This window comes from Tinamus guttatus, unplaced genomic scaffold (assembly GCF_059628265.1).
Source record: "Tinamus guttatus ecotype Peru unplaced genomic scaffold, ASM5962826v1 Tinamus_guttatus_pri_ptg000116l, whole genome shotgun sequence".
Lineage (NCBI taxonomy): Eukaryota > Metazoa > Chordata > Aves > Tinamiformes > Tinamidae > Tinamus > Tinamus guttatus.
In genome coordinates, this window is record NW_028288650.1 from 1,134,918 (window position 1) to 1,250,786 (window position 115,869).

The 115,869-nt window shown below is 53.8% G+C and overlaps 4 protein-coding genes and 1 long non-coding RNA gene across 6 annotated transcripts; 3 read left to right on the plus strand and 2 right to left on the minus strand.

Moving 5' to 3' along the window:
• The first annotated feature begins 9,337 nt into the window (after positions 1–9,337).
• Positions 9,338–20,669, plus strand: RAB1A (RAB1A, member RAS oncogene family). Its single transcript, XM_088521240.1, has 6 exons — positions 9,338–9,525; positions 15,479–15,551; positions 17,400–17,495; positions 18,871–18,966; positions 19,843–19,974; positions 20,124–20,669. Exons 1-6 carry the CDS (start codon positions 9,503–9,505, stop codon positions 20,319–20,321), a joined length of 618 nt encoding a protein of 205 aa, XP_088377366.1. The 5' UTR covers positions 9,338–9,502; the 3' UTR covers positions 20,322–20,669.
• A 2,194-nt stretch (positions 20,670–22,863) lies between these two features.
• CEP68 (centrosomal protein 68) lies at positions 22,864–25,080 on the minus strand. Its single transcript, XM_088521315.1, has 4 exons — positions 24,076–25,080; positions 23,637–23,759; positions 23,440–23,536; positions 22,864–23,093 (listed from the first exon to the last, which is right to left on the minus strand). Exons 1-4 carry the CDS (start codon positions 25,078–25,080, stop codon positions 22,864–22,866), a joined length of 1,455 nt encoding a protein of 484 aa, XP_088377441.1.
• A 12,456-nt stretch (positions 25,081–37,536) lies between these two features.
• On the minus strand, positions 37,537–53,957 carry SLC1A4 (solute carrier family 1 member 4). Its single transcript, XM_088521241.1, has 8 exons — positions 53,446–53,957; positions 48,898–48,940; positions 48,185–48,247; positions 43,379–43,545; positions 41,403–41,636; positions 40,210–40,404; positions 39,384–39,518; positions 37,537–37,803 (listed from the first exon to the last, which is right to left on the minus strand). The coding sequence occupies exons 1-8, from the start codon at positions 53,955–53,957 to the stop codon at positions 37,569–37,571; spliced, it is 1,584 nt and encodes a 527-aa protein (XP_088377367.1). The 3' UTR covers positions 37,537–37,568.
• On the plus strand, positions 53,605–57,998 carry LOC148595327 (uncharacterized). The gene is made up of 2 exons (XR_015913186.1): positions 53,605–53,744; positions 57,712–57,998. It is a non-coding gene; the product is annotated as an uncharacterized LOC148595327 (long non-coding RNA).
• A 17,730-nt stretch (positions 57,999–75,728) lies between these two features.
• Positions 75,729–107,613, plus strand: SERTAD2 (SERTA domain containing 2). 2 transcript variants are annotated; one of them, XM_088521282.1, is made up of 3 exons: positions 75,963–76,013; positions 76,704–76,879; positions 106,771–107,613. In XM_088521282.1, exon 3 carries the CDS (start codon positions 106,775–106,777, stop codon positions 107,606–107,608), a length of 834 nt encoding a protein of 277 aa, XP_088377408.1. In that variant the 5' UTR covers positions 75,963–76,013; positions 76,704–76,879; positions 106,771–106,774; the 3' UTR covers positions 107,609–107,613. The 2 variants fall into 2 exon arrangements, with proteins under 2 accessions (XP_088377407.1, XP_088377408.1); XM_088521281.1 differs by lacking the exon at positions 76,704–76,879 and having other exon boundaries at positions 75,729–76,013.
• Positions 107,614–115,869: the final 8,256 nt, after the last annotated feature.

Genomic DNA, 115,869 nt, shown 5'->3' on the forward strand with positions numbered 1-115,869 from the left:
ATTTCCAGCCCTGCCAAGGTCGCCTCAAACGTAAGTTGTTCCCGTTGGCACAGAAAGGGTGAACAGAAGCAGCACTGCAGGAGCTCACACTTTGTTGCCCTTGAAGCTGCTTGGTAAAGAGTTTACAACGCTGTACTTTTGTGGGGTTTTTTAATTTGTTATTTATTTTTTATGTCCAGTTTATGTTGGTTTAAACCTATACATAATTACATTAAAAATACTTTTTGTGGGATTGTTATTACTTCTACACTTCATTTTCCTTAACCTGCCAGTCATTGCAAAGTAATATGTACTTTTTTCCTGCATAGGAGCTGCAGCCGGTAGCTATGGGAAAACAAAATCCAGTAACTGATGCATAAAACAATCCACCTAATCACGTAGGTGGATCAATTTTAATGGGTACCTTTTGTGAACTGTAACAATTTTCTGTATTTTTTAACCACCATTTTTATTACCCCATGCTTCAAATATGACTTCATCATCCTAGCCCACCTAGTGCTGAGATTTAGCAGCATTTCTGCTACACACGGGGACGTTAACAAAGTTTAACACAGTGCATACAGTTTAACTTCCAGAACCCAGGCTAAAACCGTAGTGCCAGTACATGGGAAATCTGCTTTTTTTCCCAGTGAAAATGAGCAGACTGACGGATCGAGTCCCACTGTGGGGTTGTACACAGCGAGGCGCTGCGTGCTGAAGAACTCGAAGTCGCTGGCAAAGTAAAATGAACAACGCTGGGAAGTCCAAGCACCTTGTCCCACTGCTGGTCAGTATTCCACAAAGAGCAAATTCCTGAGAGCAGTTTGTTCCATGTAGCTTAGACACCTGTTTCAGGGTAGATGGAATCAGCCCTCAGAAGGAGGCAACACTGCTCTCTTCTGTGCAACTCCCATCTCAGTGTTTTTAAATAAATCCCAGGCTAGATAGTATATGCAGCCTTCCTTTTTCTCACTGAAAACAAGTGCAAATACAGTCAGTATTTGCAAATGCAAAATTCTGCAGAAATGGAAGTCGTTCTTCCATATTTCAGCTTGTGCCACGGGGAGGCAGGAAGATTTCTTTGTGTTTTTTTGTGTAATCTAGCCGCTAAGAGCCAAGTGCTGACGTGGCCGTGCGTTTCTTGGAAACCCTCTTCCTCTTGCTGCTTCCTGTTCCCTCCTCAAGCCCGCGCGTTGCAGATGAGAAGGCGACTCTGCAAATCCCTTGGCGCTGGCTGGGGTACAACAAGAAGCCCTGAGCAGATGTAGATGGGTGACACTTGTCAGCCCAAGGGAACGGAGAGCAAAAGCTGCACAGGAAGTTTTCTCTTGGCTTCTTCTGAAGCTTTGGCCCTGCTGCACCCCGTGGTAACATCCGTAGCCTTCACAGATGCTGCCTTGGCTTTAAATCTAATGATTAAATTAAAGAGGAGGCATTGCCAGCGTGCGCATTTGCATGCTGCTTCAGCATAGGCTTGGGCTTGTTCATGGGTCTGAATTTATAGAATTCTGTTTGCTGCAGTGATGGGACACCTCACCTCAGTGGCCCCGTTTCAGGAACTTTTTGGTGCCAAATGCAACGCAGTGCTCTCCGAAGCCAGGGATGACCCGGTAGGAACTGAAGGGCTGTCCTTAGAGCCGTTTGTGCTTTCTGTTTTGTGACCTTGGCAGATCAGCGATTGGGAAAGTCGTTCCCATGCCACCTGCACCTGCGAGCTCTGCCACACAGCAACAGGTCATTTCCTTCCCAAACACGTCTGGCTTCAGACACCAGTGGGAAATTGGCAGCTCTTGTATGAAAGCAATTCCTCTTCTGGGTTTTCCCTGAGATAGGAAAGGAGATGTTGTCATTACAGTCCCAGCCCGGTGTCAGAGTGCTCTTCCCTGCTGCATAACTGCTTTCTCAGTCATTCAAAGCCAGTTTGTCTGTAGTATGTGGCAGCATATCTTGTAATGTTATATTATGCTCTCTTGCCCTGAGATCATTTTTTCCAGTATCATGGGGTTAATTCTAAACAAAACTGAGCACCCAAAGGAGAAAATATTTCCCTTTTCAGGCCCCTCAGGGCCTGTGTTTCTTCTTTGTTTCTCTGAAGGAGGGGAGTGTGGGATAAAGTTGCTATCAGTGGTATGGGATAAAAATCAACCCACTGGGATTTAAATGTCCTTTTCCCTCCATTTCATTGTCAAATCAAAAAGGTGAGAACTGGACAAACAAGGAGCTGCCCTCCAGCTCCTCCCCAGAGATGGTGGGAGCTGTTGCATCTTCTTCTTTACAGGGGGTCCTTAAGGCAGCAGGTAAGGTGAGAGGAGGTAGCAAATTTGGGATTGCTTCTTGGCAGCATGAAACAGTATAAAACAGCTGCATTTGAAATGACTCAATGCCACTGCCCTCTGTGAAGGCAAGAGAGTTTATTGTATGCAGTGTGTGCTTTCCCAGCCTGCTCAGGCTTCCTCTTCACGTCAGCTCCTGGACATCAAGAGAGGGTCGTGTGTTTCTGTCCGTGGTTTCATGTAGACTTGCTAGTGACACAGGTAATCCTATTTGTCTTAAAATCACAGGGAATATCACGGTATATGTACTGTCCATCTGCTCCAGACACCAGCAGCTTGCTCATCACCATGGTATTGGAACAGTCTGGTACACAAATAGCTATCAGCTATTATGAGCATAATACTATTACTTGGTCCATAAAGCTAATATTGGCAGAGATAGTAGCCATCACACACTGTGAGCTAGTTTCTCAGCAGATGAGCTGTGATAATATTCTGGGTAAAAACTGGTAAAAAGAAGCTGCAAAGATTTATTTCAGAGTTGAGCAGCCATAGTTTTTTAATCTCTAATATTTAAATGGCTATTTTGTGCAGATCTAGTTAAACAAATAGTCTGTATGTATGCAATATTCCTTACCCTTTCTTAAGCAGAATAAATTCCTGACCTATTTTGCGAGCTTCTTTACTGACACTTCTATACGGAAATAAGACGGAGCCTTTTCAGATGGCAATGGCCTTACCAGTGTGAAACAAAAGTGAAACAAACCCATTAAAGTTCCTGGGCTGTGTGTAAAAAAACATTTGCTTGCTTTAGATGGCAAATTCTGCTAAACTAACATTTCTGTGAGCAATTACAGTGTGTATATCAGTGCTGCTATAATGAAAGGGAATGCCCTTATCTGGGCTGCTCGTGATTGTGTGAGTCGATAGCCAGAGATTGTGCCTGTCCCAGTCTGACACATCCAAAGGGTACGTTTTCTCTGAATATGAAACATAATGGCCATAATGTTGATTCAAGGTCCATTTTCCTTTTATAAGGGGGAAAAAAACCCTAAATAAAGCCTATAAAATAGACTAGTGAAGTGCGTTGTTGAGAACGCTGTAGAGAAATGGGCTTCGTAAGGGTGGAGGCTAACAGAAAGGCCAGAGAGGCCCATAGGAATCTCATTCTAGGGAGAAAGGATCATTCCCTGCAGTTAAACACTGCCTTGAACACTGAGCTTTTGGCTCCGCTGTGGGAAGGAGTCTAAAGTACCAGCTGATTTTTCATGTGTCTAGATACAGCGAAGGGCAAAGTGCAGCATATTTACCCTGCCATTCCCCTTTTATCAGTGCTAGTTATGAAGCAAGTAGTGGAAATTAACATCAACCTTGACTTAAACATTCTGTAGACATTTCGCTGTAGGTAAACTTCATGTATTCCGTGTATTTCTTCCATGGTCCAGCTCCCATGGAGGCACGCCAAAGTGTCCTTCAGGATAGGAAAGGAAAACGTGTTTCTGTCCAGTGAGTAGGAAAAGAAAATGTGTTTAATCTTGGCATGATTGCCATGAACATAGTGGTTGGAAGTTTCTGGGAGCACCCTCTTCTCTTGCTCTCACAGGAGACTATCCTGTTTCTCTGCTGCCGGTTGCTTTGGAGAAATGTTACTGAGAAAAGTCATTTCTCAGAACTGAAAGAGAAAGCCCTCCCTGGACCAAAGCCAGGTCTGCAGTTCATTTTGTGTAGCTCTTTTCATCAGCTACAGGGTCTGCCCACCAAGAAGAATGGAAGAGGCGACATTGCCAGTTTTTACAAGGATCTCTACAGGTTTAGTCATATCCACGAATAAGAAGTCTTTAGTTTCGCCTCCTCCCTGGCTGCAATGCAGTGTATATTCCATCCCCGGCCTTCTTAATTTTGGGCAGGCTGCAATAATCTTTTAGCTTTATGATGTGGATCATAAAATGTAACCGCTCTGATAGGGTGGAAAAATATTTTGCACGTTTTAGAATGCATACACAGGGTGAGAGTTGGGAGAGCGCTCTATCCTCAGGCTTGTAGCACTGGGACCCTCCAACGGGTCCCCTATTAATTCCCCCATACAAATTAATGGGTTGGGCTCTCAGCTAATGTTAATTAGCTATGGAGGGATGCAGTCATTGCTGTTTCTGTACTAAAGTATTAGAAGGAAAAGCAATGAAAAATCATCCTGGGGGACACTGTCACCCTTGTCCCCAGGCTTGTTATGCCCCTTCAGGGAGGGTCCCTGGCAGATAGCGAACTGCAAAGGGAACGTAGTCGTCCTGATTGCTTTTTCCTTCAAGTGCTCTCCGGTATCATAACCTTTCTGCCCCGTCCCACTTAGGATGCTTTTGATTTACATGTGACATTAGTGTGGTTTTTTGAACTGTGTATTTTAGGAGATTATCTATTTGGGTGAAAAACCCAAGTTTCCACCCCAGCGGAAGGACTGTGTCGGACAGCAGCTGAATCTGGGTAGCTAATCTCATATTTTCAAAATGTGACCTTTTCCACAGTACAAAAGGAATCTCATTAGTTAGGAGAATAGGCAACACTTGGAGTGTGTAAGGACTGGTTGCATTTAGCTGTGATTTAGATGATCCTTAAATAGATTTTTTGTCTCTTAAGATACCAGGAGCAAGTAATTTCAGTTCACTGTGTTGAATAACATTCTTTCTAATTATTTTTCATCACAGCAGCCAACAGAATGCAAATAGTCTTCTAATTTCTTAGTGATGAATTTATAGCTCCTGAAATTATATATCTGTCCTTTCTCCTTTTGTTTGCTTTTAGGGAGCTGCATCATCACTGCCATTTCCATGCAAAGGGAAAAGGAATCCGTGGATGACCTAGTGCAGCACGACAAGCAGCCATGCAAGAAAACACCTTGCAGAGAACCCACAGGTGACTTCTAGGCCACACAGCTCCTTCTTCACCCTCAGTGGTAAGCAGGGCCGTAACAGGTCTGGGGAAAGCTGCTCCATATAGCTGGAAAACAGTCTAATTATTTATTCACCTACACATGGAATTTTGAATCTAACATTGTGTATCCTGTAATAAAGAACAACAAAAAAAAAATAATTTCAGCCAAGAATGTTTTAGTCTTGAATCGTGCTTTTCTACCACACTTCAGATATGTGTGTCTTACATCTCATTACCTTTGCTTTTTGGGACTTTTCAAATTTTTCAGTCATTGCATGGTGTTATTTAGAATTAACTTAGCACTCTTTCCTCATTCTGACTGGTTCCAGTGAATAATGGTTGGAGGATTGGCCTACGAGTAATTCAGGGTTGCTGTCTTGAAAATGAAATTCCTCTCCTGCATTTAGGGTGTGCTTGCCTTACATATGTTGTGTGTGTAGATAATATGGGCAAGATGTAGCAGGTCAGTGCAAACACAGTGCAATCTTTAAAAAAAAAGAATTGACAAATCCTTAACACTGTATCCCGCTGGAGAGAATTTCTACATTTAACTGAATCTTGAGTTTAGTATCTTAATTTCAGCTATGTACAACCCAGATGAAGGATGCCTATTTGTTGCTGCCCATAAGCACACCAATTTCAGTAAAGCAAAGCTGGGTTCATTATCTTGTGTGGACTGAACACTTGCTTCTCCTGTTGGTTTTGCTGCTGTGGTGGTTGGTGTTTTACTGCCTGAAATCACTGATTAAGTTTCTTGACTTTAAGAAACTTAACTTTATTTTTTCTCAAAATCTGTTATCCACTAATGACTTCAGTAGAGCAAGTTGTAAATTCTTTGCAGTATCTCACAGCTTAGCAACATTGTTCTTTTCTTCTGCAAAGACTTCACTGAACTGACCTGCACCATCCTTTTCTCAGGACTGTAATGTGTCCCTAGTATCCGTGACACGGATCAGGAGTCTGAAATAACAGAGAGAACACGTAATCCTCAACTGCCATGTGAAGGACTGGTTGCAGATCTGTAAATTAGCCACAATTAGCATAGCCGGTGCTGTGTTAGGATCAAGATGAAGCCATTTTACTCTCTTAACAAATTATCCAAAGCCTGAGATTCTTTTTTTTCACTTTTGTTACACTTCAGGATTCGTGCTGAATAACAATAATAAAAGATGAGGCCTATCTGGTTTTCTGTTGACTGTTAGTCCAGCGCAGTGACTTTGGCCGAGGTTTAGTCTGCCAGCTGCAGCAGGCACGCAGTTATCAGCAGCACTGATAGGACAAACCAGCTTGTGGTGGCAATAATGTACTTTATTTTCAGATCTTTCCAAATCTTAGTGCAGTCAAACCCTTGAGGTGAAGTGCAGCTCTTCACAGGAAGGTGCAGAGTAAAACGAAGCCCTCGTTGAGAGTCTTGTTGACCGGCTCTTTGCTGCAGCTGGTGTCTGTTGTGTTGCTGCTCGTAGGTGCGAAACGGAGCAGGGGAAGAGGGGACGAACAAGCAGAACTGCCCGGGCAGTGTGGGAGGTGGCTCCTCCTTTCTCCGTGATGGAAAACACGTGGCGGGTGTTTGCAGACGCCAGCGGCGCCACAGCCCTGGTCCCCTCTCCTGACATGCCAGCTGAGCTGTGCCTGCACACGCAAGGTAAATGAGAAGAAGCTGCAGAAGGGAGAGGTCAGAAAAGAGAGTAATGGGGCAAAAAATGGCTTCGGAGAACAGGGATGAGCCAGAAGGAGGAAAGATGCAAGGAAGTATAGCTGCTGGTTTGATTGGTGGTTTTGCATCAAAATGCATCGTTTTTGCCCACTTCTGCCATAAACATCTATGAGAAAACACCATCTTTTCTGCTCACCAGGGAGGAACTCTCCTCCAGAACCCTGGAATCAACACCCACCAAACCCGGCAAAGCAACCGCCGGCACTAAATCATCGTCAGCACCAAATAACACCCTGTGCCACGTGCAGGGCCGCCAGCGCGGCAGGATGAATACGTGCCAGCGCGCTTCGGACGATGAACTGGCGGCGGGGATGCAACTCGTGAGCAAACAGCCACCTCGGCAGCGACCAAATTCCAGGGAACGCTTCCCTGCTGATGTCAGCCGGGTTGCAACACGCGTGAGTCAGAGGCAGGAGCCACCCTGGGCAGTGTCTGTGGAGAGTACTATGATCCCCACGCGAGCGAGCGAGCGCCTTCTTGCCTCCCCGTGCTTCTGGGCCCTTTGCGAGGGTGCCTTTTTGTAGGACTGGTGTTGGTGGCGCCAGTAAGGAAGGGCCCCTTGAGCACGAGGAGAGCGGTGCTGCGGGCAGGATCCCAGGTGGATACTCGGAGATGGCAACCTCAGAGCCTGTGCAATTGTGCCCCAGAGCCAGAGCCGTCGTTTTACAAAGCAACAAGCTGGCCGGGCCCTCGGCCGGCACAGAGACGAGTGCATCGGCTCCGGTTCGAGCTCCCATGGTGATAGATTATAATAAAAGATTCCCAGAATGAAATAAAGTGCAATTTATCTTTGGAATCCTTGGAATCTTGCTTTTCCACCTCGTGTGAATGGTGGAATTGTCGCTGCTGGTGGGACTGAAGCAGAGGAACAAACTGGGCTCTTGGTGGCTCCTCCAACCTTATTTTCCTCTCCTTTTAGCAAAAGCACTCAGGTAATGTCCTGCACTCGCAATGTCTCATTGCTTCCAGTAGCTGTGTAACAAAAGCCCGAACTGCCACAACCCTCCTCCTCCTCCACAGCAACCCGTGCGACGCAGAGCATGGCACTGCCAGCTTTGGAAAAGCGTAGGGAATGGGGATGAGAACTGCGGCAGCAGGGCGAAGCACAGGGAATGTGGTACCCAACGCGGGAGGCAGCCGCTGACGCCAGCGCTTCGCGTCCTGCTGGGGATGACTTTGTGTGGGTTTCGGGTGCGACTCGCGTGGGCCGAGCACGGCGGCGACGCAGAGCCGGATTCTGAAGGAAGGAGCCCGGGCCGGGGCTAGATCCGCTTTCAGCAACCCCAAGGGAGGTTTAAGGGGCCAAGGGTAGAGACGTCCTCGTCGAGGAGGATGATGCCCTTCGCACCCACCAGCTCTTCTGGCCTCTGCCCTTGCCCAGGGCTGACCCGGAGCCCCTGCCTCCACGCCCCGCACCACGGGATGCCAAAGCACAGGCCCAAACGAGACACAGAGCTGGATGTGGGCCGTTTCCAGGCGATTTGCCCACGGGGAAGCCCCATTAGGCCGCCTGCTCCCATGAGGAGCAATGCGTGCTAAGAGCTCAGCTCTTCTGGTTGGCTCCAGAATCCCGTTTCCTTCATCACTTCTGGTTTTCCAAGCCCCAAGTATGGGTCTATTGGGCCCGTCCCTCCCGTGACACCCACAGGGCAAATCCTACATGTTCCTTGGACATTGTTTTGCCCTTTACTTCTTTTATTAGACATTGGCAGGAGGGTTTGTCGGCACCCCCATCCACCACATCCAAAAGGGACTGGTTATATTGTCAGGAAAACGGCGGTAGCAGCAGTGTGAGCTCTGTGGTGCAAGTGATGTAAGGGCACCCCATGCCACCGATAAGTCAAAATTTAGGCAAAATTAAGTCAAAATAAGTCAAAATTTAGTCACATCATAAGGTTGTTGATGTTCCCACCAGCGCAGCAGGAACTGGCTGGATGGCGCAGCCTGGGCCGGCCGGCTGCGCCCCCGCGCCCCTTTTTGGGGACAAACCCCAATTCCTGCGGGTTTGGGCCGGGGCTGGGGGCGGGGAGGGGGCGCCCGCCGCAGGCCCCGCCCCCGTGTGGCCCCGCCCCCGGGCCGCCCCGCCCCGTGACTCGTCCGAGCTGCCACGTCTTCCCGCCGACGTCACCGCGAGCCGGCGCCGCCTCGTCCAATCAGCGGCGCCGGCCGCCGCGCCGAGCCGACGGGGCCGAGGGAAGAAAGGGCGCGCAGGGCGCCTGCGCCGCCGCCGCCGCGGGGGCCGCCGGGAAAGCGAGTCCGCGCCGCCGCTCCCGCGCCGCGCCGCCCGCCCCCCCGGGACTCGCCTTCCCGGCGTGCCCCGCGGCCGCCCCCCGGCCATGTAAGCGCTGCTCGGCGAGCGGCCGCCCCGTTTCCTGGTCGGGCTCCGGCGGCCATTTTGGGCTGAGGAGCGAGCGCGGAGGCCGCGGAGCGGGCAGGGCGCCGGCGCGGGGCCAGGCCGAGGCGAGCGCCGGGCGAAGGCGGCGGCAGCCCTTGCACGCCTGCACGCGCGGAGCGCCCGCCCCGGCGGCGGGACGTGCCTGGCCGCCGCCCTCCTCCTCCTCCTCCTCCTCGGAGCGCGCTCGCCGTCCCTCGGGCCGCGGGCCCCACGGACATGTCCAGCATGAATCCCGAGTAGTGAGTGCGGGCCGCGGCGCGGGGGAGCGGGGCGGCGGGGCGCGGAGGGGGGGTGCGCGGCGCCGCGGCCTGCCCCGCCGCCGCCGCGGGAGGGAGCCTGGGCGCCGGCCGCGCCGAGCGCCGCCGCTCCCGGGCCCGCGGCCCGCCCTGCGGGGCCTCCGCCGCGGGTCATGTGCGTGTCACATGGCGCCTGCCGAGCGCCGGGCCGCGGCAGCGCCGCCCTGCTTCCCCCGCGGAGGGACCCGCTTGGCGGCCCCTCTCGTGGCGGCAGGGAGGGCGACACTGGCCCCCCGCGCGCCGGGGACCCGGGGCCTCGCTGTCCTCGCAGGGTTCCGGCTCCGGAGAGGTTTGAGAGCGCTCAAAAATGCGCCTGGACAGCAGCCGTCTGCCTCGCATCGCGTCAGCACCGGAGGCTGCTTTGGGGATTCTCCCTTTCTGCTGCCTCTTGGGAGAATGAAGCTGCTTTGTCCTGGTGTCCCTGAAGCCCTTTTGCCGTTAAAGTGTGATGTTCCTGCCTCAGATGCTCCCTGTGTCACTCCTGGCGCTGCCCCAGCCTCTCTCTAAGGGCGCTGACTTGCACGGTCATGGCTGTTGTGTGCCCTGCTTGTGCCCGCCAGCCCTCTGGGCCTGCTAAAACCCCCTCAGGAGCAAACAGGGTTAGCAGGCAGAGTACTTGTTGGCCGGTTAGTGATAGTTGGTGAAAAGCAAGAGGTGCAGCCAGGAACTCAAGTTACATTTTGGCAAGATTGCACAACAAGCGTGCTCCTGTGGCTGCTGAAAACGGCAAAGCAGTAACGGGGGTAATGGGTGAATGAAGGCCCAGCAGATTGCTGGTGGCTTACAGGGCTGGAGCCCAGCTCCGCTTGTAGAGCGGTGAGTTTTGCAGTGCAGGGCTGTCTGCAGAGTGCCAGACCCCTATGTAGGGACAGCTCCAAGGGGCTCCTTCTGTGGGTTTCTTACCAGAGAAACCCGAGTTTTTTTGTAAAGTGATGCAGAAAGCGGTTTCTTGCGAAGGGGCATTGCTGGGAAGTTGGAGAGACGGCCTGGGGGAGGCTGCTCCTCAGTGCAGGGTGCTCAGAGTTGCCGAGCCCTCGAGGAGGGAAGGCTGTAGCTGGGCAACAGTCTTGCCGTGTTGAATTGACACTTCCTGGCAGGGCTGTGCCTGCAGGATGGGGATAAGAGCAGGGAAGGGCACGCAGGCATTGGCGGGTCTGTTCTGCATCAGCATTATAACCAGCTTTATAACGTTGTTCCTTCCAGTTGACCTGTAACAGCTCCAGATGTCCACTTGCCCCTTTGGAAAGGACCCTGCCTGCTGCGTAACACTCTTGCTTCCTGTCTCTTGTTCTAGACAAGGTTGTAGCAGTCACCCCTCTCCCTGGGCGTGCCAGGCTTGCTGGAGGTCAGTGTGTTGGCTAGTTGAGGAATGTGTTAATAGAATGGAAGGGAGCAAGGCCTTCTGTGCCAGGCTCTCCATGGAAAGAGGCTGGAGACCTGGGAGCTGCAGGTGTGGGTTTGCAGAGCGCCGTTCTGGGAACTGCAGTGGCAGGAGGGTGAGACTCGATCGCGTGGGGCCTCTCAAAGCTCTTGTGCTTCCCTAGCCCAAGAGGGGCTCCTGCCCTACTCTGCAGCGCTGAATTGAGCAGAGTGCCCCGTCGAAGCTGTTGCGAGCAGATCACGCGGAGGCCTCGCCAGGCGCCGCTTCCTGCCCCTTCGCAGCTCGGGTGAAGTAGGCTGAGCAGCATGAGCACAGCGGGAGGAACTGCGAGCACTTGGGTGCTTTGAGGGCATTTAATCTTGGTGAAAGCTCCGCGCTGTCTAGGTGTTGCTCTAGACCTCTCCTTGGAGAGGATGAGGCAAGGGGGTGCTTTGGAGTAACCTCTTTGGGAATGCTCTGGAGGTGTTGGCGAACATCTTGGTGGGCTTTGCCATCTCCCAGGGTGGAGTTTAGTAAATGGCAGTTCGCTGACAGCTGTTACATTGGGGAAAATACTGCAGGTTGTGTTTAACCTTTCTAAACCGCAGCCCATGATGGAGGGTGGCACCGTCTTCCAGACCCTGTTGACATGCACAAGTGCTGTGTGATCAGAGGGACGGTCACGCTCCCTTCCAGAATCTCTGGGGGCAGAACAAAGCCTGGGGATTGGAGGCCACAGCGAGTATCTGTTTACAATAAACTTGCTGCCGGCATCAATGATTAAAGACCGATGGCTGCTTCGTCTTGTCTATCTCGGGGAAACCTTGCTGTCATTAAAACATTTCTCCGAGCTGCCTGAACATGGCCCTTCCAAGGCCTGCGGATCCCGGGTGCCACACGGCCTTGGACAAGCAGCCCTCGGCTCAACTTCCTGGTCTTCTGCTGAACTTTGTGCTCGCTGCCTGCTGACGGACAGCGCGTGTCATGGGAGACCGCTGTCCTCCAGAAAGCTCCTGTCAAACCCTCGGGCGAAGATGACTCTCCCTTTGTAGGAGGCAATTCAAAACTTAACAAGTTATCCTTCCTCTTGCTGGTGGGAGCAAGTGGCCTTCTGTGTCTTATGGTGAGAAGGATTTGAAAGCCTCGCTCACCTCCCTGCCTTGCTGCAGATCCTCCTCCAGTGTGTTGGCTTTTCTGGGTGCTAAACATGACTTGTTTGTATAAATAGAGAGATAGTTGAGTGGTAAATGATGATTTGCACCATTTGCAAGTGGCTGGGAGAAGGTTGTGCTGCACAGCTTGCACTCAGCGCACTTTAGGAAGGGTTCTGAGAACCTCAGCGCTAGTGACTTGAGCCTTTAGATCAAGGAGCAAAATTCACTGGCCTCAGGAATGCTTGGGTGGCTTTTCAGGGGAGAATATCAAGATTAACCTGGATGTGGTCTGCTCGAGACAGCATGTGCAGTTGAAGCTGTTCACTCAGATTCCAGCAGATTGGTTCAGCTTTTTAAAATTTTTTTACTTAGTCTTTATGTCCTTAGTTCAGGAAGTAGAACTGAAATCAGCAAAGCCTTGCAGCTTGTTCTCATTTTCCTTCAGTTAAAAAGACCTTGTTCTTAAAGCTGCACCTAGCATCACAGCAGTGTAGCACCTTGTTTGTTTTATTTTAATTCTATAAACTTAATTCTATAAGCTTAAATAACAATGTTCTACTTAAACCAGGATCAACTCAGGGAATTTAAATTTCAATCTTTTGTGATCAATCTTTTGTGTCTGGAGAAACTAGGTAGCATGACACTCAGCATCTGTTTTTGAGGTGTAATAAACCTAGAGGTAACTTGATAAAACTCGTAGCGATGCCATAACCAGGCTGGCGTTGGCCCTGCTTTTGGATAAGGGCAGACCAGGTGGTTTAAGTTACATGATCTTTTTTTGAAATACCAAAGTCCACAATGAGGGAAGGTCTCACCGGCAAAGATGCATAAATGAGGCTGCTGGCGTTTTGTTGCTTAACTTAAAACAATAGCACTAGGCATAAGCCCTGAGCTGTTTGCCTTTGAGCACTAAATGCCTGCATGTAAAATGGGAGACTCTGGAGCAGGACGTGTCTGTTTGCAGCTGTTCCTAATGCTGGCAGGAACAACCAAGAGGAGGACAAGGTACCTGGTGCTCTTTGGGAAGCCTGAATCCCCCCTTTGAAGTGAGGGGAAGCTCTTAAGTGAACCCTTAACTTGTAGCCGGAGCTTTAGCTACGCTGGGAAGGGGCTTAGCTTTTTCCCCTGACATGAGCAGGATACTTGTGGTTTTACCATTCTCAAGGGAATTACAACATGTGGCTGGCTCTGCTGCTTCCAAGTGCATTAATGCTGTTACAGGTACCAATTTAACTTTAGTATTGCCAAAAACAGTTAGTTTTGCAGGGAACTAACAGCTGAAAATTGTTGCTTAACTGTGTATCAGCTAAAGCTGGTGAAGTGAAATGAGCCATTTGGGGGCTGTTGCTGAAGGGGTGGGTGGTGGGCAGGGGGTCGGGCTGAAGCTGCTCCCAGGGCTCTCGTGCCAGGTCCCGCTAAGTGTCTCCCCTGCTGCCAGGGCAGGGCATTCTCAGCAGGGGCCGGGTTGAAGTGTTTAAATGCCCCTTGCTGGGGTCGCTGTGATGCAGCCCCTTGTCTCCGCGATGTGGCTCTGCAGAGGCAGCGCGAGGGAGGAGCGCGGTGCCCGGGGCTGGGCGCTGAGCCCCGCTCCGTGCCGGTGCCCGCTGCCGCTCTGCCGGGGTTCCTGCAAGCGAGACCACAGGAAACGCGCGACGGTTCTCGAGGCGAGCGCAGGGGAAGCGCGCGGGCTCGCGCCCAGGCCAGGCTGCCGCCTCCTGCCGGGGCTCCAGCGGGGAAGCTCTGCCCACATCAGGTCTCGGAACTGCGGCCGGGTTTCGTCATGCCGCCTTTCCCCCATGTTCATTGGTGATGGGTGATCACTGTCACAGCAGTAGAACCCTCTTGCCTCGCAGTACTATTTGACTACATCAGATGGGCTATGATGACCTTAAACTGCTAAACATTCTTGCAGGGACTTTGATTTTTCCAATACATCGATTGCTTTTACCTGCATGCCATGGGGGCAGCTTGCCTTTCTAAGGATTTCCTCATTAATTGCTCATCTACCCCTTTTCCCTTGGCTCTAGCCTTGAGAGAAGTGGTGCAGGAACTGGTGAAGGCTCCAGCTGAACATGTTCCCGCAGCCAGGGCGGCGGGAAGGACGGTCACGCAGGCAGTGACACCAAGGTGGTGAAAGCCTCGGGGCTGGCGCCCTGCTTGGCAGGGACACAGCCTCCTAGCTGCGTTGCGACCAGGCCCAGTCCATGGCAGCGCTGGGGAGCAGCAGGTGGGACAGGTGGCTGTAGACCTTCAAGCTGTGTCTCCTCCTGTGCCAAGGGGACCTAGGAGTGTGTTCCTTGTAGCTCCTGTGCTTCCGTGATCCCAGGGCTTCATCCCGGCCACGCCAGGGCTGGAGTCTGGAGTGGCTCAGGCTTGTGTACGTAGCAAGCAGGGCAACTTGCTCAAGCAGCTTCTCACTACTGTTTTTCCTGCTCTTTGCTATTAAACCGCGGGATTTGTCCTGTTGTGACTAACACAAGATCCAGCGTTTTGCTAACAGCAAAACCCTCACGGCCCTTTTGGGCAAGTGAAGTGTTTTCCCTCTGCCTGCAGGAGAGCTCAAACCCGAGGAATCAGCAGGGCGGCTCTGAGCAGCCTCCACAAGGTGCCAGTGCTGCCTCAACCAGCGCTTCTGGGTTTGTCCAGGATCCCTGTCCATTGTCCATGCGGGAAGGAACAGGCCCCTCGGGAGACCGCGCTTGTCCTCTCGGTGCTGAGAGCAGCTCAGCATTGAGCACAAACCCCAGGATTCTCATCCCTGGGAGCGTGACTGTGGAATTTCCAGTTCCCCCCATCACCCCCCAGAGCACATGTGTTTTCTCAGCCAGCAATGGCAAGCTTTATTTTGCCATCAAAAGGTGAGCAGAGCCCGTGCTCATCCTGGGCTGATGGGTCCATCGTGGAAGGTGGATCTTCCTTTTGCGTTAGCCAGCCACCAAGCTTGGTGCTCAAATACCCGCTTTTAAACTGCTTTTTACACCAAAATGTAGATTTGGGCCACACAAACTGGCTGAGCTGCTTAGCAAAGCCCAGTATTAGCTATGCCACAGAAGGGCAGTTATAGGACTGTGTTAATCTTGCTGGTAGTGATGTCTCCTGTGTAATTTCATAAACTTTCCAGCTTAGAAAAAAAATCTAGAAAACTTCAGTTCTAGAAAAATGCTGCGTTCAGAACATCAGCTCTACACCTTGCATATAAGGTACATTAAGTGTATTGTGAAAGCTTTAAACTGCATAGAGGAGCTCAGAGTTGTAGGTGACTCTTTCCCAGTGGTAAAATTCATTCAACCACCTGAAAATGTACTAATACATGTAGGTATAATGAATTTGCATCTCAACAGCAGTGTTCATTAAGTGACATGTAATTTCTTTTCTTCTGCAGTGACTATTTATTCAAGCTACTCCTGATTGGAGACTCCGGTGTTGGGAAATCTTGCCTTCTACTTAGGTTTGCAGTAAGTGATCATGCCTGAAAACTTCATGTAGAAAAGCTGTCGCGTGTTTAGCAATGGTGCCTTTGCTGAAAGAGCTACGTGAAAGGGCTGATGCATGTCAGGAGCTGGTATATCAGGAATAGTTAATATTTCATTAATATTCCACAGCCCTCCAGTCTTGTGCATTTGTTTCCAGATAAAGTATTAGTTCATGAATAATAATGGAAAGAAGTAATATCAGAAAATGTCTGATTAAGCTTAATTCTCATCTTTCTGGTACTTAAATTAACATACCGTGTTCTCAAGTCCCACCATTACCCTGGAGGGTACATGATTATCTGTAGTAGAACAACATACTTGAAAATTTGGGGTATCCACTTGTGTTCATTGCCATTCCTGAAAATGCATCTGGGCTAGAACATCAGTTATTAGCTCATTGGAATATTTTCAATCAAATAAAGCTTGAAGTCGTCACCAAAGAGGCCTCTCAACTGTGAAGTCTGAAGGAGAGGTAACCTAGTATTCCGGGTTGGTAAGAATGTTGGCAGCTGCTGTTTCTGGAGTGTCACCCAAGTGACACAGCATGTGCTGTGGCACAGCACACCTGGGACTAGCCCTTCCTGTAATCAGAAGGCTCCTGGATTGCTTGAGGAAATGCCCTCTTGAGTGCCCAAAGCTGCTGCTTTTACAGCGTGGCCTATAGGGATGGGAGCTATAGGTGCTGAGCATTGCCCACACACTTGAATTTCCAACTGGCCTGACTTGATTGTGTTACTCTGCAGATCCCTCATGAGCTCCAAAGGTGGATCAGTGGCTCTAGGAAGAGTTAAAATGGTCTGGTGGTTCTGGAGCCCTGTTAACTCCATCTGCATCTGTCCCCAAGACAGCTTTATGCTGCCATGGGAGCAGTGAAGGAGGGATGGGATCCAATTTTGATGCTACCTCCAAATAATGGAAGTGGGCAGTGGGCTCCATGCATTGAGTAGGTGCTTCTGGAAAGGGCCTGCTTTGTTCCACGTTATTCATATAAAATGTTGAGCAGCTGCATGGGGAGAAGAGCTGGAGTGGAAGCTGTCAGAGCCAGTGTTTGCAGTGTTGGTGGTGCCACACAGATCAGGAACATGAAGGGTCTGCCCAGCAGCAGCTCTCCCAAATCAGCTGAACCTGGCTCCCCTGCACACACTTTGTATTACTTTTGACTTCATGTGAATCATGCACTTTGATTTTTTTTATTATTATTATTTTTTTTACATCCAGGTTAAGTTCTGCTGGTTTTATCTGGTGTTTCTTCAACTAAGAAGCTTTTTTTGCTTTATTAATTTGACTTTCTAACTAAGCAATTTGACACAGGGGAGCGAATGCTCAGCTAATTCCTTATGTTCTCCCTGCTGCGGGTCAGCCCATACCAGGTTTTTCAAGCATATGCTTTTGAGCATTTAAATATTACAGAAGTAATGTGTCATTTGGGAAGGCTTAATGCTAAGGCTTATTTGTCCCAATTCCTTCAGGGAAATGTGTTAACTAAGGTGCTGTCTTCCATTCACAATGCAAGGAAATCCCTTGCTTTCCCGGGAGCTGTTGGTTACGTAAAGCTTTGTGATATATTGTTATCCGAAGCTGTGTCTTGCCCCTGTTGAGGGAATAAGCGTCCTTCATGCCAGCAGGTTAACAACCCCTAGCAAAGATTGGCCCAGAACTTCCCGTATGCTTTAAGGCCCTCTGGAGACCTGGTCAGTCCTGTGCAGACCCTTAAATTTGAGCAGTGCATGAGGACCTCGACACAGGTACCCAAACTGTAACTCTAAACTCGGGCAGCAACCAGCCGTGGTAGCAGGAGATTCAAGTGCCTTATTCCTGCCTTTCTCCTAGGATGACACGTACACAGAAAGTTATATCAGCACGATTGGTGTGGACTTCAAAATCAGAACTATAGAACTAGATGGGAAAACGATCAAGCTTCAAATAGTAAGTAATACCTCTTGATTCCTGGGTAACTCAATGACTAATAGGTGTGAATATAAATTTCAGTTTCAGCAGGTTATCTTTGTACTTTTAACCTATCACTGAAACATAGGTGGTATCTTCCAAGCTAAGCAGTTTTTACCCATCTGCAAGATGTCTCGTGACCTCTCAGCCCTTAAGGGCATCTGAGACGAGCGTCTCCCTGGAAGGGTAAACTGCCTGCTAAGGATTTCTTGGGGAAGAAAGTGCAAGTATTTAAGAGGGATGTGAGCAGTGAGATGAAGAGGGTAGGATTCTGTGTTAGCATGTTCTTGGATGAAAAACTAAATGGAGGGAATTTTGCAGCGTTTAACAAGGCTTTGTAAAAAGGAAGGACATAACACTGAAGTGTCTGAGTTCCTCAATGGCTGTTGGTAGCAGTCTGTGCTGTGAAAACTGTCCCCAGAGCTTCTAGCTGGCCTTTTCACCCTAGCCCTGGCTGGTGTTTTCTGGTCCCCCTCTTGGCCTTCTGCTTGGGGTAAACAGAGGGAGACTTGGCAGCAACTCTCCAGTTTTGAAGCCCACAAGAGGGTGACGTGTGTGTAATGAAATCAAATCTGTGTGCGAGGTCACGCAGTCCTGGTCTGCCCCAGCTTCCAGCCTGGGGCTCCCGGGCCGCGGGGCCGTGACTCAGGGATTCTGGCCTTGCTGCTGTGGAGCAGGGCTACAGCTCACAGCCAGGAGGCTGCTTGGGAGCCTGCAGGCCTACCCTGCATCCAGAGTGGCCCACCAGGAATGCTGTCACTCCTGAAATTCCGCCTGGAAGACTGTTCTAAAGAGGCAGCTCTAGCCCTATTCCTGATCTGGCTCCAGGAACAGAAATGGGTGTTAAGGAAGCTTAACCAGGGAAAGCAGAGACCGCCAAGTGTTTGGGTGAGCTGCCTGGGGGAGAAGGAGGTTAAGCAGCAGAGATCCTTGATGCTAATTCCTGGCGGGAGGCAGGAGCAGAGAGACTTTCTTCAGAAATGCTGCATTTCATCCTCTGGAGAGGGTGTTGCTTTTGAACACCTGACAGCACTTTCTGTACCAAGATGGTTAATGGGAGTGAAACTAAATTAGATACCTCTACCCCTCTGGTCCATATTCACAGATGCACAAATGGCTTCTGTTTGGGTCCAAACTAGTTAAGACTGCTTTCTTCAGTGAAAGTTACATGTTCAAAACTCGGCAGATGAGCGTTTCCAGAAAAGCTCCTGCAGTTCAGAACACCCCTTTCCTGCTCCTCTGCAGCCGCGGGTTCGGGGCCCGTCCTTGGGGTGTCCCTCGTGAGGGGCAGCCCTGCGGTTGTGTCTCTACCAGCTACCGCGCGACTGCAGAACTCACCCTGTTTGTCTTGTAGTGGGACACGGCGGGACAGGAGAGGTTTCGAACTATCACTTCCAGTTACTATAGAGGAGCTCATGGCATCATAGTTGTGTATGATGTGACAGATCAGGTAAGTGTCAAGGCCCTGCTGCAGTGCACGGGTGTGATACAGCCCCAAAACTTGCAGTCTGTTGCTTTTGTGTGACACAGGGTTCACCACACGGGAGGCATTAGGGTTTATCAGACTAAATACATTCTGATTTCTGGGTCGGGGCTAAACATGGAAATCAAGGGACCACCAGGATTTGCGACTCAAACAGTTGCATCTTGACCCAAAACGCTCGGGGCAGCTGTCTGCTCTGTGCAAAGCCTGGCCAGCCTGCATTTGTCAGCAGGCAATCTAGATTACTGCAGAGTTTTGAAAGGCTTCTGACAATATTCCAGCTTAAGCATTGGCTTCTGAACTGGAGAATCTTCAGTGTGTGTGCAGGATGTAACCGAGCTGGTGTTTCCTGAGGAGGAATCCCCTCCAGGATCCCTGGCGTGGTAGTCCTGTTTGGGATATGGTTCCTTGAATTAGCAGAAAAGGATCTAGCGGTTTGGTCACAAGCTCAAGTGTCTGCTTAGCGTGGTGGCCTTGCATTTCTAGAGCCAAAGGTTGTCCCCGTGTGTCTACAACCAGCGTGGCTTCCGAGAGCCTGGAATTCATACTCCCAGCTCCGTGCCGGGTCCTTAGCCCTTCCTGCAGGAGGAGCCCCTGGCAGGGGATTCAGGAGGGAGCAGGGAGGAGCGGGTGGCCTGTGCAGAGCCTGTCCCTGCGCTGAGGAGAGGGGGGCAGAGCTGTGTGGGGCAGGACGGCACCGCTGCCCCCTCCGTGCACTCCCGGCCGGGTTAGGGGGGCAGTTTGTGCTTGGCCGTGTTGCTCGCAGCTTCCCACGGCACCAGTGAGCAGCCCCGAGCTCCCCCTGGGCTGGGGGCCCTGCCTGACGCTTCTCTTGCCTCCTAGGAGTCTTTCAATAACGTAAAACAGTGGCTGCAGGAGATAGACCGCTATGCCAGCGAAAACGTCAACAAGTTGTTGGTGGGGAACAAATGCGATCTGACCACAAAGAAAGTAGTAGACTATACAACAGCAAAGGTAGGTGGCTGGAAACAGCCCTGCTCGAGCACCCGTGTGGCTCGTGGGTGCCGGGAGCCCCCGGTGTCCCTCAGGAGCTCGTCCTGCTCTGCAGGTGCAGCAGCCCTGGGCTGGGGCCTGCGCTCACCCTGTGCTCTCTCCATCTGCAGGAATTTGCCGACTCTCTCGGAATTCCATTTTTGGAAACCAGTGCAAAGAACGCCACAAATGTAGAACAGTCTTTCATGACCATGGCTGCTGAGATTAAAAAACGAATGGGTCCTGGAGCCACAGCTGGCGGTGCAGAGAAGTCCAATGTTAAAATTCAGAGCACTCCAGTCAAGCAGTCTAGTGGAGGTTGCTGCTAAAACCTGCCTCCCCCCTTTTGTCTCACAACAATGAATTTGCAATCTGAACCCAAGTGAAAAAAAAAATTGCCTGAATTGTACTGTATGTAGCTGCACTACAACAGATTCTTACCGTCTCCACAAAGGTCAGAGATTGTAAATGGTCAATACTGACTTTTTTTATTCCCGTGACTCAAGACAGCTAACTTCATTTTCAGAACTGTTTTAAACCTTTGTGTGCTGGTTTATAAACGTGTAATCCTTGTTGCTTTTCCTGATACCAGACTGTTTCCTGTGGTTGGTTAGGATGTATTTTTGTTTTGATGTTTCTATTGGCATGTTTAGACGTCAGGTTTAGTCTTCTGAAGATGAAGTTTAGCCATTTTGTATCAAACAGCACAACAGTGTCTGTCACTTTCCATGCATAAAATTTAGTAAGATATATGTAAGATCTGATTTACTAGTTCCTTCTTGTAGAATTATAAATGGGAAGATCACACTATCTGATTAATAGTTTCTTCATACTCTGCATATAATTTGTGGCTGCAGAATATTGTAATTTGTTGCACAATATGTAACAAAACTGAAGAAATGTTTAATAAATATTGTACTTATTGGAAGTAATATCAAACTGTATGGTGATAAGTATTGTGTGAATTGGTGTGGGGGAGAGGTGCTGGTGCGCACAGAGCAGGGGTCCCGGGCGGCTCCGGCTCCACTCGCCGCATTTCCCGCTGCCTCCCGGGGTGTCCGCGAGCCCCGCGCACGGGAGGACAGCGCTTCCCGACGCGGAGGCTCCGCAGGGAGCGCAGGGGGACACACGGGTGTCCTGGTGGCCGAGCGGGGCCCTGCACCAGCCCTGCCCCGAGCAGCTGCAGCCTCAAACCATTTGGAGTAACCAGCAGCCACGAGGTGTGGGTCAGTGTGTGATTCTTGTACAGAGCTAATCGAATCATTAGTGCCTGATGTCTAGCTCAAAGCCACAGGACAGCTAGCCTATAACACTTCCTCTACGTGTAAAATTGTTCAGCTTTATCTAAACTCAACCGTTCAGCCTATTCTGTAAATAGCCTCATGTTTGAAAGACCATGTAACATTCCCCTAGTAGTAAATACACCCTGTGATAGTAAAACTATAGCCTAGTATGTTGTGAGGTATAAACTAAAACTGGTGCAAATATCCTCTTTTTTTTTTGGTTGGGGGGGACTTTGGCTAACAGCTTTCTTCAACATAGTTGCATCAATCGACAGGCAATTGTAATACATTGAACAGAAGTATTGTCCTGGTTCGGGTGAACTCCTCCACGTGAGACCTTCCCAATAAAGTGATGTGCTTTCTAGTAGAGCTGTGCTTGTCGGTACCATTCATTGAGTGCTGCCGCGCTCGGACGCGAACGCAACGAGGTGGCGGAGGGTCCCGCCTTCCCTCCGGAGAACTGCACAAATGAACTTAAATGTCGAGATGCCTGCTGCATACTATCCAAAATAATGTTAATATATACAGTAATAAAAGCATTGCAAAACCAACTCGGGCTACACCAGTTGTTCAGTGTTGTTGTTTTTAACCAAGTCACTGCTGGGTTGATGGCGGGGAGGCTGCGGGAGCAGAGCGAAGAGAAATCGGGTTGGGAGCAGCGCCTGGAAGTGCAGCCAGGTGCTCGGAGGGGCCGCGGGAGGCCGAGAGCTCCAGGTGGGAGCTCGGGGGAGCCTGGGCCCTGCTGCCACCCCCGGAGTGTCCCTGGGTAGGAAGGGGCTCGTGGAGGCTGCGGGGAGCGGGGAAGGAGCCTTGGGGGTAGGGCTGGAAGCGGCACCGAGCGGCTCCGCGGGCTGCTCCGGGCGGGAGCGCGCGCACGGCTGCCCGCTCTGTCCCCGGGAACGGCAGGACGGGACGTTTCCCTGGCCATAACGCCTGCACCGAAGGCGAAGCACCGCGAAGCGCCGGCCCGCTGCGGGGCTGCTGCCCTCCCCGGCACGCGCCCTTGGGACGCGCTGCTCCGAAGCCAGCGGAGCCCTCGCGAGCGGCCTGCGGGAACGGCAGCAGCGCCTGCACCGCCGCGTCCCCGCGGGGGACACGCGCCTGGAGGAGCTGTTGGACCAGGAGTCTCGCAACGTCTCGGCCCTTTGCCTTACACATAACAAGGTTAAAAATAACCCGGGCTCGGCCGCAGCGGGAGCGATAAACAGGCGCCCAGCGGGAGCTGATCCTGGCCGCTGGCCCCCGCTGCAGAGCACAGACCAGACAGAGGGCAGCTCCGCTCAAGTCACACAGTTTTACTGAGACGGCGCGCTGCAAACCGCACACCGCCCCGCTCCAAACCCGCGCCGCGCTGCAACCCGCCGTGTTCCCGGCGCCTGCTGCCGCGCGGAACGGGCTGCCCGTGCAGCGGCGTCGCCGCACGCAGCGGCGCTGCCCTCCAGGCAGACGGGCCCGTGGCCACGGGCCGCTCCATCCGCGGGGAAACGCCGCCAGGAGCTGGCACGGTGAGCACGGGGGCGATTCCCGCTCCGCGCTCCTGTGCGTGTGGCACCTCCGCGAGGTCCCGGTGGCTCCTCCAGGGCTGCGCTCAGCCCTGCAGCGCGTGGCCGGGGAGCGCCGGCCCTGCCTGGCAGCGGGAGAGGCTGTGAGCGGCGCCACTCGCGCTCCCCGTGCCCGCCACGGCCCCGCGCCCGCTCACCGCCGCGGCCTCGCGCTGCGCCGGCGCCAGCGCCGCCAGCACCGCCGCGTGCAGCTGCTCCACGCGGCGCTCCAGCTCCGCCGACTGCCTGGCTATCAAGTCCAGGGTGTCCTGTAAGGCTGGGGAAAAACAAAACAAAGCAAAAAGCAGGGGTTGGGATGCCGTTAGAGTGATAATCCAGCCTGCAAGGGCCGTGTGGAGGAGCTCCACGTGCCCCACACGACTTTCTGGAAGCAAATGAGCGTCTAGGAAGTCATGAGCGGCTCTCAGTGCCATCCCACTGGTGACACGATGGCCTGAAGGGACACGGAATAGGGGTGACCTGGGGGACTCAAAATCTGGGCAAAGGGACTCCCAGGGGTGCCCAAAGAGAGCTGCAGGAGGAGGGCCCTTGGGTGGGCGAGAGGAAACTCATTGGGAACACGGACGCAGCCGCGCGGTGCCACCCCGCGGCGCAGGGCTCACCCGGCGAGCTCGCCGCCAGGCACTCGAGCAGAGCGTCGCCCCGGCGCAGGACGCTGCGCGCCAGCCCGCGGTGCTCGGCCACGTCCCGCCGGAACTCCTGCGGGAGCAGCAGAGCCTGGAGCGCCGCGCGCCGCCCCGGAGCGCGCGCGCACTCACCGCGAAGGGCGACCCACGGGGCCGGCGGCCGCGGCACCCACCACGTAGCGCTGCACGGACGCTGCGACGCCCCAGATGCCGGGCGCGGGCGGCAGCCACCCGTCCGCCACGTCGGCCACGCGGCGCAGCCAGCGGATCAGCTCCTCCAGCTGGCAGCAGAACACCTGCGCGGGGGAGCAGAGGCACCGGCGTCACTCCAAGGGGGAGCGCCCCGCTGCACGACCGCGCGGGCAGAACCGGCCCCACGCTGGTCAGAACCATCCCCGTGCTCAGCAGAACCGGCCCCACGATGACAGAGCGCGGGTTAGGCCGGGGGCCGGAGCGCTGGGCGCTCCCAGGCCATGGGGAGGCCCCGCTCGCGCCATGTGCAAGCGCTCAGGAAAGCGCAGGCAGTTGAGGCAATGCCTGTGTCTGGGCAATGCCCCTCGGAGCGCCCATCCCCACAGGGCTCCCCGGCGCGGGGCTCCGGCCCCAACCCACCTTCACGCACTGCGCGAGGCTCTCGCGGGGCTGCGCCCGGGCGCGCGGGCAGCCCCCGGGACCCCACGTGGCCTCGCTGCCCGCCGGCGCCCGGGGCCCCTCGCCGTCCCCGTCGCACGGGGCGCTGCGGCGGCGCCACGCCGGGGTCCGCACGGTCACGGAGAGGCCGGACAGGTAGCGAGCGAGGCCGTCCAGCTCCCCGAGCCGGGGCGGCAGCGCCAGGAACTCCTCGTCGCCGTCCCATGCGCAGCTCCGCGGCAGCAGCCGCGCGGGGGGCAGGAGGTGCCGGGCGCCCATCCCCGTCCCGGCGCCGTGCGGGATGCGGGTGTCCCCGGTGCCGCCGCTCCCGGGCGCCGCGGGGCGACGCAGCCAGCTCGGCTCCGCCACGGGAGCGGCGGCGGTGGCCGCGGAGGCACTTTCTGCCCAAGAGGCCCCTGCAGCAGCTGGGGGATCGCGGCGAGACGCGGCCGCCCACCGGCCCCGCTTCCCAGGCGCGGGGCTCGACGCCGCAGAGCGCTCGGCGGGATCCTCTCCGCCGCCGCCGCGCCAGGTGCCGGCGGGGGAGCCGGGCGGGCTGCCCACGTCGATGCCCGAGTCGTGCAGCGGTGGCCGCGGCCGCAGCGGGTACGCAAAGTCGAGCAGCTCCTCGTACTCCCGGTGCGGGTCCCAGCGCGGGGAGCGGCGGTCGGGCGCCGGCGGCAGCGCCGCGGGGATGGCGCAGGCCCAGAAATCGGCCTCCGCCGAGGAGGCCGCGGCGGCGCCCGGGAGAGGCGCGAGGGGCCCCCGGCACCGCCCGCCGGCGCCATCCAAGGACAGGGCGGAAAAGCTGCCCGTGGAGCGGCTCCGCGCGGCGCTGCCGGCGGAGGGCAGCGAGCCCAGGCTGCTGGAAAGCGGGGACGGGCAGCGCGGGCTCCAGCGGCCGGCACGGCCCGGCTCGGCGGTGCCGCTCTCCTCCGCGGAGCTCTGCAGGTCGGGAGCGCCGGATGCCGCCTCCGAACAGCCCATCTTGGCCTGCTGAAAGGCAGGGGGGAGAGACACAAACGTTTGATTTTTGCACGCGAATTCGCTGCTTGCAGCCCCGCTCCTTTCGCACGCGCAGCCACGGCCGGAGCAACGCCCGAACATCCTGGAAAAGGGCCCGGAGAAACGCATCCGACGAGGCCGGGATGCCGCCTCCCGCGTTTCCCGCCCGCTCCCAGCATGGGGAGACGACCCCCTCCTCCCAGAGCATCCCGAGGGCTCCGGCACCGCCGGAGACGGGGCCATTTTGTCCCATGCCGGCCACGTCCCTCCCTCCCGTGGCCTTCCCGAGGGAAGCAGCAGATCCCTCCTTCCGCTGGGACATCTCCGTGCCCGGAGGGACCCTCTCCCGGGGAGCGGCAACGGCGGCCGCGGGCCCAACCTGTCACTTAATTAATTAATGGGAACCGACCTCAGGGTTCTGCCCAAAACGCCCCAACCGGCATCAGAAAATCGAAAGCCAAAAGGTTAAACCCAACTTACGGGTGATTAAAGGCCCAGCAGGGATATAGTCACTTGCCTGCTACGAAAGGCAAAGCCTCAGTCGCTTTGCAGCGGGGTTGGCTGTGCTTTTTGTTAAAAAAATAATAAAATGCTTTCAGACCAAAAAAATCCGTGTTATTGGGATTTTTTTTTTCCTTTTTTTTTGGGGGGGGGGGTCCTTTCTTGCAGACTTTTCTACAGAAAACAAAAAAGCCCTTTTGCGACTAAAAGTTGCACGAGTAAAAGTCACAGGCCTCGGCCAAAAGCGAGTAATTAAAGGAACAAACAAACAGCTGGAGGCGGGAGCCGCCCGCGGGAGCTTGGGCCATTTTGGAGACGCGCCCCGGGCAGCGCCGCAGCCCCGGGCCGGGCCGGGCCGGGCCGGGCCGGGTTTTTGCAAAATGGGCTGAAATTGGCCAAATCTGCGCTCCCCCCACAGCGGATCCGCGCTCTGGCAGCGGGAGAAGCCGCCCCCGCGCCCCTTCCTACCTGCCGGGCCGAGCTGGGCCGAGTCGGGCCGAGTTGTTCCGAGTAGGGCCGAGTTGTTCCGAGTCGGGCCGAGTTGTTCCGAGCCGAGCCGAGCCGCGGCCCCCGCCGCCCCCGGCCCGCGAAGGCGAGACCACGCCCCCTCGCCGCCTCGGCCAATGGGAGCGCGGTTGCTACGCGCAGAACGGCAGCACTGCGGCCGCTCAGCCAATAGGAGCGGCCCGAGTTTCCAAAGCCCGAGCTCGAGATTCCCAACTTCCAGGGCCCAAGCCCAGGGCCCACAGCATCCTCCGTCCCGCCCTTCGCCTCATGCTCATAGAAAATGCCGATACAACAAGGTGGAATATGCTGGTGATCCGAAGGAGGGGTTATTTGATAATTTCAGGGAAACAATACTGATTTTCCCTGGCTGATTTGTGTCTCAGGGTTTTTTTAGACTGTGTTTTCCTGCAAGAAAAGAAAGAAAGAAAAAAAAAAGATTTAATCCAATCTCTGTATGGCAGCACTTTAACAATAACCCCCATATCTACAACATTTTGTAGATATACAACAGGAGGATAGGGTGGCCAGTGTGGCAGGTGCAAGAACATTGACCTGCACCATCATCCTGGCAAGACTCCGTTTTTGTCAAAAATCTCCGCTTTCTTGGTGGGAACGTGAGGGTTTTTGTGGCACTGTGAAGGGTTTTGTTTGGAGCCGGGTGTGCTGTACGTACTCGGTGTTTTGCTGTGCCCCAAGGCGATGATTTGTTGTTCTCCAGACGCCATGTGATGTTTCCACCCTGCCCCTTGTAGCTCCCTTCTGCCTTGAGCGCTCTCCCGCGTGAGCCAGGAAGGTAAATACTCAGAAACCCGAGGGCTCCATATGCACCATAGGCCCTTGCGCAGCCTCGGCACCACCTCCAGCATCGAATTTCAGCCGAACAACATCGATGTTTGGGATGTTTTGGGATATCGGCAAATGCAGGCCCTGCGCCTGACCTGTTTATTCCTCCCCGGATCCCTCTCTGCCTGTTTGTATTAGTAGGATTCCTTTCAGAAAGCCCAGGAAAAGGCTTCAAAAGGCCAGAACATGCTGTCTGCTGAGGGTTAAATCCATCGAGCAAGGCACCCTTGTCCCACGGGCGATGTGGCCAGCTCTCCTATGTCTGCAATAACGATCATTCTGGTATTCCCTGAACTCGCCAGCATGGGAATCGCAAGAGACACCTCCTCCGGCTGCTGATCCAAGGCAGGATCAGCTCTTCCCACATCATTCCCTGCACATCTAGCCTTGCCTGAAGAGCCTCCAGTCTCACCGGGCAGCACTGCCATTATAGTACTAAGTTTAACCTAGATATTCCTTGCCATTATGGAAGACCAGCCTTTCTGTAGACACATTACCATCTGCTCTGGACTTTGTAGCAGCCTTTATGGACCTCTAAATATACCCATACATCATCCTCAGCCTTCTCCTCTGTAGGAAGGTGACCTTCTCTCGTAGTGAAACCCAGTCTTTTCTTCCCTTGGGGATCAGCCCTTGCACATCTCGACGGTTCCTCTTGCACCACTCTCTTTAGGCCACATCTATTTGAAATTTGGCACCTCAACCCTGTCCAAAACTCCAGCACAGGCCTGGCTACAGCAATACAAACCCAACGCGATGGTCCAGGCTGCGTTCCTGTTGACACATCCTGGTACATTATCTGCCTTTTCCACAACGCGGGATACTTGGCGCCTGCTGAGCTTCTGATTTGCCACAACTTCCTGCTAATGAATCCAGTGTAATTTGTGCAGTTAATTATTCCCACCCACCCAGGTTCTTTGCAGCCTCTGTTTCCCAGACTATCCCAGAGTAGCAGGTTCACTCCAGCCATGTTTCTTCAGCTCCTTTATAATAAAGTCAAAAGAAGACTCCTCAAAAGCCTGCAAAACCTTCCCTCACTCATATTTTTATATTCTTGTAGCTATAAATACATTATTACTAAGTCTTACCCTTTAAAAAAAGAACAATCTTTTTCTTTCATTTTTGTCCTGATTCTGGAGAAGGAGTGGAAAATATGACTTCAGGGCCCACAAAGCAGCTGACAAATAAAACACGGAGATCAGGATAAATGAGGAACAGAGAAAAACAGAGAGGGGTGGCTGTTCTAGTGTCCTTGGCCACGTCCCTGCTCGGCCGCAGGATTCGGCCCGTGGAAGCCAACACGCACAAGCTGCATTTCTGCCTTGTGGCCACACGATGTACCCATCCCTCCACCGGCCGCCAACAACCCGCCACAAAGGCAGGTGGCCACCTCCCAGTCCTCCTTATTCGCCCCCAAATCTCTTCCTACCTCAATTCTAGCGCTGTTGTCCGTTCGAAACCACCCAGAGAGCTGCAGGTTGTGGCACAGGCATGGATGGACTGGAAGGATGCCCCAAACCTCCACCTTTCCCTTGGTTGGTGAGGCGAGGTGTCCCTGTGAAACCAAAAGGGGACAGTTGGCCAGGAGGTGGTGGCAGCTTCAATCTACATGGGATATAACAGGCAATGAACAACTGGGAAAGTTGTTTTTTTTTTTTTTTTTTTTAATGTGAGACTTTGCTATAACTTTCAGGGATCCTTTAAACTCCGGCTCATAACCAGCAGCCAAGAGTTCTCATAGTTCATCTGTGTTCTAGATTGAGTGAGGATTTGACAGCCAACACCCCTGGTCTGAAGCATCATGCACAAGCAACCCAGGCCAGACCTCCTTGTGAGTGAATGAACTCTATGAGAGTGTAGGTGGGAAAAATCAACTTGTTTGGGTGTGTTTTTTTAAGAAATACCATATTCCTCTTCTGTAAGATCTTGCCCTGACAGTTTCCTACACCAGCAAGAACAGTACAGCTAAAAGAGCAAAACCCAGTGCCTAAAGGCACAGCTAGCCACACAACCCGTCTAACCCACACTGCTCATTCAACAGCAGCACAAAACAGACTAATCTGCTCCTTAGCCACTCTTAGATTTGGTCTCCAAATACTATGGATTAAGTTACAGCAATTGTAGCTGCTTTTGTTACAAATTGCCCCTTAAATGCCATTCTTCATGTGAACTACGCAAATATGGGCAACCTGCCTTTTAAACCCATAACTAGAGCTTTTTCTAAAAGGAAAAGGTAGGAACCCCTTCCTCCTTTTATGTAAGGATCAGATTTGGAGATTGGAAGTATATGGCCAGACTGGAAGGTGTCAATGAATTTTAGTTAGAACTTTTTCCAGCTCCTAACGTTTTGTTGAAAGGCTCCTGAGAAGCTCTATCTCGTTTGATTGGGCTCAATTTAGGGTTGACTCATTTCTCATTAAGGACAACGGGATCCTTCCACAGGTGCCATCAAGCTTCCCGTGTTTCCGATGGTGAGGCCCTACGGCTGTGACGTTCGCTCAGCGCTTACCCCAGCAATTTTGGAAACCCTGCTTGTTTCAGGCAGCTGCTCTCTCTTCACCCGACGTTAGTGGCACTGAAGGAGACGGTGACGGAGGCGCAGGACAGCGTCCCTGCCTGCACGCTTGTCTGCAGGTCCTCCAGGTTGCTCCGGAGAAGGCCAAGACACAACCTCAGGATCAGAATTGCATTTGGAAAACACCGCATTGGTAGTTTCCTAAAACTCACACACCAAGACACAGCATCAGTCAGAATTTTTAAGTCATACATGATTAGGTCCTTCAAAGAATACTTCTGTGCAAGCATGGAGCAAATATCTTCATCGTCTATGCGTGGAGAAGCAATACCATCATCCCTACAGTGAAGGAGGGATAGAAGCAAAGAACAGTTAAAGATTTATCTTTATTCTTGTGCATTCCTGGATATTGTGCACCTGGGTTTATTAGTTGTGGGAGGGGAACATAATACTTCAAATTACCAAAATACACAGATAGTAGTTTTTTTTCCAGGATTTGTGACACTGTGTTGCGCACTTCAGGATAAAAACTTCCCCGCAGAGACATATTACACGTGTTAAATGCAAAACCCCCCCTCCAGCTGTGGGTAAAGGCTGGCTACCTGCGTGCAAGGCTCGGAGAGATGCACGAGGCTGCTTGGTGGGATGCAGCAGTGGGGCCGGGGCCGTTAACGGGTGCCACCGACCTGCTGGCCAAGGGCCCTTCTGGGAAGGGGGACCCGAACCCCACATTGCGCCCGTTGAGGGACATTCCCAAAGGCGACACAGAGTATCTGGGTGATGGTATCAGCACAGGGCCCGAAACCTTCGTCCAAAGAGCTTGTCCAGCCGTCTGGGCAAGCTGATTCCTAGCTTGAAGGGCAGGTTTTCTCCAAACAAAGAGTGAAACGGGAATTCCGTTTGGGGTAACTTTTTTATTTCAGATTAAGAAGCTACAGAAAGAGAGACAGATACGCATTTCCATGACAGAATTGGAAAAAGACGAAAATCGGATTTGCTGCTCCCCTTATGAAACACAGTCCCAAACAGAGCCGCACGAGCCTTGTTTTGCCGAGGGGTGCCCCGCTCCGCACGCGGATCGGCGCTATCCACGCCGGGACACACACCCCAGGCAGAGCAATGTGGTCCCTTCTCGTGTGTGCACATCCACGTCTGCTCCTGGTAGATAATAAACGGGCTGAAAACCGTGGCCTTCTGCCAGGACCCGTTACGGAGGGTCGGGAGGAGCAGGGCGGCCACGGGCACGGGGGGACTCGGTGCGCTCGGCGCTCGGGTTCATCCACAAGCAGACACCTACACATCAGAGACGCTGAACTGCACGGGAGGGAACTCCAAAGCTTATCCGGGTGCTATTTGATTAATTAATCAGATCTTTTAGCGTTTAAAAATACAAGAATCCTCCCTCCTACTTAGGGCAATCTGGGTTTATATGGAAAGAAAAGCACACGCTCACGTCCACACGCTGGGGGCAGAGCAGCTAACAGAGTTTACAGGATAAGAAACAGAAACCGCCTTCCCTGTCCCATGGATCAGGCTCTTGACCAGGACATCTCCCTTCTACCCCAGGGGTAACTGAGTCTCTCACCTCCAGTGCAGAGTGATGCTCAAAAGCCAAACAGTGGCTTTGCATCTGGCCTGGAGGGAACCAGCACAAGGCACCTGTAACAGGAGTAAGGCAGATTCCACCTCGCCGCTGCAGGAGGAGGCTCCTCAAGCCTTAGCAATGGTCCTGCTGGCCCTCAGCGCAGAGGGTTCATCAAAACCTTCGTCCGCACAAGGTGGGCATGAGTCACGCTCAGCTCGCAACATCAAATGCAAAATGCAAAATGCAAAATGCAGCACCAAGAGGAACATCTCCCCGGCACAGGGGGGCACTCAGCTATTTTTGCTGCTGCCCATGGGCTCCATCCAGCACAGCCTGTGCTTTGGGCATGAACATGCACAGGGATAACCAGGATAGTAACGCAAGAAGCCTAAATAGGAGCACAGCCTTGGAAGATTCTGTACGGCTGCATTGCTGGGAAATTTCAGGAACATCAGCTTCCTAAAAAAGGACCAAATCAGCCCCATGCTGTCCAGGAGGTACCACCTCCAGCACAAACCCATCGGCCTCCGAAAGCTCTTGCAGTTGTACATACCAGTGAAGGCCCCAGCCCAACCATTTTGTGCCAGTCTTTCCAGTTCCTAAAAAGCTACAATACCTAGCTGTTAATATCGGGGGTATTTCTATGGCTGAGACAGGCCTTTCAACATGATTGTATTCCAGAGGGTTTCAGGCATGTTTCAGCAAACTATTCCCTTGCAAAAAGCCTTGGGAGATTCCCCTTGGTAATTCCTTTGTGTAACAAGTACCAGCAGTAACGTAAATTGTACCGAGGCGCCGTACGCAGTGCAACCTCTGCTGCTAAACACATGCTTGCAAAGCAGCACGTTGCTTTGCTCGGCATGGTTATCAGGAGAAACAGGCCAAAAATATCCTCAGGATTAGCTAACAGGGGCTTCCTGCTCTCTGTGAGCTCAAAACCGCCCCGTTAGCTTAGCGGTGCTGCAGGCTTGGCTGCAAACTCGCTTCCTCATTGACACCGCGCAGCTGCTGACACCGAGGCAGACGGGGACCTTGGGCAAAAAAAAGAAATTTTTGCTTTTTGCTTCTCTATTAAGACAATCCACTCCAGGAGGGAGGTGACTCTCCTACACTTCTTCCCTGCCCTCCAAAAATGCAGTGGTGAGCCTGCCTCATTCCTAAGCAGTAAAATGCTCCCTGTCCCCATATACCATTAATAGCGCCGTACCAACACTCAAGTGTATTTATGTCATGCCAGACACTGATGCTCTTGGCAGGTGATATTAGCTAACGGTGGCCTTGGTTGCAGGATCCATGAGGTCCGTCCTAGCCTCCCTGGCCACTCCGTGTCACTCCAGGACTTGTCCCTTCCATGTCACCGCGTCTGCACAGCTGGGCACCTACGTGTCTGTAGAGACCCCGGGCAGAACGAGCGCTGCCCGAAGCGGCGTTAGCTGCCCAAGCGGGTGCAACAGGAGCCAGGGAAGGCGCTTGGTGGATCCTCCTCAGCCCTACAATATCCAGGGGCAGTTGTCTCCTGCACGGAGCAATGCGGGTTCCTGCTCCTGAACCGTTTTTCCCCCGGGGTTGTGGCAGGCGGCCAGGAGCGGCTCAGCAGGTCCCTTCCACTGTCACCCGCTGTCACCCGGTGGCTTTGCCGGGCTGCTGCCATGTGCCAGGCACAGCCTCTGGGCTAACCCCAAGGAAATGCCGAGGAGAAGACGCTGCTTCCAGCACCTTAACTCACTGTGCATCCCCTCCCCTGCGCCGGGCAAGTACCCACAACCTCCCTTAGAGGACTTGTGTCACCTGCCCAATTCTGTGCTGCTCATCAGAGCAGCAGTCGCTGCAGGCAGGTGACTGATCTGTGAAAATGACACATTTCTCTACTGGGAACAGCTTGCCCTTTCGCCTTCTGACTTCCCACCTGAGCCCACTGCTCGTGGGAGGCTCAGGGAAAGGATGGATTCCAGCGGGAGGCTGTTTTCCCACAGGAATGCACAGGGATCAGGAGTGAGGAATCAGCCCCCATTCCTGCAGAGTCCCAAAGCAGCAGGGTAACCAACACTCCTGATTTTTGCCAAAAAAAAAGCTGTGTTTTTGTACCTTAGATAAGCCCTAGAGGACGCAGCCTGCAAAGACACCAGGGCCTGTGGCTCAGGGACATGAAGGAGGAACCTCTCCCTCCAACAGCAGCCTCAATTTTCATTTCCCTTGCTGTAAAACATGAGAGAACACGTATGAGAATGTCCTGTGGATCGCATCCGTTCCTGGCTCCGAGCAGTGCAGGGCCGAGCACGCACGCATGAAACCTTCCCAATCCGTGTGCGATTCCTTGCGGCTCGGAGCACTGCCTGCACCGGGACTGCCCACGGACAAGGCAGAGCGGAGCGGGTTTGCTCAGCTGATTAGCTCCCCTTTGTCTGGCTCCACACACCCACGGTGTGTGAAGGACCCACAGGAGCCGAACGGTGCTCGGCACATCCCTGCGGGAAGCGCCCGGCCTTGCACCTGGGCCGTTCTCATACCAAAGCTGTTCTGACTGCACGAGACTCCCCGAGGGGGTGGAAGGTCCCTTGCGATCCCTGCGTCTTGCAGGGCGGTCCCCAGCTGAAGCACAGACCCTGCGGACAGAGGGTCTTTATTCCAACCCCCTCGCAGCAGCCGAGCGCTTCCTTATCCCAACCCCCTTCCTCGGGGTACAGCAGCGCTGCCGGGCACCCTCCGAGCAGCTCAGGACTTACCGAGCAAGCAAACCCCGGGAGAGCGCGGGCAGGACGCGGACGGGGCCGGGAGCCTCTGCGGGGACCCCAACGCTCTGCATGCAGCTCCCGCCTGCGCCCGACAAAGCGGAGCAGCTCCGGGCGCTTCGGCAAGCGGGGTGGAACGGGGCAGTGAGGGTAAAGCACGGAGGGGAAAGGCAGTCCGGGAGAGGGGAAGTGAGAGGTGGTCTAGAGCAGTCCAAGAAGCATCTCTGGAAAAGAAAGCAGCGGGAAAAATAATGGGATGGAGTGTGGCGAGGATGGATCCTACCTCCTCTTCTGTATCCCCCTATCTCCCCCAAACCAAGCACAGTACAAGACAGGGCACGAGCTGTTTGCAGCCTGCTTTCCTAAGGAGAGGACCTCAGGATTGCTCCGGATCCGTATTCCCCCCTCCTGGATAACAGCACTAGGATCCGCTGCTCGTTTTCAGCCCCCTTTCACCTGTGCTGCAGAGACACCTCCACGACGGCACCGTAAGACACGTTTCATAGCAGCAAAGGTCTGCACAGAGGATGGAGATGCCACCAGCACCCGTCTTGCCTAGGAAAGGAGGTGACTGGAGCTTCCCCACATTATTCCACGTCTCAGATTACATAGGAAAAACACGAGGACCCGCGTTGCTGCGGCTGTTAGAATGAGCCAACGGTTTCACGGTTCACGAGAGGGAAATACTTGATATTTACATTTGTACTTTAAAACAGAAAAACAAGCAGAAGCCAGATGGAGAGCCCATGGAGATGACGTGGCATGGCCATCTTAAGGACAGTAACATCACAGAAAAACAAGAAATGTATCTTGTGACACAGATGATACAAAAAAAGCAATTCTGACCAGCAATAATTACCCTGCTTCCATGAAAACTTCTCAGTACCTCTTGCTACGTGTGAGCAGCAAAACTGGCACCATTATAAGCTTCAGACAGAGGTATTGTAAAAGTACAGATTTCTTGTAAATCAAGAACACTGGTCCTGAAAACTCACAGTCCATAAAAGCCCTGTGGCACCTGTTTCCAGGAGAAGGAGTGTTAGATTTCCTTGGTTAAATTCAAGCTACAGTAACACTTTGACCTCTCTGAATCTGCCCACTTGAACAAGCTCGACATGGGACGAAGTCTTAAAATGACCTTGACATTCATGGTGATGCAACACATGCAACCCACTGGTAGCAACGGGGGGAAGTATTTTGCAGCAAGGCCCTGCACTTTTGCACTGCTATTGCAAATTAATACTAAAAAGAGCTCCGGGGTTATCGTTTTTTCTGTGCCATTCCCTGGAATGTGCTTTCAGGAGCTTCATACCTACAGCCACGAGGCACAAGCTGCAGCACCACAGGGAAGACAGAACAACGGGGCAGCCCCGGTGCGGGGGGTGAGTGCTTTTACCTGGGAACAACGTCAACTTTGGGGCAAAAAAGTCAAAATGAGGAAACGTCCTGCTCTAAACACTGCTGTGATTCCTCGTGGGAAGTGATTCCTCTCCTGAGCTGGTGTGTTGTGGTGAGGAAGAGCACCGAGAGCGAAGGCCTGAGCGCCTGCTGGGAGCCAAAACACAGCTACAAAACAGGCCCCGGGGAACAGCAGCGAGTTTCAGCTCCCTTGAGGCATCCGCGGAATATTTATGTCTGTTCAAAAAAACAAAAAGGTTCTGTTGAGGCCCATTTCTTCAGGCATCAAAGGTTTTTCTCCAAAACATCTCGTTTTTGTTGACGTTTATGACCAGCTACAAAGCGTGCTTCTGGTTTCCTGAGTTGAGAGGAGGGGGGAGGATTCCAATGGGAGGAAATGCAAAGTTGCAGTGGGTCGTGATCTGCTCGAATATGCCAAAATAAATACCCGTGCATGTCCCTAGGGAACTGTTTGCACCAGGTTTTTCAGATGAGCCAAGGAACGTCCACATTTTGTGGATATGGACCTAAATAAACTGGTTAAAAAGAAACTCCACCTGCAGTTTTGCAGGGGACTGACTCATCCTTTCCCACCTCGTTTGCGTAGCCGGCTGCACACAATTAAACAGCCGGTAACGACGCACGCGCTGTGTTTTCCCTCAGAGGCGGCTCCCTCTCCTTCTGAGTGGCTTTTTGCAAAATTCTTCCTTTACCAGGAAAAACCATCGTTCCATTACCAGGGAAGATGCTTTGCAAAGGAAGGCTGCTGCTGCTACGAAAATTGGAGCTGCCTCTTCCTAGTGCCATGAACATAAGCATCAACGGGATGTCTTTCCAGGATAGCTTCCTCTGAAGTAAGAGAGGAGAAGGAAAAGGGCAGATTTGTCATTGCTTTTCAGCAAAGCTAGGTGTAAATACGTATTGCTCAGTTAACAGTGGGGACAGTGACCCTACGCACTCATCTTGCTAAGACTAGCCAAGAAAAGCCCAGGCAAACCCTTGCACTTGCACAGCATCCACTTTGCAACTATTTACTGCCTGAAAAGCCAAGAGGAAAGGACAGGAGCCTCGCAGTGAGCTTGCTGGATCAGGTTTGGGGGGCAAATTCAGCACGTGTGTGGTAAAGGGGAGAAGAAAAAGGTGGAGTCAGAAGCATTTGTGTCAGCCTCAAGCAAAAGGCACCTGCCACTAAGCACTACCCTGGCCCAGCAGCACCCAGAACTACTAAACGTGATAGAGGACAACACCTAAAGCAGGAGCAAGCTCCTAATGGGGACAGGGATACAGCTGTCCCCAAACCCGAGACCACTACATGGGATTAGAAACCCACCTTTCTTCTCCTGTTATCACTCCACACAGGTTGTGCCTACGGATTTTTTCCTCCCCAGCTCAAGTGTGCTGGGGAAGGGATATGATTTAGTTTGTTTGGACTGAGCCATTTAACTCATGTTAAACAAACATGAACCGGACAAGGTGTGCTAGCACAGGAGCATGTGTGCTTTCAGGAAGGGAGCTGACTTGGTTTCTTGGTGTTGTCACAGGCAAATCTCCTTCAGACAGATCTTAGCTGGAACAGACTCCAGGTTGGCCCAAGAGGGCCAACTTTAACAATAATTTGTGTTTCCTCTGATTTTTTTTTTCTAAATCACTTGATTAGAGTGGAGGAAAAAGTGGTCTTTGATTGTCACTGAGACCTTCTTTGTGTGGTCCTAAAATTTGGGAGTTACCCACCAAAAGGCAGGAAAACCACCATGAGCTGCAACGAACTGGGGGAATCAGATCCCCATAAACTACTAATCCAAATGTGAAACTACAAAAAAAAATTTAAAAAAGCTATCTATCAGCATAAATTTGCTGTTTTTATGGTACAGGAGAACAGGAGAGGAAAGGAAGTAGGGGGAAAATGTTGCTTCTGTTGTTTCTGTAGCTGCCAGCAAGTGTTTGCAGGCAAGAAACTAAATCTAAACAACATTTTCACCCACTTTGGAGCCCCTAGACCATACTTCCCTCCAACAGCAGCACAGTAAGCCTACTAATTTCCTCCTACAATGGGCACTTACTGGGTGCTACTTCCCCATCTCCTATCCATATGGACCTTTAGGAGCAGGCTTAACTCTTGTTAAACCCAAAGTCTCAATGGCATTGCGTTCGCATACGTGTATATGTGTGCGTATGTGCAGCACATATATACATGTATACATAGGAACTCCCCAAATATTATTATAAAGTAAGTGTTTTCTCACCACCCTCTCCCCTCCCCTCCCCAGGCCAGTGTGTTTCAGAAGAGACTGGAACAGGAGGCTCCCGAGGGCCACGCAGCCCTGGCGGCAGCGCCACGTCGAGGTGTGTTAACGTGTCCCCTCCGGGATGCGTGCCGACGGAACGCCTCCGCTCACAACACCGACTCCTTGGATTCGGGCTCTGCCGTGCTGCTTGCGCTGGGGACTTGGTTTTTGTGAGTTACCAACGGGGACGTTTCCCCTTCCGACTTGCTGTTGGGAATGGCTTCCACGTTGACTTCCTTTAATTCCTGTTCTTTTTCTTTCTTGGCTTTCTCGTTCAGGTAATGAAGGATACCTGCTCCTAGGGCATCTCCTTCCACGTTCACAACTGTGGTGGTTCGGTCCCTGGTTATGATTAAAACAAAACAGCACAGTGGCCTTTTAATTTAAGAGAATTAAAACACAGTATGAGAGGCAAAATTCATCCCCGCTGTTTGTTCAATCACATCAGTAGAGTTAGAGAAGGGATGTGCTGTTATCATTGTGATTTTCCATGCCAATATCATCACGAATATGGACAAGATTTGGTTTAAGGTGGGCTCAGCCATTACTGTCAACTGGTTCACAGCTATTGTTGTCATCCCTCAGTTGTGACCTTCCTCAGCCTTGGAAATTCAAGATTGCCCTTAGACTTCCTAATTCCCACGTCTTCTGTGTGACTAGCCCATCCATACAGCAAGCCTGTTGCTTCCAAAGAGCAATTCGGAGAGATTATGGAAAATCTAAAGCAGGAACTGCCCAGAAACCTTTAACGGTCAAAAACAGACGTATGGCTAACAGTGGGAATCTCTTGATCCCCACTGACTAGCGGTTCCAGCCCACCACTCACCTCCAACCAGCTCTCCTGAAGGCAGATGTTGTCTTTAAGCTATCAGTTCATGTCTACTGCACTGGTGTTTGAAGTGGAGGTATTAAATGTTAGGCTTTCTGCATCACTGAAATTAGGTGTTAAGATTTGAGAGCAGAAAGAGGCTAACACTCAGCTGTGCTGTAATTCATGAGTGCTCAGAAAAGCCCTCCCAGTTTGATTTTCTAGTATTTAAAGAGGAGCAGACACAAACAGGCTTGTTTGAGAGGAAGAGCTGACAAACCCACTCCAGCAGAGCTCATTTACGCAGTAAGAAATCACCTGCATGTCTCATTTACACTTGGGGCTGTGTCCCCAATACTTAAATCAGATTTTCTAGTCCTTTCCTGATTTCATTTAGGTGCTGGTACAGAAACTGAGTTTAGGCTTTAACGAGGACTTAACCCAGCCGAGTGATGGGACAAATTCTTCCAGACGGAACTGGGCAAGGGCCGATATCTCATGTTTCCAGAGGGAAATGTTACTGGTGTGAGGAGAGAGGAAACTGAGCAAAGCTCTGCGCTCTCAGCCCTTTCCAGCACAGGGGAGGGCAGTGTGTGCCCCTCACTGCTGGCTCCAAGCAGTGGTTCTGCCTGTGACGGTTGCTGTGTCCCTCTGCGTCCCCACGGAGGACACCTCGCTCCCATGCGTCCGTGCTCTGGCTCTCGTTGTTCAGACAACAGCAACCAACAGCTTTTGGAGATGGCTTCACACCTCTGACTCCCTGAAAGCTTTCCCTAACTGTTCAGGCTCATTTTGCTTTCCCTTTCCCCTATTGCCCATCTGATTTTTCAGCAACATCAGTACCTTCCTGCACAAACTTTTAGTTATTCTTACGAAGGCAAATGAAGCTAAGGGAAACCGGTTTCAATCAGGGTTGGGTAGAAAAGCCAGAGAGGAATTTTGGCGTGCAAACTTCTTTGACTGAAAAGGGACCTCCCTCTCCATTGTCCTCTATCAGCTGCCACAAACTTCCTTTCCTGCAGGCAGCCACACCTCGTAGGTTACTCTTTCATCCCTGCTACCTTGGCTACGCTGCACCACGTTGAACGTCCCATATGTGGCCCAGGGTACTTACACAATCCAGTCCACCGCCAGGATCAAGGAGAGGTCGTTGGTGGGAAGGCCGATGGCCTCCAGGATGATGGCGATGGTGAGCACTCCTCCGGCCGGGACGCCCGCTGCGCCCACGCTGGATGCGGTGGCTGTCACGCTGCAGGGGAGGCCGTGCAGCCCGTTAGCATGAGTTCTGGGGCTCCCTCCCACAGTTACAACACGCTTTGCTCCACCACGGGAATCCTCAACCACCTCTGCAGTGAGGGGGACACGCAGAGCATCTGCTTCCCAAGAAGATCTTTCCTGCCTGCCAAGGCAGGAGGGTGGAGGGCATGATGGGGCAAAGTGTGACAATTAAGAGAGGTGATAGTGGGGAATTAGAGATACAAAGACAGGAGAGGCAGGAACTAAGCAGGGGCAGTGTCACGAGTATGGAATTGATGTACAAGGAGCTGGGGAGCCAGCAGAAGTATTTTCTAAGACTTGCCCAGAGGGGAAGTCAGGGCAGCTTCCTGGGCAGAGCAGCAGGCTGCAGTTCCCCAGCTCAGAGGCAAAAGAAGAGAGGTCCTTAAGGAGGGAGAGGAATTCCCCGCGAGGAAAAGTTTTGAACAGCCTAAAGCCTGTTCCTAAATCAGTTACCCCTCCCAGGTTCCACCTTTTATTAAACCAAGATTCCGGCAAATCTTATAAAGCTTGAAAGACTCTGTGCCTTAATCACCCTGTAATTACGTTTCATAGCAGCTTGCAGGCTTTAGGTCAGAGATGTGGAATGCAAACTGCTGGCTATTAGCAGAGAGCCCACAGGCTTTAACGTGTCTGGGGGCCAGGAGGATGTGGTTGCGACTTACAGAATGGTGAAGATCTGCCCAGCGTTGAGGTCAACATTGTTCAGCTGAGCAATAAACACGGCTGCCATGCACTGGAAAATAGCAGCTCCATCCATGTTCACCGTGGCCCCAATAGGAAGGATAAACCTGCTGATCCTCTTGTCAACTCCGTTGTTTTCCTCAATACACTTGATCATCGATGGGAGAGTGGCTGAGCTAGGAGCAGAGAAGAGGGAAAGTCAATCACAAAGCATGAGGGAGCACTGAATGGAAAGCCACCGTCCTGTGGCCACCGTGTTTCTGACACACAGCAGCATGAAACCCCAGACAAGGCTCTCACGAAGGGGATGCCACTCTGCAGTCCCTTGCTGTCATGATGGCACTGTCCCCCATTGGTATTGTCCCTCTGGAGCAGTGGTTTTTAATAATCAGCTTAGGCCCAGAAATAGCTGACAAGGACTCTAATCTCCTAGGAGCAAGAACTCATGACTTAGCTCCGCATGCAGCGTAACAGGGCTTTGGAATGATGGATCACCAAAACATGAATATACTACACTAAATACAACCATAAACACAACCACTGCAACAACAGTCTCTTGTTGTTTCAATAGACAAATCAAAATTGACCGTTGGATTTATTTTTTGCATTATAAAATCATATGAATTAATTCATAATCCTCTACTAGTACGTGCTTAATTCAGCTCCTGTGATGGTCATGTATTTACACTTTTTGGAGAGGACCTGAAAGGATTTTATACAGTTATGATCACCGATAAGAAACTTGCCCCTTTGGAAAAGTGTAAATGACATGCCTGATAGTTTGGAAATCCTTGATTATGAGAAATAAGAGTCGATCCTTGGCCGATCCTTGGATCGAGGCCAGATCCTTGAAATCAATAACACGATGTCATTTTACACTAGGTAATAAGCCTGCTTTGCTCCTACAAAATCAGTCTAAACTTGTTCCAGATCCCCCTGAACTTGCAGAAATAAACTTCTCCGGGCAAAAAGTCCCTCACTACTGACCTTCACCTGTTACTTAAAGCTGAAAGGACAACGACCAGGATACTTTTTAAGGCAAACACTTTCACCTTCTGCATGAAAAATTTCCAACTCAGCATCTAAATCTAACGTCAGACCTCAAACTCATCGCAGTGTGGCGTTAGGATGCAATCAGGAAGACAACCAGACTATATTCCCAAAAAAAGCTCACCTGGAGCAAGTGGCAAAAGCAGTGGTAAGTGGCGTGATGAGTCCTAAGAGAAAGCGATAAGGATTTTGGCGTGTGGATGCAAAATAAATAAGTGGCAGGATGATTCCTCCATGGATGAAGTGGCCCAGAATAGAGGCGAAGATGTATTTTCCCAGACTGGTCACCAGAAGCATAATATCTTCCATTTCCACAATCTTGCTCCCAACAAGGAACATAATGCCAACAGGAACATACCTGTGTGAAGAGTTATGGTCGGTCGTTAAGCACAAAACACAAGGCCTGAAGAACATGCTGCTTTCTATGCTGCACGTTACATTCTTCCAGAGAATCTGCTGCTCCTCCTGGAGGCCTAGCAGCGCTTTCTTCAGCACACACTCACGTTATGTGAGTTTGCAAGGCTCTTCCTGCACTCTCCCTCGGTGGAAGGCAAGTTGCCAAACCGGGAAACCTCCCACTGTCCCATGTCCTCCGGAGACCCCTAGGACGTAGCAGAAAGGAGCCAAACTGGGAGCTGAAGTGTTGGCAGGAGCCATCAGGACACGACCCTGGCGTGGAGCTGGGGCTGTCGGGGGGGAAGGTGGGCAAAGACCCAGTGCTAAGTAGGTCACTGCTGAAGGGGAGGCTGATGGCAGGGGAGAGGGGGGAGCAGTATCACGGCAGCAGAGCTGAGGAAGGTACCAGGGACGGGGCGCTACAGAGTTTGGGAGCAGCAGAACAAGTGTGAAGTCACGTCACTAAAATGGCAGCCCTGCTAGATGCCAGCACATTCCGTGTAGGAAAGGTAAAGTCAGAACGGCATCGCTGGCAGGCCGCGTCACGAAGGGCTGCTAATGCACGTGCCAAAGCAAGCAATTAACCCGGCCCTTGGTCTACAGAAGATTAAGCGACCAGGTTTCCAGCGCCTCCCTCAAGCCAGCAGCCACATTCCTACCTCTCCTATCTAGGAACGCGCGGCTCGACGTCAGCATTTGCCTGGGGTTCCCCTCGCGAGGACCGCGCGGGCCCGCTCGATTCCAGGGGCAGGTGCCCAACGCGGGCCCCAAGGCCAGCGCCCGGAGCGCCTGGGACAGCCCTGGAGAAGAACTAGGGACTCCAGGGCAGCACTGAGTCCCCACAGTCCCGATAATCCTCAAAGCGAGGACTAGGCATCAACCGAGGGGCTCCAAGCGTTAGCGCCGGGATGAGCCGAGCGCGAGAGGCGCCGCTTATCAGTGTTCAGCGTCCCGGGAATCACACTCCGGAGTGAACGGCTTAAGCGGCTTTTAGACTTTAATTTTTCAATCCTTGATGACAGTAACTAACACGGACGGGCCTGTGTGAAATGAGGTGGTTTGTTAGAACCTTTATGCTGCTCACGGGGAGGGGGAAATAGCAAGGGAAAAAAGGCAAAATGAGGAAAAAACCTGATTTGGTAAGGCAAGCACATAGAATCCTTAAGGTTGGCAAAGGGACAGAGAAACGTTAATTATATAGTTATGATTAAGTTATAGTTAATTTGTTAAGTAACTAGTTTTAGGACTGTTTTCCTAGTATCCTAAAATTCCTGGTATCAGGGAAAAGAAATAGAAGAGAGAAGCAAGTACTAATAACTGATCAAGAGCTAAACTCTGCACTAGTAAAAGCACTTCCTGCTTCATCCAGGAAAATGGAGGAGATTTTTGAACAGGAACAGGGATGTAAAGACCCACGTGAAACTCTCCCAAACTGCCCCAAAACACTCTGCAGCCAGCACTGCTGTTTTAGGAGGATGCAGCCCACAGCCCTGCAGCAGGGTGACATTGGCAGGACCATGTTCTTCACTTGCTCACGCCGCGTGTGCTCACGCCAGCCCAGGAACTAACCCGGAATAAACAACATAAAGACGTCTGCTTTTGCTGTGAGCAGGGATGTGACATGGAAAACGCACAGGGAGGCAAAGGGCAAGATTCCTGAGCTGGGCACGACTGTTCTCCCACAGAGGTGTCTCTAACACTCACCACATAATCCAAGAAACCAAGACCATAGTGGCCTCATTGAAGGAGTTGAAGAAGCGAATCAGATCTTCCCCTTCGCGGCCAAGCTTCTTCAGCGCCACTCCTAGAACCAGAGCAAACATCACCAGGCCAAGGATGTTCATCCCTTCGATGTCAGTGCCAACAGGGATCTGTGGAGACAAAAAAGCAGCGGGCTTGTTAGGTGGGAGACGGGTCTGTCTTTTCGACACTCTCTGATTGATCTGGAATCAGCAGATCCAGCGCATGAAGAAAAATCACACATGAGCAGGACAAAACCGGGACAGTGGTTAAAAGCCTGCAGGTTTCCTCACTGTTTTCCTGCGAGGAAAGGGTGTCTGGAAGAGACTGCAGGTCCAATAGCAGCTGTTGGTCATACGATTTGCCCCCTCTGTTGATTCCAGCGAGTTTATTTGGGTGCACTATGATCTTCTACCTCCTAAAATAAACCATATGTGCAAGCTGCTTTCAGAGGTCTGGCCCCAAACACAACTACTTCCCAGCATCTCTGACGGGAATCTGCTTTCAGAAAGTGCCAGCCCCTTTGCTTTAATGGAATATTTACACCACGGTGAAAACCAGGCAAAAATAAACAGTGTCGTTAAGCGGAAGGAGGAAGGATAACAAACTGTGAGAAGTTACTGATTCATCTCTTCACATCAGCCATGGCAGAAACAGGGAGAAGAGGTGAAATACCTGCTCCCTGTCCTAGAAATCGCGTGACTAAATGGTATCAGTAAGAGGATAAAACCAGGATAGACCTATTGGGGTTGACAAGCCTGCTCTCCTGCTCCTCCACAGTGCCTGTCTCCAAAGGGCTGGAGTTTGTTTGGCAGAGCAACATCACAGGGACTGAGCGAGCGTTCTTGTGGCTTCATAAAAATACAATTGTTTAGACGAATTCTTTTCCCCCCAACTTAGCAGCACAAGCTCGCGTGCCAAATTGGTGTTTTCTTTGGAAGGGCTTCTCCAACAGATTAGGTTTGTGAACAAGTTTGGGCCTTGTAGCTAGTCTGAGCAGACACTAGCTCACCACTAGCAAGTGAAAATACATTCTGAGCTAAAAGCCTAAAACAAGCATTGACTAAAGACCTCAGCACACTGCTCTGCTGCAGTGTTTCTGAGATAATATTTTAACTAAAAGTAAACTGCTGACCTGGATCGTTCTCTGTAGCAAAGAGCTGCAGAGAAGAGGATAAAACATAAATTGTACAGAGAAAAAAGCCCAACCACACCATGGTGGCTAAAATACTGTTAACGAAAGTGTTCACAAGGATGAAAGCAATGAAGCTTCCAGCGTTTTTAATTGTTAGCTGCAAAATAATTAGATACAAAAATTTCCTTTTTTCACGGCAGTTGTTTGTTCTGGGCTAAATCCTCCTCAGTCTCTTTCACCTCTCTCTCTACTGGATTTCAGAGTGAAAGAACTGGAAACATGCAGAGGATATTAACAACGGGGCTCAGTTTATCCCCAAATACGTCTGAAGAAATAGGCTTTTTTCTTCACATACAGCAACACTCTCCTGTGTGAATGGTTTTGTCTCTACTCTTATTTTTGTGGCTGAAAACCCTGTACTCTCATTTTTCTACTTTTCACTTCTCTTAGCAAAACTTCTCCAGGATAGGAAACAAATTCAAGCCAGTTTTATTTCAAAAGCTGAAAAAAGATGTAAAGTTTTAGTTAAAAAAGATGTAAAGGATTTACCAGCGTGATACATGTCAGAAAAAAATCCAGGTAGGTTCTCAAGTCCTGTGAACAATTCATTAGCAGGAAGCAAGAAAACGTCTAGTCAAATAATGCTGTGTGAAATTTTTCCAATAAGTCATGGCACTTAACCAAAATCAAAACTTTCTTTAAGAAAAGTCAACTTGGGCAAAATGTACATTTTTTTACATGAGAAAAAAAAGCACTTATTAAATTTATATGGAGGAAACAGAATGCTTTTTCCTTGATGAAATATTTTCATGTTGATTTTTTTAACCCACTATTTATAACATTTTGTACTAGGTCCAGCTGATACAAAATTAATAATTAAAAAAAAAATACAGCTTGGTACAACATTTTAACGTAAGCAGTGCAAACCTTTCCCACCCCAAAAAATATGTTTTTACCAAAAAAAAATGGCCTCTTGGGCCCCACTCTTGTGATTTGGGCCCCCCTGAATTCCTGAGGACTGGAGACTCCAGGCAGAGTCCCCAAAAACTTCTTAGCTGTTCCCCTCATCTCGTTCTATCATCACCACTGATTTCGGTGCTGACAGAGCAGGAACTTACTCCAGGCCAGGTTGATTTGCAGGGAGCAACCTCGAGTGTTCACGGGATTTTGCCTCCTTGCAGCAAAATAGGGAGAAATTCCAGCATTAAATCCCCAGCGGAAGATCCTCTCAATCCCCGTCTCTAAAACTGGCAGATGCTGAACAGCCTTTTTGTGCTCTAACAGAAGAGTGCATCACCCCAAGGGAGCTGCCAAACCAAGCAGCATTGTGGACACTGCACAAAAACAGCTTTGATGAGCGCTTTTTTCCTGGGTAAGTGACGGGACGCATTATTATTTTGCTTGAAATTGGGTGTCCCGGGAGGAAGATTCATGAATCTCTTCTGGTCCCTGAAGAACCTATTGTTTTTAGGCTCTTGGAGCAAAATGCTCATCCAGGATACAACTGCTGACAGCAGGTAGCTGAGAAGAAAAATGTGAGCTGTGGTCACTGGTGTGTATATTGTTACTGCCACCGCAGGAGGACCCAGGAATCCCTTACAAGCTCCTTAGCTGCAGATGAGGAACTAAGATAGCCCTTCCTCCAGGAAACAGGCTGCTCAAGATGCAGATGTTACCTGCATCAGGGAGGATGTAGCCATCAAAGCTGGGTAAACAGGAGTGGGAGCATGAAACAACACAGCAAACGTGCCCCACTACTCACACTGTCAGCACGAGGAGCCAGGGCCTATTAACCCGTGGGGAAACAGCACTGGAAACCTTTGATCTACACTACTCACATCAAAAGCAGAAGAAAAACATTTCTCCTCTTCAATCAAATGCTCTGCTGATGAAAGAAAACACGAGGCAGTTTTCTATCACTATGGTATTTATATTATATGTTATCCAAAAATCATAGTCTTCCGTTCCAAACTTAATCCTCACCTATCCATAAATAATACGGTCTGGTCAGCATGGAAACCGAGCTGGCAAAGCTCAGATGATGCTTCCTTTTAGTTCGACCTGCTCTTCCCTAGAGAATGGAGGGCGTCTTCTGGCATTAAAGAAGTTCAGCTCTTGCTTGGTTCCAACAACTGAAGAAAGTTTGGAAAAGTAATTGGAGAAACAGCCTTTACTTCACAGCCACTGGCAAAAACAGACACCAGTGACAAATTCACTTTTTTTTGGGGGGGAGTGAGTATTTCATCAAGCTCTGATAAGTGAGAAAGAAAACAGGAAGAAGCTCACAGTTTAACTTGTCCAAAAGAAAACTCCATCCTTACCCCTTGAGCAAGAACGATGGCTTTGAAAGAGCATTAGAAACTGCACTCCGTAGCCGGGCGCCTGTTTCCAGCGGCTGTGGTGAGCCCTAACCTGTCCCTGCTTGCCATGCAGCTCCTAACAGACTCCAGACCAGACACGGGTCAGAAGGGCCCCGCTCGCATCGCATGTGGAGTGAGGACTGTGCAATGAAGAGGAAGGCCATGCTGCTGCAAGCGTGCGCGTGCCCGAGCGCGTGTGCCACGACAGCCTTTCCTGCGGGCTTGTTTGGGGCAGCACGAGGCTGCACGGGCACGTTGTGCCCGAGGAGATGGAGGAGAAAGGGCCTCTCGGGTTCGGCACGCGGCGAGCGCAGATCCCGGCTAACGCGGGACCTGGGCAGCTCCTCCCCGGCTGCCTCTTCCCCGCTCGGCTCCTGCTCCATCCGAGCCACCTTTCGCCCTCCTGGGCTGGGGAAAGCTCAGCCCGTGAGCCAAAAGGGAGCTGGAAACGCACCCTTCTGCGCCACCCGTGCACACAGCACGTGTGGAAAGGAGAGGGCAACACGGCCAGCGCCTCCTGCCCTCGGGACCTGCCTCGGAGTCCTCCCAGGCGCACGGGAACTGCCCTTCACTTTGTCGTTTTACACAGACTAGTGCAACTGGCTGAGCTTTTCCACAACAAACCAACCAGTCTCTTGCCCTTGGGACACGTAAGTCACACTAAAATACATTAACCCAACTTACAGTACTCATCTCAGGAAGTCAGAATGAGCCTGAGAATCATAAAACAAACCTGAGGGCCATTCCCAGTGTCAGACCAGCCTTCCCGAAATCACATGGGATAATTCCTTTGGAATAAGGCGACGTGCTGCAGCTGAGTCTCTCCAGTTCACGTTGTGCTGACTCTAAGGAGACTCTGATTCTTGCTAGCCCATAGTAAAGATGTTGGACAGCCCCACACAGCAGAAGAGTCATTCTCTCCTGACTGGGATGGAGAATAAGGTCTAAGGGACACAAGCAGCCCAGCCTGATTGTCACTTAATTCCAAGTCTACAGAAAATCTTTTGGAAACACTGGGCAGCAAGACGAATCAAAACTTAGGACAAGCGACACCAGGCCTAAGAAAACAAGGCCTAAATATAAGATACCAAGGGTCAGCTCAGTTGATTTAACCCCCTTTCCACCACAGCTTACTTGTGTGGCTAAAGATCACTTCACCTGCCTTGTGTGTGTCTGGAGCAGGAGGCCAGCACTTGCGTCCTTCCAGCGAGCCTTGGTAGAGTCAAATATTATGTTAAAACAGACTGTATAAAACACGAGAATGAGTGACCTTACCTTTTCCACCGTGACATTTCCAGAGGTCGTGTTTCTCACCAGGACCTTGTAGTCTGTCGCATACTGCAGGTAAGAAAACACAACGCAGTGTTTGCTAACCAGGTTATCGCGAGGACCGTATCCTTTAGCATTTCACAAGGACTGTCAGGAAGGCTTTTTCCTTTTGATTGAGCAGGACCAGAAAGCCCTTCTGCAGCTACAGCCTCTACAGCGTCTCTGCAGCTGAGGCTGCAATGGGAGAAAGAGCTGAAATACCTGCTGCACAACTTAGAAAGGCCCAACAGATCAGAAAAGCCCACCAGAACACCCTTAAGGGCACTTTTGTACTGCTTCTATTATTTTTGCTATCGATGGTATATTGACTTGTCCTGCATTACATATACACTGAAAACGGACCTCGATTTTCGAACATGACCTTGTTTATGATAGCAACGCAAACCCACAAAATGTCATGAAGCCAAAAATGATTTTTCTGCTCCTTTAACAAAATTAATTGCTCTGTCCCACAGCAGCGCCTTCAACAGTGCCTAGCACTAAAAATGGCAAGGACAACTAAATCAAAGCTGTCTGTGAGCTCCCAAGCTCCCGTCCATGAGTTTCAGTCACGGAAATCCCACCCGCTCTGGATTTTGATGTTTTCCACCCCACGTGGCTAGCTGTTTTTGGACAAGCCCGCAGGCACGCGGCGCGCGCCAGCCCCACACACACCTTACCGTGCGGAAAGCGGCGGCGACGAGATTCGCGGGAAACAGGTTCCTGTGGAAACAAAAAGCAAGGAGAGGAAACGTTTACTGCTGCACTTGGGAAACGAATGCCCCGGGGTGGTTTTCTCCTAGAAACTGGGTTCCTCCTGCAGCGGCACACGCGCTGGCGCTGCCGCTTTGCTGCACACCCCGCGTCCCCCACGAGGAGCAGGCGAAGGAGACGCGGCCAGCGGCTGCAGACGCTGCCAGAGCAGCTGCAGCAGCAGCCCCCGGGGCAGGCAGGTTTTTAGCATTCCTCAGCGATTGCATTTTGCTCATAGCAGGAACACGAGGGGCAATCCAAGCAAATGCACTCAGGAGAAGGGCTCGGGCGCTCACAAGCGGGATGATTTCCCCGTCCTCTGCTCCTTGCGTGGTGCTACAAGGGGCCCAGAAAGAGCTACGCTTCCCTTTCACCTTTGCCCCTGCTTTGCCTTAGTGACCCCGGCATATTCCATCTTAAACCAGGCTTTTGCTCGCGATCATCCCGAGAGAGCTGCGGAAAGTGGCAAATCCAGAGGAGAAAGGGAGCCGCAGAGGGAAATCTTTGAAAGCGAAAGCACGAGGAGCTCGTTAAAGATTAAGATATGCCCCTGATAAAGCGCTTGCACTTTGCATAGCTCCGTTATGCTGCCACACACGGAGCATTTTCCCACAGCCCTGGCTCTTCCTGGAGCTCCCTCGCTGCATTACAAGTGCCCTAGGAGGAAGCTGCACAAGCCAAATTGCTCCAGGAATAATGTGACTCCGAGGCCCTCGTTCCACCGAGCACAAGAAAGGGCAACTTCTCCTCAGAGCATGAGAACAGAGCTCTCTAAAAAGCGCAGAAATAGCTCAAACTCTGCAAAGATGCTTAAAAGTTAGCGCAGTCGTTCAAAGGGAAGAGCTAAGGTGCCTCAGTCCTCTCGCAACCTCAACTCTCTGACAGGTGAAAAGCTCAGGCAGAGCAAAAGCAAACTCATGTCGAAGTGAAATGCTGGGTTTTTGAACGGGCAGGGCGCCGTGCCCTCAGGATTTATCCAAAAACAAAGGCAAAATAAACTATGGTGTTGGGAAAATTGGAGCATTGCAACTTTTCATTTCAGGGTGATTACGTCTTTTTTAGAAAAACTGACTGGATTTTGAAGGAATAACAAACAGGAAAACAAGATGTTGAAAAATGACCAGAAATGATTTTTTTAAAAAAATAAAAAAAATCAGCTTTCCCATCCCGCAGGATGGAAAGAGCAGGAAGGGAAACCTGAAAATCCTATGCATTCCTATTTCTGGGCTTCTAATAAAAACATCCCACTTGGAAGGGCCAAAATCTTCCCATTGGAAAACACACGTTTATTGGATGCCTGGGCCAAGTGTTGGAATACTAGAAATAATGTTCTGGGTTGTGTTATCTCTGTTGTCAAGGAAGTCCTTTCAACAGTAGGAATCCACTGAAAGCAATTTGGTGAAAATCTGCCTGGCAGATCCCGGTTGGATTGCTCTAGTGGCTCTATTTTCCCTTTGATGCCAGGTATTTTCATTCAGCAGCACACCACACGATTCTGAGCCGGGAAATTCTCAAAGGAATTTCCTTTTCCGTGTGTCTGTGGATCCGTAACAGACATCCCACCCACACACGCATCACAAGTGTGCACCATGGCTAACTCAGGGGAACTTAAACAAGTGCAATTACTTATAGCAGGTATTGGATACTTCTGGGGCTCAACAGCCCAGTCTGCACCGGCAGTAAAAGGCATAAAGGTCAAAAGACAGAATTCCAAGATTCCCAGCAGGATGATGCATTCTAGCCGGAGACAGACAGAAAAACAGAATTCCCTTCCCACAGCCAGTCCCACGGCTTCAAAACATGTTTTCATCCCAAAACAGGGCCAAGAAAGCTACTGTCTCAGACTTTTTTTTTTTTTTTTTTTACTGAAAAATATCAAAATATTTTGTTGAGATGTTTCTTTTTGGTGAATGAAGTTTCCTGCTTGGTCTTTCCTATTAAATCACAGCAAAACACTGACCTCACTGAAATGAAATGCCAACCTCATCCTCTGTTGGAAACTTCAGCAGAGTCAACAGGTTGCTGCGGAACTGCTTAATTCGGTTTAATCACCAAATACAAAGCAGAGGCAGGACAAAACTCCGAAACGGGCACTAGTGGTAAGCGCCAGCGAGTGGGGCGAATCCACAGATTCCTTCAAAAATTCCCCATCCTGGGGATCCGAGCGCTTTCGTGGCGCCCGCGCGGCCTGGCACGCTCCGCTCCCTGCGGCCATTCCCACGCGTGATCCCTGCTCCTTCCGCTCTCCAGGGCGGCCCGGGGCCGGCGTTCCCAGGGGATCCCGGGGCCGGCGTTCCCAGCGGGATCGGGCGCCTCCGGCTGCGCCGCAGGACGACGCCGGAGGTTGAGGGCCGCTCCGGCAGGCCGGGACAAGGCGCGCGGGCAAACGGGGCCCGGGGCGGCTGTCACGGGACCGAACCGAACAGATGCGGCGGCTCCTCGAGCCGTGAGTCACCGCTCCCTTGCTAATGACGAGTCCAATCCCTTTCCCAAGGCCACGGCTGCCGGCACAGGCGCGCGCTCGCGTGCAACCCCGCGCTGGGAAACGGGGAAGCGCGGCCGAGGGCCAGGGCGACCTCCGCACGGTGCTGTGACGATAACAGGGAACGCCTCCGCTCGCGACCCGGAGGCACGAACTTCCCAGCAGCGGGAAGGCTCCGCATCCTGGGAGAGGATCCCTGTTTTCCTCCCGTGTTTCCTCCATAAGTTTTCACAACCAGGACTCCGCAGGACCCTCCACGCTGCAAGCTCAGCGGGTTCCACATACTTGAGGGCTTGCTAATAGGGGAAGAGGCTTCCGGCCACCTGGCACCAGCCACCGCAGCAGGGACCAGGGCAACACGCGAGCAAAACACCTGCAATTTCAAAACCACCAAAATCAACCGAATAAAGAGCGAAAGCGAGAGAGAGCGGAGGGTGCTGGGGGGTCACTGCCTCGCTCCGGGGCCCGTCAGGGATCCGAGTGAAGACAGCGAACGCGAGAGGTGGTGGCACATGGATGGCTGTGCGAGGGCTGCTCCAAACCCATCTCTTCCCAGCCGGATTCCACTACTGAGGGATTAGGGGTCTGGGCCCTTTCCGTACCGCAGCTCGCTGCCTGGAGCACCTTCTCTCCCGGACATTGCGGATGCGCTGCAGGGACATGAGCAGTTTCTCCAGCCTGTCAGGTAGGGCTTCCACCCAGAGCCACGCTGACTCTTTATTTTGTAATTCTCCTTCACCTCCATACAGACTCCAAGTCATCTTCACATCCAGGGTACCTGCTCCCACCACCAATTCTTGTTTTTACCTGGTATTGCGCAAATTGTCAGGCTGGGAATGAAATATAAATGGTTGCCACTTGGCCCCTGGGCATTCTGGCCAATGAAACCTGCCTCTCTGGGAAAGGAAAGCACATCAACGGGGGTTTGTAAACACACGCTGCTTTAAAAACATAAACTCTTTAATCCTCTTTATCCAGAGACAATAAAAAAATAATAAAAAAAACAACCTAAGCACATAAAAGCAAAACAAACATGCAAATTACAAGAAAAACGCCCAGCTTGGCAATTACCAAGATACCTGCCACGCACAACTCCTCAGCTGCTTGGCTGCTATGATGCAGATTTTTGCTCTTGATCTCCTCCACATTTGGTAACAACTGCCCCAAATCCTAAAGTTTCAGTAAACACCCGCGCTTGTTACGGCTGCTGGATCACTCCCTCCCTGCACCGCTCGGGAGGCAGCACGCTGGAATTCCCCAGTTTTCCCTTCCTTCCCCCCTTTCCTGCAGCTGCGGACCCCAATAGCTGCACACATGGGCCTTCCATGCCAGGGGTGCTGTGCCGACATTCCCCAAAGCGGGAAAGGCTGCAGGGCGAAGCAGGGCGCTCAGCAAGTCGGATGGACATTCGTGTAATTTTAAGAAAGGCGAGTTTTGCAGTGGATGGGGTACAGGGAGATGGGGAGGGGAAGATGCTCGGGAAGCTCCTGCATCCACAGGACACCCTTGTGCCGGACGGAGCACAGGGAAGATGCTTGGGAAGCTCCTGCATCCAGTGGGCACCCTCATGCCGGATGGAGCACAGGGAAGATACTCGGGAAGCTCCTGCATCCACAGGACACCCTCGTGCCGGACGGAGCACAGGGAAGATGCTCGGGAAGCTCCTGCATCCAGTGGGCACCCTCATGCCGGATGGAGCACAGGGAAGATGCTCGGGAAGCTCCTGCATCCATCGGGCACCCTCATGCTGGGTGCCGAATAGGGAGCATCCCTGAGGAAAGATGCTCAGGAAGGGCCCCGGAGTTCGGCATCTATGCGAGCAGCACCAAGAAGGGGTGAAAACCAAAAGCAATAAAGCAACAGAGACACAAAGAGGGGGGAGCGGGGGACCATGCCGGCCACCGGGGGCGCTGAGGAGGAGGAGGAGGAGGGGGGAGGAAGGGCACACGCAACACCGCCGGCTCTGTCATCATCCCCGGCGGGGCGCTCCTACCTGACGAGGTCCAGGAAGGAGTCCACGGTCTCCTTGCGCGTGGGGCCGGCGCCGGGCAGCGCGAGCGCGGGCGCGTTGAGCGCGGAGGCGCCGGCGCCCGGGCGCACCACGAAGCCGAGCGCCACGGCGAGGCCGGCGGCGAGCAGCGTGGTGCCCAGGAAATAGGCGAGCGCGATGCCGCCGAGGCGGCCCAGCGAGCGCGTGTCCAGGCTGGCGGCGCCGGACACGAGGCTGCACACCACGAGCGGCAGGATCACCATGCGCAGCATGCGCAGCAGCAGCTCGCCCGGGAACGCCAGGTAGGCCACGCGCGCGGGGCCCAGCGCCGCGCCGCGCGCTGCCGCGCCCAGCGCCACGCCGGCCAGCACGCCCGACACCGTGAGCAGCACCAGCCCGTGGCGCCGCAGGAAGCGCCGCGCGCCGGCCCCGCAGCCGCCGCCGCCCGCGGCCTCGCCGCGCGCCGCCGCCGAGCCCTCCGCGTGCCCGTTGCGCCCGTCGCCCGCCTTCTCCATGCTGCCCTCCGCGCTGCTCCGCTCCGCTCCGCGCGCCGACACCGCCGCCGCCGACAGCGCCCGCCCGCCCCGCCGCGCGGGGAGGAGCCGCGCGCCGCCCCCGGCCCCGCCGCCTCCGCCGCGGGGCCTTCCCGCCCGCCGCGACCGCCCCTTGCGGCCCCGTGTGGTGTCTCGGCGTCCCCGTGAGGACCCCGGAGCGCCGTGTGGCGCCGCGGCGTCCCCGTGATGTCCCCACGGCTCGCACACGGTACCTCCTTCTCCCCACATGGTCCCCACGCCTCACACACTGTGTTTCAGCATCCACACACCGTCTCCAGCTATCGCATGGTGCCTCAGTGTCCCCACAGCGTCACCAGGGCTCACGTGTGGTGTCTCAGTGTCCCCATGATGTCCCCACGCCTTGCACACGGTACCTCCTTCTCCCCACATGGTCCCCACAGCTAACACATGGTGTCTCAGCATAACCACGTCACTGCCAGCAATCACATGGTGTCTCGGTGTCCCCACAGTGTCACCAGGGCTCACGTTGGTGTCTCAGTGTCCCCATGATGTCCCCACACCTCACACACGGTACCTCCTTCTCCCCACATGGTCCCCACGGCTCACACACGGTGTCTCAGCATCCACACACCGTCTCCAGCTATCGCATGGCGTCTCGGTGTCCCCATGATGTGCCCGTAGCTCACACGCAGCGCCTCAGTGTCCCCAAGATGCCCCCATGCCTCACACACTGTGTCTCAGCATCCACATGCCATCTCCAGCAATCGCATGGTGCCTCAGTGTCCCCACAGCGTCACCAGAGCTCACGTGTGGTGTCCCAGTGCCCCCATGATGTCCCCACGCCTCACACACGGTACCTCCTTCTCCCCACATGGTCCCCACGGCTCACACACGGTGTCTCAGCATCCACACACCGTCTCCAGCTATCGCATGGCGTCTCGGTGTCCCCATGATGTGCCCGTAGCTCACACGCAGCGCCTCAGTGTCCCCATGATGCCCCCACACCTCACACATGGTACCTCCTTCTCCCCACATGGTCCCCGCGGCTAACACATGGTGTCTCAGCATCACCACGTCACTGCCAGCAATCACATGGTGTCTCGGTGTCCCCACAGTGTCACCAGGACTCACGTGTGGTGTCTCGGTGTCCCCACGATTTGCCCGTAGCTCACACACAGCGCCTCAGCGTCCCCATGATGTCCCCACACCTCACACACGGTACCTCCTTCTCCCCACATGGTCCCCACAGCTAACACATGGTGTCTCAGCATAACTACGTCACTGCCGGCAATCGAATGGTGTCTCGGTGTCCCCGCAGTGTCACCAGGGCTCACGTGTGGTGTCCCAGTGCCCCCATGATGTCCCCACACCTCACACACGGTACCTCTTTCTCCCCACATGGTCCCCACAGCTAACACATGGTGTCTCAGCATAACTACGTCACTGCCAGCAATCGCATGGTGTCTCAATGTCCCCACAGTGTCACCAGGGCTCACGTGTGGTGTCTCAGTGTCCCCATGATGTCCCCACACCTCACACACGGTGCCTCCTTCTCCCCACATGGTCCCCACGCCTCACACACGGTGTCTCAGCATCCACACACCATCTCCAGCTATCGCATGGCGTCTCGGTGTCCCCATGATGTGCCCGTAGCTCACACGCAGCGCCTCAGTGTCCCCAAGATGCCCCCATGCCTCACACACTGTGTCTCAGCATCCACACGCCATCTCCAGCAATCGCATGGTGCCTCAGTGTCCCCACAGCGTCACCAGAGCTCACGTGTGGTGTCCCAGTGCCCCCACGATGTCCCCACGCCTCACACACGGTACCTCCTTCTCCCCACATGGTCCCCACAGCTAACACATGGTGTCTCAGCATAACCACGTCACTGCCAGCAATCACATGGTGTCTCGGTGTCCCCACAGTGTCACCAGGACTCACGTGTGGTGTCTCGGTGTCCCCACGATTTGCCCGTAGCTCACACACAGCGCCTCAGTGTCCCCATGATGCCCCCACACCTCACACACGGTACCTCCTTCTCCCCACATGGTCCCCACAGCTAACACATGGTGTCTCAGCATAACTACGTCACTGCCAGCAATCGAATGGTGTCTCGGTGTCCCCGCAGTGTCACCAGGGCTCACGTGTGGTGTCCCAGTGTCCCCATGATGTCCCCACACCTCACACACGGTACCTCCTTCTCCCCACATGGTCCCCACAGCTAACACATGGTGTCTCAGCATAACTACGTCACTACCAGCAATCGCATGGTGTCTCAATGTCCCCACAGTGTCGCTCATGTGTGGTGTCTCAGCATCCCCACGGTGTCCTCAGCTCACACGCAGCGCCTCAGTGTCCCCACCTGGTTCCCAGCTCACACTTGGCACCTCCGTGACCCCATGGTGTCCCCATACCTCACGCATGGCACCTCCATCTCCCAGCATGGTACCCACAGCTCACACGTGGCATCTCGACCTCCTCACAGAGTCCCCAGCTCACACACAGCACCTCAGTGTCCCCACAGCGTCACCGGGGCTCATGTGTGGTGTCTCAGTGTCCCCATGATGCCCCTACACCTCACACACGGTACCTCATTCTCCCTACATGGTCCTAACAGCTCACACACGGTGTCTCAGCCTCCCCACAGCATCCCCATGTAACATGTGGTACCTCAGTGTCCCCACAGTGTCACCAGGGCTCGTGTGGTGTCTCAGCATCCCTGCGGTGTCCCCATACCTCACGCATGGCACCTCAGTCTCCCCACCTGGTCCCCACAGCTTCTGCGTGGTGTCTCGGCGTGGTATCTTCAGCTCACATGTGGCACCTCCACGTCCCCATGATGTCCCCAGCTCACATACAGCATCTCTGTGTCTCCACATGTCCCCATAGCTCACATGGTGCCTTGGCATCCCCACAGCAACCCCAGCTCACACCCGGCACTACAGGGTCCCAGTGATGTCCCCATGCCTCACACATGGTGCTTCGGTCTCCCCACATGGTCCCCACAGTTCACACATGGCACCTTGGTGTCCCTATGATGTGCCCGTAGCTCACACACAGTGCCTCGGTGTCCCCACACGGTCCCCAGCTCACACACAGCACCTGCATTTCCTCATGGTGTCCCCGTACCTCACACATGGGGACTCATTCTTCCCACATGGTCCCCACAGCTCACATGTGGTGTCTTGGTGTCCCCATGACGTCCCCATACCTCACACACAACACTTCAGTTTCCCCTCTGTGTCCCTATAGCTCACACATGCCACCTTGGTGTCCACACAGCTTCCCCACAGCCCACGTGTGCTCCCAGTGTCCCCCCAGTGTCCCCAGTCACCCCACACCTCCATCCTCCCAAAACCCCCTCAGCACCATCCTCATGCTCACGCTGTCCCCTCCGTGTCCCCATGGCTCTGTGGCCCCTGCACATCCCCGCAGCGCCACCCAGCTCCTCAGTGTCCCTCAGTGTCCCCTCACCACATCCCCAGCCCCTCAGTGTCACCCTCAGTGTCATGAGTACCGGCGTGTTTGCTTACAGGGGCAATTGCAAGAGCTTCGGGGAACATTTGGGCTGGAAAAGGGGCTACATTTCAGTGAATTCCTTTGGCATCAGCGAAACAGCCTAGCAGAAAATGCGCTGCAAAAATAACCAGCCCACACTCGCTTTTCAAGCAGAGCGGACTAATGAAACAGACAGACTGGCAGGGTGTGATTGGGCAATAATCCTGACTTAATAAAACTCTTTTCTGTTTTCCAGGCTCAAGGATAGACCCAAAGATCCCTATCCCATGACTGGCATCCCTGGGAATTCGCTCAATGTAAATAAGTAATAGCAACAACAAGTAATTATGTCCACAGCTGCCTCCAAACGCAATGCAAAGCCTTAACTTGTAGCTGCTCACACACAGAAATTGGATTCAAAATGCCATGCATATTTCTATAGATTTTTTTTCCTGATTTCTTTTTTTTTTTGAGGAACATGTGATTTGTGAAACTATGCTAATGAACGTTACATAAAACTAGGATTCAGAGAGAAAATAGAGACCAGAAATTGATGTTTTTTGTTACTGCTTTGAAAGAATCCCTCATGAAAATGTCATGCTTCCTTTTCCCCTTTTGTTTTCCTCTGCCATTCTCTCTCTTTCTCACCTGTTTCTTTTCACTTACCATAAAATGAATACAGATCTACGGAAGTTTTATTCTCTGTTTCAACTGAGAAAAGATTCGGAAACCAAACCTAATGTCAGATGTTCTAGTATGGATAAACGCTATTTGCTGGGCAATGCAGATTGGAGATGTGATTTTGACCTAGTCTCACAGAGAGCTCAGATCTACACTGGTCTCTGAAGCGAGATTTAACCTGCTGCTTTGCACAAACCGCGCTATTTGTTATTATAGCAAGAGCTAAACAAGTCTCTCCGGGACATCGGGAAGTCACCCAATAATTCCTAGCCCCGGGGAAAATCAGTTCTGCTCACACGCGCCGCCGCCAGCGCAAGTCTTGTCTGGTTTTGCACTCCAGTGGTGGAGAGCAAGAAGAACACGTGAAATGAGGAAAGCCACCCGCAGCAGGTCATAAGCAGGCAAAACCAATCAAACAAGCAAGCAAAAACGGGAAAAAACACTGTTCCTTTTAAAGAAAAACACATTTCCCTCTGCTTGGGGTGAGGACAGAGCAAGGCACCCCTCAAATGCAGCCTTCAGCGCTGGCCAAGGAATGGAGAGGTCCTGATGACTTTCCATCAAATTCTGCTTGATAGTTTTTTTGACGGTGTTTATTTGAAATTTGACCTCAGTCAAGGCAGTGAGGAAAACCTCGACAGCCGTAATGGAACTGCACTCTGTTTTAGGACAGCAGATCTTACTTTCAGCCATTTCCCTCCTGCTAAAATCCTATTTCATCTAGGGAATTTTATCTGGAAAACTGTGAGGAAGGGTTTCCAGTTCCTCTTTCCTACTGCTCATCCATTCCAGTTGTTAATATTTACCAGGATCTTGCTGAAAATCAGCGGGTCAGACACTTAGTCCTAACTAATCTTGTTATCTCTGCAGTCAGCAAAGTGGCGTGAAACCGCTTTGGCACCCGCTCCTAAAACCAGTGTCTGAGGCACAAATCACCCATGGGGGCACCTTCCTCTCCACTGAGCATGGAAAAGACCTGGGCAATTGGCTCAGGAGACCCAACTTCGGGACAGGTAAATTTGGGCCACACAAATGTCCCTGTCCCACTTACAAAGCAGGTCCCAAATATTCATTATTTTCCTCCCTTGGTGACTTCTATGCATCTCATACTCACCTTACAAGCTCAAGATGATTTTTTTCCCTCTCAGAACAGATTTAACCAGGCACTTGAGCAGCATCCTGCATTTTATTTTATTTTGTTTTGTTTTATTTTATTTTATTTTATTTTATTTTATTTTATTTTATTTTATTTTATTTTATTTTATTTTATTTTATTTCATTTCATTTCATTTCATTTCATTTCATTTCATTTCATTTCATTTCATTTTTCTCTCATTGACCTCTAAAATGTAAACGCACCCTGAGAACATCCACCTGCGGAGCCAGCCTTCCCGCTTGCCTCCGTATGAAACCAAACCCCGGGAAGACAAGAGCCTCTGGAGAAGGCTGCGTTTGACTGCAAACCTAAGGGGTTTGCATGCCCATCACAGCTGGAAAAGGTCCTAAAGTCAGGGTTTGCTCTGTGATTTTGCTTCTGTGGAGGGAAAAAAAAGGGAATCCAGACTGCTTTTCCAGGGCATGTCTGCCTTCCTGCATATGATCCTGAAGGTCTTTTCCGATAACGATGCAATGATTCCTGATGGAACAACGCGTGTGGAACAAAGCAGTGGCCGCTGCAGCCGGGGATTTGGTGCTCCGCAGGGACACGGAGCCCATCGGGGCGCTGCGGAGCCTCCGGATCCCGCTCGGAGGCCGCAGACATCCTGGCTCCGGAGGCTGGGAGGCGCATCACGAGCCCGGCTCCGGGACGGCTTTGGTCCGGAGGAGCCGGGCGCTGCCGGTGGCTCCGTGTGCGTGCGGACGGGGAGCAGGGAGGCGGATTAAAGGGCAGGAAGGGCTTGGCTTTGTGTTTTCCTTTTCCAAGGAAGGCTTCAATAAAGCTGCCCCGAAACGTCCCAGCCTCATGAGACGCTCCGGGAAGACCGCGGCGTCCCCGGGGGGAGAACACATGAAAGCGCGGGATGGGGAGAGCCTGTTTCCCGCCCGGCAACGCGCGGGCCCGCCGGAGCCTCCAGCACTTCCTGGCTCCGCAGGCTCCGTCTTGGCAGGACGGCTCCGCCGGGCCCGGGATGCCAAGAGATTTGGCCGGGCTCCAGCCCACATCTGTGCCGCGGGTGTCCCTGGCAGGAGCGCGGCTGCCGCGGGGATCCCCTCCTTGGCTCTGCCCTTATCCATCCGCCTCTGCCCTGATCCACGGCCACCCAGGCGCAGTGATCCGGGCTGCTGGAATACACCGATTTGGGGACACCGCGAATCCCAGACAAGACACAACCCCCAAGAGCCAGGGCAAGGTGGGATCCATCAACACCCTCCGCTCTGGCCGCGCAAAGTCCCCGTCTCAGGCATCACCACGTGCGGATTCATCCTCTTTCCAAGAAAGATTCATCTTTCTTCCTACCGAGACTCTCATGCTTGGTAGAAAATATTCAGAAGGGGGGAAAAAAGGGCTTTTGTGAGCACATTTTGTAACAGCAGAGGTAGGCAAGGGGGTTTGCCGATGTCACTTGACCGCCCAAACTCCAGCAAAACATAAACGCTGCAGACAGGGGTGGTTGATCTGGGGTAAATATTTAACTTCATTCTCCAAAGGCACATGCAGTTTTTCTGACAGGATGAAAAATATGGAATAATAACCCCCACACTGGCCGTGAGGCTCCTCTGAAGGGCCCTGCGCACCAAGTGGAATTGCCCTTGGAGCAATGACAAAACCGAGCGCGGCATAAAGCCCTAAATATAATAAAACAGTGCGTAAGAATAACCCATACGGGCTGAAGAAGCAGCAGGGTGGTATTTGCTGGCTCGTGGGGCCTCTCTCTTGCAGGAAAAGCGCCCGCCGGTTTGTGCTGTGCTTGCGCAGGCGCTGGCCGCGTGTGCCGGGCGCGCGGCGCGGGGAGCAGCTGTGCAGCACGCGCGCTGCAAGGCCACAACGTGCGGAGGAATGAGCCGGGCCCGCCGGCTGCCATCCGCGCGGAGACGCCGCAGGGACATCAGCATTCCCGGCACGCTCTGGCCCCGGGGCTTCCCTTGCTGCCGCCGTGCCAAGGGGCAGCGGGAGCGAGCCGGGGGATGGATCAGGGCTCTCAGGAGGTCAGGGTTGGCAACCTCAGAGACCTCTGAGAGCAGCCAAATATCGTGAGAGACGAAAAACACCGTAGGAAAAGCAAGGAAATGTGATATTCTGGAGGAATATCGTTCAAGAATCCAACAATGCGCCGCCCGGGTGTTGGTGGCGATGGAGTCCTTGCTATGTGGAGCAGTTTTCCGCTGTCCAGCTGTTTTTCCACCCCTCACTCCTCAGTTTTGCAGGCTAATGGAGCCCCGCTCCAGGCAGCCGGGCTGTGCGGAGCTTCCACGCGCCGCATCCATCACGGAGGCAGCCGGGGATTTACCGGAGCGGCGGGAGCGCCTCCGTTCCCACAAGCTGCAGCCAAGGCCGCAGCGGCCGCGTGTTCCCGGTGGCGGCGGCGTCACCGCGCGCCGACACGCGCTGCCAAGGCCAGTTCCGCGCAAACGCGGCCAGACAGAGCAAACAGCGGCGCTCCGCGCGCGGGGGGACGTGCAGGCTGCAGGGGCTGCAAGGGCACTGCGTGTTTCCACTGCTCGCAGGTCGCGCTCGCAGCACCGCGCTGCTATGCCAGGGATTTCCAGGTGCGGGGTCACTTGGAATACTAATACTCTTCATCACGGGCATCCCGCACCAAAAATTTACACCGGATTGGTGTAAAAAGGAAAGGCTGCTGAAGAGAATAGGTGGTTGGCCGTTTATGCCAAGATGCAAGGTCTGCACGACTCCCTTTTCCGAAGGGAGAGAGCCAAGGCGCGCTCCGGGACGCTCCTTCCCCGCTGCAGAGGCCGGCGCCTGGCCAGCGACGTGCTCCAGCTTGGCCAAACGAATCCCAGGATTTCTGGGTGAATCACCCAGGATGAACCGCCCGCGTGAGTGGAACGCCACCAAGGAGCCGCCGCGGCTGCCGTGTCTGCAGGGCACATCCATGTTTTCAGGGAAGCACCGCAGCGTTCCTGCCTCGGCGGCGCTCCGTCAGTGCCGCCGTCCTGCCTGGTTGCACTGGGGGTTTGGCACTTGCACCCAGGAGATGCACAAGATCAGCGCGTGCATGGAGAAGGGGGAATTCTTCTCTTTTATCCTAAAAAGCAAATCGCATAGAAATAGGAAGTAAGGGCAGAGAGGGGATTTCGTCTGTTCATGCAGAGGGGAATCACACACTGACCGCGGCCGGAGCGGGCCAAGAGCTTCCCCCAGCGCCGCAGGAAGAGGGACCGTTCTGCAAACACACGGAAAGCCCATTCATTGCTACGGAAAGGGCTACGGAAGAACGCGGGACGCGTGCCGAGAGCCCCGGCCGGGGCATGGGAGCATTCCCGAGCCTCCCGAGGAGCCCGTGTCCTTCCCGCGCAGCGGCGCTTCTGGACGAGGCGGCGTTTCAGCCGGAGCCATCGGAGGGAGAAGCCGGGCTGGCCACAGGGCATTCCTTGGGCTGGGAATCGTGGGTGAAACACCCGGATTGGGGCCAAACGCGGCGGGGAGGAAAGCAAATCCGCACCCTGGAGAAGGTCCCCTGCAAACAGCGCCCGTGACGGCTGGGACTGGCTGCCCAGAGACTTGGATGTCTGGGCCCTCCAAAATCTCACTATTTTACAGTTTAAAAAGCAAAGGGTTTAAAAAAAAACATAGGTATAAGCCCCTGTTCCTCATTTGCCTTTGGATCTGGAACCCATGGGTCACATTTTCATTTTTATTCCATACAACCACAATATACGAAAATGTGGTGCCTCCTTAACCTGCTCTTTTGCAGGGGAACACAGAGCATCTCGCTCATGTGCTCAGCCCAGGGCTTGAAGTGAGTCCTCAGCTCCACAGCTTGAAGCCTTCGGCCTCTCGCTCCGTGTCCATCTGCCTTGAACGCGGCCAGGGAATCCAGAGGGAAGCGGCAGGAACACGGACACACACAGGGACATGGCACTAGTGAATATTCCTGCTTTCCCTGGGAAAACACACGCAGGTGTGTCAAACGTTACCGCAGCGTCTTGGAGGGATGAAGCCAAATGTTCTCGAAGTGGACGAGAGGAAAGACATGGAAACACTGCAAGTGCTGGGAAAAACAGCCGGGAGCTGGACCAGGAGTCTCTCAGGAAGGAGGAAAGAACATTGAATAATGAAGCTCAGCTGAAGCAAAACCATAGAAAACAAACTGCTCGTGCCAGGAATTTGGGGAAAGGGCCAACGCTGGGAGAGGGAGAGAAAAGAGCTCAGAGAAATGTTTGGTTCAGGCAGAAGCAGAGAAATACACCCGAGGAGCAGAGCAGGGAGGCGCGTGTTGGGACCGGCCGGGATGAAAGGGGTGAGAAGGGAAGGAGGGGAGGCCAAGGCAGCCTTGCGAGCCATGGGAGCGAAATGGGATTGTCGGGCAGAGCTCAGACACGCCGGCTAAACGCAGCCTGGCGAGGTGCTTAATCCGAAAGGAATCCCAGATCCCCCGACAACAGGCACTGCAAGGGGCCGCGAACGCCCCGGGCACCGCGAACGCTGCTGCTCGGCTTCTGCCCTCGTCCTCCCTCCCAAATCCCACTATTCCCGGGCAGGGCTGCTACTAACCAGGCAGCAAGGGGCACCCGGTGACAGGAACAGAGCCACCGGGGCAATGTCACCCGAGGGATGGGGCAGCCCTGGCCCTCGGCCTCCCCGTGCCCACGCGAGCAATGGGCTGCTCATTAGGAGTGACAATTAGACGCTCCCAACCCGCTGGGACTTTGTTTGGGCGAAGCAAACGCGTACGGGCGCAGCGACCTCTGATCTGCACGGGTAAGTGCGCCCGCCGCGCTGCTTCCTTTGATTTCATCGTGCTCCTTTATGACTTAGCTTTCGGGCTTAATTAAAAGGAATTAAAAACTAACACGTTAGAAGAAGGCCCGGACTTGTCCCGTGGCACTTACCCTCCCCGCCACGCTGAGGGGCTGGTGTTGACCTGATGTGCAGAGGGGAGCGCCGGGAGGGCCACAAAGGATCCTCATCACCACCTAGGGGATGTTTTCCACTGTGAAACCTTTTTTATCTGTTTTCCAGCTATTTGTGGACGCCAGCCCCCCCCAGATCTGTTGCAAACGCCTGTTTTCTTCTCCCTCTCCCCTCTTTGCCCTTCAAGCTGCTTTTTAATCTTCGGCTGTTAGATAATTGCGTTGGCTAACGATGCTTAAACAGTTGCAGCCAAACTGGGTGATTACCCCGAGCAGCCGGACTGGAACGCGCCGCGCACGGGAGACACGTCGGGCCGGGCGAGCTGAGCACGCGGGAGCGCGCCGGCCAACGCGCGGGCCCGCGACCCGCAGCCTGGCCACAACGGGGACATTCTGCAGCCCCGGGGCTTGCTCGTGTTGCTGTTTTCTCGGCAGGGCAGCAGACACTGACACCTCCTGGTACAGGCACAAAATGACCGCGCGGCGCCTGGGACTCGCCGGTAGCAGAGGGTTCGCCATCGCCGCCCGTTTACAGGCCCTGCAGGAAGGACCTGGAACAAGCAAAACCCAGAGCCAGGCATCTCCCCGCTGCACAAGGAGGAAAGTGCAGGGGGAAATCACTGCGACGGACGCACGTGAGCCGCGCGTGTCGCGATGCGCTGAGCTAACCCCCCGGGTGACCTCGCGTGGCGCGCGCGGCCCGTTCCCGGTTCGGAGGCCTCGCGAGGGAGCTCATCCCGCGATTGCAGAGTGCCACCCACCGTCGGCACCGCAGACGGCACCGGAGACGGCACCGGCCCCGCGGCCTCATCCCGAGGGCCCATCCGGCCCCGGGATCGGCTCCCGCGCACCGGGATGCCAGGGGCCCTTCCGTGCCCTCCGCGCGCAAGGAGTCGCTGCCGCCGCAGGGATGAAATCTCCGTCTCCCGTAGGAGGGAGCGGAGAATCCCGCCGGATCCAGCGCTATCCCTGCAAACGGCGCCCGGGGAAGGCCCACGCGGCCCCGGAGCTGCGTCGGCGAGCGGAGAGCACGAGCAAGGGGGCTATTTCGGGGCCTGAAATTCCCCGTCGGCACGGCAACTTCCGACTCCGCGCCGCGGAGGGAAGCGGCTTAACGCGGCGGCTGCGGAGAACGCGCAGCCCGCGCCGGCGTCCGCTCCGGAACGCCGCGGGTTGGACCCGGGCAGCCCGGCAGAGGCTGCTTTCCCTGCCCCGGGCAGCGTCAGGCCCTGCTTTGCTCGGCAAACCCTGGATTTTTGTCACACCTGCCCGTGGCCGCCACCATTCCGTGCACCTGGCTCCATCCCGGACATATTCTCCCTAGACCTCCAGGCTCCAGCGTTTTCCAGCACCACGTGTCTGTCATATCGAGGAAGCGACCGCCGAAGCCTCCCCAACCCCTTGAGGTTCCTCTAGGCATTATTTTTATTCGCTCGGGAAAACCAGCAATTTTTACAGCCATTTTTCCCCAAAAAACGTTTATTTTTTCCTCAGCACGCACATAAACAATCCCGATCCCCCGGCGCGAGCATGTGGCGCGTCCCCTCTAATCCCCGCTTAGCCTAATTCGTGTCCTGCCTAAGAACAAAACCGGGCGAGATTCGCTCAAGGAGCCCGGATTACGGCAGCCTCCGACACTCCCGCGGGATTAGACTCCCGAGAAACCCGGGAGCCGCCCGACACCTCGAGCATCCCGCCTGGAAGCGCGCCGGGAGCGGGACGAGCCTGCCGCGCGGGGACGCTTCCCGCTGCTCCGAGCAAACCGCGCAACCGGCATCCCAGGCCCTGCAGCTATTTTTAGGATCTTGGCAGATCCTGCCGTTTTATTCCATTTCTTGGGATTTTTTTTTCTTTTCTCCTCTGTGCTGCCCAGAGCTCTCCTGAATTCTCCTGCGGATTCTGCGCGGCTTTCCCGTGGGAAATGGGGGCGATCCAGCAAAATGACAGTCCCCTCGGAACGGAAGGCCGGGTTTGCACCGCGTGCTGCTGCTCGGTGTCGCTTTCACGAGAGCCTGTTGACATTTTTCCACCAAAATACTTTCCACTCTCCCTTTAACTGATGTCTTTTCTTTTTTTTCCACAGCGTTTTGGCAGGAACACATTTAATGCACGTTGTTTTTTTCAAACACATTACGCACTTTCGCTTCAATGTGTTTTTGGAACGGCGACAAACATCCAAGCCCTTTTCTTTCCCCCCTTTCCGCCAACATTTGAGGCACGGAAGTTCTTCCCGCCCGGCTTCATCTTTTCATTCCCTCCCTTCCCAGCTCTTCGGGAGGACGGGAGACGCTCCGGTGCCGCCGCGCTTGGACACGGCTCCGCGGAGCGGCACCGGAGCGACGCCCGGAGCGTTTCTGGGCTAGGAAAGCCCGAACGAACCGGTACTTCTTGCGCTGCAGCCTCCGTCGAGGCTCCGTTCCCCGAAAGCCAAACTACACAGACACACACGTATAAAAAGCTCGGCGGCTGCAGCACTTCCCAAGCAGGAATTCCGCTCGTTCGGACCCCGCGGTGGGATTGCTGAGGTTTTCCTTACCCCGGCAGCAGGCAGCCCGCGGGTCCCCGTCGCACGGTGTCGACGCGCACGTTGATGCCCTGGGAGGAAGGAGGAATTCCTGTTTCGGGAATTCAGGGCCATTCCGGTGCACCAAACCCACGGAGTTCACCCTGCTGCATTACAGCCGCTGGAAAACCTGCAAGGCTCCAGCCTGCATCACTGTAAGTGATAAAATAAGGTATCAGGATGAGTGGGAGACTGGGGAAGCCCTTGGGGAAGCCTAGGAGAGGATTCAGTCCTTCCCTGGGTGGGGAATAAATTCCCGGGCAACCAGAAAACTGGTTGTCCCTGCAGTAGGGCTTGAAAAATCGGGTTTTAAACACAGGGAGACGGGCGCTGGGAACGGCACCATCCGCCCCGTCCCCTCAGCTCAGCATCGTTTACACATATTAATTACACCAGCTAATAATTATATACCTGAGCCTATGGCATTAGGGAAGAGGCAGGAGAAGATGGCCAGCTAAAGACGTGGATCGACGGCTCCCAAAGAGGAAAACTGTAAAACCAGCGGGTTTATCACTGCGCACGGGGAGGAGGCTGGCGGGGCGCAAACACAGAGGGCTGCAGAGCGCTGGGGCCTTCCTTGCGCACGGGGGTCTTCCTCGCGCACCGGGGTCTTCCTCACGCGCCGGGGTCTTCTGCAGGGGGGTCCTCGTGCTGCCGGACCCCTGTTTAGGAGATAAGGGTCCTTCAAGGAAAAAAAAAAGCATGAATTAAAAAATAAAATGGGAAGGAGCTCTTCAGACAGCCGGAATCAGAGAAGACCCGTTTTGGTCAGCATTGCACCCCCTGCGTCCAGCCTCAGCTGGCCCAAACGCGGGTGCTTCCAGTCCAGCTTTTCATCCAAATCTCCAGCTTGACAGCAGCAGCGGCAGCACTGAGCAACTTTCTCAGGAAATTTGCATTTTCCCACTCCTTTTCAAGCAAACCAGCTCTAATCTGCCCAAAGCTCATGCCTGCTCACAGAACTTCTTTGATTTATGCAGATATCTCTAGTTTTTATCAGGAAACTTTTGATAGTTTAAGGTGCTGTTGGCAGGAGGGAGGCACTTCTGGGCACTTTTTCTTTTTAAAGCTTGTAAAGTTTTTGCTTTTATTTTGGAAGCGTTTGTGTGCCCAACAGCTGACAAGCCATTTCCAATAAAATGTATGAATTTTCCCTACGGCCTCAATACATCTCTGTGATGCTCAGAAAAACGCAGGGCTGCCTCGGTCCTGTGCCAAGCGCTCCGGTGTGGAAAACCCCGTTGTCCGGTGCTCTAAGGAGGAGGGTCGAGGGGATACAACCCGGGATGGGCTTTAACTCGCTTCGGGACAGACCAGGGCCATCTCGAGCAGCCCCAGCCCGGCGCAGAGGCCCGCGGCCTCCTCGCTATTTCTCCCTTCCCATCTGGACTCACCCGGTCCCCGGGACTCACAGGACCGCATTTTCGGCACGCTCCATGGCCCGCTTTGGCCAGTTTTCTTTCTCCCGTGCTGGCCCCCGAGACGGGGCAGCTCCCCAGGGGAAAAGCACAATGTGGTGGCACCCGCTCAAACTGCAAATCCCCTTGGAAAACCCTTCCCGGGAGCACTCGCAGCTCCTCCATCCACCCAAAGACACTCTTTTCCCAAGTTTTTCCTTGGAAAGGCTCTCGTGGCTCTTTGGAGGAGCCAAAGCAGGGCCCTGGGCTGCTCCGGTGCTCGAGCTCTTCCTTTTGATCCCAGCGCCGGCCTTGGGAAGCGTAAACTGCTGGCAGCCTGGCTGGAGCCGGGCAGAGGTCCCTCCCCAATAAACATCTCGGCCTTTGTTTCTTATCTGGGACATTGTTTTATCTTTCCTGTGACAACCCCTCCTGTGACACCAGGGCCCGGCCGCGCCGCTCCCGCCTGGGGATCCCTGTTTCCCTGTTTTCCAGGTTTCTGCAGGGCCGCCTGGAGCTGGCCGAGCCCTCGGGATGGAGCCAGCACCTTGCGGGCTCTTTGCACAGGGCTCAGCCCGGACCTGCTGCTCCGGCAGCTGCGACAACATCCGAATTCCCCCCGCAAAGACCACCCCGCATCCCGGCGGGATGCGACGGCTGCAGGGAGCTGGGAAGGGCCCCTTTTATCTCAAGGGCAGATCTGAAAGTTTATCACAGCTTTTAATTTAGGAGAAACAACCCGCTAATGTGTGCGCTGAGCAGACGGGTGTGGAGCCAGCCTTTTGGGAAGCATTCCCCATTTTCCAGGCTTCTCAAGACCTTCCCACTATTCCTATTTAGTCCCCTTGGGATCGGCAAGGGCAGAAGAGAGCCCGTGACTCCCCCCGCTGCCTTCACAAGGTTTTACACAGCGTTTCCCTGTGCCATTTCAGCCAGAAATCATCCGAATACTTTTTCCTTGCGACTCTCTGAAAGGGCTGTGGTGACAAGGCACCTGCCCCTCCACACACTTCGCTCCTCTCTTGCTCTCCCAGATGGGTTTTCAGGTCACTTTTAGAGGCTGAAGGCACAAAGAAGTATTCAAGAAAACATATTGTGACCAAACGAGACCCAAGGCCAAAGAATCTCATGATCCAGCTGTGGGATAAGGGGGCTCCTGTTGTGTCCTCTTTAGGAACGCAGGGTTTGGGTCCTGCTCGGTTCCTGCGCCCGCCGTTCCTGCCTGTGCCGGGTGCCAAATCCCTCAGCCGCGCAAATCCGGGGCTGGGGCAGGCTGGATTCCCAATGCGCAGCCCGAGTATTCCCGATTCCGGCCTTGTGGGAGCCCCGCGTCGGGCACAGCGCCCTGGGGTGACGCTCGGCCCGGACCCGCTGAGGCGGCCGCAATGCGGCGAACACCACGGCCTGCCACTAACCTCATTTTTTGGCTGGCGAAAAATACGCCTCCTGCCTCCTATGAAATGCACCGAGATGCAGAGACATTACATTAAATAATTTCCTTTTTTGTCTATTTCCTTCTAACACCCAGCAGGCTTTTTTTCATATATTAACATTTGCTATAGCGGAGCGGTGAGTTATTGTGGTAGGGCTGAACCCCGGCGGCCTGAACGGTGTCACAAAAAGTAGTTGTCTGAGACTGGGCAAACACGGAGCTGGGTCAGAGCGAGGCAAACGCGGCAGAACTGGGAGACCTGGGAAGCCAGACCCTGCTCCCGTGTCCACGGCGGAGCCGCCGCGGCGCGCGACCGCGCGCCCGCCCGAAATGGCCGCTGCTTCGGGGACTGGGAGAGTGGAAAAACTGCACTGAGAGGTGCATTGTGCTGCCTAAAAATAACCGCCGCCTCCTCATCCAAACCGCAGCCCTCTGGAGAGCGCCGGGGCCGAGGCGCGCTTGGATGCGGCGCGGGATCCTCGTCGGGGCCACATTCCGGCCGCGCCGCCGAGGCGAGCGGCGGGTCGCGGCGCTGGCCCTCGCGGCGACGCTGCAGGCGCCGCTCGTCTCGCGGGCCGCGACGAGCGCCTCTCCCTGCCCCTGCTTTCCCCGCGCGCTGCCTTGCCGTTTTCCAAATAATTAATCTTCGCAGCGGAATAACTGGAAGGCCCGCGCTTCCTGTGGGGCTGCGCAGCTGCGCGGTGTAACCGGAGAGCGCGCGGGCCGCGCGCCAAGGCCGCGGCGTCGCCGACGCAGGGCCCTGCGCGCGGGCACGGGCACCGCTCGGCCCGGAACGGGGTGGCGGAGGGAGAGCCGCCCTCGCTGCTGCTGCCGCTGCTGCTGCTGCTGAGCAATCGGGGGTTAAAACGCAGCCGGCTGCAGCGTGTGTCGGTCCAGGTGGGATCCTGGCTCTGGAAACACGGGAGTCTCGCGGGCCCCGGGCACTGGGGAAAGACAAGGTGAAATAACAGAAAGCGAAAGGCTCGGGGAAGCCCTTAGTGAACGTTTTCCACTCCCAACCATGCACAGGGCTCTTGCTGGACTGCCATGAAATCCCTTCTTCCACCTGATTTTTGGCCTCTGCTTTTTTCTCCAGGCTTTTCCACGTGAGCCGTGCCAAGCAGCCTGGGAGCAGGCGGCCACACGTGGGCTCGGTGAGTAGCAGACACCAGAGAATCCCTCCCGGCAGCTCCTGCTGCCATCGCCCCGATCCTGGGAAAAACCCCTGCGGGCTCCTGCCTTTCAGCAGCCACTAAAGAGACACAAATGCACTGGAAATCTGGCATTATTTGTTCCACAACACACAGAAATAGAGGCGTTCTTCTCTTGCCGGGTGGTTTCTTGCAAATCTAGAGCAAAATAGAGCCCCCCTCAACCCAGAGGTGCCCTCATCCCACCCGGGCTCACTCGGCACTTGGGATAAGTCCCTAGTATTTGGGGGCACATTGGAAGCGCTGTTAAGGCAGTATCAGAAGCGACAACCTGCGCAGGAAAACCCTGCTTAATTCTGCACCCCTCAGCTCTTTAGTTATGGAGAGGTAAGTTCATAAACTGCCGAAGAAAATTATCCCTCCACCGAAGCCTCGACCTTCCTGTCACATAATTAAAATAAAAAAGGGGCTTTGCCAGCCTGACACATGTCCAAAACATTTTCATTTACGTCCCGCTTTCTGCGCACAAACATGTGCAAGGAATTGGTAGTCTCAGCTCACAATAATGGCTGTTTGCCAGTTTTCGGAGTCATTTTTTACTCATTATTTCACTGATTTACCCCTGAAGTTTGCTTGTTTACTGGTCCACATGAAGTTCATGGTTTTCCTGAACTTTTGCATTTGCAAATTTGTCAACGGGCGTCTTCCAAAACGCAACCTCGGCCTCCCGGAGCACACAAAAGCATCGCTGTTCTGGGCCCCGACGTCGGCCAGAGGAAGCACGTGCAGTTTGCTGTTATTTAGCAGATTTCTGGTGATTTCCCCCTTCTGCCTTTCTGTTTTGAAGCCTCTGCCCCAGATGTGCTGCAGCCGGGTGCTGGAGCCGGCAGTTCCGAGGTGTTGCTGGGAACACCAGCGCTGTGCACGTTTGCAAACGTCGCCAGCTAGGCCCTTAGGAGGCCAAGGAAAAACTGCTTAGTTTCTAAAACAAAAGAAATGTACCAAAATATTTAAACAGCAGTTGGGCGTTGGGCTTGAGAATGAAGCGTTCACTGTTGTATTTTAATATTAAAAAGCATCATATGGTTCGTGTTAATGGAATAATCAAAGCGACTCGATATGCTTTGGTGTGCTGGATCGGAAACGTTTATGAACTAGGCAAGAAGAGTGTTTTAGCACTGGAAGTGTTTACAAAATGCTGGAGGTCGAGGTGTTTTCAAACGAGCTGCAAGGTCGGTGTTTGAGGATACTGATGGCTCTGAGCGCATGGGGATGAGCAAAGCCTCGAGACAGCAGCCCACAGATACACGTGGAAAGGGGGATTCGGGGAAATTGCCTGACTTCTATCGGAGCAGGGGCTGTTTCCTGGAGGAGAGACCTCTGCAACGTGTCTCTCTGTCCCTGGCTAAGCAGAGGGATTGCGAATGTGAGGCCGAGCTGTTAATGATGTCTGCAGCACCGCAAAAATTAACTCTAAAAATCCATCTCTGAACGTTTTCAACCACACAAGGAAAAACGTTTAAAATAGCCATTTATGTTATCTCCATCCGCAATATCGTTTTATCTCTGTTAAATTCGGATGGTCTCCAAGACTGTGCAATCGTGTTGCAGCTGGACGGTGTTTATAGACATATGGCAGGGGATGGTTTTCAGAGGAATTTAAATATTGCAGGGAGTGGTTTTATGTTCCAGGGCCCCGCGTTTGCTTTGTGATAGCGGTTTGCTTTCACTGGTACTCAAGAAAGGAGCCCTCTGTTCCGAGGGCAACGCAGAAGGTGTGAAGGGAACAAATAAAACGCGAATTTTTCCAGCCCTGGCACAGCGGGAAGCAGCAGGCAGAAAAGGGGAGCAGGCTGGAGAAACAGGAGAGATGCACGACCCGAAGAAATCACTCATAAAATACCCCGCTGCAATCCCTCAGTCAAGGAACATAAATTAACACCCCGTAAGATGACGGGGTTTTTGAGATAAAATTTTGCTTTCCGTGAATACCCTCTAAAACAGCCTTAAAATTCTTTCCATAAACATTTCTAGCCACTAATCTAATGGACTGGAATGCTTTCAAAAAAGCAAACACAGCTGAAGGAAATTCACTGCTTTTGCTCATATAGAAGCGAATATTTGCAGGTTTTTAAAGGTATTCCCTGCGGTGGATGCTAAACTAAACAAACTTATTTTGTAAACGACCGTGGTGCAGCAAAAAGGCCGGGCTCTGCGCTCTTTGTGTGAAACCGTTTCAATTACACCCTCGAAAGAAAGAATATTTTTAGCAAGTGCTTTCTTGAGCACAGTACAAACTTGGTGGCACTTTGTGGGAGATACGGTTGGAAGTAAAGGAGTTTGGGTCCCCGCGGCACCTGCGCAGGAATCGGAAAGGCCGATGCCCAGGGCCAGGTTTCCAGCTGCTGGGCGCCCACAAATGGGGCCACGTTTTCCAATTTGCTGCATTTCCAGCAAATCCTCCTGTCCCCTTCGCCTCAGCTTCGTAGTTTAACTGTAAGCGGCTCTGAAGCTGTTTGACAGAAATAGAGCAATTTCCAAGAGGAAACTGAGGAGATTGACTCAGGCCTCTGCAGCGAGCGAGCCCCGGAACGCGGGACAGTCGGAATAACACAGAGCAAAACAAGCGTCTCCAGCAGAAAACACCTCCGGCAGCGCAACGCGTTTCCAAACTTCTCCCTGCAACCGCGGGATTGAGATGTCAAGAGCAAAAGCTGATCCTCATATAACGGTTTTATTGCAGGTGCGGGCCCTGAGGAAAAAACGTTCTATATTGGGAGGGCTGCAGCACTGCAGTGCTCCAAAATGTTATCCTGGTTGCTTTCTCCGGGGGAAACTCGTGCTTCTGGAATTTCACCCTCCGGAAGCGAGCGTGCCCAAATTTGTGAGCCCGACTGCTGCCTAAATTTGGGTAGAATCTCGCTGTTAAGGAACACACAGCTACAGAGAGACCATCTGTCCTGAAACTCCCACCCCTTGTAGTTATTCGAAGGGGTTTCTTGATATTTGTACCCGTGAATGGCAAATGCTGTGTTCATCCTTTCCTAGATTGCTTTGGATCTAGTGCTAAGCCACGTCTTGAGCGCCTTCCAGAACCTACGAAACATGGACAGCCACATAAGCATCGTTAAAACTCTGAGAACTGTGCAAATATTTTAAGCTCTTACAATGGCAGAAAAAAAAATCAAATCTTTAATTCTGCACTTTTACTACCAATTCAAATATGGGGATCATTTATTAAAAAATCCTTCATTATTCCCAACGATTAGCTTAAATGAATCCCTTACTCCAGGGTAACTGTCTTGCATTTCAATGGAAACAGCCCCGTGCCAAGCAAAATGCATGTTCCTATTTGTTAACTTTAATGCAAGCAGACAGATCGCTTGGAAGAATAACAGAATATGATATGCATAGAGCAAAATGCTATACAGAAACAATATGGTGGATCTGGTTTATTCTAATCCAGCAGTAATTAAAGCAAGTGCATTTCTGGTAGCAAAGCTCAACAGATTTCAACAGGAAAGGGCGTATTAATTGACAAATCCTCCGGGTTTTATCATGATGTCCCTAGTACCTTCAATCCACCCGGGATGTCTTGCAAGACACCAGCAGGATAATGCCACAGCTGCAAAGACCTTTTCCCTTTTCTTTTTCTTTTTTTTTAATTATTATTTTTTTCATTGTGTGTGATTTGAGATTCCTGTTTCAGCTGATGGCCTGTTAATTGTTCAATCCCTTGCCCTCCTTAAAAGGAAGGAGAAACGCCTGCAATTAGCCCCACTATTTCCGAAGTAAATCGAAAACCAAAGCTGAAGAACTAAGTCTTGCAGGTTGGAGTTTTTCAGCTTTTCAATTACTGCAGATGCCAAAACAATAATAATAATAATAATAATAATAATAATAATAATAATAATAATAATAATAATAATAATAATAATAATAAATATAGCATCCTATTGAGGGAACTAGTTTTTAAAGCCATCAAACGGGAGTTTTGCAGGCAGGGGAGATGCCACTGGAGCCTCGTGGTGCCAGCGTCACCTCACGAAGGTGCAGGAGCCTATCGGCTGTTCCATAGGAGCCTATCGGCTGTTCCATAGGAGCCTATCGGCTGTTCCATCTTCACGGCAAAAAGCCGGGGCTTGGTGCAGGCGGCACCCGGCGGGGACGGAAAGGTGGAAGGCGGCTCGGCCACCTCCTCTCCTCTCCGCTCCTCTCCTTCCGGGAATTGCGCTGCTGGCCGGGCTCCAGCTCGAGCTGGAACAGCGGGCAGCGCTCCCACCCTCCGCCCAACCTCCGTTCCTCCCATTTCGGCGCCTCGGGAGGGCAGCGCGGCGTTTCCACGCCGCCCCTCCCGTCCCCGCCGGGCAGCGCGCGGGGGACTTGGCGTTTGTAACTCCTGTCAGCCTCATCACCGAGGCTGGGGGGTTATTTTCATCAGTTGGCCAAAATCTGGGCAAACACCGGCGGCCCCGGCTGCCGTGACTCCGCGAGCGGGGTCCGTGGGGCCCGTTGGGGCCGTTGGGGCCGTTGGGGCCGTTGGGGCCGTTTCCCCGTCCCCAGTCACGCTCCCGCCCCCGCCCTCCCCTCGCTGCGTGACCAGCTCCCCGTGAGGGGGCGGAGCGCGCGCCCTTCCCGCCCCCTCCTCCCCTCCTGATTGGCCCGCGCCGCGCCGCCCATCAAGCAAAACCTCCCTTGCGATTGGCGGCGGCCGCGCGCAAGGCCCGCCCCACGGTGTGTGTGCGGGGGGGCTGCCCTCCCCGGCGCTTCGCGGCAGTGTCCTCAGAAGACTCACGGGGGCCGCTCCGGCGTGCGGGCAGCCGCGCGCGCCCATTGGCCGGCGGCCGCGTCCATCGCGCGGGCGGCGGCGCCCATTGGCCGGCGGCGCGGCGGCGGGGCGGGGCCGCGCGGTGACTAACCCGCGCGCGTGAGTCACGGCGCGGCGCGGCCCGGCAGCGCCGTTAAATGCCGTGCGCGGGCGGGCGGCGCTGCCTCCGCCGCCGCCTGGGCTGCCCCGGCCCCCGCCTCCGCCCCTGCTCCATGGCCGGCGGGCCGCGCCGCTTGCCCCGCAGCTAGGCTGCCCGCCGCAGCGGCATGGGATAGAGCCGAGCCGCCTCAGCGACCGCCTCCTCCTCCGCTTAATTGTTTTTTTTTTTTTAGTTTATTTTTTTTCCTTTAAATTCCTCCCTTTTCCATCCCCGCCGCTGCCTCCAGCCTCCTCCACCTTCCTCTCTTTTATTTTATCCCGCTTTGCCCCTCAGCGGTCGTGGCCGCCCCTCGCCGCGGAGCCCTCCGGAGCGGGTGAGTTGCTGTTGATTTTTATCCCTTAATGTATTTTCTTTTCTCCTTTTAGCAATAGCGCGAATATAGGCGGGAAAGCCCCTCGGGCAGCGCGGCGTCCCCACGTGCGGCAGTTCCGTGGCGTTTGCTGTTAGTTTTTGCTGTTAATCGCGGTCCGTGCTGCGCAGAGCAACTCTTGTGTTGGCCGGAGCTCGCGGCGCTCCCGAGTCGCCCCTCTTGGAGCATCCGAAAAACAGGGAGATGCCCCTTAAACTTCGGGTAAAAGGCCGGTACCTTTTGGGATCCTGCACGGGAAGTTTCCCTTCCCCTGCCTTCTTTTACTTTCCTGTTGTACATAGGAGGAAGCCAAGTATGGACTGCTAAAATTATATTTTAGCAGTATATGGGGGCATCTAGAGAAAGCAGGCTTTAACAAGTCCAGTTTTGCTTGAATCTAGAGAGGAAGGGGGGAAAAAATCCACCCTGAGGTGGTGAGGATGCTGAGTGCATCAGCCCTCGCCTTATCCCGGGGTTTACCCCAATATGGGTTAAAAAATCCCCGAATCTCTGTTGCGTTTGGCCTAATAGCGATCCCTTTAGCTGTGGTGTCTTAAGTGAGCATCGTGCGGGCCTGCATCTCCTCTGGCACTCGTTTGCCACCGGTGAAACTTCATTAACTTTAATGGGGCTGATTGACATTCGTGCGAAAAGTAATCAAGAATCCCATGTTTTTAGAAAGCTCCCATATCCCGGTGACGTGACAGGCGCTCGTTCCTGCTCTCATCAGACCCAATTATGCCACCCTTACTCACGCTGAATGGTACTTTACTGCCTAAGTACTCCCCGTGATGCCTCTGTGACTACTCATGTACTCAAGTACGGTGTGGGTGAGCAGGAACAGCAGTTATTCTCTTAAAACTGTGCGTTTCCTTCCCTCGAAATAAGTATGTGCTGGCTAACCCCTTTTTCTCGGGATCCGAAAAAAAAATTCTGAGGATTAAGCCTGAAGCTGCTTGGTTAAATGACCATACCAAGAACACCTGGTTAAGACCTCTGTCCTACCAGAGAGACAAGTAAATTTTCTGTGCTTTGTTGCTATGGAAAACGGAGGGGAAAAAATGTTGGAGAAGTCACTATCTTGTCCTTAAATCCTGTGCCTGCAGGAATCCATAGCTATATGCAACGTTTGAGGTTTTGTTTTATTTCTGTTTTTTTTTTTTTTTAATCATGTTGTTAAATATTTGCTGTTGGAGGTGCTGGTAGCAGGATCAAGCCCTCAGTTGTTTTCCTTTACAGTAGCTGATAATGGCTTGGATGTGATGTTGTAGGAAGATAATATTATCTGAAGTGTCCACAGCTCAGATCCTCTCTCTTATTACAGCCCCAGTGGAAAGCTCTGCGCTAAACGGGCTGCAAAGAAAATGTCTAACAAAGCAGAACTGTCTCCTGCCTTCATGTTCTTATTTATAAATCCATTCAAAGTTGGGGCTGATACTCGAGCAGAACAAGACCCGATTCTTCCATGTTTGTTTTGTGTTTTCACTTCCTTGTATGACTGTGCTCATCGCTAAGCTTTTGTGTCACTGATTGAGATGTTGTTGTAATTAACATTAATTATGCAAACTAGATTGTTTTAGAGGTTCCCTGGCTCTGCATTGATACTGTCAACTTATTTGCTAAACAAAAATACACATGTTTCGTGATGCACAGAGAAAACAGATCAACCAGTTACAAAGTAATATGTGCATGGGAAACCAGAGCAAAATTAAGCTGTATTTCCTTTAATTATTTGGGGAATTTCGTTTCCCAGACCCCAGAAAAAGGCATTTATCTTAGGTTAGAAACTTGAGGGTTTTTTGGAAGTAAAAAACTTTTTCTTTTTTTTTTCATTTTTTTAAGAAAAAGATGCTTTGAAATCTGCGTTCACTTATAAAATACTCCCTAAGCAATGGTAACACCTTAAAATATTTCTTGCGTGTTAATTATAGTGGCATTCTCAAAAGTCCTTGTATCTGACTGTCATCCTCCAAATGCTTTTGAGCTGAGGACTTTAGAGTCTCTGCTGGAATTCCTGGTGATTGTAATATGTATATGTTGTCCTGGTGTATGCTCTTGGGAAGAAAGAAAAATAGGGATGGACAGAAGAGTTTAAACGAATTCCTTGTCGTGTTTCCGGATCTGAAAACGTACCCAGAGTGGTAATTATTGTTCCCTGTCTCAAACTGAGCCTCTCTGGCTGCCCATTCAAATGTGCAAGTTTGGATGTGCAGTTTGTTTTAGGTGATGGGGATGAGGTTGGTTTTTTGTTCCTACTTTTACTGCCGTGGTCCTCTGGAAAGCTGGAAGCGATGTCCTGGGGCTGTGCGAAGAGGAGGGTATGGGATTATCTGGGAAGGCTCCGCGGCGTCTGCGAGCTAGTGTGAGCAGCCGAGCTGCGGGAATTGTAGAAATCAATAAAATGCCGATTTCTGTTGTTGCAGATCCCATGTTAGAGGGGAAATATGCTATTTGCTTGCCTGCCTTTCATCTGGACTTGCCAAACCATTAGTTGACTTGGAAAGAGGGGAGAAACAGTGACCTTAACCGCTTCAGAGAGGGGAGTCGGGAGGGCTGTTATTAATCACTGTGAGATCTGTAATATGCGTTGGCCTTTATTTCTTTGTCTCAAAGCTTCTCCTGCTCTTATATTAGAAAGAGAAGTAACCAGATCATTTATCACATTAAGTACTTGTGGAGAGAGACGTGACAGATCGACGGCCTTATGCTGAGCGCTCTGTAACATGTACAGTGCATTAAGTTGTGATGGGCTATATGAAGCTCCTGAATTGGGAGAAACAGCACATGGGAGCTGTTATTTCCCAATTCAAAGTTTTCCTGTACATTTTTTTCTGCGTTTAAAAACAAACCTTGGTTCATAATCAAATTTATTCTAAAATCTCCACGTGTAATGACCTTTGGTAAAGTGTTCTGAAGAACTGTGTTCATGCAAAGCTACGGGAGGTGCTTTGAGGTCCCCATAATGGGATAGAGCAAAGCTGAGGGAAATCCAGGGACTTCGGGAACTCGGAATTGCTCCTTCCGTGGAAATCTGTTCCATGGCCACGTGTGCGGTTGGGATGTGGAGGCTTGCAAAGAGTGCTCCTGTGCAAACAGAACCGGCTCGGGACGCCAGATTTACGGCACCGGCAGCACTAAAGGTCAGCAACTCGGAGCATTCATTAATAATATGGTTCATGTTGACATTTTGTTGGGAATTCTGGTGGGGGCGAAGTCCAGCAGCCACGCGCCCGTCCCACGGAGATAGTGGGCACCTTCCCTGCGTTGCTTTTCTAACCCTAACCGTTTTATTAAGGAATGGGTGGAATTGTGTTTGTGCTTTAGTGTTTCTGCTTGTCTCTGCTTGTTAACTAGAGCCAGCGAGGGCCAGCGTGGTGCTTTTGATGCTAGAAATGCCCCCGTCTAATGGCCAGGGAAGTCGTGAAAAGGCCGAAGGAGTCGGAGTCCAGAATGCAGGAGACCTCCTGCTTGGCTAAAATATTTACCTGGAACTGTTGTGATCCCCTCTTGTCTTACTTATCTTGAGTATTGCTACAGGTATCCATTTAGAGACAGTTTAAGGATACAGGAATGAAGAAAATAGGGATAAAGGATGCCAGGTGAGCTTGAACAGACCTCTCTAGCTGCTGCAGTGCAGAGCTCCAAGAAATAACACGGAGGATGTTATGTCGTCAGAGCTACAAAATGCCACTAGTGACAGTGGCTCTGGAAAGGTAACCTCTAAACAGAGAAGAGATTGAAGTTCCCCTGCAGGGTTTGCTTCAGAAAGCCCCAAGGAGTGGGCAGAGCCCTAGCTCCCAGGCTTAGTGCATTGAGAACTGGAATCTTCCCTTTAAAGGTTGAAATTGGTATCATTTATTCATGTATTTGCTACGGGGGAAATATGAAATACCGGCTCTGATTATCAAAGCGCAGTAGTCTCATAAAATCATGCACTTTTTGGGAAGTGAAGCCAGGTGTTCGTGTTCATCTCTTCCTTGCTCTTGGCTCACTATTTGTGAGGTGTTTTATTGGTGGTTTTTCTTTCTGTCCTGCCCAGGTCTCTTCTCCCATTCTTCTTGATTCTCCCCCATCTTTCTGGCCACGTTTTTTATAGAGGGACATTCAATCCATTAAACCTTTTTAAGGGGACTCGCCAATCCCTTGACTGATGCTACTAATTTGTGTGTTTTGGGATGTAAACCTCCTCCTTCCTGTGGGAGGGAATGCACCTGATGGTGACGTTTCTAAGCAGAGCTGATCTTCAGACTGATGTGGTATTCCTGATCTGGGAAATGCAGGGGAAAAATCTCAGGTGTAGCCTTCCTCTTCCCCTCAGCATATCCAAAATGAGAAATCCTTCCTTTGCTGGGAATAAAAGCTGTGAAAATCTATTTCTGTTATGCTATCCATTACTTGAATGTCCTGGTAGCATAACTTGTTCAAGGTGCTTCATGGCTAGTGTATCACTGATAAAATAAGTCTTGAAATTGTTGCTTTTTTTTCCCCTGTCCCTGTGTGTCATCAGGGAGAATTCCTATGAAAGGAAGGACTGCTGCAGCCTGTGCTGGCACGTGTATTTTTGGTGGTTCTGCTGGATTTCTGCCATGCCACAGAACTGATTAGAATAATTTCTAATAAAAAGGGGTCATTTCAGAGATGGATAATGTGATGTGGAAGTGAGGGCAGGGAAGGCAAATGAGAAGTTTTTCCTGGTCGGGGTGCAGATTTTCTACCATCACCTCTAGGAAACGGCTCCTGCCCTCCCTCCCTTCCTTAATCAGGGATAAGTGCTCCGTGATTGCCTTAATATCTGTAGCGTGCGTGTGCATTGCTGTTTATTCACTTGCAGCAGGACTCGGGTTGCTTTCCAAATGCTCAAGTCTCTGCTCCAAGGACTCCACACCGTAGAGATGAGCCGGAGGAAGGTAAATAACCGGGAATTAGCAGTACTGGAGGAGATTTGCAGCCGGCGGTGAAGGTGCCGTGCACGTGCTGCGGCAGGGAGCTCTGGAAGCAGTAGCTGTCACGGCGTGAGGTGACAGCAGCACACGCGGGTTGTTCTGTCATCCTCTGTGCAGAGAAATGCTGGGAAAAGGGGGAAAGAGGGAGAATGAGGCGTTTCTGTGCCTTGTGAAGCTCGCCAAGGACAGCAAGAGGCAGAACTGGGGGGCTCGGTAGCATTCCTGGGGGCAGGAAGCGTTGTCATCCCAAATCCAATCCTTGCTGCAATTACGGTCCCCGAGCACGTCTGCAGCGCAATTATCAAATTGGAAATGTTTTAGTTGTAGCCATCGCTCCAGCACGGCTGGTGCGCACGTGAGTCACTCCTCCATCCGGAGGCAGGGGACGCGGGGCTCCTTTCCAAGGAGGGATCCGACGCGCATCCTGCCAGCAGCCAGCATGACAAAAGGGTTGCAGCAAGTGCCTGGCGCTCTTCCCGTCCCTCCTGCCCCTGGAAACGTGGTGCTTTTGCAGCGTGCTGCTCTGCAGGCAGCGGTGCGGGGCCGGTCCTCGGGATGCAGCAGCTCGTGTTACTGTGTTTGGGGCAGCCCAAACACAGGAGCTGCAGTGAGCTGCTCTCTTGCTCCTGTCACAGCAAGCGTAGCAAGCCCCTGTGCTGCTTCTCATCCTGCCTTGTCCAGGACAAGGCAACACTGTGGTGGTGCTGAATGTACTGAGCGTGCAAAGCTGGGGGGAAGTGTTTTGGTGTAGAAAAATCCTGGTTCGTGATCATAAATGGATAATCTTGCGCTCTCTCCTTCACTTCTTCCACAAGAAGTCCAGGCCTTGGCTCAGATATTTAAACTTGCAGGTGTTCCCAGGAGCCAAGGAGGGGTTTTCCTGCCCATCTCTTTGCAGGTGGGGGTGGCATCAGCAGGAGGAAGGTCTCCTTCAGCCTCGTCAAGCAGCGATGCGTGGAGCGTCCCCTTTGCAAACGGGCGCGCTTGGTCCGTGCACGCTCCCCGAGCTGCAGTCGGGGGCATCTGGCTCTCCTTTCTGTGCTGCCTTTGTCCTCAGCACCTGGTGCTCGAGGAGGAGCAGCCTGGGCCAGGACCCTGTTTTCCTGTTTTAGTTTTGTGGTGCTCCCCGTGTGCTTGGCCGGGGTCCCTGAGCCCTCCCAGGCTGGATTTGGGCTCCAAAGAGTCTCATCCCTCGCCGTGTTGGCCCTCGTAATCTCTGCCTATCAATCGTCTTATTCTCTGCAGGAAGAACTTTGACTTGATAATAATGAGAGATGCATCAGCTTGAGTAATTTCTGTTTGAAGATATTAAGCTCTGTGAATACTGAAGAATATCCTACCCTAAGCTTTTGAGCAGTTCTCTCCGCAGTTCAGTACCACTCTTGAAATGATTTGTTTCAACTATAGGGCCAGTTTAAATAGAGCTATTTAAGTGTATGTTGCTGTTCCTCATACATCAAACAGTGAAGTTCAGTGAGTAATGAGTTATCATGAGGTACCACAATGAGATAAGAACTCATCAGAGCTTTGCAGTAAACGGCAATGTCATTAAAGGAAAAAAGACATTTTTTTCTCCCCCCACATAAGCTTAATTGGAAACTCTAGAAGTTCTGCATGGGGTTTTCTAGCGTGCTGGACGGCTGGAGGATGCTTTAACAGGAGCAGATTTCTGTGCACGGAAGGTGTCCATGATCCTGATTACTGCCTTAACCGCGCAGCTGGGGGCCGCCTTCCTACGGGAGCCTTCCCTGCGGAGAAGCGACCCTCCGGATGCGGCTCCGGGAGGAGAGGTCAGCGCCGTATTCCGAGCAGCTTCCCGGGACGCGGCCGTTGTCAGGCGGGAAGCGGCGCTTGGCGAGCGTGGCCTTGTCTCTCTCTAATGGCAACGACTGGCGTTGTGTCCAGCCACGGCTTGAACCTGTGCAAGGGGCTTTGCCTCACGGATCTTCTCATTTTGGTTTTCCGCGTGCGTGTGAGATCCCGGGACTGTTGGTGGTGGGGACTTTGGATGCCTCCCACGTGGATTTCACTCTTGCTCTTCCCTTGAGCTTCATAACCTTAACAAAACCACTAAGCTCGTGGTTCCCTGTCTAGAGGGTCTTGTGAGGTTCTGAAAGAACCGCCGCTCCTCCTTGCACAAGGAAAACATCCTTTCTGCGGGAAAAGGCTGCCGGGGGAAGGTGGGAGACTGCTCAAGTCTCCATCCCTGTCTCCTAATCACATGGAGCTGGAAGGATGAGGCAGTGGGACAGAAACGCTGCCACGCTGTGAATAAGCACCCTGTGAGCCCGCAGCGGCGAGGGGCTGCGATATCCTTGGAGGAAAGGACTGGAATCATTTGGGAATAGAATCCTCGTGGGTGAAGGGTGAGTTACGGGGCTGTCTCCAGAGCTGATGCCCACGTTGGAACTGGGCTCCCTGCTCCAGGTGAGCTAATAAATAAGCCAGTTCCCTGGCTGCTGCCATTAATTTGGCCCGCTTACCTTTCCAGTTTTTCCAGCTTGTGATTTGGGTAGAATGAGCCAGTAGGGGAAAATGACGTCCTGGAACTGGCTTGACTCGTCTCCGTGTCTCTCCGGAAAGCCGGGTTCTTTCCTGCCGCCGCTACGGTGACTGGCTGCACTGCGGAGACACCTGAGACTGAGGCAAAACCCTGCGCCAGCGCGAGGAAAAGGGACGGCCGCGGCCAACCGCGGTGCTCTGCCAGCTCCTCCCGGGCCTCTCTGCCCGTTAGGGTTTTTTCTGAACGCTGCAAATGCTGCAGCAGCTGCGGCCTTACAATCACGGTGTGTTTTTTCCCTCTGCCCTGGGGTATTTAGCTGCATTCAGCCCTGGTGCCTTCGTGAGGCCGGGCTGGTGCTGTTTGGGTGCCCAGCTCAGGGCCCTGCTCTCCCATCACTTCAGGATGCCGGGGGCTGCTCATGTGCCTCCTGCCCAGCGCTGAGCCGGGGCCTCTCCCCTGAAAATACTGGGGAATACCTGGGGAATGGGGAGCCTGTTCCCTCTTACGAGCCATCCAACCCATGGGACAGGTTTGCGGAGCAGCCGCTTTTCCAGAGGCAGCAACAGCGCTGCGCTCTGCAGCCGAGTGAAGGTCGGAGCGCGCAGGGCTGGACTCTAACAGAGGCCAATGCAGAGCAAAACCAAGGCGTCCAGCCCAAGAAATACGGCTCTACCCAGGTAATACAGCATAGATAATGTATACATACAGCTAATAGGTGCAACACTAGGCTAGTGTCGACATAAAATGCCCAATTTAGGAACACCTTGCTGGAGGAAGGACACCACGATGAGCACAAACAGTGCTCCTGGGGTCGCTTGGCTTCAGACCCTTCCAAGCCCCTGCTGCACCTTGGTAAGCAAATGCAGAGGAAAAGGAGTTTGAGCAGTGATAGTTTCAATCGGCAACACCTAATCAAGTTGTTAGGATGCAGTCCTTAAAGAATTGTTTAAATAATTGGTATATGTGAATGTTTGTTTCTATATACAAGGTCTAAATGAGGCCACCTTGAGGACTTTGTACCCCAATGTGGTTACATGGGGAAGGTACAGATATGAGAAGGCTTCCAAAAGAGGAAATCATGTCTAGACTTCAAAATGCCAGTTCTCAGTTTTGTTTTAGGTGCTGATATCCTGTCTGCTGTCTCTGGGCCTGTATGGAGGAGAAAGACATGTCTGAGGGAAAGGCACAGTCCCATAAAGGCTGTGCATCATTTCAGAGCAACAGTTTGAAGCTTTGGAGGGCTGTCCCCAGCCTCAAACCTTGCTGTGGACCAGAAAGGCAATATGCATTTTACAGCCTGATAATGTCTTAATTTAATACTAGTTGTCAGAAGGGAGGGGAAGATCTTGTGGATGCAGTCAGTGAGATCCTGGCCAGCCCGAGCGCTGCAGCAACGTGCCTCTTTTGTGCATTTTGTGCTTAACTTTAAATATTTTGTCATCTCATGCTTTACCCGTCTTGAGGCTTTGGGGTGGATGTGCTTGTTCCCAGTGTGTGTGTGTGTTTTTTTTTTTAAATCTTAATAAACTTAAATGAAGAGCCTTGGCCCCGATGACCAGAAGAGTTAATTTAGGTAGCTTTTTGAATCAAGTTCCCCCCGCTTTGCATATTTTCTGTTTGCGCTGTATCACTGGGGGTAGGGAATCTCTAACCCTTCCTTCCTAAACAAGGAAGGAAGACAAGTATTTTATTGCCTGTGGTTACAGAGCAGTAGTAAGGATCTGCAAAACCTCTCCAGGTAGTTGGCTCATTGGAAACTTTGGAAAAGCCATATAAGCTTGAAGGAGAAGCTGCAGGAGGAGGCAGGATGAGCTGGAGTTAAAATCACGAGGAGATGGGTGTCCATACAATGATCCTGGGATGCGCTCTTGGGAAGCACAAAGCTGGGAGTCTTTCAGGTAGACTTGATGCTGAAAACTCCAAGTGAAGACACAGAGCTATTGAGCTAATTCCAGATGTAATGAATAAAAGCTGTCCTGAAAACAGGACTGGATGCTGCTTTGTGTCTCTTGTAGTGCATGTGTGTTAATGGAAAGGACAATCAAGTTCGCTCTGTTATAGGGAATGTAAAAAGTGAACGAATATTGTGAAATTCCAGGCTTGCTTGGAAACTTTTTTCTTCCTGGACTGGTAATGTGTTTTAGGGTATCTTATGCAGCAAGTGTTACCCAAGTAATTTTACTTAACATGGCCCTGCCTCTCTTTGAAGACCAGGAAATCCCCAGGTCAGTTACTCTGAAAACTTTAATGTCAGTAAAACTTGACTCTTTCCTGCAGAATCTGTCAATATTCAGGATGGGCAGGCATCAATTTTGCTTGATTTTTCAATCCAATGATGAAACTTGACTTTTCCTTTGTGTCAAACCACGTGCTTTGATGATTTTCAATGCGTGATACCTGCTTTATTTGGTGGAGATGCAGCTCAAAGATCCGCGCCGGGCAGTGCTGGGCTTTTCACGAGGTTCTGCTTGTGCCGTTTCCATTGCTAGGATACAAATGCATAAATTGGGGAGGCTCAAACCTGACATGACAGCATCCCCAAAGGGCTTATTTCAAGGTATTTAGTTATTCCTCAATATGAAATTGGGTGGGAATAAAGGGCTGTTTTGTGGTGCTGCTTCCAGAGAAAGCAGCTGTTTCCCTGCGCTGCTGCAGATGTTGCCTGCAAATCCAGGGAAGCTTCCCCTGCCTTTCTGAAACGGAGCCACCGTGACTTAACTCCAATAACAGCTGGTCCTCCTCCTGACGCGGCGGTCGAAGGAGCCTTTCCTATTGTTCACGTCTACCCCAAACTGCACTTCCATTATGAACTTGCTGCTCTCCTGTGCCAAGAGCAACAGCTAAAAATGAATGGTTTGCCCTGGGACCAGGACAAAGCAAACACGGCAAATCTTTGTGCAGCGTGACAGAATAGGGGAGCATTAAAGCAAAGAAGCTGATAAACCTCCCGGAATAACTCCTTATGTGACGGGTTATCCTTGAATCGGTGCCTTTCCTAAGGAAGGCGGATTTTTCCGGCTGTATAGCAGTAGTTTATATATTCACCTTGCGCTTGGGATGGTTCTCGGAGCTGTCGCTCCGGGAAGAGGCAGCCCCAGTTCGGGCTTCTCGTGTGCTTTGCTTTTGCTTTCTGTTCCTGTCCCCTCCGCCTTCCTGTCTGCTCCAGAAGGCCGAGTTTCCTCACTGTTCATTGCAAGATCAACAGAAAATAAGACTCGGAAGTCTGTGCTTTGGGGCTTATTGGGCTAACTTGTTTGGCTTTTACCTAGCACTCAATCGGAGGCTGAGGGGCAGGCAGGGGCTCAGAAAGGCTCTGTCCCTCCATCCTCAGCCGTTCCGTGGTTCTGTGAGGGATTTTCCTCACTCATCTCTTACATTTTCCTTTCTCCCCTACTGTGATCTCCAAGCACCAGTCAGCTCAAAGGGGCGGGAGGTTCAGGAACTGCTGCAGATACGCTACAAAAACTGCATTGCTGGCTGATACTAACGCTTCCCATAAACCTTTTTCAAAGGATTTTAGAGTTTATTCACAAATAAATGCCGAAGAAGTGTTTCTACCTGTTTTTTTTTTTTAGCCTCTTTTCCCTGCCATCGTGTCGTGCTTGCTGATTTTTACCCTTCTGGCAGGATTTCTGGTGAATGCAGCGTGCTCCAGGTGTCCGTGCTGGAGCAGCGGGTTGGACTAGATGAGCTGCAGAGGTCCCTTCCAACCTCAACTGTTCTGTGATCCTGTGAAAAAGCTGCCTGGCATGAAAGGTACCCGTGAACTCACCAAGGGGAAGGCGATGTCTTGTCAGGGAGGGAGATTCTTTGGATTTTGGTGAAAATCGCGCCTGTAGCTCCGTGTCCACCTCTGATCTTGGCTTCTGATCGCGGAAGGGAAAAACGCAGGTTCCTCTAGGGCAAGGCACCGAACCCCACTATCCTGCAGTTGGCTCTTCCAAGGTTGTGGTGCGACTTGTATTGTTTGTGACTCACGGCCTAATTGAACTGTCTTCAGAACACAATCCCGACGTTGGCTGCCTTTTTCCGAAGCGCACTCAAGTGTTTTCTCTCCTGGAAAGCCGACGTCTGCCTGTCCAACACGAGATTGCTGAGGCGATCCCTGCCATCAGGGTGCAGAACGGGGAGTCCCGGGAATGCCCCATCCACGGCGAGGTCGGCTGGGCTGGAGCGGGCGCGTGGACTCGTGTATTTTTGGGATATCTCGGTGCAAGGCCAGGTCTATGGTGCACTGCTGCTGCTGCGGTGCCTCCCGCACGCGCCGCTCCTCCTCGCACCAGATTGCTCCAGCCCCGAGTGCTCTTCATCTGCAGACCCGGCTTCTGTTGCTTGGTACCTACTGCTTTATGACTACAAAATGCCGCGTGAATATTGATGATTTTGCGCAAAGACTTTCATCTCTTTGAATTGCCTCTTTTGACATGTGCTTGTTTTAACTCTCTTCTATGTTGTACGTGTTTCCAGCTCTTCTCCGCTGCCCCAAATTTGTCATTATTGTACCAAGCTACTCTGTTTTTGCCTTTTAAAGCTGCCTGGACTTTCTTCTATTTATTTGGGTTTCACGGCTTCTTTCAGAGGAGACAACTTGTTGGTTGGCACCTCTAGTGCCCAGTAATTTTGGCGTCACCGTCACATTCCCACCTTGGGAACTGCTGGGCTTCCTGCCGGCACCTCTGCAGTGCGGGAGCAACCGCTGTGAAGCGCAGGCTGCCTCGTCCTGCTGCCTCCTCCTTGCTGCCTGGTTGTGTAGTAGAGGTAGGTGGTTGTGTCGTAGAGGTAGGTGGTGTTTTAGCCGGTGTTTCCCCGGGACACCACAGCAGCTGCCCCCTTTTCCGTGCGCCGCCGTCGCGGGAGCAGCCGGAGCGCCGCTCCGGGCGGCCCGGCACCCCTGGTTTTCCACGGCTCTTGCCAAGGGAGCTTCCCGACGCCTTCCGTGCCCCCACCCGCTTCCTGACGGCGCTTGGCTCTGCGATCCCGCCGGAGGATCCCGCTCCGCCCGGGCCTCCCGAGGGCCGTCCGTCCGTCCTGCGCATCGGGGGTTCCTGTGCGCGGAGCGCTCCGCGCGAGCTGACCAACCTCTGGGAATTCCCCAGCGCCGCGGACTCACCTTGGCGGTGCCGCCGTGAAGAGGAACAACCCCAAACCTGGCGCTCGCTCTTCCACCTTCTCCGGCGGGGCCTTTGGAGGGCCGGAGCGGGAAGGAGGGGGTGAAAGGTGCCGCTGCGGAGCCGCTTGGTGCAGCGTGTCCCTCACAGCACGCGGTGACAGCGCTGCTCTTGGATGCAGCGACCATCCGTGAGCCGCGGACGGAGAGCAGGCGCCGCTGGCGCTGCCCCCCGAGAGTTTGGCCTTGGGGACAGGCTCTGCCCCTCTGCGTGACACCTAGGGCAGCACGGGGAGCAGCGTCTTGGCCGTGTCCCCCCTCGGCTCGCTGGGAATCGCCACCTCTTCCCGCCTGCTCCGTGATGCCGGCCCCGCTAATCCCACCGCTCCGTTGTCCCCTCCTGCCAGCCCTTTGTCCCAGAGATGCTGCCCAGTGACCCGATTCTCGCCCGGCTCCCTGTGGAATAAAGGAGAGGCGGGCGGCAGGGAAGGCCGCCGTGCGCTCCCCGCCTCCGCACGCTCCCCGAGGGCAGCCCGCCCGGCTCCTCCTCCGGCCCCTTCCCTCCCAGCTGCTTTCGCTGGCCCGCGCGCCGCTCTTGGCACCGCGGAGCCTGCACATCTGTAGAAGCAGCTGGAAGCAGCATGGAGCGCCGGGATGCGGCGGCAGCGGGAGCCCAGGAGCGTGGCGCTCGCTCCCCGGCTCCCCGCAGGGCCCCTTCGCCCTCCTCTCCCCATCCCGGCGCAGGCTGCGCGATGAGGGCACCCCGAAGGAGGCACCCTTATCCCACAGCCTGAACCCGAGGTAAACAGGGAGAATCCCTGGAAACCTTTTCCAGAGGCCTCGGAGGAGCGCGGTGGCCGGGAATGGTGTTTATAGGACGGCTTCCCCCAGCTCCCCGCTCAGCTCCCGCGCCAGCCGCGGCCATCGGCGCTGCCAACGCCGGCGTCCCCGTGCAGCTCCATTTGCACCCGCAAGTAACGAGCCGAGAGGCGCAAAGCGAAGGGGCTGGTGGCAGAACCCGCCGCGAGGGCCCGCATGGGCTGCCCCGTGCACCCGGGATGTCTTGTCGGAGCCTCGGCCTCCGCTCCAGAGGAGCGCGCTCATAGTTTCCGTTCCTCATGGAAGGGCCGCAGCGATCGCTACAGCCAGGCATCGAGTTACAAGTGCAGACCTCTGCTTGCAGCTTCGTGTGCTCGTGCAGCACCGCAGCCTGCGTCCCCCGGGGCCGTGCGCAAGGTCCGTGCGCGGGGAACGGCTCCTCTCCGCGCGCGGCCTTGGGAGGCCCGCGGTTTGCAAGGGAAGTTCCCTCCGGTAGGTGTGTGCGGGCTGGGAAGAGGAGGAAGAAACTCCCTAATCCTGTGGAAAGCATCTTACTCATCGGAGCGGAGCCCTGCTCATCTGAGCTGCTAAGAAGAAAGTTTCAGCGATAACGTTTTTCAGGCAAACGAGTTTGAACCGATGATGTGTACGGCGTGAAATGAAAACGCGACTTGGCCGCGGGCCAAGGAGGAGGCTGGGTAGCGGGTGGCACAGTGTCTGGTGTGGGGCTGCCACCCCACAGCTGCACGTTCTGTGCTAAAAGTGAGATTCCACTCTCTGAAGTTGACATGACCTTGAGCAGAGAGCGCAGTGGCTGTAACAAGGCCCAAGGCCTGTATTATATGGTTCTCCTTCTCCTTCTTGTTGCTCTTTTTCCCTTCCCTTTCTATCCTTTATTTCTCAGCTAGTGTTTTTCAGACTGCAATTTTTTTCCCCTCAGATGAAGTTCATTCTTTTCTCTCTTTTGATGCTCTCTTCAACCCTTCAGGTTTTTCCATCCTCTATTATTTCCCCTTTTAATTTTTAAACTGGCACATGTGCTTAGGCCTTTCCTCTGTAGTTTGTCCCACTCAATAACAGAGCCTTCTCAAGGCTCTTTGTCCTTTAGGCTGAAAGCACCGTAAATCCAGTTTTCTTACACGAACGAGTGTTTTCATGTATTTTTTGTTGCGTTACCTTTCCCTTTTCCTTGCTCCTTTCTGCCCCGGGTCTGCACCCCGCTCCTCTGCTCGGGGGCAATGCGCCTTTTCTGCCCCCTTCTCCCCGCGTCTCCTCCTTTCCGCCCCTGCTATGGCTCTGGAAAACGCCCGTGGAAGGGATGTGGCCGCGGGAGGAGCGGAGCGGAGCAGGCCAGGGCGAGCTCCCCGGTGCCTTTTCCGCCGCCTGCCTCTTCCTGCACGTTCTGGGAACAAGCGGAGAGCTTCCTTTGGGGAAGGGTGGCAATGGGCTGACATTTGAGTTCCCTGCTGCGATCGCGGCTGTTGCCCGTGTGCCGGAGCCCGCGTGGGCCTTGCAGCTCCCTCCTTTCTGCCCGACCTTCGCTTCACCTTCACCACGAAAAGGGGTAGGAGGAGGGTTCCCTTTTGTGCTGAAAATGTAGATAAAAAGTTAAGCTTTCGCAGAGGCCCAGAAACCCTGGGCCGTGTATCCTGCAGCCCCAAAGACCACCTTACGTGGGGGTTTTCGGAGGGGAATTTTCACGTTGCACATGGGCATTTTGCTTCCCGCAGTGGCTTGTGGCCACCAGCAAGGTGTCCCTGCACTTGTTGGTGTGTGAGCGCTGTATTAACATGCCCTGAGTGCATGGGCTCTTAAAACTGTAAACCAAATACATAAATGCAGTGGGGACTAGGGGGGAAATGTGAATTAATCCACACCCTTTACGTTACTGGTCTTAACTTCTGATTGCGCATGCTGCTTGTGTGCTGGGCAGCCTGAACAGGGGATGCCCGTGCAGTGTTAAAGCACAAACTGCATTAGGGCCGCGGAGCTGTTTCCCTCGTGCTGCTGCTGTCGCAGGCTGTGTTTTGTCCGCGTGCTCGTGCGAGGCCACGCGGGACGCGGAGCTTTGCTGTTCCGCGTGCCCGGGGCTCACCCGAAGGAGCGGAGCTTTGGGAGGATCCTGGCGGGGTCCGTGCACAGTCCCCCCCGCAGGATGGCCCTGGTGTCGAGGGGCACCTGGGGAGCCAGACCTTGGTGCCGGGGGGCCGCGGCGCCCGTTCCAAGGCCACCGGGATCATCCGGGAGCGTGTGCGGAGGGAGCGCTCCGAGCAGGACACAATAGGCCGCGGCGGCGGCGCGGGGCCGCCTCAATGCCCCATTGTGTGCACCGGGCTGGCCTGGCCTCTGCTTGGTGTTCGCCCCTCTGCGGACCCATCCCCCTTCCCATTCCTCAGGGTTGCTAAATCCCGCCGCTGTCTGCTCCACGCAGCCGCCTCCTGCCTCTGCCCGGCTCGCAGGCCTCTTTTTTGTCCTTCTTCTCTTTCCAGGCTTGATTTATAGGTAACCGGAGAGGAGAATTCCTGCTGTGCTGAGGTAAAACTCAGCGCTGAACACGCCGCCCGGCAGGGAAGCAGCTCCGGGCAGCTGAGCCGCCTGCTTTTCCCCCTGGAAGAGCCTGCTCTTCCCTCCCAACGATCGCTGCTCTCCAACGCTGTTGCAGGGGGCATGGACACCGAGGCCTGCCCGCTTTGCCAGGACGTTGATGCTGCTTCTCCCTTGCCCGGGGCTCCCATGTCACTCACCTCTTGCCTCCCCCAGGCCGCGCGGCTCCTTAACCTGTGTCTTTCCTCCCCAAAAAGCCCTTCCGGATGCTGACAGGGAGACCCCCGGGCGCTTCCCTCGGGAAGCAGGGAGCCAATGCACGGGCTCCGTGCCCGCCTCGCCGTGCCGCGCTGCTCCCTCTGCCTTCCAGCCGGGAAGTAGGTCACACACCAGCACCTGCGGCAGCGCTCGGCGCCGCGCGACACCCGCCGCGTGGCCACGGACACGGGCCTTTTATATACGTATATATATGAGCTAAAGAAGCGCCTGCGGAGACGGCTCCGAGTCGGCGTGGGCAGAGCCTGCTCCTCCCTGCTTCGCCCGGGAGCGGCGTCGCGGTGCACGCACGGCCCCGCTGCCCGTGCGCCTCGGGGTGCGCGTGCTGCTCCGCAAAACCCCGCAACGGGCACGCTGGGCCAGGCCTGGCTTAACGATGGTTTAGCTTGGAGAGCTCTGCCACGTGGCTTCGCGCCGGGAGCGATTCCCCAAGCCCTCCACGGAGGGCAGGGCTGGCGTCGCCCTCGCGTTTTTGCACCGTTCTCCTCTGATGTGTTTTTAACGGTGGCAGGAAGCACCGGCCCCACTTCTACGAGCGTGGCGCCGAAGGGCTCGTGTGCTCCTGCTCGGGCAGAGCTGCTGGAAAGATTAAGGCCGTGGTCTGCGAAGTGAATGGTTTCATTTTAATGGCGGGATGCGTTCGCACCTCGGGAAGTTGTCGGCGAGCTCCGCGTTCCTTCCACGCGTGTCCCCGGCCCGCTGCCCACGGGGATCCGTCACTTTGGGTCGATTCGGGCCGCTTTCGCAAGCGGACGAAATGACGGGTTTTCGGGGGCGGCCACGGGCCTCGATGGAGCTTTCTATATTGAGACAGTGGGCCTTAAATTAGCAGGATAAAGATATCCCCGTGACATCAGTTTGTTCGCAGCGGGCTGTGACCTAATCGAGGAGGGATGTCAGCCATTTCGCAACGAGGAATTGCTCAGGCGCAGGAAGGTTTTGAGGGACAGCAAGGCCAGAGCTGCTCCCCGGGCTCCCGAATGGCTTTGCCACGCGAGCACCTTCCACGCTTGGCCCGTGCTCAGGAGAAGGTTCTTGGGGGTGTTGGCCCGGCCCGGAAGGACTCGTGACAGTGACGGAGCGACGCGTCGCTCCGGGGCCCCGTCGCCTCGGGGCAGGGCTGCCCATGGCGCCACCAGGACGGTTGCTCCTTCCCCACGAGATTCATCGCGGAGGGGCGTTCTCGCTTATTTATTTATTTATATCCCCTCGGCTTCGCATCTTGCCGAGGGGCGTGGAGAGGAAAAGCCTCCTAAATTAGCGTTATTTCCCCGGTGGGCTTTGCTGCCGTTTTATCTAATTACGCCTGCTGCTTTGCAGATCACACCGTAAGCGTCTGCATGAAGGGGGCTTTCACTTACCTCCCTGTGTAAATGAAGTAACAGCCCTGAGGCCGGGCCGACGGCGCGATGCATGTTCATGCAGGAGATCAGCAGCTCCCGTTCCTTGAGACGGGAAGCGCTGGAATGACAGGGATAGGGCACAAAGCTGCAGCAGGGGCCACAGAGGACAGACCCGGGTTCATGATCCATAGGCTATGTGTAGGATGTGCCGGATTTCCAGCTCCTCCAGCCGTCGGGCTTGGAATAGCCCAAAATGCAGGTGTCCTCAGGGACGTGCATGTGAGCACCCTGGCGAGCAGCAAGGCCGAGTAGAGGGACAACAGAGCAGGAGGGAACGCGATCCCTGCTCCGGCCTGCTCATGGATCCGGGATGGGGCCAGCAACGCCGAGGGTCTGCGGAGGTTTCTCTGGTTGGCGGGAGCCTCGCGGCCACGTTTGGTGAGTCCTCTTGGTTGGCGGCAGCTCTTTTGCAGCGTGGTGCTCTCCGGAATTATATCTGCAACGCTGAAGCTCCTTCCAGCTTTGGCTGCCCGTCCTTCCTTCCTGGTGTCAACACCTAGGGATTAAGGAAGTCACGCAGATCACCAGGCTCTGCCTCGAGGAGCCTGCAGTGACTCACTCTGCTCTGGGGGCTTTTGCTAGAGAAGTTCACTTGCCTTGCTTTCAAAAATGGAGATTTGTCTTCCATCAAAACACAGTTCCAGGTTGAGGGTGGGGAGAGATAGTTAGAGAAGTTAGCGTGACGGGGGAGTAAACACTTCTTAGCGCACACGTTGAGGCATCTTGGCTCTTGTGAGTAGCTGTGGAGCTACTTTGCAATGCGTTTCGGCAGCTGAATGTATTTTCAACGCCAGGGAGATAACGGGACCGATCCAATAAAGAGCCCGTCTTTCACTTGGTCCGAGCTTGGCCTCCCGCCTCAGTCCGTGGAGCTCAGCTCCGAAGCAGCCTGTGATTCGTGTCGCCGCCGCGTGTACCTCCTCACGGATAGCGGCCACGGGAGGCAGGAGGCGTCCGGCTGCGCCGCGGATCCGCTTGCTCCGAGCCCCAGCAGCCACACGAGTGAGTGGTGACGGCCACGGGGGAGGCCGAGGAGCTCTGGCCTCCCCGACCGCAGCGCCGACCGGCTCGGTCGTACCCTGCAGCCCGGCCCCGCGTGATGCTCGTGGTGTAGGACACGTTTTAACGCAGTAGGAGGGGTGATTCAGGGGCGATGCTGCGGCTTCGGCGATCCGCTGCTCTTCATCCCGGGATTATTATCGTTCACCGTGCTAGAAAGCTTTCTAACAACTCATGCTATCTCTCACCGCCCTTTTCCTCCCTGATTTTGTATTATTGTTATTATTCATCAGATTCCTGCTGCACACATCCCCCAGGCAGGTGGGAGGGTGAGTTGGTGGGAGATGACTTGGCTTTGTTGGAAGTTCACTTAATGCAGGCTGGGGGCAGAGAAAACGAAGCAAAATTACGCAGATGCCGAAGGCAGAGCGAGCCTGCTACATCACCCGCGAGCATGACTAGAACTGAAAATGAATCACAGCCTTGTTAGACACTGGATGTGTCAGTGCACGTGGGCAGAAAGATCACGGAGAGAGAAGGAGCGAGAGGGAGACGGCGCCGTTCAAAGCGCGCAGGTGCCGCTGACATGGTCGGGGGATTTCATCTCCGTTAGAGGTAGGTTTAAGGTGGCCGAATTCCGGAGGGAGCAGCCCCTTTCCAGGAGGGAGCGTGGCGCAGCGCGGGCTCCGACCCCCTTCCTGACGCCCGACATCGTCTGCGTTGGTCCGCGCGGCAGGATTCGGGATGTGTTCCCAAATGGCAGCTGATGGGAGAGCGACGTTGTCGGCAGCAGCAGGCCACAAACGAACACGTTAAGGACTTCTTGTTTTTATAAAAAGGACAGATTGTTCAAGCTAGTTTTCCTGAATGCCCTGCTAGGAGAATATAGAGCTATTTGTGTAGGTATTGTGGGCAGTGTAGGCTGGACAGGCTCCTGTGAAAGCAGCTTTAGTCTGTGTTCCGCAGCCCGGAGTTTCACGAGAACAAACTCTTGCTGTGTTTGGGTTTTTCTTTTTCCTCCTCCTTCTAATATTCCCGTAGCTTCTCATCCATCAAGAGCTGCTATGTCTAGGTTTCTTTGCAGGTAGCTTTTGCAGGCATTGGCCTATAGTTTCTTTTGTAATTTAAAGGCAGGATAGCAGCCTGGGTTAGTTCTGTTGTGTTTTTCAGCGCTGGAGATGAGCGGCTGCCCCTTTCTCCCCCTGCTCTGCATTTGCCCAACATCAAGTGGCCTCCGAGCGTTACAGACCCCAGAAACTGCCTCCAGCTGAGCGCGCAATCGCACGAGCCCCTTCCAGCCCCAAAAAGGACCCCGTGGAACCCCCGTGCGCCACGGGGACCGCTGGAGTCCCGCAGGCTCCTGCAGGAAGAGCTTTGGCTGGATTCTCCAGCGTGACGCCTCTCGGAGCACGAAATGGCTTAGAAAGAGCAGGACCGTGTTCTGCAAAGCAAAGATTTTAGACTTAACATGCACGGAACAAAAGGCCGTTGTGAGCTGTGTGCGAGAGTGGCTGAGAGTTTGTGTTCTGCCCTCTTTTTTTTTTTCTGTGGGAGTTATTTCCTGTTGTTGACTCGTGTTCTTTATTTAGAACCACCTAGCTACTGAATGACGGCTGCCTCGCGAGAAGAAAAAGTGCGACTAAAACTTGGGAGGGCTTTTTTTGTTTTTCCAAGGCTTCCCTGCTTCCATTTCTTTAAGGTGAATCTTTGCTAACTTAAAAAGCAAAAGGGAAAAAAGGGGGTTTCTTCCCGTTGTTTGGCCCACGCCAGCTGTGACGGGTGGCAGAAATGCGTTGGGAGCCTTAGCTCTTTCACCAGAGCATCTCATGGAAGGCAAGGTTTTCCCGACATCTCACGGAAGACGAGGTTCTCCTAACGCATGTGGTTGCTTTTATGCTGTTCTGGTTCCAAAGCCAAAAGCAAACCCAGACAGGGCTTTAGTGTCTCGGCCCTGCCGTGGCAAACGGCTCACGGGGTAGAACTCTCTCATCCCGGGGTTAATGGTCCCCAGAAACGAAGAGCTGCCCCTGCAGCAAGAGCCTAGGAAAGGTTAGAGGCAAAACTAAATGTAAATTAATGGGTTCGCTTCCCTTTTTCTTCCTGAGAAGGTATTTCTGGCCGTTACATGGGTGGTTTTAGGTAGAGCTGAAAAATGCGTATTTCACCCCGCTCTGTGTACCTGCAAATACAGTACAGCTTTTGCTGACTCTCAGCTGTGCTGGTGAGGGATCACAGGGAGGCAACGTGAATCATTAGCACGGGCAGAGGCAGTGAAAGCATCCCATGCACTCGTTCACTCTTTTCCGAGTCTCCTCTTGCACATAATTTGAGAAACGGCGCGTTTTGGTAAGGGTTAAAACGGAGAGACTCGTACGCTGCCTGCACTGACTCAATGAGCTCAGCTCTATACGTCCTCGCTGGCTGCTAGCGGAACAGAACGGCAGTGGGAGTTTATGCTACATTTCATGTTCTCGTGCTGGGCTTTTCTTTTTTTTTTTTTTTTTTTTTCCCCTCTTCTAAATTTGGGCCTGCAGATTCAACTTCTGTTTTTTTGGGGTCTTTTTTTTCCTTTCCTTTTTAAAGGAGAAGTTGTATAGGTCACCCACTGTTGACTTAAATTTAGACCCCCCAAAAGCTAACTGTGCAGAAGGGGTGCAGAATAACGTGAGCAGGGCAACATTTTGCACCCCTGGCAGTCGGAGGAAGGATTTATCATTGCAAATTTGGACTATTAATAAAACGCCTGCATTGCTTGAATCCAGCGGCTCCGAGGAGTGGCGGAATCTGGTCTTAAACCAAACGCTCATTTAAACAAGCCTCAAAAACGTGGGGAAAGCTTAATCCCCTGCACAGGTGCTATTCCCACCAGCCAGAGAGGGCTGCGCTTGGATGTTGATGTAAAAACTCGTATTTTCCTGTATATGAGCGCTGGAAGGTGTTTCTTCTTGGTAATGCACCTGAGCTTGTGGTATCCTACTACTATTTTGGACTCCAGTAGCGTGGCTTGGAGTGCTCCGTAGCATCTTTAAGTGCTCCGTGACGTCCCCCTCGGCCCGGCAGCCGCAGAACCGTGGAACCAAGTGTTCCAGCAAAGAATGACTCGTCCTTTGGACAGCAGCTACAGAACGAGCCCTGGAAGGGAAGGAAAAGTAAGTGCTTCATTTCGCAGCCCTTCAAACTGCCCATTGAGCTTTGCTCAATGGAAGGTGGGATGAGAAGCCGAGAGTGCTGGAGGAGCCGGGAACGCAGGAGGGACAGGGACGAGGGTGACAAGGCAGCGGCAGAGGATGGAGCGATTCGGGATGTGCACCAGCCGTCTCCGGAGAACCGGGAATGCACAGGGAATTAGGGAGGGAGCCGTCCCTGTGCGTGAGGAATGCGGCAAAACCTCCTCTGACTAAGCCAGCTAAGGCAGAGTGCCTTTTTTTTTTTTTTTCCCTTTCCTGATAATCCTGTTCCATAATATTTCCTTAATAACTGAATACGTGAAGAGCAGCGCTTTCGAAAAGCACCTAAATCACCCAGTCCCCTTTGCAGATGAAACCTTAGCACCTTGTCCCTGGCCAGCACCGGGACGTGCTACCAGGTAGGACTGTCCCGTGCTTAGCCTGGAGGTGTGGCGTGAGGGGATTTCTCCTTTTATCCCTAAAGAATTCAGCATATGGCACAAATCTGGGCACTGCCAGGAAACACTTGCTATTCCTCGAGTTTATGGGCCTGTTCCTATGCCACTGAAGCCCAAAGCAGTGTCTGGGACCAGCCCTTGGCATCCAAGGCTGCAGAAATGCTGAGGATAAGTGTCTGGAAGAGGCTCGTTGCCATTAGAGGGTGGATGCACGAGCCCCCTGCTTTTGTCACCTCCGTTCATTTTACCCGACGAAGATCAGCTGCCCACTTGGACACATAATATATGATACCACATTAGGAGCAAGGCTGCGTTTGGTCATGCTCATTAATTAAACTCATTTCTCCTGTAGGTTTCTTTTCTTTTTTTTTTTTTTCCCCTGGAGAACTAGCAGGGAATGATAATCAAGTACATTACGCATTCCAGGGAACGGTGCTTCTCCCAGCGCCACAGGAACGCTGAAAGAGAAAAACGGGAACTAAAGCAGAAAACTTCCATTTTAGCCTCTTTTGTAAAAAATTGAGCGAGAAGGGGGAGCACTCCCGCTCCGTGGGAGCGCTGCTCCATTGGAGGGCTCTTCCCAGTCCTTGGCTCGGCTGCTCCAGGTGTACCTGTGCTGCGGGGGGATATTTGGGAAGAGCCGCCGGCTCCGTAGGCAGCGTCGGCTCTTCCTCTGCAGCACGCACGGCAGGGAAACGGGGATGTACCTGGTGAAATCTCACCCTGTTCCCGTGCCCTGCAGTTAAAAGGGAAAAGGCTGAGCATGCAGTTACAAACATAGGAAGCGTTTCCCCGCTTCAGTTCTGAGGAAAGAGAGCGGGTTGCTGTCAATTCCCGATTAGCACACGCTGAAAATCACTTCATCTCCTCCTCCTTTGGCAGTCTCGGTTGTTTTCTACCTCATGGATTTTAGACGGATACAATTCCTGCCCTCAAAGCACCGCTCTCCTTCCCCAGCGCCCCGGCCGGAGAGGGAGCCGCGTCTTGACCGAGCCCAACTGGGCACCGACCGCGACGGGAGGGACAGCGATGGCACCGACCGCGACGGGAGGGACAGCGACGGCCTCCTTGGCAGCCTAGGCCTCGGCGGGAGGAGGAGGAGGAGGAGGAGGAAGGCCGAGGCGGGGCCGTGACGCCGCCCCGGGCGAGGAGCTCAGGGGCCGCCCCTGTCGTCAGCCAGCGCGGGCGGCGAGCGCTGCGGGCCGGGCGGCCGCCTTCCTCCCCCCTCCTCCTCCTCCTCCTCCTCCATTGTATAATGCTGCGTGATCGCGGGCGCCGGGGCCGAGCGGAGCCTTAAATCCTCCTCGCGCCGCCGCTGCTGCTGCTCGCCGCCCGGCGCGCCGAGGGAGCGACGTATGGAGCTGCTGTAGGGCAAGAGTTGGTGGCTGCAGGGCTCAGGTGGAGCCGCGTGCGGTGAGTGGGGCCGAGGGCAGCGGGAGCAGCAAGGGCAGCTGATGTGAGCTCTGGAACGATGTTTATCGGGAATGGCTTTCTGCGGGGGGCACTCAGCCCCCGACTTTTGCAGCCCTCCCCGCCGGAGGGTGTTTTCAGCTGTCGCCGCGGGGTCCCGAGCGGTGAGTTGCGCCGAAGCGGCAGGACGGCAGCGCGGTGACGCGCGCGCCGCTCGCCCCGGCCCGCGCGGGCGCTCACGTGCTGCCCCTGGGCAGGTGCACGGCGAAACGCACCCGTCCGTCCCGGCGCCGCCGGCACGGCACGGCCCGGCCGAGGGGCCTCGCTCGGAGCCGGGTCTGGGCGGCCGCTCGGCGCGCGGGGGGAGCGTTGGCGCGGCACGGCGAGCCGCACAAATTCACCGTTCTGCTAAAAGGCCGGTGCTTCCACGTGTGCGTGGCGCGGAGCGAAGCGGGCAGGGTGTAAACCTGCAGCAGCCCTTTCTGCTCCGAGGAAGCTGCCCGCGTTCGTGCCCGGCGCCCTGCTGCGTGTGCCGGCGGGGTCGGCAGGTAACGCGGAGCGTGTCCTGCGAGGGTCCTGCAGCATCCGGCGCAGCAGCCGGGGTTGTCCCGCGCTCGTGACCCATCCCGCCTGCGTTGGGAGCACAAAACACCCACTCGTTTGCGGTAGGAGCTGCGCTTAAAGGGCCGCTTTGATTCCTGCGTGGGGCTGCTTCCTTTCTGCTTCAAGCAGAAGGAAACTTGTCAGCCAAGGGGTGCTCTGGGTCTGCTCTGCGTGTGGAGCCGGCTGAAACAGCATCAGGTATATCTGTAGGTGCCGATGGTTCAGAAACGTGGTGTGTGTCCTTTGTATGCATTTCTCGTGAAAAAGATGAAACAATAACACTGTTTCTCAGTGTTTTGGTGAAAGTAATGATATAAATAACCTGAAGACTTGAACTCTGCCTGAGGGGCATCAAGAAGTTTGAGATAATGCATTAATAGCAGGCAAAGCCTCAAATTTAATGTTTTAGATCAGCTTTTTTTTTTTTTTTCTCTTTTCCAACCTCTGTGCAGCACAACAGATCCTGCGCAACACCAGTTTGAAGTATTTTGCCATGACTTCCACAAACCGCTTCTGTTTTCCACGCAAATAATTCCCTGGGATTTTTATTTTTCAGGAACCCTGACTCTTTTCGCAGCGGTGCAAAACCCTCCCGGCCCAGCTCGTCTCCGCGAGCGCCGGCGCCAGGCAGGTGATCCAAAGTGCTTGTGACTCCCTCTGCTTTTATGTAACGCTTTAAAGCGCAACCTGTCAAGCCAGGGGAGCCTATTCCTTCCTACGTGTAAGTAGTCTGCTTTTCCAGGGATGCACCTCCTGAGCCCGCTGTGTATGTGGAACCGGCTCGAGGGGAGCAGCCCCTGAGCTCCTCCAAAAGAGGGAAAACCCCCCGGTGCCAGAAGCGGCAGCCTTTGGTTAGCGAGTCCAAAGATCACGAGTGTGCTGAAGGAGAGAGCAAGGTCCACGTCAAATGTAAGCAGGTTGGCAGCCAGCACCGATCTTTAGAGTAGGTGAATCTCGTGCAGGGAGACTCTTCGCACGTGTTAGGTCTTTAATTCCTTTACAAACAAAGTCAGGTTTGTGTTTGCTGTAGCGGAGGCTGCAGGTTTGGGGGTTTGCTCAGAGTAACGAGTGCAAAACTGTCCTTTATTTATTATTTTTTCAAGAAAGCAAAGCACAGCACAAAGCTGACATCGACAGCGGGAGCTGGGCTTTGAGCAGTAGTGCCTCAAAGGGGACGTTCCCCTTCGTCCGCCTTTGGAAGTCGGTTTTGACACATTGAAGTTGAATGACACGTGGTCTGGCCTGCGTCACGGCTAGCCGCGGTGCCCCCCTATGCTGCCCTGTGCTTTGGGCTTCTTCTGGCGACTTCTGCTTCCAGCTAAGCTGGATTAAAAAGTATCTGCTCTCGTGTATTGGGAGCACAAAACAGAAAAGTGCCAGTGTGGGCTGTTGAGTGTTATTTTTAAAGCTGGGCGGTATATGGAAGTGGCAGAACAAAGTTCCTCTTTCCAAGGAGCTCTGAGTCGGCCCGAAGATCTAAGCTCGCCCTAAAACTCGCTAGGATTGTCCGTGACGAAGGCCCCTCGTCTCCATCCGCCTCGAATCCCCCCGGCAGGCGTCGCGCTGCCTGCCCCACGCAAGAGGAGCCCTCGCCTCTTCCCTCAGCACTTCCCAGCCTTTCCCTACGGCACCGGCACCGCGAGCGCGCGCTATAGGCAGCGCCGCCCGTGACCGCAGGCAAACTATGCGGATATACGTCGGGGCGGAGGTGGAAGGCAGCGCGGAGGGCACCGCCGATGCAGACTGTGCAACTGCTACAGCAGGTCCGACGGGTTTCGGGCACCCGGGGGCAGCTCCGTCTCGACTGCAGGTAGCTGCAAAACCGAGTTTTCGAGCCGAATTCAGACGCACGTCGTCATCTTCCGGTGTCTCCGACGCTGCTTTGCTTTTCACGCCTCTTTCCAGGCAGCCCTGGGCCTTTAGCAGAAGCGCTCGGCAGACGTGCGCGCACGTGGGTGCGAGGCATTTGCATATTTTAAAAATACCCGTTTCATCAAGATAGGAGGCTGGCGTTCATGCGCAAACCGCAGTGGGGTTTTTTTTTTTGAATAGTGGGAACATTTTGCTTTCTTCGCGCTGCGTGTGAGGGAGAATCTGCCCGGTTGAAGCCTCCTCCGGCAGCGACTTGGGCTCTGCTGTTCCCCGTGCGCCGGGCACGAGGACTTTGACCAGGGCGACGCTAACGCGGCCGTCCCGGGGGTGCAGTGACCTGCTCGTGCTCCCCTCGGGATCAACCACATGGTCCCTGCTACCCCCCTGCAAACACCCTCCTGCCCCTTTGCTCCCCTTCCTACAGCATTTATCGTGCAGGCGAATAAGGGGTGATGTCCGTGCGGGTGGACGCTGCACTTGCAGAACAAACTAGAATAGCGCCGGCTCGGCTGGGGTGAACGGGTTGCAAAATGAAGTTCGGGACACTTGCTTTCGGTTTCCTGCTCTCTTCTCCCGGATTTTCCATCCCCAGTTCTCCAAGGCGCACGCTGGGGTTGAATTTAGAGCGTTCTCTGCTAGCTGAGCAGTGCTAAGCTGGCTTCTGAATACACATCCAATGCTTGTGGTGTTAAAGCACACTGTAAAAAGGGTGTCCCCATATGGCTTTAGGTGACTTCTTTGGTAACAGTTGCATATCAATTATGGTATGTAAAAGTTACACAGAACAAGTGGTGACTTCTTTTTTAAGGGAATTACTTTGGCATTGCCATTTTTATTACGAAACCAAACAGGTGCCATAAAAAAAAAAAAAAAGGTCCCTCTTCTCCCTAACTGGAGGCTGCTGCAGGTCGAGGATAGGCCAAGGCTGGTCAAAGTCCCCTCCGCAGCTCTCCCGCCGGCGCTCCGGGCCGTGGGGAGCGGGACGGAGCCCGCGAGCGCGCGGGGCCGGCGCCGCAGGCTGTACCCACCCCTTGTGCTGCTTTATAACCCGCCAGGGAAGCCCCTTCTGCTCTCATACGTTGTGATTTTTTTTTTCCTTTTTTCCTCCCCTTCTTCTTCCTCTTATAACTTTCAGTGGAGAGAAACTGGCAGGCCGCAGACTAGAATGACTTGTCCCTGCTGGGATGTACTTTGCATTTTCCAGTATACATTTCTTCAGAGTGTTTTTCTTTCTTCTTTTCCTTTTTTCACTCTCCTCCTTTCCTGCCCTCCCCCCTCCCTTGTTTGCTGCTTTTCAGTTTGACTGTGATAATTTATTCAGCACTGTTTTCAGAGCAATAACCTACTTTTTGGCAAGCCGCTCGGTTCCTCCCGCAGCGGCGGGGGTATCGTCTCCCCGCGCGTTTGTTAAGGGGCTGCAACGCGGGGGAAAAACAAGGTATCTCCGGGGAAAAGCCGCTCCAAGGCGTTGGAAGGCAGGGATGCTCCCCAAGCAACGGGAATACGGGAGGAGAGCTCTCCCCCTTCCACATGGGAATACGGGAGGAGAGCTCTCCCCTTCCACCCGGCGAGTGTGACCGCTGACACTTGGGCTTTCCCTGCCCTCTTAGCTCCGTCAGGGGAGTTTTTAACCGTTTCAGGCACTAACGAGTCTGGTTGAACCCAGCATTAATTGCTGCTGCACCCACAGAATTCCTAGTATTATTAACACCTGTAATAACATGGCTATAATCTAGAAAACCCCTTCTCCTTTTTTTTTCCCCCAAACAACTTAATGAGACAGTCATTTATTCCAAATATATTTATATTTTCTGGAGCCCCTTCCAGCTCTATCAGACATCCCGTTTGCTGCGTGCAGTTCGTCAAACCCATCAAGAGGGCCCCGCTTCTTGCAGGAGCGCACGTTACATGGGGCGAGCTGGCAGCACCGGGGCCTGTTCCCGATGCGATAGCAATTCCTGCAAGCCGGAGCGCCGCGGGGTCCCCGCTCGCTGCCTCCGCCAGCTTCGCCCTTTGCAGCGGAGCGGAGCCGGGGGCTGGCGGGGCAGCGGCCGGGGCCACGGGGCACGGGACACGGTGTGGGGAGGAGCTGCAGGGCCGTGGGGACAGCACACGGGACACGGCGCACGGCTTGGGGAGGAGCAGCAGGGCCGTGGGGCACGGGGCACGGCGCATGGCTCGGGGAGGAGCAGGAGGGCTGTAGGGCACAGCGCATGGGACACGGGCACGGCGCAGGGAGGAGCAGCAGGGCCGTGGGGCACGGGACAGGGAGGAGCAGGAGGGCCGTGGGGCAACAGTTGGGGCCGTGGGGCACAGGACACGGCTCAAGGAGGAGCAGCAGGGCTGTGGGGCAACAGCTGGGGCCGTGGGGCACGGCGCATGGTGCCGGGGAGGAGCAGCAGGGCCACAGCGCATGGGACACGGCGCAGGGAGGAGCAGGAGGGCCGTGGGGCACGGGACATGGGACACGGCGCAGGGAGGAGCAGCAGGGCCGTGGGGCACAGGACACGGCTCAAGGAGGAGCAGCAGGGCTGTGGGGCAACAGCTGGGGCCGTGGGGCACGGCGCATGGTGCAGGGAGGAGCAGCAGAGCCACGGCGCACGGGACACGGGACACGGCGCAGGGAGGAGCAGCAGGGCCGTGGGGCACGGCGCAGGGAGGAGCAGCAGGGCCATGGGGCACGGGACATGGGACACGGCGCAGGGAGGAGCAGCAGAGCCACGGCGCACGGGACACGGGACACGGCGCAGGGAGGAGCAGCAGGGCCGTGGGGCACGGCGCAGGGAGGAGCAGCAGGGCCGCGGCGCACGGGGCCCGGCGCACGGCTCGGGGAGGAGCAGCAGGGCCGCGGGGGCGGCGCGGGGCGAGCCGCGAGCGCTCGCTCTGCCCTCGGGGCCTCAGCCGGCGCGGCGCGCGGCCAGGGCGCGCGGCACGGCACGGCACGCGTGTGGAAACGGCAGCGTCGGGTTACAGGCTCTGCAGGGCGCCGCGCTGCCTCCGGAACTGCTGCCGAGCGCCTGGGGGCCTCCAGCTCGCGCTCCCGGGACGCTGCTCCGGGCAGCCCCGGCCCTTCCCCGCCGGCAGCGGGAACGGGATGGCGAGGGGGCAGGAGAGCCGGGCGCCAGCCCCGGTGGCCCCGGCACCGCTTCGCTCCTGCGGCTCGCCGTGCCGAAGCCCCTTCCCGCCGGAGCAGTTGGGCCTCGCGGAGCAACGGGGACGTTGACCTCAAAAGCCTCCCTTGCTCTTGTGGGCTGTTGGACCTCCAGCCATCCCGAGGTGGCTTCGAGGCGAGGGGAAGCTCCTTCCTAAGGAGCCTTTCGCGCCATCCTCCCCATGTTCCTTGTGTTTTTATCTTCCCATCCGTCCTGATTAGCAGGGTGGGACTAGCGGCTTTGGAAGGGAGTTCCAAGAAAAGCCCTCCGTTTGAGAGGCATTTTAAACTAAACTGCTAAAAAGCACTGAGAAATAGCATTAAAGAATCGTGTTTTTGTTACTGGTGAAAGCACAGAACCACTTTTCCCCTCGTTCTCGCCGTGCCCGGGGCTTCCCTGCTCCAAGGGCCCCACGAGCAGCGACACGGCGCCATGGAGCAGCGGGGCCCTTTTCCAGGGAAGGGCTGGTCCCGACGGGGCCGCGGGGACACGCGCAGGCCTCGCGCAGGCCTTTTCTGGCCTTAATCCGTTGCTTGGGGATCGGCTCCAGAGCAGCAGCCGCTCGGGGCCCGTTGGCTTCCCGGTCGCGCTTGGTCCCCGCTCGGGCCGCAGGAGCGCGCAGAGCCAATAAAAGGACACTAAATGACACGCAAATGACAAAATTACATCTGACTCTTGTTTTCTAATTAAGACAGGGCAACTCGCAGACAATGCGAGCGCTCCCCTGGCAGGAGGCGCGTGCGAGCGCCCGCCGTGGGCAGCGGGACCGGCCGGCTCCCTCAGCCGCCGCGGCTCCGCGGGACGGGGATCCGTCTCCCGGAGCGCTGCTGAGCGAAGGCGCCGGCGCGGGGAGCGCGAGGGACGCGGTGGCGCATGTGGCGCTGGCGGCTGCGGGACGGCCCCGCTGCACGCGCCTGCTCTGGGCCATGCCGCGTCCCCAGGGGCAGCGCCCTGAGTCCCGGCCCGGGGACCGGGAGCGCTTCCCTCCGCGCTTCCTTTAGCTGCATCATGTGCTGGGAACCGGCCGGGACGCGGCACTTCTAGCCGCAGGAGGCTCCCTGGCCCAGCCCGCTTCGGGCTCCGACAGCCGGCAGCGCCTTTGGGATCCGTGTTTGCTTTTTGACGGCGTCTTCCGGCCCTTCCGCTCTCCTGCGCCGCAGCAGCCCCTTGCCCAGGGCCTTGCCGGGCGCTCCCGGGGCCGCGCGGTCCCTGTGCCGGGTCAATCCTCATGGATGGCTCTGCTGGAGCGCGGTGCTGCGGGAGGGAGCGGGTCTGGGCCCTCGGGGACCGCATGGTGGTAACGCTGGGGCGAGAAAGCCGCCCTTTCCACCCCAAACCCGCTTCCAAACGGAATGGGGAGGGTTGCCTTAAAAAAAGGGGGTCCCGGGGCTGTCGCCGTCGGGGAAAGGGCGAGCGCGGCCGGTCCGCGCCGCGGCCTTCATGGGTCTCGTCTCCTTCCTTCCAGATATATGTTGGGGAAAGGAGGAAAGCGCAAGTTTGACGAGCATGAAGACGGGCTGGAAGGCAAAGTGGTGTCCCCCACCGACGGTCCCTCCAAGGTGTCGTACACCCTGCAGCGCCAGACCATCTTCAACATCTCCCTCATGAAACTGTACAACCAGCGGCCGCTGACGGAGCCCAGCCTGCAGAAGACGGTGCTCATCAACAACATGCTGCGGCGCATCCAGGAGGAGCTCAAGCAGGAGGGCGGCCTGCGGCCCGTGCTGGTGGGCGCCGCGCCGCCCGCCGAGGCGCTGGCCGAGGGCTTCCGCGAGGCGCAGGCGCTGCTGCCCGCCGAGCTGGCGGCCGCGGCGCCGCTCGACGCCTGCCTCACGCCCGCGTCGCTGCTGGAGGACGACGCGCTGCTGGCGCCGCCGCCGCCGCCCGCGCGCCCGCCCGCGCCCACGGACAGCTTCTCCTCGGCCCTGGAGGAGATCGAGGAGCTCTGCCCTGCCGCCGACGCCACCAGGGGCCACGCGCACAAGGCCGAGGGCCCCGCCGAGGGCCGCGCGGCCGAGGCGAAGCTCGCCGAGCCCGGCGCCTTCGAGATCACCACGTCCACGGGCTTCCTCACGGACTTGACGCTGGACGATATCCTGTTCGCTGACATTGACACCTCCATGTACGATTTCGACCCCTGCACGTCCGCCGCGGGGGCCGCCTCCAAAATGGCCCCCGTCTCCGCGGACGAGCTCCTCAAAACCCTCGCTCCGTACAGCAGCCAGCCAGTAACTCCAAATCAGCCTTTCAAAATGGACCTCACAGAACTGGATCACATCATGGAGGTGCTCGTTGGGTCTTAAAGCAGAGCAGCTCTCACGCTCTTTTTTTTTTGGGTTTTTTTTTTGGTTTTTAATTTTCAGTACCGGTTATATACACTTGGTAGAGTCTTTCCATAGTCCATCCTGCCCCGGGTTCACAGCACTGTGCATGCGTCCTCGCCTGCCTTTTTTTGCAAAGAAAAGGATCACACTAGTTTTTGCTTCGAGCAGAGTTCGAGTGCCTTCATCCACCTACGACCACTTCTAATGTATGTTTTTTTAAAAGTGGTTCCTCAAGGAAGACCGAATACCCCCAGTATAGGAAAGAATATGTATTGTAGACAATGTTATGTTATTATGACAAAAACAAAAAAAAACAAAAAAAATTGTAAAAGCTAAGCACAAGGATTATGTTGGGGAAAGCTGTAAATTGCATGTGCATATTTGTCTATTTTTTCTATAAGTTTTATTGCAAGAGGTAACAAAAAAAAAAGACTTATTATTTAGATAATCTCAAAACCATTTTAGCCCTGTATAGGTTGACTTAGCAATTCAGCCTTTTGGAGGCATTAACCTGCTCCTCTTTAAGTGTCGCATTTACATGGCTGTTTAGAAACTGCTGCCCAAATTTATTTTATATTTTTGTACAGATTCTGCAGTTTACGATATTGTTTTTTCTAAAAACAAATGCTGTTTATACACACTCAAAAAATAGCTATTTTGATAGGATTTGCTCACATAGTTCCTGCATAATTCAGACGTACAAGAACCACTTGTACTTTTATACAGAGTTGTAACGTTTTATATGTGTATGGTGCAAAGAGAAAAAAAAAAATCGGATCAAATAAGCCTGCAGTTGGTTTCCCTGAATGCAAACGGAGCTAAAAAGTGCTTTAAGGAAGGGCCGGGCGCTGCTCCGGGGCGCCCGCTCCGCGCGTCCCCGTGGGCGCCGCGGTGACACCGGAGCCGCTCGCAGCCCGGCGGGTGTCTCGTGTCACCGCGTTACTGCCTCACAGAGCCCTCCTGCAGCGGAGATACAGACACAGCCGCCTACGCACGGCCCGTCCCCGGCACGCGCCCCCGAGGGCTCCTCATCGCTGCAGCGGCTCCGTTGGCTTCACCGTGGGGTACGTCCAGTTGGAGACGCGGCTGCAACGTGCCCTGCCTCTCGCGGAGGGCGCTACGGCATTTTTGGGTCGCCAATGGTACTTCTTGAGCTGTCGAGCGCCGGTTACAGCCTGTACTCTTGACATGCCTATGGCTTCTTTAGGAGTAACTTTTATATTTATTTAAGAAAATTTAAATTATGTTTTACGTCATTTGGCAATATTCAGCCAGTTCTGCTCCTTTCTTGTCATGGATGAAATTGGGTCTTGGCTGCCTTTTACAGAGGCAGTTTTTTTTTTTTTTTTAAATTAAATTGGCACTTTAAAGCAGGCCATATATGTATTTATTAGTAGGTAGCTAGCTAGATGTAACATAGATATGCACACAGACACAAAATAAAAGCGCGATTTTGCAATGAAGGAATCCCTAACCCGGTGTCCCGTACGATTATGAGACGCTCTGGCTCCTGGCCAGGGGGAGATGTGAGTTTTGGGGAGAACCGGGTGGGTTGTGGGGCGCGGGGGGCACCTTCCTTTCTGCTTTCCCAAGCCCAGCTCAACGAAGCAAAGACTTGCGGTGCCCTCACGCAGAGTAAAACCTAAATTATTGCTTCGTGCTGGCTGCTTCCAAGGATTTGAACGGATACCCCGTGTTAGGCAAAAGTTCACCCAAACGCTGTTTTCCTGGCGCGCTTGAGAAGGCGCCCGGCCCCGGGCGCCGCGGGGCGACACTGACGTGCAATGAAGTGACAAGACGGGAGCAGAACACGAGAGCTTTGGATTTGAAGTGATCTGTTTCTTTTTTTGTTTTGTTTTTCATAAATTATTTATTCTTTTTTTTTTCCTTCTGTAAATATATTTATTTTATTGTGAAGCTAACAACATCCGGATTGTAACATGTACAGAATGTATGGTAGGAATGTATTCTCGCGTAGGAATGTAAATCTGTGTGGGACGGACGGGCAGGGGCGCCACATCCAGAGCGGAGGCCGCGTTCCGGGCGGGCCACGGTCCCCCTTTCCTCAGCCCGGGATCTGCGCGTTCCTCGCCCCCAGGAAGGCACCGGGAGCAGCAGCGGGGCCCTCGCCGCTCGCCAGAGCCGTCGCGCTGAAACGGGGCCTCGCAAAGAGGCAACCGGGTTTCTCCTCCACGCTGCGCATTAAGAGCCTGAATCGCCTCGGAACGACGTCAGGAAGCCAAAGTTTACACTTCTATCGCAGTGAAGTGGAGCACATCGCAACGGGTCCTGCCTGACAGACGGTTTCACCCACTCCGGCATCTTGTGAACTTGTCCTCGCTGTTGTTGTTACAGGGGTCGTTTTTTTGTTGTTTTTTTAAACCCATCAGGTTTCAGCATCCTGCTTCTGTGCGAGTTGCTTTCAGTGCTCCTATGAATTACCGAGATGGAACATTTTTAACGAAATTAGTCCATTTTTAAGCACTTTTTCTTTTCCTGGAAATAAGCCTGGTTAAAAACCCAGAGCGCAGACGAACCGCCGGGCGCCCTCGCTAGCGCCCACGGGGCCCGCGCACGGCCGTGCGAGCGGCGCCTGCTACTGTCGGGAAAAAAAGGAGAAAAAAAGGAAAATAAAGAAAATAACAAGGCTGTATTTCCCCTTCCCTGCCCCCTCCCACAGACCTTAGAGCTGTGCCTTTTCTATGCAATATTACAGACATATACATCTGAAACCAGATTGCTGTATTCACATGTAGGTATGGGCTGTAATCAGAACCAATTGGACAAATGTACATGGAAACGAGCAGTCTTACTTTTGTAGTTTTATATTATACAATAAACAGCTACAATGAGGAGCGGGCTGCGTGCGTGTCTGCCGCGGGGCCGGCGCCGCTCGCGGCTGTTCGCCCCGCGCCTCAGGGAGGAGGAGCCGCCGCCATGAGGCGGCGCCGGGGGAGCCGCGGCGGCCGCGGGGCAGGGGGAGGCGCCGCCGCTTTCCTCTCCTTTTCCCCCCATTCCCGCCGCTTTCCTCTCCTTTTCTCCCCCATTCCCGCCGCTTTCCTCTCCTTTTCTCCCCCATTCCCGCCGCTTTCCTCTCCTTTTCCTCCCATTCTCGAGGCTCCCATCGGCACTGGCTGCCTCCCTGCGCGGCGCTGACAGGGCTGCTGGGCTGGAACCAGGGGCTGCAGCGCTGAGAGACGAGGAGCAGCCCCGGGGCCCCCCGGCACCTCCACCCGCACGCGGGGCCCGGGGTCCCCCACGACGGGCGCCAAGAGGCACCCGGAGCCCCCAAAGCGGAGGCTGGAAAAGCCTCGATGAAACAAAATGGGGAAAACACCGCAAAAATTACTACAACAACAACAACAACGTTCGGGGTCTGCTGAAACGAGAGCTTCGCTGAGTTCAGCTCTCAGCAAAGCAAGCTCCGAAGATAGTTAAAAATGAAAAGTTGCCTCAAGTTGAGCAGCTTGAAGCTTTTCATTTGGTGCTGAAGCGAAGTATTTTCTTTTACTTTCTCCCCAGAAAAAAACTTGAGCAAGTCACAGCAAAAAAGATGGCTTTTTTTTTTTTTCTAGAAAAAGGAAGGATGATGAAGGTTTTACCCAGCTCCCATCCCCTCCATTTACACGTACAGCAACATCTGACAACTCCCGGAGACACGAGGGACATTCGGTAACCCCGCTGGAATGCAGGCGCGAGGCGAGGGAGGAAGGCCCTGCAACTGCACCAGTGTCCCCACACTGAGGCCTAGAAGGGAGCAGAGGCACCGAAGCTCTTCCTGACTTGGTGGGATCGTTTTAAAGCTCTGCACTGCCACAGACCAGGATGTTGTAGAAGTTTAATCAGGTCCTCTTACTAATAGGGCAAGAAAGGAAGCAGGAGATGACGACAGAGCTCCTGGTACCGTGAGCCAATTCTCAGCCTCTTTCTGCCTTAGTCGCCATGTGAGCGAGGAGCGGGCAGCCCTCCATCTCTCACAAAGTCATCGTGGTTAATCCCTGTGTGCGGGTTTCTGATGGTGCAGGCACCGTGTGGGCGCTCCCTTGGGACACAGGGTGTTTCCATGCAGGAAAACGTGGCCCGTGGAGCCTCAGGGCTGTTGCCTGCGGGCGGCTCTGCACCCCGAGCCTCCCTGGCAGCCACAGGGCCCTCGTCCGCCGCCGTTTGGGCGGATGAGGAGAAACCCGAGGCTGCTCTCGAGCCTGCTGCTTTGTCTGGGGTGTCTTGGGTGCCAATGGGAGCCCGATGGGAGGTGCTGGCGGCAGCAGCCACGGGCAAACGATTGGAGCGAGCCGGGCTGCAGCCAAACAGCGAGATCCAACACGAGCGAGCTGGGAAGGCCTGGGAGCAGCAGCCGGGAAGGTGGAAACAAGAGAACAAGACAGAGCAGAGGGCATAAATCAAAGTATTTGCCTCCTGCTCTCGGTGCTTTTGCTTTACCTGAACGCTTCTGGCTCCAAGGGAACGAGCCTGGAGCCCCTTTGCTGCTGTTCAGCCACACAGCAAGATCTGTCCCTGCCTGCAGCATTGAGAGAGATCCCCTTAAAAAGCGGAGGGCAGAGCTCTTTGCTTGACAAGGGAAATGCTTAATTTGGGCAGGATGGTAGAGCGTGGTATTACTTCACTTCTCATCTGCTGCCAGGAGTGATGTCAGCCCCCTGCAAGCTCCGATGCGTGGACAAATATTGATTTGGGGAGCACGTAGCAGTGCTGGGGCTGGAGGGAACACAGGGAAGGGGTTTCTCGAGCAGCCCTTCCTCACACACACGGGAACACTCCTTGGCTCCTCGCAAACCGGGGGACAGGGCTTTCGCCTCGCTGCAGCTTCCACCAAGGGACAAAGGGGCCTTAGTGCTTCCAGCAGAAACACTGGCCCTGGCCTCGGTGAAACAGCACTGCTGCAAAAGGGGAAGGATCAAAACCTGCAGACCTGCTCGCTAGCAGAACTCACATGCAAGCGGTTTCAAGGCCAAGTTGCCCAGACTTCGACAAAACATCTGATGGGATTTAAGGAGTTAGAGGCTTTCTGCTCTGAGCTCTCCCACTGCTGGGGAGAGCTGAAGGAGCTTGGAGGAGATCCGTGATTTTTGCCTGGTTTTCTGCGAGCTTCCCAGAGCAGGGAGCGTAAAGGAGCAAGAGAACCAGCAGTGTGATTATTTGTGGAGGGTGTCTGCACTCAGCCAGGGGCATTCGCTTACTCTTACCAGGTTCTGCCCGTCTCCTCACGGCTCCTGGGCATTTTTAATCGCACAAACGTTGCTCTTTGCCCTGCGGCCGCTCCGGCTGCTGCTCTGCACAGCAGCTCCCTGGGACACTCCGGCCTCTCTGAGGCTGGAAGCGGCGCTCCGGAACCCACCGCGGCGCCCGCGGCTCGTGCAGGGCAGCTCCCTGCTCCGAGGGGCACCAACACGCAGAGTTTCATTGCTTAAAGGCTTAGCCACGATCGAGACACGTTTCATGGTAAAGCAGAGGCAGAAGAGCAGACGAGGCTGCTGGGCTGCACTAAAACTGCCCCTCTGTGTCCCCCCGTTCCCCATTTAGTAATCCCATTGCTTTAAGCATGGGACACAGGGCTCACAATGCCGACAAGCCCACTAGGAAACCTACTCGTATTCCATGGGGATGGGCTTGCTTGGCCTCCAGTTAACCCTGCAAATAAGGATCATTACGTTCACCTAGGCAAACATCCAGAAATATCCACAAGCCCCTTGACTCGCCTGGATTCACGGCACAGACCTCAGTTACACCTTCTCGTTGTCTTATTCTTCACGGGCCCATGGCCTCTCTCTGTTGAATAAGAAGCACTTCGCTGCTGCATCCCTTTCAGTGCGTAGTCCTAAGCCTTATTTAAGGCATCCAGCAATTTCTAAGTTCAGTATTAGGAAGCTCCCCAGGGCATTTGCTCTAGTGTTATGCAAGTAAGATCCAAAGAAAACCAATTGCTCCACAGAGGAGAATTCAGCTCAGCTAAACTAGGGATCTCACTCCTCCTCGGTGACCAAATCCAGATGGAAGACAGTGCAAGCCTGCAATACCGCAGGGATAACACGTATCTTACACATTTAAGATGACCAGGCTAAAGCAAGAGCTGCCGTGGTTCTGAGTGCCCAGCACGTGTGCCTGACCTTCAATTTTGCAGTGCCAATTTTATTGTATGTACAAGGAGCAAAGCTCCAAAGGGCTTCGGCTACATCCACGAGCGCTCCTGCAAACACGTTCCCAGGGCTCAGCTCCACGTTTTGGAGAGGAGCAGCCCGTGGGCAGAGCCTGTGCCCTGCATCTCTGCAGGCTGCTTCTCTCCAAACGCCCCTGCGTCCCCTGCCTGTGTCCACCCTCCCACCACCAGCTCCTCCAGCTGCTCCAGGCCCTGCTCCATCCTTCTCACTCGCCCTACACAGGGATTCCTCCGCATCTTGTTTTAGATTTCCTTCCAGCAACTCCTCGCCCTGTTTTCAGTAGCCAGGATTTCAGGGAGCTGGGTTCTCCTTCCGTGTTCCAGGTTCACCTAACAACATGAAGAAACAGATTCCAGATTATGAAAACTTCTCTGGTTATGTCGCAGACGCTCCAATTATGAGATGTCATGCGTTTCTATAAAGTCATATTCCAGTGAACTCTGAGTGTACTGCAGTTTGCTCTGAAATTTCAAAGATAATGATTTCTACACACAAGGAGGTAGAGGACTAGCACAAAACAGGTGCAAGTTAGAGGTTGGTGGCTGGGCCAAAGCTGATCCCCTCTATACGCACTGGAAGACTTTCATGTTGTATGAAGACTTCTAGGTAGCCCGACTGGAGTGCAGTGGTCCTAGTCAAAGGACCATCAAAGCCACCTTTACAAGCAGTAGTTTCATCACCTGGTAAAGCTCTGTTCAGTCCAATGCCAGGAAGGGTAACTGCAGTACATCTGATGAATGCAGAGCACACTGTGCTGAGGGTTCCTATCCACACAACGTCAGGGATCTCGGAACAAACCCCAGGAGCTCAGCACCTTGGAGGAGCTTCTCGGAGCTGCCGAGCGTCAGGGTGCTCCCCCGGCAGAGCCCGGAGCTCTTGGCAGCCATCGGGCTGCAGCGCTTCCCAGCAGGAGCCTTGGACTCTGCTTTATGGCCACATTCCAGCTCGGATTGTTGCATCCTGCCCAGGCGCCCTTTGCTGCTCCTTTGCAGGCGCCGCAGCCAGGAGCCGACACTGTCACTCCCGTGAATGTGACACACGTGGACATGTCCAGTGACAGCGCTCAGCAACACGTGTGAGCACAGAGCATCGGGAACCGTCCTGCCTGCAAACCCACTGGTGAGATTCAACCAGGCAGGGGCACCGTGTAGAGAGCAGCAGCACGTGAAGACACCCCCAAGCAGCCCAAGGGGACACGTGTGCTTGTTCTGCACAAGGACAAGCTCCTGGAAGGAATTCAAGGAATTCCCTGGCACACGGAAGGCCCTGGAGACGTGCTAGGGCCAGGTCTTACCTGATGAACTGTGAGCACACGGGGAGCCCGTGCCCGTGCAGAGCATCCCGAGGGCACACGGGCACTTGGAGCACTCCTCACCTGGCCAGGCCGCTCCGCGCGCGTCCAGCCGCACGCTCCGTGCTGGGATTGCTGCAGTGCAAACTAGTGCGGGAGAAAATCTAAGCGCAGGTTACACTGACACTTCTAATCCCAACTGGGAAGCAGGCAAAGCCACTTCTCCTTTCTCATATAAACACTTGAGTATTGCCAATTCCTCGGGCAGGGCCCGGAGCTGCCGCGCAAGGCAGCAGGGCCTGCTGTTAACACAGGGCACCCACTGCCAACAACACGACCCACACACGTTCTCTATAAAATTATAGCAGACTCTATGCATATATATACATATCTTTTAAATTATTTTATTTTGTGTAACCTAAAAGGAAATTTACACACTTAAATCTCAAAAGACCTTGGGCATGCACATTGACCTTTTTAGAGGTTCTTCTACATAGCTCTCTTTTTTCCATAGGAATTTCCCCAAACATTTACAACCCATAGTTTTTACTGTATATACAGCCTAAAACCATAGCAATCTATGATTATGTCATTTTACACTGTGCAAAATCAAACGTAGGAATAGTGGTACAACAAAACAGAAATTAACAGGTAAATTTCATCGTAAGACATTCATATAGTTTTGGTCCTTCTTTTCCAAATCATACTGATTGAGTGCAGACAACCTTCTAACGAGCCCAGAAATCGAGTTTAGACCGTGATCCATGACTGGA

Excerpts from the sequence above, each read along its gene's own strand:
- RAB1A (XM_088521240.1), top strand. The coding sequence starts at position 9,503 with ATGTCCAGCATGAATCCCGAGTA. Across the intron at positions 9,526-15,478 it reads TCCAGCATGAATCCCGAGTA|TGACTATTTATTCAAGCTAC; the intron begins GTGAGTGCGGGC and ends TTTCTTCTGCAG. Across the intron at positions 19,975-20,123 it reads TAGACTATACAACAGCAAAG|GAATTTGCCGACTCTCTCGG; the intron begins GTAGGTGGCTGG and ends CTCCATCTGCAG.
- CEP68 (XM_088521315.1), bottom strand. The coding sequence starts at position 25,080 with ATGGGCTGTTCGGAGGCGGCATCCGGCGCTCCCGACCTGCAGAGCTCC. Across the intron at positions 23,537-23,636 it reads CGTCCGTGCAGCGCTACGTG|GAGTTCCGGCGGGACGTGGC; the intron begins GTGGGTGCCGCG and ends CTGCTCCCGCAG. Across the intron at positions 23,094-23,439 it reads CCTGGCGGCGAGCTCGCCGG|CCTTACAGGACACCCTGGAC; the intron begins GTGAGCCCTGCG and ends GTTTTTCCCCAG.
- SLC1A4 (XM_088521241.1), bottom strand. The coding sequence starts at position 53,957 with ATGGAGAAGGCGGGCGACGGGCGCAACGGGCACGCGGAGGGCTCGGCG. Across the intron at positions 48,248-48,897 it reads TCGCCGCCGCTTTCCGCACG|TATGCGACAGACTACAAGGT; the intron begins GTAAGGTGTGTG and ends TCTTACCTGCAG. Across the intron at positions 41,637-43,378 it reads TTGGTTTCTTGGATTATGTG|GTATGTTCCTGTTGGCATTA; the intron begins GTGAGTGTTAGA and ends CTCTTCACACAG.
- SERTAD2 (XM_088521281.1), top strand. The coding sequence starts at position 106,775 with ATGTTGGGGAAAGGAGGAAAGCGCAAGTTTGACGAGCATGAAGACGGG.